Source organism: Alligator mississippiensis, chromosome 1 (assembly GCF_030867095.1).
Source record: "Alligator mississippiensis isolate rAllMis1 chromosome 1, rAllMis1, whole genome shotgun sequence".
Classification (NCBI taxonomy): domain Eukaryota; kingdom Metazoa; phylum Chordata; order Crocodylia; family Alligatoridae; genus Alligator; species Alligator mississippiensis.
The window spans coordinates 217,072,739-217,216,917 of record NC_081824.1 but is presented as its reverse complement, the minus strand read 5'-3'; the positions used below and the strand labels follow the sequence as shown (position 1 = coordinate 217,216,917).

At 42.4% G+C, this 144,179-nt stretch overlaps 3 protein-coding genes across 4 annotated transcripts; 2 read left to right on the top strand and 1 right to left on the bottom strand.

The window, feature by feature from the left end:
- Window positions 1-30,500: 30,500 nt before the first annotated feature.
- Window positions 30,501-97,425, top strand: PPP3R1 (protein phosphatase 3 regulatory subunit B, alpha). 2 transcript variants are annotated; one of them, XM_059720026.1, is made up of 7 exons: window positions 30,501-30,717; window positions 31,999-32,034; window positions 74,643-74,682; window positions 90,395-90,571; window positions 92,631-92,690; window positions 93,595-93,779; window positions 95,226-97,425. In XM_059720026.1, the coding sequence occupies exons 1-7, from the start codon at window positions 30,715-30,717 to the stop codon at window positions 95,271-95,273; spliced, it is 549 nt and encodes a 182-aa protein (XP_059576009.1). In that variant the 5' UTR covers window positions 30,501-30,714; the 3' UTR covers window positions 95,274-97,425. The 2 variants fall into 2 exon arrangements, with proteins under 2 accessions (XP_059576009.1, XP_014450523.1); XM_014595037.3 differs by lacking the exon at window positions 31,999-32,034 and having other exon boundaries at window positions 30,503-30,717.
- Window positions 97,426-101,252: 3,827 nt separating this feature from the next.
- On the bottom strand, window positions 101,253-116,440 carry PNO1 (partner of NOB1 homolog). The gene is made up of 7 exons (XM_014595033.3): window positions 116,172-116,440; window positions 114,531-114,680; window positions 110,227-110,310; window positions 108,137-108,197; window positions 103,955-104,072; window positions 102,598-102,668; window positions 101,253-101,761 (listed from the first exon to the last, which is right to left on the bottom strand). Exons 1-7 carry the CDS (start codon window positions 116,376-116,378, stop codon window positions 101,694-101,696), a joined length of 759 nt encoding a protein of 252 aa, XP_014450519.2. The 5' UTR covers window positions 116,379-116,440; the 3' UTR covers window positions 101,253-101,693.
- Window positions 116,441-116,541: 101 nt separating this feature from the next.
- Window positions 116,542-133,832, top strand: DNAAF10 (dynein axonemal assembly factor 10). Its single transcript, XM_006260691.4, has 8 exons — window positions 116,542-116,797; window positions 119,669-119,769; window positions 122,307-122,437; window positions 125,583-125,684; window positions 127,894-128,009; window positions 128,456-128,590; window positions 131,238-131,335; window positions 132,941-133,832. The coding sequence occupies exons 1-8, from the start codon at window positions 116,609-116,611 to the stop codon at window positions 133,146-133,148; spliced, it is 1,080 nt and encodes a 359-aa protein (XP_006260753.1). The 5' UTR covers window positions 116,542-116,608; the 3' UTR covers window positions 133,149-133,832.
- The last annotated feature ends 10,347 nt before the right edge of the window (window positions 133,833-144,179 follow it).

Below are 144,179 nucleotides of genomic sequence, written 5' to 3'. Positions count from 1 at the left end.
TCTCTCCTCGCAGGATCTTACCTGCAGGCCCTTAACCATACCAGTAGTCCTCCTCTAGACCCTCTCAAGGTTATCCATGTAGCAAAATGCCATCACAGTATCTCCCCAAACTCTGCTATCATGTTTATCACCTGCCTGTCAATTTGGGAGCCATGGTCACTGCGGTGGGTGGGTAGCCCTCCACCCCTGGGTTTCATGTAACCCTGAGTTGTAACCTAAGCTGGAAACATTCCTGAGGGAGGGGGAGCCTGCTCCTGTGGATGTGAGACCCTATAGGTAGCCAGGGGGGAGAACTCCGCCTCCCTATTGTTTGAGCACTTACCTCATGGAAAGGGGGCAGGGGTCCACACCAGATGACCAGTATTGCTTTTTAAACTGATTGGTTGGCGTCAGAAACACCTGCCTGATTGGACCTGGAAAGTGAGGTCACTTGAAAGCACCAGGCATCAGTCAACGGGGCTGCTTCTGGTAGGAACTTAGTGATGAGGTCACGACAGGATATATGGAAGGGGCAGAGTCAACTTGAAGAACCATTTTGGGCAGAGCCATGCTGGAGAAAGCCATGCTGGAAAGCAGGGAAAGAGCTTCCATGATGGCGCCCTAGGGCTCCTGGGGAGAGAGGAAGAGCAACTGAATGCTGCAGCCCCCTCCCTCTCTCTCTTGAAACTGGACCCACGCAGAAACTGCCTGCCTCCAGAGGAAAGCAACCAGCCTCTGGATAATACTTGTGTGTAAGCTACTTGAGATCTATTTAAATATATAACTTGCAGTACAGCAGTTGTGTAATCAACAGCTACCTAGCCACACTGTTTGCTCTAAGGTTATTCTGTGATACCTCTCTATCCTGTACCCTACCCCAAGCCTATTCCCTGTAACCAATAAAGTTCTCCATCGTTATAAGCATGGTGAACTGGCTGGGAGAGGGGCATGCCTTTGTGTCCCCTTGGTCCGGCTAAGGGAGACCATTATTTGTGCTTCAGGCTAAAGGGAGCACCCCACGTTCTAGCAGTGGGTTGAGCACCCTCACGGTCTACAAGGCCTATGTATCTCAGTGGACACAGGGCCGTGGACAGACCAAGACTCCTGGGTGATGGCAGCAGTGACCCCAGGCTTGCAGGTGTGCTCTGGGAAAGGAGTCAGCCAGATGTGAGGTGCCCTCAGGGAGGCACTCAGAGCCTAGTAGGTGGTCAGGCGCAGTGAGGTGGGTGGCTCAGCACAGGAACATATTCTGCTGGTCCGCCACAATCCACATATCTCTTGAAGTGCGGAGCCCAGAACTGGATGCAGTACTCCAGCTGCAGTCTTACCAATGCCACATACAGAAGTATCACCTCCTTAGACCTGTTCATGATGCACCTTCTAATGCATGAAAGAGTGCAGTTGGCTTTACTTATCACTTCGTTACGTTGACGACTCATGTTCATTTAACTGTGACTCTGAGATCCCTTTCTGCTGCTGTGCTGCTTAGAAAGTCACCTCCCAGACTGTAGGTGTGTTGGTGATTCTTTCTCCCTAGATGAGGCACTTTGCACTTATCTTTGTTAAACTGCATCCTATTCTGTTCTGCCCACTTTCCTAATCTGTCTAAATCCTCCTGAATCCACTCTCTTCCCTCCAGTGTGTATACTTTGCCCCATAATTTGGTGTCATTCATGAATTTGGACAGAGTGCTCATCCAAGTCACTGATGATGTTGAACAGCACTGGTCCAAGGACCGAACCTTGGGGAACTCCACTGCCCACATTTTTCCAGGTTGAAAATGACCCATCCACCACCACCCTCTGGGTATGTCCTGTAAGCCAATTCTCCGCCTACCTGACCATGTAATAATCTATGTCACAACCACTTAATTTATTTGTAAGAGTGGAATGCTACGCTGTATCAAAGGCTTTTTTTAAATCCAAGTAGATGACATGCATGAATTCTAGCCCCAGCCAGGGGAAAGTATCTGTACAGGGGACTCACCAGAGGTCCCTCAGTGTCTTCCTTGTCTGCAGGCTCTGTGCAGGAAGTCGTCATAGAGTCTGAGATGCTGGACTCAGGATGGTTGCCCAGAGCCCAGTGCTTGGAGATATGCATAGATAGTGCCAGTGACATGAGGACCAAAAGGCACCCTTGATGTGGGGCATTAGAATGGACAGGTTGCAGACTGCTTGCAACACTTCAGTGAGCTGCCCAGGCCCAGGAACATGCTTCACAAGTCCAAGAATGAGGTCTACAGATGGCCACCTGCTGTCTTAGGGAGGCCACTTGCACCAGTATGGAGCTGAGAGAGTTGCAGCATCAGGGTAGGGAGTTTATCCACAGGGTCAAAGACCACTTGGGATCCAGCTACAACACCTGAGTGTCATCTGCCCTGCTCACATCCCAGGCCAGACTGGTGAGGCAGGCTGCCACCTACACCCACTGGACCCAGCATGGAGAACCCCAATCCAAGGACTCTTCCCCAGGATGACATGCCTGAGAGTGTCATAGGGAGGGAATGCGGTGGTGGATGGCATTCCCGTGGGGGAATGCTCCACAAAACACACTGATTGGGAGATGCTGGGAGCAGGGGAGCCCCAGAACAAGAGATATGGCATGTGAGAGTCCAAGAAGCAGGAAGGCATCTGACAGCACTCGCTCTGGGGAGCAGCACTGGAAGAAGGGAGGGGAACCAGGTAGCTTGAGACCTGATGCCAGGGCCAGCATTGACTCTGCCTACTTCCCAGGGTCAAGGTAGAGATTGCCAGCACAGGTACAGGGCCCCAAAGAGGTTCCAGGCCAGTCCTGCAAAGGGGTGGGAGTTCTCAGAATGGGGGGAGGAGTCCACCAGCCCACTGGACCAGACCACTGCATGACTGGGTTCCAGTGTTGGGGAGTGCCACAGCCTCTGTGAAGATAGGCAGCCACCTGGGCTCTCATCCAAGTTCCAGAGCAGGCAATGTTCCAGGGTTTTTTTTATTATGCTGTAGCAGGCTGGCTGACAAAGGACTGCAGCAGGCTGGACACCTCCACTGTAGCACTCTGCAGGCTGGCAGGGGCTGCTGCCCAGCTGCAGACAGTCGGCATTGACTGCAGGCTGCCTAAGAGGTCTGGGTCAGATGCAGAAGATACTTAGCTGGCCCACAGGAAGCTAAAAGGCTCCTAATGCAGAAACTAGGGGACAAACAGATCTGAGAAAGGAGAGAGAGTCAGTCCAAGACACAGGGTCTGGGAGATGACTCAGGGCTGCAAGACTGGAAGCAGCAGCACCATGCCAGCACTGAGTCAGAAACTGCCTGAGGAGAAAGACTGCATGTGGAGGGAGCAGCAGAGAGCTGGAGGCACCTTCTCAGGGGCTGGAGAAGACTCAGGACCATGAATATGCCCTGTATGGACTGTTCTAAGTTATGTTATTGAGGACTGAGTTATGTTAAGGGTTTCCTGCAGGGTGAAATACAAGGGCCAGGAAATAAAGGACCTTCTACATATGCACACAAAAAGTTTAGCAGTTGCAACATTTGATTAAACCAAGGGGTGGCAGTTTCATGTGTGGCATTCCCCTGCCCCCCACCCCCACCAAGGTTTTGTGCTTTCTTAAGTTGGCACAATGTCAAAGCCACCCATTGCAGCCAGGGTATTTTCCAACTCTCTCAATATTAACTGAGAAGGTAGTTCCAAGTTCCACAGCAGGCAACATTGCACAGTTTTTGTTTAATAAACACAATAAAAGTTTGGTAGCTTCAACATTTGATTAAAACAAGGCACATCTCTTCCTCACACAACATTCCCCTGCACCTGGTGTGTGCCCCTGGGCAGGGAGAGGAGAAGGGAGATGGTGTGAGTTCTGGGCAGCAGTGCCCATGATGTGTGGCCAGAGGAGCCCAGAGCAATAGACCCATGGCCCGGTGCCAGGGCATGGGCACTTGAAGCCTTCCAACCCTATTCATCCAGGGAGGGCTCCCAGTCCACACATGTGAGGAACTACTAGTCAGGGCTATGTGGATCCAGGCAGCCAACCAGGGTGTGGGGCTGGGGCCGCCAATATTCGTAGGTGGGGAATACAGGCATCTGGGATGCATGCACATGCACGCACACACACCCCAGGCATGTGAGATACACACACGCACAGACACAGAACCCAGGCATCTGGGGCACTGGCACACACACACCCTCCCTCCCCCAGACATCTGACAGACGCATACAAATGCTTGGCGGGTGCAGGGTGCATTGGGTAGGCATGTGCGGGATAGCTGGCTGATGGCTTATGGCAGCTGTGATGTCCTTGCCAGCCAATCAGGGGCAGCTTAGCTGTTTGGCTCCACTCAGGAGTTTTCAGCAGCCTGGGGAGCCTGCAGGGCATGCTGGGAGGGCTGGGAAAGCAGCCCCTACTTGCTGCGTTTGGGCTGTGAAGGCAGGCAGGCTCTGAGCCCTACCCCCTACACAAGGGCTAACGTGTGTTCTGTTTCCTCCTGACCTAAATGAGGACACTTAGAGTTATGCTTGAAGTTAGAGCGCTTCTGCCACTGACTTTTTGAACACCTGTACATAGCCAAAGTGAATATTTTCCTGCTATTTTGAAGTCACAGAGTTATGGACTTGCAACACTTCAGCTCACTTTACATGCTGTCTTCCACAGGGGGGAACTTTTCTACTGAAAAGACAGTTTAAATTTTGAGCGTCCAAATTATTTTTAGACTCCTGGGTGATTATTTCATTTTGGAAATTCTGTAGGAGTTCCAAAATGCTCAGGGCATTTTTCCTGATGACAGTCTCAGTGTAAAGCAACGAAAGAGACTTCAGAAAGCATGAAACCAAGGAGCTCCAGATTAAGGAAGTGATACGCTATACTGGTGATACATTTTTTTTCTCAAAATACAACAGCCTTAATCTGGAAAGATATATAATGGTTTTCTTAAGTGTCTTGCTGGATCCAGGCCAAAAAAACCCAGTTCTATGCAACCCTTAATAGAAAATTCAGTTTATGTAGTTAAGTACTTAAAACTCAGGAAATATGAATGCTGGGACTGAATATGCAGCCTTAACTCTGTCTTCTTGCATGTATATGTTATGATACACACTAATGCTTTTTAAATTTGGTAATACAAATTGTTTTTAGTAGAGAATGCAAATTGTTTTTAGTAGAGAAATCCCTGGAATTTCAGCTATCACACAACAGTTCACATCCACATAAATTTAATATGTTCATCTTAGTCATTTGAATGAAATGTATCTATTCAGAATCCAGATAATATTTTAAGAAAGAGGAGGAGGAGGAAAAGAAGGGAATTGCTATTGCTTAGCTCATTCCATCTTCAGCTCAGTCCTCTATTTTCTGGCCCTTGTATTTCACCCTGCAGGAACCCTTTAACATAACTCAGTCCTCAATAACATAACTTAGAATAGTCCATACAGGGCATACTCATGGTCCTGAGTCTCCCCCACCCCAGAGATGTCTTGAGGAGAAATCTAATTCCAGAATTATTTACATTTGTAACCAAAAAGCCTAAAGAAGTAATGGTTCAAAGAATTAATTTCTGACTTTAAAATACATTTGAAATGGAATAATAACAAAAAGCTCTCCTTGGATAACCAATTACAAATCCAACCTCAAGAGGCTTTAGTCAAAATTAATCTGAACATTTTTTTCAAAACAGAGCTCAAAATACACTTTGACAAAAATTCTGCAATGTGTTTAATTAGAATTCTGATTTGTAGTTGCTATCAAGATAATAGTCAGCTAATGTATTAGTTTTCATTCTAGGTACTTCCACAGCTGTCCCTTAGTGAATCTCTGCATTTCAAAATTCAGAGATCAAGAGTCAAGAGGGAATAAGGCTGTTCCCAGCATCTGTTGACTAGGGAGTTTTACATTCCCTGTTGTCTAGGTTCTTGTCTAATGGGTATATTCTCCTCTTGATGCATGTAGCTAATTCCCATTATCACTAATGGGGATAACACATGCACACTGAGGGAAATACATGCCCCTGAGATTCACTGTAGTAGTAATTTCAAAATATTTAAGTAAACATATTTGTATGTGATACACAATGTACCAGGGAATCCGTTTTTTATTTATGAATTTATCATAAATGTACACATTTACACATGTTTGGAACTCAAGCTAATAAAACCTGTAGCTTCCAGCTTAGCAAGAGTTTAAAGCAGGGCCCTACTTTGAATGGTAAATAGGAGCATAGATGGACAAAACAACTATCCTACTTTAAAAACAGGGTGAGGGGAATGACTTGCTACAGTTCAGATGAATCTGCTGGAACTGCTTCATGCATGCCCTTCTCTCTCATGGTAAGAGGAAGTTAAACTGAGGCAGTTTAGCTATTGAATGCAAGTGTTAGGGACTTCAGGTTAGTTTCACTTACTACAGGATAGGGGCGCACAGATGGATCAAAGGATCAGCTGACACTTGCTCAGGAGCAGGTAGCCTCCCCCAGGCCATTAAGGTGGTATAACTGTACATCTGTCCATGCCTTTCGGTTGTCATCACTGTCAGACTATACATGGAGGCTCCAATCAGGGAACAAAGCCACATGGTACTTAGTGTTGCATACAGATGGAGCATGTCTGCTTTGCAGAACAAAGTGTAACAGAGCTATGAAAGCTAGCGTTAAATGAGCCAGCGTGGGTACCACAAGCAGTCTAACTGTAGCAGCATGAGATTCAGCTCAGCTCAGCTCCATACTCCTACTGCTAAGCTGCTACCAGTAGTCATGGTAGTACATTTGAAGCTAGCTTGTATAGCCCTACACTACACTGCCATCTGCACTGTACATGTACTTATGAAGGAAAAAGACATTTTTCTGCCCCCAAGATCTTACCATCTTGATCTATGATCAGTCATAAATAGCACCCTCCTACTTAACAGAGCTGCTTCCTGTGTGCATTCAAAGCAGAGCTTAAACAAAACAAGGAGTTTTTACTATTCTTCCTCACATTATTTCAAAGCCAAGCTGTGAGAGGCAGCAGGATCCTATTTGGGCTTCTGCATCATCAATAGAATTAAGTTACTTTCAACTGAATGCCAAATTTTGTGTTTTCCACCTGCACAATCAAAGTCTGGATTTGAAATCAGTGGGACTGCAAAAGTGTACGGAAGGGTTAAGCATGGTACACTAAAACTTTATGGATGCTGACACATATAGCAAAGAAAGCTACTTGTGCTTCAAATCTGTTTAGTTTGCAGAAATCAGTAATAAGGGAAAAATTGTTTGGCTTGTAAAACAAGTAAATCTGATGTGGATATAACTGAAACATGTGAAACATGAAATCTTTTAACACCATCTCTCAAATCATTTTTCAGAGTAGGACTGAATGTTAACATCACATATAATGTAGAAAATTTAGAGTCCCTGGACACCTGGCCCCATTCATTGACCATTAAGGCTGAAAAATCATCATTATAAAATGAATTTCAACTCTGGTGTCTAAAAGGGTATTAAAAATCAAGCAAAGAGCAGACCAGACAGCAGAGTTCCAGAGAAAACTGAAAGTCTATCACATAAAAAGAAGTCAACTTAAGCCGCAAAGCAAGAGACAGCTTTGTTTGTACAACACTTAATAGGTCCCAATGGGAAAAGGGACAGCTGTGTAAAGCTGGCTTGATTGTCCAATTTTTCCCTCTCTAATTACATCTGTTACTGATGGTTCATAGATTGAAATGCCCAGAGAGCCAACAGAAGTTCAATTTGATTATTGATAAAACGTGAACATAATAAGTACACAGAAATGCATCTCCACCAATGCAGTCTTGTTAGCAGTTAAGCCCCTGTCTGAAAGGGTGAAATGATGTCAAGTGCATCACTTGCCCTCTAGCCCTGAAAGACAGCTTTATGAATAACACTGTGTTTTCTTCAAGTCTGCTTGAATTGAGGACAAGGGCTTTAAAGAGAGAAAAAAATTGTCTCAATTTTGGGGTGCCCATTGGGGCTTATGATTTACAAAGAGTCTGTATTGCCAACACTTGCGGTTACCTCTTGAATCCTATTATATTTCAGGAGAAATAATCTAGCCAAACTGGGTTTTTTCATCAACTGCAATATAAAGAGAGTGGAGTTTTTCAAAGCTACCTAGAGGACTCAGAAGTCCCTTCAGGTGGCTTAGAAAAATCTCAGCCTAGAACTATAAACACTTGAGTAGATATTTAGCACAAAACAGAGAAGCACATGACTGATGCATGATGTCAGTGGTTAGAACACAGGACTGGGAGCTGCCCCAATGCTGATCCCCCTGTGGGCAAGTCAATTAGGCCAACATTTTCAGGCTTGTTACTAAAGTTAGGTAGCTAAATAACCTGATTCTTAAAAGTGCTGAGTATCCACAGATTCTATTGATTTGAGTGAGAATGACATGAGCCTTCCACATAAGTGAGTGAAGCTTTTTAGCATTAGACAGCCAAATTGAAAATGTTCATCTGTAAACTCTCTACCTGTTTTTCCACCTAGAAAATCCAGATGATTCTCTCTCTCTCTTTTACATATGAAGTATTTCTCAGATGGCAATAAAAACTGTTTGAAAACTATGATTTTTTTGTGAGCAATTCAAAGAAAAGTATTTGTTTTCTAAATTCCTCATACACAGGTTTGTGTGGAGGGGGGTTGTCTAAAAAGTGAAACAAACACCAAGTTTCAGTTTTCAACAGTTTTCAGTAAAAGAAAAACACAACAACGATTTCATTAAAGAATACATTAAAATATTAAAAACAGCACTTTTCTTCCTTAAAGCTCTTTACAATGTTAACTACGTATCCTTCTAATATACCAATTTCATGGGTGTGCCATCAAAATATCAAGCTGCTACACACTAGGCGTGTCTACATGTACATTTATGCCGGCTTAAAGTTACTGTGCAGTAAGCAGGAATAGGCCAGAGTCTACACGTGCAGGTATTAAAGCGCATTGACACTGTTTGTGGACTGACTTGGGACTAACCTGCACACACAGTGTTACTGAACAATAAGGCACCTACACGTGCATTACTGCACAGTAACTAATCAGGTGTAAATTTGATACCTGCATGATCCAGGTATCAAATTTACACCTAAGATGGCATAAATTGCTATATTTACTGCGCAGTATAGGCATGCACATGTCACTATGGAGATTTAGATTTAATAAAATCACTCACTTTTATACACACACAAGCTTTCGCATCAAGCTTTACCATTATTACAACATTCATGAAGCTCTGCAGAGACAATGCTGTTCATATTTTGAAATTCCCCAGATGTTTAATCTTTCAAATGGTTTCATAGCTCAGTGATAGATTATTTAAGATATTTGACCAGCATAGTGAAATAAAGTTTATACAACATTCTGTTTGATCTTCTGCCATCCCTAGTTAATTTGCATCTGTGAAATGTCAGTGAAGAGGCCTAATTATTCTCTAATTACTATATTTTAAAACATAATATTTAAATACAAACAGAAGACCAAAAAGAACATATAGACAGCAGCTCAACAAATGCAGATGGATCTAAAATGAGAAGCTACAAATGTACAGGTGAAAAATAATGTAGAAAAATTTAAGTTTGAAAATGTTTCTGAATGTTCTGTAGCTACATGGAACACGCCTGAGAAAACTTGAAAATTATATTAATATTAATGCATAGAAAGCAGAAAATTGTGTGCCCCGTCCCCATATAAACCTATCCACTCACCACCACTATGCACACTCATACACCCTTAGACGTGATCCAAAAGTCATTAAAGCCATAGGTGTTTTTCCAATAGTCCAGGATTGAGCCCTAAGATGGGGAAAATACTACAAAAACAAAAGATCAGACCAACAAAGACATCCTAAAATAAAAAATGGTTAATTCTAACAGTGATGCGCTCACTAGGACTTATTAATGCTTAGTTCCTTACAAGATCAGGCCTAACTCCTACTATATTCAAAGACAGCTCAGCGAGCATTAACCTCCTTGCTGCAATATGCCAGAAATCTGGTACATTCTACCCACAACACCACAGGTTTTTCCTCCCCTTCTTTTAGGCTTGAAGGACTGAAAAATGATTTGTTGCTATGGCAATGACTGATTTTTTTTCTCCTCCCTTTTTCTTTCCCTTTTAAACCAAATTATAATATTTTAAAAGTATAAAGGCTAATAAATGTGCCTTTGTGATAACCTTTTAGATCAAAATTTTATTTTTATCCATGGAACAGACAGATCCAGCAATAGAGAAAGCTTTATCACAGCATCAGCTTCCTGCCATTGTGCTTCAGCCCTGACCTGGAAGGAACACCTCAGGGGGTTGAGAGAGTAATCCTGCCTCTATTTATTCAGTTATTCTTACTTCTCCAGTGAGACTGCCAAAAATACCATTACTCCCTATTGTCAGTAGGCTAATGGCCAGTGATAGAGAGACTTTGTCTACTGGAATGGAACAGAGATAACTGAGTCACGTAGCTACCATAAAAAAACCCTATACTTATACACTACTATCTGATACCCAGTCACCTAGTTAGCTTAGAACTGATTCCCTATCCTGACTTCACTGCTGATATTTCCTCTGAGACCAGTTCATTAAAAAACAGCATCCAGCAAGCAGGATTTTTTTAACTGATCTGCCCTTGGCTGCTGCTCTAATGGAACAGCAAAGTAGAAATGCTGCCAACAAGTACTCTGGTCTAGATCCTGCAGTGTGCCTGCCCATCATCATCTCTCCTGCCAAGCTACCACAGAGTGCAACAGAGTTACTTCATCAAGAGCCTTAAAATTTACTTTAATTTTACTGCGATTCTTGACTGAACACTGATGCAGTAGTGAACATGACCCTAACAGGGAGGGGACGTTTGGCATTGACTCTGTAGCAGATGTGATCTGTGACACTCACAAAAGCTCCATAGCCAAAAGCTCAAGAATTACAGCTCTTTTAAAACTCATACTATAAATGGTGATTTGGGACCACATTTTTGGTTGGCAATTTGCTGGTGCTAATAATTGTAAGGGCGGGATTCCACCTGCAGTTTCTTCAAGATGCCATGTAAATAATTTAGATGTCTAAGTACTTGACTGTGCCCATAAATCCGGGACTGGTAGAAGGAAAACAGGGCCATAAATCATGGGATCTTCTCATAGCGCCTTAGTTAAGTGTGTGTATAAGGCTTCACAGGATCAGGACCTCAAATGATGTAATGACCTTAATTACGCCTGTAATAAAATGGCACCATAATTTTGCCAGCACAAAAAAGGAAGACTGGTTAAGGCTGGAGATAAAATTAAGCCCTTTCTGGTAACATTTTAGGATAAATATGTTGTATAAGCTTGGTCTTCAGAGTTTTCTTACCTAAAATGTAGCTGTAACTCACTTCATAATCCAGCACTTTACTGAAATAGATATAATCTGAAGTGCTGTACTCAGTTTGATAGTTAATAGAGAAATCCACATGTATGACCTGTTTACAAACACCCTAAGAAATAATTAAGTTCTGCCTTTGTTGAGAAGGCAACCTACATTCAAGAGATGAGGCTTTTCAGAAAGCAAATACATAACATCACAGATAAAGAAATAGAATAGCTGAGTGATTGGAATACAGCCCAGTCTATTGACGTTAGTGTCCTAATTAAGCATTGTGGCCAAAGTTCACTGTATATAAGTAATCTACAAAAGTCTGCTCAGTTCTCAAAAAAGAACAGCAATTAACTGTCCTACAAAAAAAGTTTTCTTCTCTCAACTGCAAGAATTCAGAGCAGTGAGTGGAGGTCCACAGCTAGAGTAATTGTGAAATTAGCCGGTTAGCATAATTTTCTTCTGAAACCAACTCAACACCCAATTCAATGCCTGTTGATGTCTCTGTAGGCTTCTATTGTTGCAGAATGGTCTAGATAGAAACTCAGGGCCACTTCCAACAAGAGTTACGACTAGGTTCATAAAAAAGGACATCTGTGTTTCAAGTATAATTTAGGCAGAAAAACAGTTCCTAAGTGCCAGAGAATTATCTCCAAAACTTCACCTAATCGCTTACATCAGGGAGGTCAAGCATATAGCCCGCAGGCTGAATCCAGCCTATGCATCTGGGACATCTGGCTTGCAACCTTGTTGGGGGACCTTCCTAGGGCAGCAGCTTGGGTGAGACCCATGGTGCTGGAGCCCCACAGCACTTCAGTAAAAAAGCCTGCTATCTTGGCTGCCAAGCACCTGAGCCAGAGCAGCAGTACTGGAGCCCCAGCAGTACTGCAGGAAGAAGCCTGGCACCCGACTTGTTTCCATGCTAAGTGCCTGCAATGCTGGGCTTCTTCCTGCTGGGTCCTGGACTGGCTGGAGCAGGTGCTGGCTGGATCCAGCACAGAGGGTGGTCCCGTGGGCCCAATCTGCATCATCTGTCTTGCCTGTGGACTGGTCCCACACCACTATTCTGGTCCACAGGGCCAGACAAATTTGACACCCCTGCCTTAGGTAGCTGAAGTACAGCTATTGAGTATGTTAAGAACTGCTGCCAACCTGGCTGAGCTGAGAGGCAACTGACAAATGAGAGTCAAAGATGAGAAGGGGACTCTGTTCCTCTTTCTGAAGCTGGGCCCTTGTGCAGAAATGGAAGATACACAGGGTCAGAAAAGGAGGGTAAGCCCAGGAGTATGATTCTATAGCTATGAATACTCATTCTTACCTACAGCAGGATCAGTCACCCTCACACACCTTAGGCTGATTGACCCCGTCCTTGATCTTTTCATGTGGACACACATAATAACTGAACCATTCCAAATTATTATTGATTGAGAGTCAGTTCACAAGTGTGTGAAGTTGTAGCTCCAACACAAGAGGCTGAGAATGAGCATCCAGTCCAGCATACCTTGCAGTGGGCAAGTGGCAGGGAGTGTTTGCTTTGGGGTTCTGGGATGATCTGCAGCTGAGGATGTTTTCAATTTTCTGCTCTCCCCTCTTACCTAAACATGAGTTCAATAAAGTCCATTGCTCTTCAGTTGGCTGAAGTCTGCCATGGGCATAACTGACTTGGGGGAGGGAGTGGGAGCAGATTGCTTAGACCCATAGTTTTTGCTTCCCAAGAGCTGTAGGGGATGATGAGGGGCTGTAGTTGAGTTCGAAAGATAACTTGTATTGAATAAGCAATGCAAGGGATCTCATGGATAAAAAGCACCAACAAAAGGGATGGGGAAAAGGGGCAATAGAGTTTTAGCTTATTGCAGTGGTCTGGAGTTAGGGGGTGAGAAGCAAAGCAATGTGGGATGCTGGGAGAACTAACCAGACCCATGTCACAGAATGCTTGGTGTCCACTCATATAACAATGAATCAGTTCAAAATAGGTCTTAATTTTCCAGACACAATTTTGAACAGTTCCAGGCAGATTTTAACCAGTTTGACAAGCTTGCGTGTTATCTGGCCACTTTGGGCTTAAACCACTTTTAAACTGTTCTAAGTGTTATGTGTGTTCATGTCATAAATGAGCAGGAAGCTGCCCAGTCATTGAAGGAATCTGTAGGCAAGCAGCAGTAGTTTGCTCAACAATACCTATCCACAAGACAATGTCTAGGTTGACTGAGCTTTCCCTCTTGCCTGATATTTGGTTGAAACACAATAAACTAGCAACCCAACTCAGGATCTTTCCTTTTTTATGATACTCAACCTTGACAACCTGAATCTGTGGTTATGAATCACAGGCTTGCTTCTTGCATTGAGTTACTGGGTCAGGATGTCACGTACAGGCAGTCCTTGGACTTACGACACAATTGGTTCCTGAAAGCCATGTCTTAAGTCGAAACGCTGTAACTTGGAACTGATTTGCCCATAGCAAACAATGTTGTAAATGGGAGATTGGTTCCTGAACCAAGGCCCGATACCCTATTTTCACCAAAAATAACACAGAAATTTATACTCAGTCAATTATAGTTGTGTAATACAGCTATATCAATATATTTATATTGTAAATAGCAGTCATATTGATTGCTGCATACCAGAGTAGCTTATTGCAGTGGGCGATGCAAGCAAGTCCACAGGCTACTTGTTTGCTGGTGTCCATTGCATCACATCAAGCATTGTAAAGTTGAAACCGACATCAGAAAGTTGAAACAGGGTGTCAATTTATAAATGTTGTAAGTGCAAAATGTTGTAACTCGAAGTGTAAGTCAAGGACTGCCTGTACAAACTTCTGGACTTTCCTCTTGCTTGCCACTCAGCTGTGACAAGTGAATTTGCTCAAACTATCATGGCTAAGTATGAGGCAAGATACAGATCTGGACTTTTAATCACTGACTGATGGTGTCAAGGGCAGGTGTTGGGCAAGAGGAGAATATGTAATCACTGGCTCCTTGGTAGGCTAATTTCTAACCAGTGGGCTATAATGTATGGGTGGGCATTGACACTGGCTATGGTTTGAGAAGGTGTCCAGGAAGTGGTTTCGGACTGTGAATCCTAGTCTCACAGAAGTGCAGGTAGTTTGCTTGGTCCATGGCAGAGGCAAGAGTTGAGATGCACATCTATTTTTTTATTGGCTGATTTAGACATTTCTCCCACTCAAGCATGATGCCTTCTTGTGGAAGCTCTGGGTATTTATAAATGTGCTCTGGGAGGCAGGGGGACAGCACTTTAATTAATGCAGTTCTGAGAGCCGCACTAATTAAAGCTCCCAGAACGTCACATGTATCAGCGTCCCTGAACTGAAAAATGGTGACGGGGTGCTTTGAACTAAAAGTCAAATGAGCTTTAGCTTAAAGCACCCTGCTGCCATTTTTCAGTGCGGGGACGCTGATACACATGATGCTGGAGTCTGCTGGAGTGTGGTAATTACTCGATTGAGTCTGCTCCGACACATTTTAATTACACTGCATCAGAGCAGCCTCCCTGCACGTTTATGATAAGAACCCTCTGTTACACTGCAATTAAGAATGCAAGATTCATGCGGAGAGAGAGCAGGTAAAAGCCTAACTGTAGTAATCAGGGACACCCCACTTTTACAGAAAAGACCTGCATTCTGGGCCCTGTCACCAGGACACATTTTACATTAAATAATCCCTAGATAAAAAAAAAAAATCATCCTTGGGCCAGAGACCAAAGCCTAGGACTTCTCTCTCCCAGCTGACCGCCTGAACAGAGGATGCCACAGAGTCATGCCCTCTCCTTCTGGCCCTATGAATCTTGCCTTCCTTTCTCCAGAAAGGCACAGCTTCTAGAGAACAGATGAAGGATGCTCCCAATCCAGCTTTGTTTATAGCCTAGAGGTCAGGGGACTCTCCTAGGAAAACGAAGATGTTGGTTGAACAACTTCCTGGAGCAAGTGATCTAACTACTAGACCAATTACCCACAACCAAGGAGTGCTTTGGAACCCTTTCAAGGGTGCCACACAATGTTAGTGGTGTTAGGTATTAAAACATGTTTCATAATATAAAAACAGAGATTTCAAATAGGAAATCCATGGCATTAAAAACACTGTGATCAGTTGTGGTCTGAGTTGTTTGCAATAAAGAAACTGTTCTATTATTTTTCTGTAGTCAAAACACAAGTGAAAGTTAAGAGCTGGTATTTTCTGAGGGGTGCCTTACTCTGAAAAGGTTAAGAATCACTTTACAAGTCTATTACATAATAATATGAAGAACAGCACCACCAGAATGTCCTTCCAGGACAGTTTCATCTTACCAAGAGATCAGCTGCAGTTTGTGAGGAGCCTGATGCTGTGTGTGTGCTATACGCACACCGTTGGCATGCATAACGGATTGGGCTCCTCAGAGGACTTAGCTGCTGTTCTTCTTGCTTTCTAGATCCTAATGATAGAGTCAGGAAGCAGCTGGGCACTGATCTGGCCAAACTAAAGCTGTTTTGGGCATACAGGGAAGCAGAACTGCAAGTACTTGGGGAACTTTCAGGCCAAATATGGAGATGCCTAGTGAGTTTAAGTCCTTCCAAAATTGGAGTCTGCATACATCCTGTTGTAGGTACCAAAGTCCCTATCTGGGTCTGATTCTCAAGCTGTAATTTACCAAATCCATTGTAATTCAGAAAAATGAATTGATTCAGGGCTACAACTATTATTGTGATAGATCAGGGGTCTGCAACATTTTTGGCTGGAGTGCTAAAAACCCCTCAACCTTGACCCATGCCTCGACTTGGCATGCCACAGGTAGACAGCAGGGGAGCTGCAAGGGGCCCGATCCTCACTGCTGGTGGCATGTGCACATACATCTCTGGGCAGATGGCCAAGGAGGGGCAAGATTCCTTCCCTGCTGTGCACCCCAAGTCATGAGTGCACCTGATGCCGCCATGGAGCTGGTGCCAGGTTCTGGACCCCAGTGCAGCTGTTTGCAGCCTACCCACTGCTTGGTGCAGCTGCACAAAGCCCAGGCCAGCTGAGGCGTGCTGAGCAAAATGGCTTTGCATGCCATATTCTGGCACCCATGCTGGAGGCTGCTGACCCCTGTGATAGGGTGTCATATTTTACAGCAAGAATAGTGATGTGTGATCTAGATACATCTTAGATGAGATTTCTCTTTAGGAAAACCATTGTTCCCATTGCAAGCAGATGTTTTCATATTTCAAGTATGTGAATGTTAACATTTATTACCATTTTTAAAATCATGAATATTTTTATCTATTATCCATTATGCATTATGAATTCATTATATTAATTCATTAAAAAACGTACGGCCAAATTGTCAAGATGGGTGTATAAATTTCGACACCTAGAATATGAGTGCTTCACCCTCTGAAAATTAGACCACCTCTTTAGCTCCCTGAATGTGAATTAGATTCCTAACTTTATGCCCATTTCTTTAAATGCTGGCCTGAAAGAATGTGCAATTACCACAACTCTGTTCCAGTTTATACTATTTACTATTCTATTTAGGAAAGTTTCCATAGAAGTTAGGGTACAAACAAAAAACTAGCGCCTTCTTGGGCATGTAGTTTCTAACCTGAAAGTCATAATTTGTAACATTTAAGGCAAATATTTTATGACTAAGCTCACCATAAAGACTGTAATAGTTTGCCAATCTAAGGACCTGAGTTATAAACTAAAGGTGAGATTTTCAATCGAACCTAAAAGGATTAGGACTTAATTCATTAAATTCTTTGAAAAACCTCCAGTAAACCACTGAATATTTGAGGTCAAATACAAATTGGTATAATTCCTCTGCCTACAATCAAGCTATATCAATTTAGATTTCATAGACATTAGGGCTAGAAGGGACCTCGGAAGATCGTCGAGTCCAGCCCCCCGCCCAAAGGGCAGGAAGTCAGCTGGGGTCATAGGATCCCAGCAAGATAAGCATCCAATTTACTCTTGAAGGTGTTCAATGTAGGTGCTTGAACCTACAGCTTCAGCTTCAGATCTGTCCCATAAATGCATATCAAGTAACACATTTTGTCTAATTGCTATTGGGTTAGTAATTATAGAATGCTTCATTTGTTTGTCAGGTGAACTATCTCCATCAAGTTTGCAAAGTTTCTTATTCTCTTTGGGGAGCCTTTAACCGTGTTTTTTACCATGGTATATCTCTGTTTGTTAGGATCATAGAGAAGTAAGGCTGGAAAGGACCTCAAAAGATCACACCAGCAACCTTGGTGTTAGTAGCACCACAGTGTCCCTGACTGAGCTAACAGTCACCGAACTCTAAAAAAAGTACAAGCAAATTGAATTTGAAAATACAGTACTGCAAACCATGTAAACATTCACCAGAGCTCTCTATACAAGCTTTAGTTTAGGAAAATATTAAATTAAGAAGAAAAAGCAAGACTATCTCCTGGGATGAATAATTGTGGTAGGAAGTGTAATGACAGAAAATTTATCCAATAACACTGGATTCATATCTTGTAGGGAACAACAGAAAGAACACAACTGTACAACAAACACACCAAAGTGTTGCTAGCTAAAGAGCCAACTCATTCTTCCATTCTGATATCTCCTACTGCAATTTTATTTTTGTCAGATTCTCTGTGAAATCTTACCTTGAGCCAATTTTAGCCTTGGTTTGATAAATCCCTCTGAACAGAATTAAGCTGTTTGTGGATATCTGTAAATAACTAAGGGATACACTGGTAAAGATTTGAGGTGAAATCCTGGTCTCAGTGAAGTCAGTGGAGCAAAAATTTCAGTCTTTGTGTTGAGACTCTAAAGTTTGCAAGGCAAAGACTCTTTTTTCTGGGTCTTGTGCAACAAAGAGGATGTAATTGTGAATAAATTGAATGCTTTTCTACCAAAGGAATACTAAAATTTGGACTAGATTAATCATGGATAAATTATTGTGGATCCTTATGTAGCAGGCTTACCTTCTGGAGCTTGGGTTGAGGCCCAGGCTTGAGATTCTGCTGTTTTGATTGGTGGAGCCCATCCACCAATCAGAAGGCAGCAAGAAGAGTGAAGTTGCACCCCTTTCCTGGGGGTGGGGGGGGGGGAGAGAAGCTGCCCAGACCTGATTGTAGACTGCAACACTGTCGGGTCCAGAAGACTTCAGGGGCGGAGCCCTGGAGAGTATATAAAGAGCAGTGTGCCTAGCACAAGGGGAGACACACTGAGGGACAAAACAGAGCGAAGCTAGGAAGAGCTGCCCAGCGAGGTGGTTCCTGTTGCCCCTGAAGAGCTCCAGAAGACTGCCTACGGCAGCGGGGAGGAGGCCAGCTCCGGCTCCAGTACACCATGCACAGAGCGGTGCATGGGGATTTGGTGCAGGCGGTGCTGCATGGAGCCAGAACTTGGGAGCAAGGGGCTCAGGTCTGCAACCCCTGATGTGCTACCAGGGTGCGGTGCAGGTGCCGCTGCCTAGAGCTGGATAGTGAGAGGCGGCAAGGGTTTGCAACCCCTACCAAGTGACCAGAGCCTTGGTGCACAGGGTCAGTGCATGGCAGAACCTAGACCCTGGGAGTTGATAGCAGTGGCTCGGGTCTCTAACCCCTGGCACAGGGTTGGAGAGCAGGACTGATCTTGCTGCAGGAAGGGTCCCAGGGTGAACCAACTCCCAGCATCGCACAAGGCAGCCCGGGCCTCCAACCCCAGCGAGTGGGCAGTAGCCTCTAGGAGTATGTGGCTGCTCGGGGCCACTAGCAGGCAGGCAGCTGGGATGAAGCCAGATCCTGAGAGGCTTGATAGTAAGGAGCAGTTCGGGTGGAAGAGCACTGATCCCCCTTCGTGGCCCCAGAGTCGTGAGTTATCAGGCAAGTGTTTCCCACAGAGGAGGAGACCCCTTGGAAGTGGGGAGTGAGGAACTGTGAAAGGGTCTCCTGAAGGATAAGGGTCCTGGCAATGTCCTGGAAAGCGGGAAGATATTGGGAGCCGCCCCTTTTTCCCCTTTCGGGAGCTGGTCCCGGGTTCTTTTCCCCTAGAGGAGATTCTAGTAATCACAGTGATATTGATACCGTGAAGGAGGATATGCGCTTTATATTTTGTATTCATCACCTTATATTTCATCATTAATAACCATTTGTTGCTTACTTGTTATGTATCTGGATGAGTTTACTTATATATCTTGTTGAATCCCTCCCCACTTTGTTGACACCTCTCTTCGGTTGCCAGTATTTATCTGGGTGTGTCTAAGTGTGTTTGTTGAATATATGAATTCACCTCTATTTACCTGTTCCAGATTTCTTATTTACCTGTGTGGGTTCAAGGCCCTTCAGAGCAATCCTTTAGAAGTCCATTATAGATGTATAGCAATTTATATATGCCTAAATAGAGTGTTGAATATATGTATATATAGTTATTAATTTTATTCTTTCTTTTTTTTAACTTGTACTTACATTAATAAATGTGTACATAGTTACATTGTATAACTGTCCTTGTCTGGATCTATAGGGACAGAGGGGAACTGTAAGTGGTCTGCAGTTTCACCTACAGCACACCCATCACATAACAATCCACCTTCAATCAGAGGAGGGAGTACTTATCTGAGTACACCCAGGCTACACTTAATTTAACCGTGTACCTGGATATGCTGACTGAAAGTAGGATTCATATGCCAGGAGCAGAGAGATGAATTAAATGGACCAGTGACTCTCTCTTTCCTTAAATTCTATCAAGGACAAAGGTCTACCTAAGCTGAATGGCCCATTGAGCTAGCATGATTAACCCACACTACTTTCCATAGCCAATGGCATGCAAGGGAGCAATGTGAAAAGCATCACATCTGACTACCGAATGTGCCGATAACCATTTACAGGTGGGCTGCTAGAAGGAAGATTTTTTCATTAGTCCCAAGCAGCTTTCAGTTCAGCTTTTCTTCCTTTAGTCGTAGTCTACTACTCTCCCACGCTTTGAGAGACATTTATCTGATGGTGGTATTTCTTCTTCAAAAGGCTGCTTCCGTGGCCACTCAGATTTATACAAGAACCGGCAGGCTTCAAAAGTGATGCTCTGAGATCTGGAAGGTTGGGGGTTTTTTTTATGTTTTGTTTTGTTTTTAAATTATCTTTATTCAGTGCAGAGAAACCATGTTCGTCTCAAAGATTCTCACTTCCTACGTTGGTGATATACAAGCAGTTTGGGGCTGTATTCAAATACACTTGAAAGCTTTAGAAGAGCGCAGTCCAATTGAGAACAGCTTCCTTGGGGAATTAGTATATGTCAGGCCACATTTCTCTACATTCAAAGTGGTAGTTGGTGGTAGAAGCTTTCCACAGCCTCCTTAGGAGCAAGCAAGAAGGAACAGGCAAATGGAGCCCCTGCATGTCAAGTTTTAGATCAATTATAGAGACAGACGTTTATAGTTAAGAGGGCCACCACCTTTCAATGGAATGAAAGCCCCAACTGCTTGCTACTGAAGCCCCATTGACATTATTACTAGAGTCGTGAATTTATACTGTAACTGGTTTCAGATATCCACACAGCAGGATTTGCACAAATATAGCCATTTGTATTTGTTACAATCCATCCACATATATCTGCCTGTATAACAGCAACTTTTTGACCAAATGTATCATAAAAAGTATGTCAGGATCTTCATTCTTGGAAATAGTTGCATATGTAAAAAGGGTCCTGGTAATCAGACTGCATTTTAGTGTCAGGCCTAGTCTACACTTAAACATTTTGCAGGCATGCTTATGTTGATAAGAAGCACAAAAATTCACAAAACCCACATTGCTTACTGACATTGCTGGGCTGGTAAAAAAGCCACCCGGATGCACTAATACTAAAAAATAAATTATTTTGCCTCTATAACGTTCATGGAACTGGTGTAAGTTATAATGGTAAAAGAATCATAGCAATTCACAGAGAAGTAGGTGTGGAAAGGACTTCCATAGGGCGAGTTGAGCCCCTGCCTGAGGCAGGATCATCTGTATCCAAACTATCCATTGTCTAATGCAGTGACACCCAGTCTTTTTTTTTTTGCTGTGTCCTTAAGTCCGGATTGTGATCCCCACCCCTGCCACTAACTCAGTCATGCCTAGCAGCACCAGCAGACCCCAGTCCGGGCTGGGATCATGGTGGGCAGTGGCAGTGAGAGCTGCGGAGACCATATGCCAGGAAAGTCCTGCAAGTGGGAGGGGTGGTGCGAAGGACGGACCCACTACGACCCTGATTTGGGTCGCAACCCAATGTTGGGAGCCACTGGTCTAACGTATTAACAAAACTACATAGTCAGTCCTCACACAGCCACAAGACATACTGGCACTATATCTATACCAGGGAAGTTTGCAATAATATCTATACTAGCAAACCCTTTCTAATGTAAATAAGGCATGTTTGAGGTTTTGACTCGTCTTAAACACAGTCTGGACTGTATGTTCACAGGAAAGATGATATTGAAGATCTGGAGCCTAGTCTAGATGTTTGAACACTACTATTGATATTTGGCAGAAAGACAGGGCAGGACATATTTTATGGGGAGAGTAGACTTTCTGATGCTGATTCTTCCACCTTTATTGGTGTTTCTTAATGACTGAAACAACAATCAGACTGTTCTTTAAAACAACATACATCCTCTGGGATGGTCAGGCTTATTAGTCAGCCATCAAAAGTTGGTTACATTGGTCTCAGATGAGCTGTCCCTATCATCTAGCAACTGGTGAATCCTCTTGGGTTGGGACAACTCTAAACAGCAGAACTTGGCACTGACAGTAGGATGAAGCCTGGGGTAATAGTTCCAAACGAGCAATGCAACTCATACAAACTTTTGAGTTTAGAGCCCTAAACAAATACTGTGGACACAGTGAAAGACTTAAAATGTACCAATTTTGAGATATATGATGCATTTGTTTAGGCACTCCACCACATCCATTATTGACCAGAAAGTCTTTTGTTTTTGGGTAGCAAGAAATAACTGAAATAAAACCCTTCACCCCAGAATGCTCTGAGACTCCTTTGTGGAAGAGACAAAACCTAATTCAAGCAATTTCTTATGAAAAAGGTGAAGTGATAAAGGGTGCAGACAGGAGTTATGTTTTTCATGTGATCAGCTGCCTGTGACACATGTGCCCAGCTGCAGGGTGCTTTTAAAGTGGCCAATTGCACAAAAAAATTAACTCTCCTCAAATGAGGTCAGATGAAGGTGCTCTACTTCAGAGCACCTTAGGAAACTTGTGTTCCCTAGGGTTAATTTATCATGTATTTGGGGCTGGCTTGATGCAGCCAAGCCCTGACCCCAGGGCTTGGCTGACCCCACTCTAGGTCATCTAGAGTGAACCTAATTAGGAAAAGCCTTCTCCATAGTATATGACCAGTTGGGTCTACATTAATTCCCATTTATCCCAGTTGGAAAAAAGGAGAGGTATTTGCCAAAGATGAAGGAGAGAGTAAAATGTAATGGATATATAGGCAACCAGGATTCACAGTAGAGATGATATTTTTTATTAGACCAACAAGATTTTTGCAAAAAAATGTTTGTGCCCGAAAGCTTGCAATTAAAAACACCCTTCGTCAGGCATTGGAGAGAAGACTGTAAAAGTTCTCCTGGGTAGAAATGAAAGTTCATGTGTAATAGGATTTCACAGAAGAGTCAATAGATGGAAAACCCCCCTGGAGCAGCCATTTTTACTCTGGGAGAAAAAGCCTGAACATCTGTATATACCTCTGGTTTCTCCTGCAAAGCACACTGAGATGTGTTCACAGGGACTCTGCACTGCAGCACTGCAAGCTCTCCACTCTTCAGGGCCTCAGCATTTGGATGTCTGTACACGCAACTCTGGGTAAGTTTCCCCCCTAGGAAAACAAATGTGGGAGAATTCTCCCAGATTATTTGAATGTGTATACATAATCTGTATGAGCCCCTGGTCCCTTTGTCTCAAAATGGAGACCCTTGCTGCATTCAAATATACAGCGTCCTTGGCTTCTAGGCATTAAAGTTAATGTTTGGCCACTGAATTTTTATTGCTTCTCCAGTAAAAGCCTATTTCATGTTATGATTTCATTCAGTTCTTGATAGGACATTTAAAAACAATATAAATATTTGCTGCATTCATGTTTTTATTGCCTGTCCCAGGGAAGAAATGAACTCAGTCATATTCAGTGGTTCACTGTACAAAGATGAGTGACTGATTTCTCTTCATTATTCTTTTGCAAACAGCTTCCAGCATTTCCTTCTCCCCCCAAAAAAAAGAATAAAAAAAAAAAAAGTGAAATGGAGCCTTAATTTCTCATTTTTGGAACTGCTTCAAGTCATGTTTTATTTGGCAGAAGGCAGGACAGCTCATCTGATGAAGTAGGCTGTTGTCTACAAAGACTTATGCCTTTCTGAAAGGGTTGGTCTGTAAGGTGCCACCCTGCCCTGCCTTCTGCCTGACTTCAGACTAACACAGCTAACTACCTCTTACACATTTTATTGTTTTACAATAAACCCAGAACAGAACGGTTGGTATTTCTGTAGTTATTTCCTCCAAATGTTGGACTCTCTACAACCCCAATCAGTCAGCTGAAATAAACCATCCTCATAAATAAATTAAGCGACTGTGGCATTGATGCCTGCACAGTTGGATGGGTAAAAAATTGGCTGATGGGGTACACCCAGAGAGTAGTGGTGGATGGGTTGTACTCAACCTGGCGAGATGTGAGCAGTGGGGTACCCCAGGGCTTGGTCCTTGGGCCCACACTGTTTAACATCTTTATCAGTGACTTGGACGAGGTGGTGGAAAGCACACTGTCCAAATTTGCTGATGACACTAAGATGTGGGGCGAGGTGGACATACTTGAAGGGAGAGAGAGGCTGCAACTAGATTTAGACAGACTACAAAAGTGGGCAGATGAGAATAGGATGGGGTTTAACATAGACAAATGCAGGGTGCTGCACCTTGGGAGAAGGAATCCACAGCATACATACAGGCTGGGGAGTTCCCTCCTTGAAAGCACAGAGGCAGAAAGGGATCTCGGAGTCGTTATTGACTTCAAGATGAACGTGAACCGCCAATGCCAGACCGCAGCCAGCAAGGCCAGCCATGTCTTGTTGCGCATCCAAAGGTGCATCTCAAGCCGGTCCAGAGAGGTGATGCTCCCCCTCTATGCGACTTTGGTCAGGCCACAGTTGGAGTACTGCATCCAGTACTGGGCGCCGCACTTCAAAAGGGATGTGGCCAGCCTAGAGAGGGTTCAGAGAAGGGCCACCCACTTGGTGAGAGGGCAGCAGGACAGGCCCTATGAGGAGAGACTGAAGGACCTGATCTTGTTCAACCTCAGCAAGAAGAGGCTGAGGGGGGACCTGGTGGCTACCTACAAACTCATCAGGGGAGATCAACAGCAAATAGGCAGAGCCCTTTTCTCCCCAAAACCAACTGGGGTGACAAAAAACAATGGTAATAAGCTGATGGAGAATAGGTTTAGGTTAGAGATCAGAAGGCAATATTTTACAGTTAGGGTGGCCAAAATCTGGAACCAACTTCCTAGGGAAGTGGTCCTCACCCCTACCTTGGGCAAATTCAAGAGGAGGTTGGGTGATCACCTGTCTGGGGTCTTGTGAACCCAGCATTCATTCCTGCCTGTGGCAGGGGGTCAGGCTAGATGATCTGTTCAGGTCCCTCCTGACCCTAGCTACTATGAAACTATGAAGTAGTAATTACAGATAAACAGATTACATTTAAAAAAGAAAAACAAGTTATTGTTTATTATTGAACATTCCCTAGTAGACATGGCAAACTTCTGCTGCCTGACCAGATATTATAAGCCAAGATCTGACTTCTTGGGACTTAATCCTAAAATAAATGGATTAATCACAACCAGCATCCAAAAGCACTTTAGATAAATGATTCTTTGCAGGTAATGTTTAAGAATCTGTCTACACAAGACAAGCATGCTGATAAAAGGATAAAAGCTGTACTGCTGATTGCAACTTCATCTTACCAATTTTACAAAAACACATCTGTCTTCTTTCTCAAAACGGTTGCAGTGCCAGTGCTCTTAAACTCGCACAGCAGCTATCCCACAATTCTTGGCACAGACCTCTAAAACAGAGCCTGTAAGTTTGTCCGCAACAAACTTACAGGCTCGGTGGTGCTATGCTAGCTAGCACCATGTCTGAAAGGGACCTGGGGGTCAAAATTGACCATAAAATAAATATGAACCACCAGTATGATGCTACAGTTAGCAAAGCAAACAATATGTTGGCATGCATCAACTGATGCATCTCAAGCAAAACTAAGGAAGTTATTCTCCAGCTCTGCTCAGCATTGGTGAGGCTGCAGCTGGAGTACTGCATTGTTTTGGGCACCACACTTCAAGAAGGATGTGGAAAAGCTTGAGAGTCTAGAGAAGAGGCACTCATATGATTAGAGGCCTGAACAGCAAGCCATATGGGGAAAACTGACAGATATGGGACTGTTCAGCCCAAAAAAGAGAAGACTTTGGGGGGATTTGATGGGAGGTTACAAATATATCAGGGGAGAGCATCAGGGGCTAGGCAAACAACCATTCACCAAAGCACTCCAGGGGAAACCCAGGAGCAACAGTCATAAACTCCTAGAAGGTTTCAGACTGGATATAAGGAATAACTTCTTCATGGTTTGTGTGACCAGACTCTGGAATAGACTCTCAGTGGGGGAAGGCATGCAACTACCCTGGAGATCTTCAAAAGAAGACTAGAGTTATTTAACCCCAGCAGTCTTTCCTGCCCAGTGTCATATTGAATGTAATAGTTTGAATGTTTGTAATAGTCGCCCATTAGCCAGTTCAGGAAGAAGACAAGATTCATCTTCTTATCTAGGCCATTGTTTTGGCCTACGTGCGGAAGGTTCGGGCTTTGCTCAAAGTCTTAACTCTTGAATTTTATCTTTAGAGGCCTTTAACAAGGTTAACATAAAACAACCCTTAAACAAACATCCCACATTCCAAGAAATCAAACCCTAGGAGCCTTTGAAAAGATTGGAAAGAAAGGTCACTGCAGTGGTGTGGAAAGTCCCCAAAGTAATTAAATGATCAACAAAAGAAACTGAACCCAGCAGAAATCTGTTAGAACCACTGAGGTCACAGTCGGCAGGGCTAACTGGACCTTATCGTGCATCCACAGATGCATCTCAAGTAGGGCCAAGGAGGTGATCCTCCCCCTCTACGCGACACTGGTCAGGCCACAGCTGGAGCACTGTGTCCAGTTCTGGGCACCCCACTTGAAGATGGATGTGGACAACAGAGAGGGCCCAGAGGAGGGCCACCCGCCCTTTAAGAAGAGGCTTGATGCCTACCTGGCTGGGGTCATTTGAGCCCAGTTTTCCTCCTGCCCAGGCAGGGGGGCGGACTTGAAGATCTACAAGGTCCCTTCCGACCCTACTTCTATGATTCTATGATTATTAGTCCACCTTCTATAATATTTTGTGCAACACCAGCAGGACTGAGAGCCTTCAATCACTCAGGGTTTCTTTTTGATGAGCTGTTATTTTAGGGCACCTATACATGTGACGGACCTCTGCTCTGATGCATGCTAATGAGCACGCATTGGAGCCAACTTGATTAATCAAGTCCATTGCGAGTCTACTGGAGCGTGCTAAATAGCTGGCTCCAGCAGCTTCCACGTCACGTGTATTCAGTGTCCCTGCATTTCAAAATGGCAGTGCGGGCGCTTTAACTAAAGCTTGTCAAACAAGCTTTAGTTCATTCAATTCAATTTATTAAGGATTCTGGCTAAATGCCATGCTCCTGCAGATGACATAGAGCTTTAGTTAAAGCATCCCCACCACCATTTTGAAGTGTGGGATGCTGAATGCTTGTGAGGTGGCAGGTGCTTAAATTAGAATGGCTCTGAGATTCTGCTGTGAGTCGTTGTGAAAACTGCTCTAATTAAAGTGCGCCCCCTTCACCCCAGAGCATGTGTACAGATGCCCTTAGAATCCAGCAGCGTGTGTGAATTTTTAAAATAGGTTGTTCCAATGCACATTACCTTGTACTCATCAATGTAAAGTTTTGCCTGTCATCATGCTGCTCATTCATTTATCGTTGCTAGGTCCTAGTCCAGTTAAGCTAGAGTAGTGTCCAATAAGAAAAGAGTCCCAATTTGTCTCATCTGTAGCTTCTGACACTTTTCAATGCACCCCTTTCTTAGGGCATCAATAAGTTAAACATCCACTCCAGTCTGAAATCACAGATGCTTCCTGTTAATCATTTATTTATTTACGTATTTAAGCATGTTATTTGCTTTTATTTGGGAGTTTTTAAACCATGACAGAACTGTGTGTTTTAGTCTGTAGCTGTCTAGTGTCATCAACAACTTGAATAGCTTTTTGCAAAGGATAGTTAAGCCTCAGTTTGTTTGGATGATGCACTACAGAAACCCAAAGACCACCATACTCATGATTACAAGATCTGCAATCACCCCAAACACACCAAAAAAAAGCTGTAATCTACAGTTAGGCCCTCAAATACCACTGTGTCTGCTCCTGGGAGAACACTTGTAACGCCCACCTGGCTAGCCTAAATTCTTCCTTTATACAAAAAGGACATTCCAGTACAGAAATAGGTCATACTTTTAAAGGAGCCACCCTGCAGTAGTCTGCTACAGTACAAAAAGAACCCTGCCTATGACCGCACATCCCTGGTGTTTGTCTACCATCCCATGTTGGAACCGATCAGAAATAAGTGTCAAACAGCTACAGCCTATACTTGACAAAGCTCAGACCCTGAAAGAAATGTTTTCAGCCTTTCTACTCCTGGCTTTCAAATAGCTCCCTCCTAATCTTGCCCAACTCATCATCAGAAACAAACTCCCTACTGCTCAATAAACATCAAATGGGACACAGCCTTCCTCTAGCAATAAATGCTTAGCCTGTCAACCCAGCTCCGCTGTCACTACAATCAACACCCACCACAGCAAACTCCTCGGCATCCATGGATCCTACACATGCCTTATCCAAAATGTGATATACCCGATCCAGTGCCCCATGGCAACTACAGTACATGGGTGAAACTAAACAGTAACTACACTGTTTGTAGAGAAAGAATGACTTCTCACAGAAAAAATATAAAGGCCAGAGACAAACGAACATCATTAGGAGCAAGTTTCTCATAGAGCAACCCTTCCCTCTCTGACCTCACTATCCTTGTGCTCGCGGGAAATCTACCCAACACCTTTAAAACATGAACTTGGGAACTAAAAAACCATAAGCTGGCTGGACAAGACAAACCAAAGACCCTAATATTGCTTTTTTATGGCACACAACAATCTACCTGCTTCCTGAATTTTTCTCACACTGGAAAGGTGATAATGATCCTCTTCCCTTTTGAAAGGCTTTGATTTCCCAGTAATTAGCTTCTTTGCTTCTGTTAATTGTTTGTTAGCTACCCCTGGGAATCCCCACCCCCCCCCCCATGTTTCACAGCTCCACTTTATTTTTTTTAACTATTGCTGTGCTTGCTTTTTTCCTCAGACTTGAAGAGGAATGTCTTGCATTGGAAAGTTTGTCTAACTCTATCCCAACAGCAGAGATGCCCTATGCCTGAAGAAGGGTGACTATGCCCAAAAGCTTGCAAAGAACTTTTCCCCAACTACTCAGTTGGTCTAATAAAAGATATCACAGCTACCCAAAGAAACTTGCCTGCCTCTATCCCAACTATGCAGTTGGTCCAATAAAAGATATTGCCCAAAGAAATCCTTGCTTCATCCATTCTCACAGCTGCAATATCACTTTAACACTACCTTCTTCTCTTGCTTCCGTTTTTTCACCAACATCCAATTTTGTAAGTCTAGCTTACTTCAACAATTGACAAATTGGCCTCAGGCACATGCCATTAAACATGTATTAGAGCCCCACTGGTTCTGCACCAATGCTAGCTTTAAATCAGATCAGACCCCCACAAACAGCAGGTCAAGAGAAAGGAGCAATTCTCTTGGTAACCTTCCTGGAGAAGGGGAAAATTAATTGCCTGATCAGGAGTATTCAAGGCTTCGTGGGGGCCTCTGTGTTAGGATTTACAGGATAAATCTTGGATGAAGAAATGTTAAAGCTAGAGTGGTTTGCTACATTTGCATGGTTGTCTGCTTATGCATGCTTAACAATTTGAGTGTACCAGATGCTGCCCTGTGAAACATTCTCCTTTGGAAAGGGCTCTAAGCAAACATGTATGTGTGTGTGGGATGGGGTCCTGCAGATCATTAGTCCAGTCCTAAATTAACTAAGTGAACCTTAAATAAAGACTTCCTCCCATTTTGAATCTGGCAAAACCGTGCTGCATTCTCCTGACAAGGTATCTGCACTGTAATTTCCTGAGCCAAGCCTCATCCGACTGTCAACTGCCTGAAAAAAGTGACATCTGCAGGACACCGTAGCCATACAACTACATTGAAGTGACATGAAAATGGGAATGCTAGTCCATTATTAAAAGATCCACCCGCTCATTTGTCACAGCTTCCAAGACTGTGTCCCAATGCTCCCACGCAGTTTTGTTCTTCAGACTGAACATCAGCTTTAACCAAACATATAAAGCAAACCCACTTCCCCTTAGTATTCCACTCCACCCTCCAGTCTTTTATAAAAGGAAAAAACCCCCACCGTCAACTGTCCTACTTACAACATATATGTTATTCCCTTACAGCTAATCTTGTTAGTAGTCATGTTGTCCTAAATCACACTCCTGGAAGGGCTCCTCCTATATTCCTTACTCCTTCTAAATCCCTTAAAGCAGCGGTTCTCAACCTTTTCTGTACCATTTGTAAACATCGATGGCCAGTCCCCTGCCCAGTGCCTCTCACTCCTGACCTGCTGCTCCCACCCGGTGTGTGGAGCAAGGGGTGGGTATGTGGGGTAGAGGGGGCCCCCGGCAGCCCCTTGCAGGCTAGAACTCTGCCAGCCTGCATGAGAAAAGCTACGGTTTCCCACGTTTTTCTCTTTTAAAGGAGAATCCATTTTTAAAGTTTGCTCGTGACCCTTCCATAAATTCTTGCAACCCATGGGTTACGAAACGCTGCTTTAAGGTATGGAACTGCCCCCCTGCCCCGCCGCTTTCTCTCCCATGGAATGGCCCACAGAGAACCCCCTCCACTCTCATGGAACGGCCCACAGGGAACCCCCCCCCCTTTTCTCCTTCATGGAACGGCCCGCAGGGAACCCCCCCTCCCCCCGCATGGAACAACCCACAGGGTTTCCCCCCCGCTCATCCTCCATTTCACCCCGCCCCTCCCCGCCGCGCATGACATCACGCGCCCCCTCCCCCCGTATGCAAATGAGGCGGGGTTGCCCGGATGTACGAGCCCCGCCCCTCGCGGCTCGGTCGTTAGCAGCTCCCGCCGGCCCCCTCCCTGTCTGCCTGCCTGCCTGTACCCGCGGGTCCGCGCCAGCCACTGCCGCAGAGCGGGCGCGGGCAGCCCAGCCGACCTCAGCGCGGAGCCGGGGCGCGCCGGGCACTGAGGCGGATCCAGCGGCTGCGGGGGCACTCCCGGCGCACCCACCGCCACCATGGTGAGCCCCCTCTCCCCCCCTCGCCGAACCTTCCAGACCGCCCTCCCCTCGGCTTTATCCGTAGCGGGGGTGGGGGTGGGGGTCGGTGTTGGTGTTGGTGCGGCAGCGGCGGGAGGGCGGGGGGACATGCTGCAATCATGGCGGAGGGGCCGTGCGGCGCGCTGCAGCGCCGGGCGCGGGCGCTAGGGGGGGCCGGCCGCGCCGCAGCGACGCCCTGCGGCGTAAACAGGGGGCGCCCCCCTCTCCCCCCCGTCCCGGGGAGTGGGAGGGGGCTCCGGGGCTGGTGTTGCTCTGGTGGGGGGCCCTCCCCCGGGGGGCACTAAAGGTCCCGCCTGGCTCAGTCCCGGGTGCTGAGTGCGGCGGGGGGCAGCTCTGCTGCTTCCAGTTTCTCCCCCCACTTTTAAAAAAAAAAATGTATATATACTTTTTGTTAAGTTCAAGCAGCCCTGGTGAGACCAGCGGCGCTTTCCGCTGGCCTTGGGCGCGCTTGAATAAGCGGCCCATGTCCGCTTGGGGAAGGTCTGCCTTGGCTCTGATCCATGGTGAACGCTGTCATGAGCCCAGGGCGCAGGAGGAAAACGTTCCTCAGGGTTGACGGGGTGCAGATGGCGAGGAGGGGTTCGCTCCCGGTGCCTGACAGTGTAATGGGCGCGGGGGACTGCACGCAAATCGGTGGGGAGCGATCACGAGGAGGGGTCCGCTCCTGGGGAGGGGGGCGCAGAGCTGGGGTAGGCCTGGAAGCATGCGTGGGAATGAAAGGTCTCCAGGTTGTGCCTTTTGTTGCTTTTTCGGTCAGGTTTTGCTAGTACGACCATGACACTTCTGTCCGGACTGATGCATATATATATTTTTTCCCTCTTCCTTTGCAATGTCTCTGGACTGCTTTAAACCTTAGTGTAATCACTGTTATCAACATAAAATGCTGTTGTGGGGATAAGCTGTACAAAGAAAACCATGGCATTTTCTTTCTAGCACAGACACAGCTTGTTAAAAAAAAGGAGGGCTTGTGGCCTAGCTGTACCGGCAAATCTCTTCTGGGCCAGACCTTTCCTCGAAGACCTTTTCAATCAGGAAACTGGACAAAACTTGAGTCAGATTTGAGAAACCAAAAGTAGCATAATGAAGTCTCCAGCTTACATGACACAAATTGCTATGAGGGCTAGTTTAGATGGTGGCACTGCAAGAGCCCAGGTTTAACATAAGAATAAAAATTTAGAAGTTATATAACAGCCTGATGACTTCTTCAGAGTTTGAAGTAACATTTCTCTTGTGTTCCTGCAGGACCAGAGTGCTGGCAGTTGTAGTGGACAAGCTAAGGTGAATGTATTGTAGTGCCCATGATAGGTAGCTTTAACCTACGAGTTAAGATGTAACCTGAATGTAAGCACCGAGTAAATGAAAAAATATCACAGTTCTGAGGTAAACTAAATCTGTTAGTACAGTTGTTATTTAAATATATATACTGTATATCTTTTTACTAACAAGCATTACTAAGGCAGATTGTACTAAGATAGACTGGTGAATTATAAAATGTTTGAGGTAGTGCAGTGCTAGGGTTAACTTTGACAGCAGACAATTGTTTATGGCGGAAAACCTCTTATCAAGACGTAAATAGTTTTACAGGAGCTCTACATAATATATCTATGTAAAAATCACTATTGGGTTTGGGACAAAGTCGCTTTGATAAATATTTGACCACGTGTGTCCATGTTCTTTTGCTAATTATTGAGCCAAATAGTAGTACACCCCTTTTTCCCCCCCTCCCCCCAGTTATGAGGCTTAAGCAGATATATTGCAAACAATGTTACATAATATGTGCATCTTTTCAGCACATTAGTCTGCTGTGGGTTCCCTGCAGTTTTGTTATTATTTTAACATTTGCTTTCTGTATATGGGGACTTTGGAGCAGAAGTCAATAACTACAAAGTCCCGTCTCGCTTTCGTCTGATAGTTCTACCCGTACCTTTATGTGGCACTTGCATAGAGACTCTAGCTGTAACAGAGAATCGAGCATGGAGGGGTCTGGAGTTTATATAATGTAAAATGGAATGTTTGAATTATTAATAAGCAAAAAAAAAAAAAAAATTCTCAAGACTTCTTTATTTGTGGGCATTTGAACCTTACAGTAAAGGACTTTTGTTTTGGAAATTACCTTATAAAATACATAGTCTCAAAACTTAGACACTATTGTGAAAGTCAAATGGAAAAGTAAGTAAAATGAGAGTTATGTTATCTTTTTTAATGAAAGCTAATTGGAGATGTGAAGAGTGAGGGTTTTTTAAAATTTATTTGTTTTATTAAACTTTAAAATGTGTGTCCTGACAAGATTGGAAGGTTGACTTTGAGTCATAGCAAATTAGTAATATTGCAGGAGCCAAGAAAGTGAAAGTTGAGTAGTGCGTGGAAAGGATTTTTAGTGGGAGTGTATGAAACATTGTGTTGCCTTTGAACACTTTAATTTCAACAGCTCTTGGAAGGGAATGTAATTCAATATACTTCTTCAGTTAAGGTGTTAGCGATTATAATAAGGATCTCTGAGGCCTCCCAGAGGTTCTGTAGCAAAACTAAGAAAGGAAGTATTTGGCCCTCCTATTTATTCAAGATTTTAAAAAGCACCTCCCAAAATAATTTTGCTGTTAATTTTTTTTCCCCACTATTTCTCCCCATGTTTTTTCTATACCTTTTCTGTACCTTCCTTTACAAAATGTATGTGAAGGAAGGCATATCCTGTTTAAAAATGTATTCTGGTCACTTTTAATTGATGTAGTACGATATTATTTTTGAGGCACTTTTTCCACAAGCTCAAATCTTACATTAATGGGGATTGGCCAGGAAACAGAATTTTTATAAATTTGGTATGCTCTTACAACCAGTGAGAGAATCTTATTTTTTTCTATTGCCTTTGATTCATTGCATGTTGCAAAAGAGAGTTTTTTAAAATTGTTTCAGGATAGGATATAAGGGTTTAATGTAAATCACAGTCAAAATTTTGATAAACCTGTTAAAGTGCTTACAGGCTTCATTTCCATTTACCTGTAGCTTAAAAATAATAAAAAAATTTTGAATGCTGATTGAAGTTTATTAATTTTACAGTTCAGATATGGGGTGTCGTGTGTCCTTAATTCTCCTGATTCCTTCTATCTTTTTGGCCCTACTTTTCACAGTCTCATTTTTGTGACTTTTTAATGCAGACGAATTGACATCATTGCTTTATCTGATCACATGGTTCTTTGTTTAGCAGTTCAATTAGTGGCATACTTCCCATTTCTTCCATTCTTCCTCCTTTTGGCTTTTATGCATTTCTCTTTTTCCCACACCTGTTTGTTTCTGTGCCTTAGCTTTCAGCACAGAAAGACCTGGAAGCAGAGGTGGGTGATTGTGCTTGTGCTTCCTACACACTTTTGTAGAATTATCAGCAAAACCATGGGAAGTGCTACTGTAAGACAACACGATTGCAACCAAACCTCTTCTGGAGGAGGAAGAATTAAAATGAAGGCTATGGAGTGTTGGAAGGCACAGAGCTGTATGCAAACTAAAAGGAGAAAGTGAAATAAAAGTTCTTCCTGCACATTCTATATGTAAAAATCTCCTTGGAAAATTTCAAGCAAAATTTGATAATGAAATAAGTGCATGGGTAAATGTAGATGTGTTAATCAACATGAAGGGATGAAAATAAATATTTTCAGTAGATATCACCAAAAGGTGTGAACTGTAAATCTGAGTTTGGGAGATTTTGTATACCAGACATAGTTATTAGGCACTTGCTTAGAAGAAAGAGAATGCAGTTTTCATCATGCAGACTAATTTTATTATACTCCACTAAAATTGATGAGAATTTGGAGACAGAAAAGCCACGTGATTGGTCCAAGATCAAAAGATTGAACCAAACTTTATTTGTCATATGCTAGCAGTGATCCAGGACTTGTGACGTGTATGTCTGAAAATAAATCAAGGTTAAATCCAAAAAAAAAAAAAAAAGAAAAAGTAAGAACGTTGAGATACCATGACTAGGGCTAAAAATGTGACTCGTATCAAAGGGAGATTGCTGTCTACACTCCAATCGCATTAGATGCTACAGGCTGTCGAAGCTTGAGGTTAAAGTCATATGATTACTATCATTTTGCTTTTTTCAAACAGAGTGATTGCTTTCTTTAGTGACAAGAACTAGAAAACACTATTGTAAAAAATCATGCCTTAGTTGTCAGTTGCTTTAAGAAATCATAAATCTGTCAGTGTGACAGATCTGCTAGATGGAATGGAAGAGGATGAATGTACTAGATGAAAGCCGGGGTTTAGGTTGTAGCCGTGTTGGTCTAAGGATATAGGCAGACAAGGTTCCTTGGGTGAATTTGATATCTTTTATTAGACCAGCCCAAATGGTTGGAGAATAGTTATTAAGCAAGCTTTCGGGTTCAAAAACCGTTCGTCAAGCTAAGGAAGCTGCAGCAGTTGGTGTGTGCTCTTGAAAGCTCGAATTAGTTCTGTTATCTTTTAACCAGCTATAGCTAGACCTACATCAGTGGACCAAAACAAATAGCTGGGAATAGTGACTCTTTGCTGTTATGGCCTTGGATCAGTAGTTGGAGAATTTTTAATCCCTTCTGTCATAGCAGGATTAGAATTTACAATTTCATGACTTCTGGTCTTGCATTCGGACCATTAGGTCACAACATACGTCATAGAGAATTCACGGATATTTTGATCACAACAGGAAAATATGCATGATGCCATTAGAAACATGGACTATCAGGACAAATTTTACTGTAGTAAAATGAATAAAGCTGAAGTTCAAATATTGTGTCTCTGTTCTTACGACGGTCTGTGAGCCAATATAATTTCATATCATGACTGGCTGACTTTATTCTGTGCAGTGATGTGAAAATAACACTTTTTGGGATTTTACCTGTTTTGATACATGAGAAATGCCTGTTTTATGTGAATGGGTTGTCTGGGTGTCATTTATAAACAAACTGGCCTAAAGTAGGGCTCACAGGAATGAAACAAACTATCAAAGAAAAAAAAAAAATATATCAACCTAGACCTCAGTGTTAACGAATTAAAAAGTGTTAGCTACTTATTGTCATGGGGAGGACTGGAAAAGAAATAAACCAAAAAACCACAACTTCATGTGTAGGACTGTGTGCACACAACTTGGAGAGATTAAATTTTTCATCTTACTTGCACTTCAGCCTTTATAGCCCTATAAATTATCTGATAGCTTCATAACCTGGCTTCCCCTCCCCCCTCCCCTTTGGACCAGTTAATCCCACAACAGTTTCTCTTATCAATTTGTTTCCTACATGAGGTAGGAGGAATGTTTTCAAATGGTTACTCTGTTCCTAACTGAACTGGAAATTTTGGGATGCTGTATAAATGTTTGAATTCTCTCTCTTCAATTCCATTTTGAGTTGGTTAGAACTTTATAAAATTTTCCCCTTTCCTGACTTAATTTTTTCTGTTCTTGGTGCTTGTATCAAGTCTTCAAGAGGAGGGTCTTAATGAAATGGTCTGGATGTTGAAAATAGACACTTTTGATGCTTGTATTGCTATTAATTCTGATCTTTCTCAAAGCATTAATCTTTTTTATATATATATATACAGTTATAATCCATTTAAAATTTCTTGCTACATGTGCACAGTACTTTCGTTTTTCGCATCATAAGCATTTTGTTGCACTTTAAGATTATGCAGCTAACGAAGATGCTGCAATGTGAAACTAGCTGTGGTAACTTTTTTTTCATAATGAAGACTTTTAATTGGCTATCCCTTGATATAAGGATGATGTCGGGGGGTGGGAAGATTACTAGTGAGTTTTAAAGTATCTGAGGAGTCCAGTCTGTACTCTACAAGTTTTTCCGTGGATATGAGTGGTGTCCGGGGGTGGCAGGGCATAACTGTTAACCAGGTTGTTGTGCGCTTTCCTTTCTCCTCTGCCGTTTCTTGGCTTTCTGAGCAAGAGGGTTCTCTTCAAAGTGAGCTGTAATTTGATGCATGGTGCAGTGCCATTGAGACCTGTTACCAGCCAGCACTTAGCAATTTGTAGGGTTGATACCACTCTTCTTAAGGTATGCTTTCAGGGTGTCCTTGTAGCGCTTCCTCTGTCCTCCGCGGGTCCTCTTACCATAACTAAGTTCAGAGAAGGTGATTTGCTTTGGGGGAGAAGTGTCAGCCATCCACACACAGTGGCCACTCCAGCGGAGTTGATGTTTAATAATCTTTGCCTCAATGCTGGTTATGTTAGCTGCAGAAAGGATGCGGACATTAGTGCAGTATCCTTCCCATCTAATGTGAAGGATCTTCCTGAGGCAATACTCATGGTACCATTCCAGACACTTAAGATGGCTTTGCACGTCTCTCACCCATAGAGGAGCATGGGGATAACCACAGCATTGTAGTTTAGGATCTTAGTTTCCATCTGCAGATCTTGGTCAGTCAGCAAAGACATGGGGAAGCAGCTTTCTGGAGGATTCACTGGCACAGCATATCCTGTGTTGGATTTCTGCGTCGGGGTTGACTGACTCGGAGAGGTGACTACCAAGGTATGGGAAATGCTCAGTGTTTTCCAGGGGTTCCCTACCAATGGTAATTTGTGGGGGGAGGGGAGGGGCCAGCTTGTGCTGGAGCAGGCTGATGGAGCACTTTGGTCTCCTCAATGTTAAGAGAGAGTCCCAGGCTGTGATAAACGCCTGAGAAAAGGTCAAGGCTGGACTGCCGATTGGTCTCAGCATGCGTGAGGATAACACAGTTGTTGGTGTACTGAAGGTCAGTGATGTCGGTCTTGGTAACTTCTGTTTTTCTGTGGAAGTGCCGCAGGCTGAAAAGCTGACAGTCTATTTGATGCTCAACCCCAATTCTGGTAGGAAGGCAGTCATGGATGAGAATCGGAATCGCAGCAAGATAGATGGAAAAAGAGTTGGGCCAATGATGTAACTCTGCTTGACGCCAGCAGGGATGATAAAGGGGTCTGCCTCTGATCCATTGCAAAGGACTCTGGCGGCCGTCCCCGTCATGGAGTAGTTTGAGGATGCTTACAAACTTCAGTGGACAACCAGACCTAGCCAGCACCTTCTATAAGGCTTCACGATTGATGGAATCAAAGGCCTTGGTTAAGTCAGTGAATGCCATAAACAGCTTCTAGTGTTGCTCTCTATACTTTTGTATCTGTTGTGCAACAAAAATCATGTCGGTGGTAACCCAAAATGGTGTAAAGCCACACTGGGATTCTGTGGCTAGAGAAACTATATAGAAGGTACAAAGTGGGTTAGGAGGATTATGTCTAGTTATTTGTAAATTGGATAATGACTTGCTGGTATTCTTGAGGCTCTGTACCCTGAACAGAGGAAAGACTGGCTGCAGTTATCCCTCAGGTATATTAAATCCCAGAAACCTCTTGAATGCCTTGGATAGTAATGGGCCAGTGTTGCTCACAAACTTCCAATTAATCTTGACTCCCAGGTTATAAATAGGCTGTGCTAGTTAGTATTCTTAGAGAGCTGTGAAGTTATATGGATGATAGCTGTTTTAAGGGAAATGAGAAATTAAAACTCCAGGTGAAGAGGTGGTATGACCATTTAAGAACAGTCACATCACCTCTTCACTTGGAGTTTGTCTCGCATGCACACGTGCACGCACAACACCTGCTGGAGATTTTTGGCAGAGTATGAAAAATACAAAGTTGGAAGGTCTGTTAGTGAGATCCAGAGGCAAGTGTCGCAATGAAAACTCAGCACTTGGGAAAGGGGAAATTTCTGCCAGAATATATAGTCTGCCCTTTGTCCTGAGAGTGTTCTGAGATTAGTGTTCTTATCTGTCCATGCTGGATAGGTGGAAGTTTTTGTTATTTTTTCACTTCTGGTAGAATTTGATTGGGGCAGGCCTTTGCTACCAGGACTCTTCTCCCCCCCCTGTGAATTTCTCCATTGTGCACCACTGAATGAGTTATTTCATGACTCTTCTGAATGCCTGTAATAGCGAGATAGACAGAGTTCCTGACAGTTATGCTGGTGAATGAAGTCTCTGAATAGCAGGTCTGAAAACAAGTATAAATTACCCATGACAAAGATTTTTGTGGGTGATTATCTTTTATTGAACCAACTATATAGTTGGGAGGGGCATAGACAAGCCTTTGGGTACCATTTATACTCCTACCTGTGGATTTTTTGCTCAGCGAAGATAGGAACAGCAGTAAAGTTGGTGAACTTGTCCATATGCTCAGAGCAGGCATCATGTCATACTTGGAAGGCTAGCTTTGCAACACAGGAAGATATAAATAATTTTTAGTTTTAAATGAGAACTTATGTTATTAAAAAATTATCAGCAGTTAAGGTTTTTATACTTGTCAAGAAAACTTCTCGCTCTGTCAGTGGGTGTGTGGGTGTTAGCCCTATTGTGTTGCGTAGATCACTAGTATTGGTGTTCTGTGTGCAATTTTAGTCTTTTGGTACAGGTTAATTTAGTGTTGTGGCACTAAGGTACTTATCTTGGTATCTCAGTTCTAATAGGCAAGTTCTTCTGATAAAACTTAAAAAAAACACCTAGATGGTTTGAAGATTAAAGCAAGGTTTTGTTTGGATCTGGTAATGTAGTCGTGGCCACTCTTCCAGGCCTGTGGGCCAGATGAGCGGTGCTGGACTGGTCTGCAGGTCTGATCTGGCATGGGATTGGTCTGTGAGCGTGATTTCATGCCAGCATGCGGGGTTGGACTGTGGCTGGATCTGGCTCAGAGACGTATCATCCAGCCTGTGGGACTTGCAACAGATCTGGAAATTTGGCAGCTGGAAGCCCCATGGGCTAGATCAGTGGTTTTCTACCTCTTTTATACCAAGGACCCATTTGTAAACATTAGTGGCCAGTCTGAACCCAGCGCCCCTCACTGCTGACCCACTACCCTCTTCTCCCCCCCCCCCCCCAAGCTTTCCTGTGTGTGGGGCAGGGGTGGATGTGTGTGGCATGGGGGGGCCCCAAGCAGCCCCTCACAGGCTGGAGCTCTGCCAGTCTGCAAAAGAAAAGCCACGGTTTCCTGCCTTTTTGTCCTTTAAAGGAGAATCCATTTTTAAGCTCTGTTTGTGACCCTTTCACATATTCTTGCAACCCACTTTTGGGTCATGACCCATGGGTTGAGAAACACTGGGCTAGATGGCACGGCTCTGTGGCTGGATTTGACCCATGGGTTGGAGTTTGTACTAATGAATTAAAAAAACTTAAAGTCCATTCATTACAAAGAACAAGCATATAAACTATTAGAAAGCTTCAGTCTGCATGTGAATAAAGCTAGAGAAACTAAAAGGAAAATGCACAAAGATAGGTACTAGTGCTTTATACAGAAATTTTCTTTAATAGTTAAGGAAGGACTCCTGCTTGCAAGCAACAATTTCAACCTGGTTGGACTAACTGAAACCTGGTGGTACCCTACTTATGATTGGGCAGTAGGCATTGAGGGTTACAGGTTGTACAGATGGGATAGAGTGGGGAAAAAAGGGGGAGATGTTGCTCTCTGTGTGAAGGAACAATATACATCCTCTATAATCAAGATGGGATCAGAGGAGAGCCAAACTGAGGTACTGTGGCTCAGTATACAAGGAGGTCGGGGGGGGAAAGGGACTTGGTAGTCGGGGGTCTACTGTAGACCACCACACCCGGAAGATGAGCTAGACCTGGAATTCTCCAGACAAGTCTCAGAGGCCGTACGGTCGAGAGAGATGGCTGTCATGAATGACCTAAACTACCCTGACATCTGCTGGGAGGAGCAGTCAGCCAAATCTAACCGCTCACGTCGGTTCTTAACCTGCATACGGGACCTCCACCTAACGCAGGAGGTGTATGATCCCTCTAGGGGAAATGCCTTGCTGGACTTAGTGTTAGCTACAGGGGATGACCTGGTGGGGGATCTGCAAGTACAAAGTAACCTAGGGGATAGTGACCATCGATTGATTGAATTCACTAGCTGGTAAAGTGTGGGTAAATTCACCAGCAGGGCTGAAGTGCTAGACTTCAGAAAGGCTAACTTCAGTGTGCTCAGGAGATTAGTTAGTGAGGCGTTAAAGCTCAAGAGCATTGGTGAAATGGGGGTCCAGGAAGGGTGGTCACTCCTCAAGGGAGTGATCCTACGGGTGCAGAAGGAGGCAATCCCATTGCACGTAAAAGGGGGCAAAGGGGCCAAGAAGCCACCTTGACTGAATAGGGAAGTCCAGGGAAGCCTAAGGGCAAAATAAGAGGTATACAGGCTGTGGAAATGGGGGGTACCTACCAAGGAGGAGTATACTTCCCTGGCTTGCACTTGCAGGGAATCAGGAAGGCCAAAGCAGGATTAGAATTTAGGCTGGCGACAAATTAAGGACAAAAAAATATATCCTTCTTGGGTATATAGGGAGCAAAAGGAAGGTGCAGGGTAGCATAAGACCCCTACAGGGCAAACTAAGGCATTTAGTGCGGGGGACAAAGCTGAGCTCTTCAATGAGTTCTTTGCATGTGTATACACAGACCAAGGCAAATCTCCCAATTGGATCATAGATAGACACAGGAGGGACACCAGCCCACTAACTGTTAGCGCAGGCTTAGTTAAGGGGCACTTGGAGGGACTGGATGTGTTCAGCGGGCCCAAATGAACTTCATCCAAGGATGCTGAAGGAATTGGCCAGTGTCATAGCAGAACCGCTAACACTGCTGTTCGAGTACTCGTGGTGCTTCAGTCAGGTCCCAGAGGACTGGAAAAGGGCCAGTGTGGTCCCTATTTTCAAGAAGGGGAGGAAGGAGGAACTAGGAAACTATGGGTCTGTTAGTCTCGCCTCTATTCTTGGGAAAACTCTGGAAAAAAAAATCATTTAAGGATCACATTTGTGGGAGCCTAGCAGGGGAAATAATGCTGAAAGGAAATCATCACTGATTCATTGCACGTAGATCCTGCCTAACTAACCTTGTTCCTTTTTATAACCAGGTCACAAAATGCTTAGACGCAGGAGTCGAGGTAGATGTCATCTACCTGGACTTTAAGAAGGCTTTTAATATGGTATCCAATTCTGTTCTTATAAATAAATTGACAGGCTCTGATGTAGATGATTACGTGGTCAGGTGGGTGGCAAATTGGGTTAGGGGTCTCGCCCAGAGAGTCATAGTGGATGGGTTGATATTCACCTGGAAAGATGTGGGCAGTGGAGTCCCGCAGGGCCCGGTCCTTGGACTGGTGCTATTCAGTGTCTTCGTTAGTGACTTAGATGAGGGTGTGGAGAGCACCCTGTCCAAGTTTGCAGATGATACCAAATTATGGGGCAAAGTTAACATGCCAGAGGGTAGGGAATGGGTCCAGGAGGATCTGGACAGGTTGGAAAAACAGAATGAAAAAAGATGCAGTTCAACAAAGACAAGTGCAAAGTGCTGCACCTGGGCAAAAAGAACCACCAACACACTTGCAAGCTGGCGATGACCTTCTCAGGAGCACAGCAGCGGAAAGGGATCTTGGACTCATAGTTGACTCCAAGATGAATGTGAGTCGTCAGTGTGATGAAGCAATCAACAAGGCTTAACCACACTTTGTCATGCATTAGTAGATGCATGACAAACAGGTCCAAGGAGATGATGCTTCTCTGTGGCATTGGTCAGGCCGCAGCTGGAGTACTGCGTCCAGTTTTGGGCACTGCACTTCAAGAGGGATGCAGAGAATCTTGAGAGGGTTCAGAGGAGGCCACTCATGGTTAGAGGCCTGCAGGCAAGACCCTACAAGGAGAGACTGCGGGACCTGGATCTTTTCAATCTAAGAGGTGATCTTGTGGCTGCCTATAAATTCATCAGGGAGGGCAGCCGGGAATAGGAGATGCTCTATTTACTAGGGTGGTCCTTGGAGTAACAATGGTCACAAATTGACACAGAGCAGATTTAGGTTGGACATTAGGAAGAACTTCTTAACCATAAGGGTTGCCAGAATCTGGACTGGGGTGGTGCACCAAGGGAGGTGGTGCTCTCCCCTACTTTGGGGGTCTTCCAGAGGAGACTGGACAAGCACCTAGCTGGGGTTGTCTGAGCAGCTCTGGCCTCAGCCCCCCCACCCCACTCCCTGTAAGCAGCACCAAGGACCGGACAGGGGGTGGGGGAGTCCCCACTCTGCTCCCTGCAAGAGGCAAAACAGCAGCAGCATGGGGTGTTAGGTGGTAGCACTCGATCCCAGCCCTCTAGCCCCCATCATTCTTGATGGGCAATTGGGTAGTACTTACAGAATTCTCTAATGTATCCCAAGCAAATGGCTGTCAGAAAGTTACATATCTGCTACTTTGTCTTGAAATACTGGTGTTAAGTAAAGGTGTTCTCAGATGCTTAAATGTATTATGCTACACTTAAACTCAACGCTGTTTGAGGCACACTTTAACTGTGTAGAGAGTACTGGAAACCAGGTGTCCGATGGGAAGAAAATAATTGAGCAGGTTAATAGGCAACCTTACGCTTATTGGAATTCTTTGGTCTTAAAGTTCACAGTCTATAACAGAACTGAAGATCTGGAGCCCAAAGGAGTTGGTCAGAGTTTCTTCATTTTCAAACAAAAAATCATACAGTGTAACCAATTCCCTTTAGTAATATGCAAATATCAGCATTGATAGGGAAGTACAAAACAGAAAATAAACATGGTTTAGATGGGGCATAATGTGGGGAGGGTTAAAATGAAAAATTATGTAAGTAAGGTGGAAGAACTGGTATTGGATGATCCAAGGATAATGGAGGATTCAAAAGAAGTTAGATGGGGCCCTTTTAAAATATTTTGTTAATGATAAATCTTTGGTAAAACACAACTTTCTTTTCAAATTAGTTATCCAGAGTTTCCTAGATTGGCACCATGCTGGCAAAGTTTGAAGTGTTCTTTTGACTTGCATATTGCATACGTAGAAGTCTTTAGCATCTAGTATATTGAGGAAAGCAAACAATAGGAGTGCAAAAATTCAACTGAAGAAAGGATAATGAAGGGGAAATAAATAAATCAGTACAGCCTACATTCTGATCCTGCAGTTAAATCTATTTAGGCAGATCCTTATGCCCATGTGGGGTCTCATTGTCTATAAACTCTTCAGGGAGGTTTCTTACTTACTGCTTCTTTATGCAAAGTTTCACATAATGGGCACATGATTGGCCTTTGTTGCATCGGAGCGGGAATTCTTTACGCAGCTCAAAGGACCCTGGCCCATATTAATCATGGGAGTTTTGACCTTCTGTTATGTGCTGCGTAAGTATCTCAGGTGGCTGTCTTGTACTCATTGCCAAAATTGATCTCGCATTTCTGAGATCTTGGATTCCTTTCACTAAGCTCTATGGATCCACCTACAAAGGCAGGTAGAGACAGATTCCATAAACTGGGGGTAGATTGGAAAAAGTTCTGCAGGCATTTTTAAGATGTACCTGTTGTTTCAATATATATAAGTGAAACTTGGCTTTGATGTGAATAAGTCAATTCTTTTATATTGGGGGTTGCCACTAACTTGGCACTTGGTTGTGACATCTTTCAGCAGCCCCTCCCCCCTTCCTGCTCTGCTGGGCATGGCCAGAGGTGTGAACCCCCTTTCCTCCATTCTAGTATCCTAGGGTATAAACTATCAGGTACATGTCTTGGGGGCTGGGATCAGAGCAGCACTCAGGGACATTTGGGGTTTAACTTTTGGCATACCAGCTAAAAAGGTTGGCCACAGCAGTTTTGGATTATTCTTTAGTACTGGATGGATAAAGTGTTTTTATTTTGTTTTCAGTATTAAGTATATAAGTTTTTTGTGCTCACAGACAAATTACAGAATGTTTACTGGAGTTTTGAAAACTATTTGAGGCAAGAACTATCTTTGTTGTGTTGAATGTTGCCTAGCACAGTGGGACTCTCGTTTCCATTGAAGATTGTGGATCCCCTGCAGTACAAATACAAACAAAATATTAGTTCTGATAATATAGATTATATGAAAAATGTTTTAAGTCTGAATTGCATATATTTTTTGGTAGGACAGTTTCATATGTAAGCAGTAATTATGTATTTTCATTTCCAAGAATTCTTAATTCTGAGGATCTCATTGTCCTTTAAAAAAAAAAAAATCGAACATTTTGCCACTTGCGTAGCAGATTGCAAAACTCTTGTTTGTGATAGTGTTGGAGTGATGTAGCTGTGATGTGCCAGGAACTATGTGAGAGGCAATGATTTTTGTGAGTAATATTTTCTTTTGGACAAACCCCATGGTTTTGTATGCAGTTCATTTTTCAGGTCTTGTTTAAAATTTTAATTTTCAAACATTGTGCTCCACATATACCACATCACATATTGTTAAGGCCTGCTTTCAGTGCTTATGACTCATCTTCATCTTTTACACAATTAATTCTTCATGCATCTTTAAGTGGTTTAAGCTAATCCACAGCTTGTTAGAATGACTGGGTTGAAATGTCTGACAGCTGCACTTCTGATGAAGTTATTCTCTCTGCAGAAAGGAACTAAGTACCAAGATCAGTGTTTGCTATTACTCATAGAGAACTTTAGTTATAAATAAATGCTGTTAGAAAACAAATTCATCCTCTCCTATACACATTGTTTCACTGTCCCTGTCAGTCTTTCACCTTCAGCATAACGCTTTTTTTTTCCTTTCTGATGTGCTAATTTATAACTTGAGTTTGTTTATTCCTGGGATCTCCTGACATGTACTTTGTTTCTCTATACATAAAAGCTTATCCCTGCTCTGAAAGACCTCTTCTGTCCATATCATAATTACAAAATTCCTTTCTGTGCTCTCTACATCCCTTTTTCCATTTGTTGGAGGCAAATCCATTGCAGTAACAAGACTAAGAGTTACTTTTCGTCAGAGCTAAACAGCCATCTTTTTTCTTTGACTAATGCTAGTAAGAAACAATTTCCTTAAGTAGGGAATCACAGCTACTAGCTCTTAACTTCTTTCCATTATCCTTACATTACTTGTTTTCATATTTGCCATTTAATGTTTCCATTATTTTAACTACTCTGTATTGAGCTGTATGAGCTTCTGGATCAATTGTATTTTAAATCCTGAGGAGCGGACTGTATGAACTGGCAAGACAAGATACTTGGCTCATACCCTTAGGAGGGTAAAACAATCATGTTTATTTTAATTATTGCCAGGCACTTGTATGTAATAAGACTGCATCAACTTTGCCTCTCCTTTCAGTAGTTCTACTTAGGGCCTTTGAGAGTCATTGAAAAATATCTATGCAGCCATTCCCAAAGCTGCAATCCTTGCAATTTAAAAGAACAGACATTTGTGTACTATACTTCTTAATATGTTACCAAGCCCTTATTTAACACATTTTAACTTGTGAGCCTAAGTTGTTTTCAATTAGAAGGAAAAGATAGAATGATATATATTTTTTGAGTACTTGTTATGCTCTGGTAAATTTTACAAGATACAGATTTTTATCAGGCCCATTTTAGCATTATCCTAATCTGTTTTGTATTTTCTATCCTTTTTCTTTAGTTTTCATTTCTCCCTACCCCCCTTTCTTTTCTTACAGTATATTATGAGAGTCTTTAAGTGGATTTTTTTTTTTCTGTCCACACCACCCCTAAGGAAACTCCTATGCTATATTTTCTTCTCTGGCTCATACCCCCAACCCAAATCTCTTCCATGTTGTTCTTTAAATGTAATAAATGTATCTCCCTCACTCCACGAGTCATTGAACTCTCACTAATGGCTTGCTTGTTTTCATACCTGCCTGTATCTAGTCAGTATCTGAGTTTGGAGCCTTTCCTTGGTTTTTTTTTCTGGCTGCAATAAGGGATAATGTTGTTCTTTCCCTACCCAAAGTCTCCTGGTTGTCATGAGAACAAGTGGGAAGGTATTTTTTTTTTTTCTTTTCTCAGCCTCTGCTTCTGGGTGATCTCCTGTGGGGAATAGTGCTAATACATATTTCAAATGCTTCTACAGTCTTGTCAAGCATCATCAGAGTGAAATTAACAATTTCACTACTGCCTACAGTTTTAAATATCAGTATTGAAAACTGGCCACCTTAGGTCAGTTTAAAACAATAGCAGAATCTAAGAAGGCAGCAGTGCACTGGTTTGCCCTTGGCTTGTTTTTGAGGTATTTTTTCCATATCTGAAGGGGCAAGAATTACTTTTTTTTTTTTTTTTTTGTCAGAGCTTCTCTTTTAACCATCTTAATTGCCCAAGCATTTGTGCTTCTCAAGTTGTTCTCTGCCTTCCCTCATTTCCTTAAAAAATACAAAATAGCAAATCCCTTGCATGAAAATAGTAAATTTACCCTTTCTCTAGTATAACTACTCTCAAACTAGTACTGTATTATAAACTGTGGTTACTTTCAAAACAGGCATGTTATATGTAACTTCCTTATTTTTTGAGATAAAACCAATGCCAAGCCTTTTTTAATCAAGGCCCAATTCAGGGAAAATAAGATTTTCCTTGTGCAGGATGAACCATTAGTTGACCTAAGTGTGGAGATTTTGCTATTTATGAAGGTGTTGATGGGAAGCCAGGTCCTAGTTTCCTACTATCTAGCCCAAGAAGAACATTGCATATTGTTTGCAGAGATTTTCTTTGAGGAGGATAATGGGAGAGTATGTATTAGATTTGTCTTGGGGTCAGTTTTGAGAATGCTGTTTACCAACTCAGGCTGGATGCTTTCTTTTGACCTTCCCTTGTCTTCTTGCTGTGTTAGGCAGGCAGCAACTAATTTGCACTCTTGCTGCATCCTTGTTCTTATGGTTGTGCACTGGAGCAGAAATTTTGAACTGTCACTGCCTTTTTTTTTTTTATTTGGGGAAAAAAAATCTTGCCATCTGCCTTGGGAAGACCTGTTCCTCCCAAACTGACAAAGTTAAAGGGCAAAATTAGAAATGTTCTGAAAAAGCATCAGTTTTTGATATATTTTAATATATGAGCAAACTGATTTTCAGGATCTTTTATCTGAGAATTCATAAGCTAACTGATGACATTTCCAATATTCAAAACTAATTTTAACAAATTAGGCACTTCTTGCTAGTTTATCAATTACATTGAAAACTTGAGCTGCTTGTGTGCTGTGTTTTAAGAGTGAAATTTTCTTTTGGACCTTAACTGCATCAGAAATTTCCAGAAATATTAACTTTTTGGCCTGTTAGTGTGCACGTTGTAGTGCAAGTATTAAGATACATTGGTTTTCAGTTCAGCACTTTTCAACTTCTCTAAGATTATTTCAAATTGAAAATAAACCTAATCACTACTGTGAGTAGTAAATAAGTCCTTTGTGTCATTTTTTTGAGTTTTCCCTTGATTTTTAAGATTCCAAGTGAACAGAAAATAGTGCTTTTTATTCTATTGAAAAACCTCCATAGAGGATTTGTTCTAGCCATAAAATAGCAATACTTACTTTCTCAATCTGGAAACTGATGTAACCATAACTTTCACAGAAGCAAGAATTAAACCTTTGGAACCTTGGTGAAACTACTTTTGTAGTTCAGAGCCATTTGGGCAGTAAAACTGACACTAGCCTAGATTTGTGATATTGCTGTCTTGTGGAGAAAATATAAACAGCAGTAGAGATAGATACAAGAGAGATGAGTGGGAGAGCATGATCATGGAAAAAGATTATGAGGTAATAATAGAACATCCGCAGCATCTCAACCCAGGGATCTCTGGAGAGTTGAGATCGCTGTAACAGTCGGGAGATGGGCTTTAGTGCTTTTAATGCCAAAATTATATTTAAAAAAAAAAAAAAAGTTCTAAGAGGCCATGGCAAATGCCTTTGTATGAATTGCTGTACTATTTACTTTGTAGTGGAGAAAAATAGGATCGCTGATTATTTAAAGAAAAAAAGAGTGTGTGAAAGACTTAGATTAATTAATAAGACTTTTCTGCTTGGCCAGCAGTTTAGTCCTTTGGCAAGTAGGCAACTGGCAAAATCTTCAAGCCCTCTTTTTCCTTTTTTTTAACTTTACTTTCAGTTACGGCCTGTTGACAACTTTCCCCTTCCATAGTTGCTCATCCTCTTTCTGGATGAACAAGAAGATTGCTTACCCCTTTGGAACATATTAATTGCATAAATGTTGACAGATGTGATCCCCGAAGAGTTGATGGGTACAGCAAGTTAGATGAGGCATAAGAATAGACAATGCTTACCTGAAAGGGCTTCACTATAAAGGGATGAGAGGGGCAAGAATGGCTTCTACAATCGGAACATATCAGTGGCACAAAAGCCAGAAATAGATCCCATGTTATAATACTGCGTACCCTGCATTGAGTGCTCACTGCTCATTGAAACATGCTTCACAAACATTTTTCTTTGATCAGTAAGGGCAGCACCACCCAGTCCTGTCAGTGTGTCACATCTGTAATGTAGGGATGATGTTTCCAACTTAGCCCTCTGTAGACATTCATTTCCATGTCTAACACATGTTGATTTCTGCATAGTATTTCTATGATGCAGCCTTGCTACTCTATTTACATAACTAAAATCCCACCCAGGCTCACATCTCATGTCCTGATGACTATGTCCTCCTTATCTGTGATCTTAAGAAATGCAGGGTTGTCTAATTCATAATCAACCAGAATACTTCTGTAAAGGTCATTTTCCTGACTTGTCAACATTTTGGCTGTCACCCTTCCCCTCTTCTTCATCCCACTACCTCCCCTTTCTTCAATTGTGCTGGGTATAGGGTTGCTTTTTGCTTTTAAGGCCTTTATGGCCTAACCCAGCTGTCTCATTCACCTTTGAGATGGTCACTCCTGCCTCTTACCAGTCTGTGGTACTAGTTTCCTTTGACCACTTCTATACATTTTCAAACATGGGTTTTTTTTGTTTGGTTTCATTCCCTTCATCATGCTGAGGAGTTCTTCACAGGTATCTGTAGAGCCCCCAGATTAACCTCCTTCAAGACTCCCTTTAAATCGCTCCTTTTTTATGATGCATGCAAAAAACTTGATAGGTTGCAGGTGTATAGAGAATGCTAAGTGGCATCATGCTAAGTGGTACTGTTTCTTGTACTTTTGATCTGTCTGCATCAATTATCTTTTGTCTTATTGGCTAGGAACAGATGTTGCATTTGTCCCTGGACAAGTTGTGCCTTGTTTCTGAACAGAAATACCCCAGGATGGGTGTGTATGCACATCACCCTTATAATCAGAGTTTAGTTGGTGGTTGTGTGCTCTGTCACTTTTCTGCTATTGATTCAATAATACAATCCCAGGATAAGCACTTGGATGCACTTTGCAATGTACTGGGATAAACTGTAAGTCCATTTTATCCTGTAAACCTTTTTAGGATTTATCCTGGGAAACAGACATGGATGTTTGAACAGTTATACTTTGCTCTAGGATAAATAGTTTATCCTGGGACAGATCTGATTTTCTGTTTGTAGCCATTCTTTGTAAGCTCTTTGGTTCAGGGACTGTCAGTGTTTTGAAGTCTTCTTGGCTGCGTCCTCCTTAGTTTTGTTGGTCCACACTTTTCAGGTGTTGGACCAAAGAGACAGCAGTAGAAACCCAATTTTACATTTCATTATTAATTTTTTTTATTTGCAGAATATATCTAACATTTTGATTGGCTTCTCTGGAATCTGAAAAAAGGGAAGCTAATTTGATTCTTCAAGCTAGGAAATAATATTGCAAAGACTAAGCTTATCCCACAATATAAATTAAGTCTTGCCTTGTAATATAGGAGTGCAGGAAGCTATGTTCTTTTCCAGGCTTATGTCAAATTTCAAATGATGTTTAAAAAAGAAGACAGGTTCTAAAATGTCAAGTTTGTACACACAGCTTATACTGGAGAAGGAGTTCTAATGTCTTCCACTGTAAGGTTCAAATTCTGTGTCTGAACCAGGTACTTTTGACAGCTGCATTGGATTGTTCATATTCCTTAAGTTGACAAACTATTCAATTTTTCTCTTACGTGATGTTATTCTGAGCTTTCAGTTTTTGTCTCTTGGGGAAAACTCTGGATTTTATACAGCCAAAAATGTGCATACATAAATAATGTGACTTGATGATGCGCTTTCTCCCTAAGTTAGCTCTTTCCTCAACATAAGAATTCATTAGAATTTCTTATCCACAGACATGAAGGAAGAGGTTTACTTTTGAAACTGTAAGTTCCTACTGTTATCATGTAAAATATGCCACATCCTCCCACGCCTATCTGCTCTCAACAGAGGAGAGGAAAAAAATGTTATTTTTCAAGTGTTTGTACATGCATGCATTTTGCGGTTGGCATGTATTTGTCCATTTCAGCAGTAGACGTCTGTTCAGCCCTTCGAGTTAGGGTGGCACATGCCTCGTACTTTCAGCCAAGGGCAGGTTATCTCCAGCTTTCTTAGCCACTGTGGTACTATTATACCTGATCCAGGTCCCCACCCACCTTTTTCACTCCTATTTCAGGGCATTCCCTCACAAAATTGTAGCATCTCAGAGGTAGTAATCTTCAAAATCTCAGATCAGTAGAGGAGATCCTACTTCAATACAGAGAAAGGACTTTTAAAATTTACATTATTTTTCCTTTCTTAAGAGAGTGGTGCTGGGACCTCTGCAGGAGCTAACCTAATTGAGTACCTTCATCAAAAAGTTTAAGTTCAGGATGAGGTGATCTGTTCAGGAAATGTGACTCAGCATGTCAGACTTCACCTCTGGTTGCAGTTGATTGTAATCTGTATTGCGCAAACGGGTATCACTTGGATCTTCTGGCTGACATTCCTCCTGGAGTCCTGTCCTCTTAAGGAAGTAGATGCATCTTGTAAATGTGTCTAGAGGCTGGTGTCCTTTTTTCCCCTCTTACACTTTCACTGAAAACACTAGTAATGAATGCATCCCCTCTGGGCTGGGGAGTGTAGCTAGGTGAAGTGCAAACCCCAGCTCTATGGTAGAGTCATGAAATGGCTCTTCACGCACATCCTAGAGCCAGGAGCTGTTCTCTCTCTTACTGTACATGTTATGCTGGACAGGATGGCAATAGGGTTTCCTAGAGTAAACCAGGTGGACAGAAACTTTCACCCATTTAAGTGAGGAAGCAGTGTAGTTTTTGACTTTAATATTAGCTATGAAGTCAGTGCTGCAGTCAGAACTCAGTTAAAGATATTTTCCTGTTTTCATGTAGTTAAGAATTTCTGTGCCATATTTTCCAAACCCTATGAATTATCAGTATTCAGATGTTATTAAGAAATTAGAACCACAGTGGGCCAAGATAACATTAATTCTAGCATGGCCAACACAGTTTTGGTTTTTAGATCTTCCAAAACTTGTCTAGTCAACCTATCCCTAAGTATCCTTGATAGCAGGAAAGATTCTGTTAGTGGTATTGGTTTTCTGTATGGGTCTACCACCATCTACTTTCCTCATCTAAATTGGAATATGTACTGGAATTACAGAATTCAAGCCTGTTAATGACTCATTTTAAAGTACATCCTACTGGTATTTGCCACTTGCTTTCTTTTTTTTGTGAATATTGTTTTCTCTCACCTGTCAGAAGGACATTTTCTGAAATGCTTAATAAGAGTACGTCTGTAAGGATAACCATTTATGCTCTAAGACCTTAATTTAGTCCTAGCAAGCATTGTGGTACCATGCTTAGACTCTTGGCCCCTTCCCTTCTTTCTCACTTTTTAGCTAAAACAGCCAGTAGGTTTGTTGTCCCCTCTGGAACAGGAATGATGGTTCCAGCACTTGACACACGCACAAATCTCTGCTTCATTGTGGATCAAAAACATTTCCATCTTTGTCCCTAGCTCTTGTCTGCTCCCTACCAAATCTGCATCATACTTCAGACCCTGCATGCAAGGTTACCAAAGGAGAAAGGAACTCCTTTCTCCATAATCATAAGTTTAGTTCTCTCCTGAGGACTCTTAGGGAGGATATAGGTACTATTACCTTTGTTTTGTTTTGTGTTTTTCCCTGGATCATCCTCCCCCAATACCTTGCAAATTATTCCATTTGTATTTTGCATGCTTTCCTTGGTCTCATTCCCATAATGTCATGGACTAGAAAAAAATAACTCTTACAAAAGGCAAAGCTAATTAGTTTGCTTTTGTTGCAGGAAATTTCCTCAAAAAACATTTTATACCAGAGTGTGGTCAATTATGGCACAAAATATAACAAAGCTTATTTGCTCACATATTGTTTTTTGTTGCACATTAGCAAATTTGAAGGTTTGAGGGTGTTTTGGGCTTAAACCAGTTTAAAACAAGCTAGCCAATATTTCATTTCTATTGTTTGTTTGCTTTCATCCTGCATCCTTTATTCTTATACAAAGTGGTTTGCAGGTTCAAGAATTTTAGTTGTTGCATGATAGTCTACAATATCTGGGTTGGTTTGCCTGTTTACATTTTTAGGAGGATTTTAATATGAGCATGACTTTCCAATTGGTGATTTCTAGTCCTTTCACTATAAAACAATTTTAAAATAATTAAGTGTAGAACACCACTAGATACTTATAAAGCAGTATTCTAGAGGTGCTGATACTGATGGCTGATTGAGCCATATCAGCCAATCCAATTGCTGAGGTACAGCCTGGCAGCTTGGAGAGTAGCATCTGGCTGGTAAGTGTGTTGGTGGAGAAGGCGTGTGGGGGAGGAGGTGTGCTGATCGAGGCTCCTGTGGTGGGAGAGGGAGTGGGGCTAGGGCAGGGTGCAGGATGGAGGTTAACGACTCGTGGGGGGGATCCCACTGCTGTGTGAACCCCCAGGGGAGTCATGGGGGATGTGTGCTCCCTGGATCTGTGTGGGGCAAGGGCGAGCTGCAGGGGAAGGGTAGGAGGCTCCTGGTCCTGGGCATGACCTAAAACTGCACCCTGCCAGGAGTGGGTGGCCTGGTGGGGCTCTCAGTGGCACGGGAGCCCCCAGGAAATGCCAGGCCAGCTACCACCCTGGTGAAAGGTGGGTCAGGGCGCCTTAACCCCCACGACCGAGTGGGTTACCCCTTTGTTGGAGGGTCGGGAAGGTGGACCACATGACGAAAGAGTAAGGGCCATGGACTCAGGCCTGTTTGAACTTCGCCTGACTGGCCATTGCTGGGGCCAGGACCAGAAGGGTCGAGGGTCCGGGGGCCCACCGCGAGGGATGCCCGGAGCTGAGGGCCTGGTGTTCCAACTGGCCTGGAGGTGGGCCAGGGCTAGAGAGCTGAAGGTCCCAGTGGGGGGATCACACCCAAAGGAGAATCAGTTCAGGGAGCTATGGTGCCCAGCATGAAGACAGAAGAGACAGCCTAAAGGGAAGGAATCCAGGTGGGGTTCAACAGCAGGATTCTGGGACCCAGTGTGGGGACTGGTGACTATGAGAACTATAGATGCCATCTGCGAGGCTTGGGCTGCAGTGTAGGAGAGCAGTGGAGCCACAGATAGTGCCCCCTGGCATCAGGGCAGGAAATGGGCAGCCTCCCACATAATTAACATTATTAATTAATTATACCATCAAGGCATGGCGGGTGAGAAGGTGGGCTGTTAGCCCAGGAACAGGTGGGCGGGCCACGGTTAGATCAGCCCGAAGCAGGCCCCCTGTTACAGCCGATGATGTTTATTGGTGCTGATATGATATGGACTGATGTATTAGTATACCTCTACAATATCCCTTTTGGTAATTGGCTGTGAATTAGGACTTTAATTGACACTGATTGTCTTGTTTGTGCTGTGTTTGATTCCTTTCGGGTTTATGGCTATTCAGGAATTTGAATGGGAGCAGCTGCTTTGAGGTTCATTTGGAGTTGCTTAGAATATTTGACCCAAAGCTTTCATAGGCTTATTAGAACCTTGTGGTTATGTGCAATTCAGCAGGGGCAGGTGTGTGACAGCCTGCACCATCCCTGAGTGCCACTTCTGATTCCTTTCCCTGTCTGATCTGCTGCTCTTTTTTTCTGTTCCTATTCTACTCTCCCTGCCTGATCTCCTGCTTTATTTGCTGCTTCCTGCCCTGTCTGCTACTGTTACCTGTTCCCTCTCTGATGGGTAATATGCCACATACAGAGGTTACCTGTGCCACTTGTGGCACTCGTGCTGCAATTGGGCCAGCCCTGCTCTAATCTGTATAAGGTCAGCTGTTGTTCTGTCTGGTGGTGCTGTTATAAACTGAACTGAAGTGGAGTTCTGAAGTGACACAGGTCTCTCATACAGAACTTTTGTTTTCCATTATTTTCAATGGAGGAAACCTTTTGGTTGCTTGCTCATCAATGGTGAGCTATGCTGTGGGGGTAAATGGAACTTGTGAATCCTTTTCAGGAAGACAAGAGCTCTTTGCTCTTAAAGAGGTAAGTTAAAGCATGAATTTCTGTCAAGCTACTGCCTTGTATAGCACTGCTTTCTGGATTAATGTAAAGAAACTGGTTATGCATTACTTCTGCAGTACAAAGTATTGGTACTATGTGTAGACTAAGGGTGAATAAGTAGCCTTGGAAGTAGTTCAGAAAGCTACCCAGAACTTCTTCAGTTGGTTGCTAAACTAAGCAGGCATATATATATTAGATATCACTTCTCTAGCACTCTTCAACCAGGGATTTAATAGAATTACCTACTTTACATGACATTTCAATATTCCTATAACTTTCTTACACCTTTATCATGGTTTCCTCCATTTCTGAAGGTCTGGGGGTTCAGTAACAAGGGCTATCTGTAAGAAAGCTACAGTTCCTACTTTTTCTACTTTGGGATTTCCCTATGGTAGCCTAGAATATCTACTTTACACAGATGGCCCAACACCACTCAGCCTTCACTTTGGAGGAGACCCCCCCAAGTAGTCTACGATTTAAATAGTGCAGCAGAAGCTGCTGGTCAGGTGCCAGCCAGAGGGACATGTGGATTCAGCTTTAAATTGGCTGCCAAAGCATGAGCACAGATATGACTGGATTATTGATAGTGACTAGTGAAAGGACTGGAGAATTTTGTCCATTATTTTAGGATGGGAAGAGCCCTAAAGTGGGTCTAGAGCAGTGGTTCCTACCCCATGGCTAATGAGCAAGATGTCAAGGCTCCAGTGAGGTTCCAATGTTGATCATAGTCACAAGAAATCTTACTTTTCACAGACATGTATTTCTTCAGGTTGATAAATTTGACAGGAGATCAGACATTGCATCATGCTGCTTGCTCAGTATTGTTACACATGGGCCAGTGCAGGTTACGGACCACAGATTTAGAGTTTAGTAAGTATCTTAAGTTCAAATGTTGATCAGAGCCACTACCTATTTTGGCACTTTATAGTCTAATAGACGCATTATAGCTAATAATCTAATGGAAGAAACAGCTTTCTTCTGTGATGTGTATTAAATCAGCTGTAAACAAATTTGAGAATACTTGCAGAGCAGCAATGCCAGAGCAGTTTTAACTTGAGGTCTTCTCTACATGTGCAGGTAAAGGGCATAATGGCATCTAATGTGTGATCCACACAAGTTGTGCTTCCTGCCATGCCACATATTAGATCTCATTGTGCCTCATCACTGGTTCAGAAAGAGCCAGGGATCATGACCCAGAGCTTCCCCTACATTGGCTATTGTGGCTGTGAGCCCTGCAGTTGACAGGGCTCTCCATGAGGACAGTGTTCCCTGTGCTGCCCCTGCTGTGAACCCTGCATCTAATGTTGACTATGCGGTTTATAGCAAGGGCAGTGCTTGGGAATGCTGCTGCTGTAGCAAGCCACAGTAGAGGCTATAGTAAGAACGCTGCCACTGCTATGAACCCTGTAGCTGATGAGGCTCATAGCATTAGAGCACGTCTGATGCTGCCTCTACTGTGAGCCCTGCACATTAGGAAGCTTGCAGGGGGGGGCAGCATTCTCCATGTTGCAAGTCTTGCATTTGACAAGACTCACAGCAGGGGCAGTTGGTGGGGCTCCCAGCCACAGGGGAGCACTTGGCTACATGCTTAACTAATGGTGTGATCAGAACAAGCTATAAAATTGTTACATGCTTTTTGTGGAATAAACTTGTAGTTAATTGCTTGTTTTATCATGCCATTAATTGGTTGAAAGTGTAGCCGGGTCACAATTTAAAGTGCGATTACCTGGTTAATCTTGCCTTAAGTATAAAATGTAGAGGGGACCTGACTTTATTTTGAGTATAATCCTAAACCCTTTACCTTGATTCATTGTCTCTGATGTCTGCAGTTTCCCTGCTTTGTTCAAGAGGTATTAATCTTCATTTGAACTGAAGGTCACTGGGTATTTCTTTTACAGAGACCTCATGATCAACGAACTTTGGCTACTCCAAAGATGGGAGTGCTTTTAAAACTGAAATCTGTTCTTCCTAAGGATCCATTAAAAAGCAGGGTTTTTTTCCTCTCTCTCTTTTGAGTGCTGCTTCTCTATACAAAATATTTTATAAACTTCCTTTTTTGCTGCTGCTGCTGCTTTTCAGCACCAAAAACTGAGATTCATGTCGTCTTGGTGGGAAAATTTTGAAAGGAAGTGGTATGACCCCCCCACCTCCCCTCCAAAAAAACAAAACAAAACAAAAAACCCCAAGAAAAAAGTGACTATGCAGTGCTGTCAACAGCAAAATTGTATTGTAGCCCAGTGCTTTCCAAACTTGGTTGTAGACCTGCAGTGGCCCAGGAAATCGTTTAAGTGCTCTGTGGATCATACTTTTCCACTTAAAACTTGATTGACAGGGTGCATGGTGGTTTGCAAAAAAAATTTGAAGGCTGCTAGTAGTCTCATTGGCCCAGAAAATTTAGGAACCAGTTTTTTAGCCCATTCCATCCACTCTTGTTGCCAAGCTAGTTGGCAGCTTTGAAGTTGGATTATAGGAAAAAGCTGTTCAAGGAATGAAAAGACAGTTTAACAACTTAGAGTAGGATATACTCAGCAGAAGCGCAAAGAAAATTAAACTTGAGAATGCTGAAAGTGTTACTATGGCAACTGGGAAAAGGCCGAATCTTTACCAGCTCTGTGAATATGTATTACAATCTAGTTTTATATCTTTTTTTCTACCCTAGATTGTTTGTTATATGAAGTCTTGGGGTAGGAGGTGGGGGGATTTTGGCAGCTGAAGATAGTCTGTTTTAGATGGTTTTTCCATTTTGGTACAGTCACAGCAAGAGATTTCGGGAAGATCCTGGAATGTTTCTTCCTCTTGACAGTTTTGGCTGGCCTGAGAGCAACTAGGACTTCCCTCAGTGTCCTAAGCTTGTAGCAGCTACTTTAGGTCAAGGGTGGGCAATTCTTTCTGTTGGACAGCTGCTTGGTGAGCGGAAGTCCCCTGCCCTCATCCCCAGAAGTATTCTTTTTGCGGGGGGGATGGGGGGGGGTGCCAGCTTGGAACTGGAAAAAAACCAAACAAATCATATGCTAAAATTCAAACGTCTATTATATTGTATTTTAATTTTACTTCAGAAAGAAATTTTGCCCTGATTTATGTGCATTTGCGTAGTCTGTGTATATAGAGGTGATTGCATAATAGCTCAAAAATAGGTTTTTTTGTTGTTTTTTTTTTTTTTTTTTTTACTCGTGTATATTGCATGTGGGGCTTGTGTGAGGGTGAAGGGTATGTTGGGGGGGTGGCTGTGTGTATATACTGGGGTGTGTGTGAAGGAGGGGAGGTATAGGGGCTACCCCATGGCGCACAGTCCCTGCTGCCAGCAGCAACAGGGGATGGATCCGTGGGGTGCTTGTGGCCCACACAGTTGCAGCTGCCTGGTGGCGCGTGGCTCTGGATGGTTCCAGGAATTGCATGTGGTAGCAAGGAGTAGAGCCAGGCCATCCCACCTCTATCATGTAGGGCTGACATGCAGCTCCTGGTACTCTGTGCCAGTCGGGAGAAGCCCCATGCAATGGAGCCAGTTGCCTTCCCCACTCTGCCTCCACATGCAGGTCCCGGGACTCCACTGGGAATTAGGGGGTGCAGCTCCTTGCTATTTTTGGTCATGTCCTGGGACCTGCATGTGACAGCAGGGAGTAGAGTCAGGTAGCTGGCTTCCCCCCTGGTGGCGTGCGAATGCTGGGAGCTGCACATGAGCCCCACACAATAGAGGCTGGTTGGCCTGGCTCTGCTCCTTGTCACCATATGCAGCTTCCAGAACTGGCTGGAGCCATGTAGTGCCGGGTGGCTGTACCTGCATGGGGGCACTTGCACCTTGAGGGCCTACTGCTGGTGCCTGGGGCTGTGTGCTGGGGGGCGGGGGTCCTTACCACCCCCATCCTCCCTCGCACCCCACACACCCACTTCTTGCCCACCTGAGCTCTGTTCTCCCACTGCCCCTCTGGGCACAGGCTCTGTGCCCCTGCCAGCCCCAGTCGCACGATCTGCACTCTTGTCCAGTTGCAGCTTCCCTACCCAGAGCCAGTGCTGCAGCAGGGAAATGAGGAAAAGCTGCTGGATGCTGGAGAAGCCAAACAGGTCCCTTGGTGGCTGCAGCAGTGGTCCCACCCAGAAGCTGTGCACGCTGTCCGGGGCCAAGGCCCTCCTGAGTGTGAGTGTGGGAGCAAAGTGTGTGGGCTAGGTGGGGTACAATTAATTGTTTGGTGCTCGTGAGCTGGATCTGGCCCGCAGGCCATATTTTGCCTACCCATGATTCAAGTCTTTCTGGACTTTAAGAAGGCCTTTGACACTGTCTCTCACCCCATTCTCATTAATAAACTGAACGACTGTGGCATTGATGCCTGCACGGTTGGATGGGTCAAACATTGAATGATGGGGCACACCCAGAGAGTGGTGGTGGACAGGTCATACTCTACATGGCGGGATGTGAACAGTGGGGTCCCCCAGGGCTCGGTCCTGGGGCCTACCCTGTTCAACATCTTCATCAGCGACTTGGACGAGGGGGTGGAAAACACGTTGTCCAAGTTTGCCAATGACACCAAGATGTGGGGAGAGGTAGGCACGGTCGAAGGGGGAGAGAGGCTGCAATTAGACCTAGACAGACTACAGAAGTGGGCGGATGGTAATAGGATGGGCTTCAATGTAGATAAATGCAGGGTGCTGCACCTGAAGAGAAGGAATCCACAGCATGCATACAAGCTGGGGAGCTCCCCCCTTGGGAGCACAGAGGTGGAGAGGGATCTTGGAGTCATTATTGACTCCAAGATGAACATGAGCCGCCAATGCCAGACAGCAGTCAGCAAAGCCAACTGCACCTTGTTGTGCATCCAAAGATGCATCTCAAGCCGGTCCAGAGAGGTGATACTCCCCCTCTATGCAACATTGGTCTGGCCTCAATTGGAGTACTCTGTCCAGTTCTGGGCACTGCACTTTAAGAAGGATGTGGCCTGCTTTGAGAGGGCCACCTGCTTGGTTGGAGGGCAACAGGGCAGGCCCTGTGAGGAGAGGCTGAACCTGTTCAGCCTCAGCAAGCGGAGGCTGAGCGGGGATTTGGTGGCTGCCTACAAACTCATTAGGGGAGATCAGCAGCAAATAGGAAGGGTCCTATTCCCCCCCAGCAGCACCTGGGGTGATGAGGAACACTGCTGGAGAAGAGGTTTAGGTTGGAGATTAGGAGACACTGTTTCATTGTCAGAGTAGCTAGGATCTGGAACCAACTCCCTGGGGAAGTGGTCCTCGCTCCTACCTTGGGTAAATTCAAAAAGAGGTTGGATGAACACCTGTCTGGGGTCATGTGATTCCCAGCATGTTCTCCAACCAGTGGTGGGGGGGTTAGACTAGATGATCTATTCAGGTCCTTTCTGACCCCAAACTACTATGAAGTCATTACTTGTAATGTTTTGCATCACTCGCTAGACCAGTGCTTCCCAAATTTCTCCTCAGTGTATCCCATTATAGCTCTACTTCCTCAGCATGGCCACTCCCAACTCGCAACCCCACAACCCATCTGCTCATGTTGTCAACCCATTTGGGGTCATGATCTACAGTTTAGGAACTGCTTGTCAGGACCATTGCTATTCTGTTCTCCATTTTGTCTCATCCTTTCTTTTATGAACCAGCATCATTGTTGTTTTCACTCTTCTCTGTGTTCTTCCCTCTGCATTTCCTGTTCTGAAGGCATAAATTGTAACCCCCTCTTCTTCCATTCCATTCCATCTAACCAGGGGTATCAAACTCATTCAGCCCCACAGACCAGGCAAGGGGCATGAGTCTGGTCCATGGGCCACGTTGGGCCCATGCATGGGCACCATGTACAGCACATGCTCCAAACTGGCCTCGTGTGCTGCATATGCACATTGTGACTCCGACACTACATGCAGCATGAACTAGCTGCAGCCATGCATGCTGCATGTGGGGCTGGTCTGCAGTGCATGGTGCCTGCAGCATCCAGGAGTGGTCTGTGGGCCTGCCCTGAACTAGCCTCAGATCCAGTTTGCAGAGTGGCTCCAGTATGCACCCCAGACCGGTCCCACACTTTGCTTTTGGCATGCTTCCCAGACTGGCACCACACACTGTATTTGGTATGCAAGGCCAGGGCTGGCATATGCTGCGTGCAGTGTATATGGGGCCTGTTCATCACCACAGGCCAGATGATAGGGCTCCATGGGCTGGATCTGGCCTTCAGGTTGGATCTTAGACACCTCAGTTTTCTGCTAAACTGATCAGTAGTTTGTTAATATTGATGCTGAAGTGTAACACAGCTTCAGAGTTAACATTCCAGGAAGATAAATATGGAGCGTGACAGTTTAGTCCTCAGTATTTTTAGATGTTCTGCAGACTTGGGTAGATACTGCATGTTGTGAATTCACATTTGTGCAGTTTGCAACTGCAACAGCTAAAAACTTTTTAAAACAAAATCAGAACTGTGGATCTGGAGAATTTGAGGCCATGTCTATTCTATGCCAAGCAGAGATTACTGAGCTACCTCTACACACATTTTCAAACCACATATGGGAGCAGTATAATTACTTCAATGTAGTGCTGCACCCTAGCTAATTAGTTCTGTGGAGGAGAGAGGCTGGGTATAGTCCTATAATAATGCAGTGGTACTTCTGATTCTAAAGATAGTGCAGGCAGATGCGAGACTGCACAGAGCTGCCTGTTGCTACATATACTCTGGTGTGCAAGTTAGTGCATTGACACTTGGCATGGGGTATCTGCAAAGCACTACCCTGTGCCATTAGACATGCCCTTAATGTCACGTGACACTCATTAACACATCTTGCAAGCTGGATCCAACCCATGAACCATGTGCTTGCCATCCTTAAAATCTTGGTTTCAGAGTTAAAGAAGGGAAACATTTTTAGAACATAAATTTGATGAGAAAAGGTTCAGAATTTGGCAAGGGACTTGAATATTTCAAGTGAGAAAAATAATGGAAGGACATGCATGTTGTAGACCAGAGAAGGCGGGGTTGCTATGCGAAGAAAATGGTAGTGGATGCTAGAGTTTCTTTCATTCACTGTAGCTGAAGATGTATCGTGTCAGGCAATTAAGTTTCCATTAAATCCTACCTCCAAATTCCTGAAGAATTCCATCTATGGAAGGGTTTAGTTAAGTGACTTTCCTTACTAGCCTGAAGGACCTAAGCCAGTAACTTCAGTAGAATTTAAGTTTTTTGTTGTTTTTTTTTTTTTTTAAAAAAAACAAGTTTGCAGCCATTACTATAGTTGCAAATGTAATCTTCCAAATGTGAATTGTATTTAAGATAATGCAATATGGTATAGTACGTGTAGGGTATTTTTTGAGGGGGGTTTAATTCTGTTTCTTCAGACTGTACAGCCAGCTCATATACATGACTCTGTACAGCTTTGTTGAGTAGCAGCAGACCAAAACCAACAAAACTGCTACTTAGGTCCTTGTGGTCAATAGTGAAACTGCCATTTTTAGTCTTATGCAGTTTCAGCTGCTTTGGGAAAATGAAAAGCAATGGTGTTAGTGTACATTGGATTTATTCACAGTGTAAACTAGTCCAAGCCACACTTTTTTTTTTTCCATTCATATTTTAGAAGAATCAAATACCTAGCATAAGCTACTGATGGAAACCAGGTAGTAAATGGCATGAAGTGAGGGTAGGAAAGGAGAATCCAAAAACAAAGACTGGAGAAGAGATGAAATCATGATGATCCATAGCAGATGAAAGATTTGATTGGAGGAGAAGGACCAAGTTCTTTACCTTCTCAGAAGCTGGAGTGGAAAAAAACTCTATTTATCTGAAGACATCTAGCCAGAAATTGATACCAAAGATGAAGTCCATTTACACAGATTAAAAAAAATCCACAGCAACCACGCACACAGTGTTGGCAGTGAAAGGGTGACTGGGCTTACTGTAAGAGCATTGGTTCTGGGCCTTGTTGGTAAACAGATCTAGTTTAAATCCACCTTCCCACAAAAACAAAACAAAAAGCCTGTTTCTTTTCATATTTTTATTTCTGACAGACCGGTACTGTCTCAAGCCATGTCTTGTGTAGTAGTTTTATAATGTATTCTCTTGAGTCAAATTCTTGTGTATGTAACAAGAGGGTTGTAGCCAATCGCAATCTAAATTCCCTTGTGGTTTTGGAAAGACTTTAAGCAAGTGTGTTTAGTTTTCTGTTTAAATTCTGTCATGTGGAGGCTTGGAACTAACTCCAAGGTAGGGTTGTGATGCATGACACATTGGGTTTATTCACAGTGTAAACTAGTCCAAGTCACACACTTTTTTTCATTCATATTTTACAAGAATCAAATACCCAGTATAAGCTACTGATGGAAACAAGATAATAAATGGCGTAAAGACTTTAGAAATAACCATGGCAAGTGCAACATAGCAAAGTATAGGAAGAACAGCTGTAATTAGCCTTAGTTTGAGAGGCTCTGCTTCTGGCTTCTTTACATAACTCTTCTATCCCCCAAAAGCTGTTTAATCTCTCTTTGCTTTAACTCATAAGGCTAGGGCAAGGTTAAACTCAATGACATCAGTATATATCAAAGTATTGTAGAAATTATTCCACTAATATTAAAACCAAAGGACTGGGAGGAGCTTGTTAGGCCAGTCTCCTCCATTAGCATTGCATCCAGGGAATGGTAGGGGAGGGGGAAATGGACATGGCAGCTTGCGTGCTTTGCCTTCCTCAAGTTACAGAAACTCTCACTGAAAATAACAAAGTCCACTTAAGGTTTATGTCTAATACTAAATCTTGTATCTTGCATATTCCAAAAATTTGGTGTTGCCTGCTGTCAGATATTGTTTAATGCTCCTCCCCCCTCCTTTTTGGAGTCCCATGATTTGGTGAGAATCTCAGCATTTAAGTAAGATTTAACCCCACTAGTTGCATAGACAAGGCTGTCAGGCGAACTGAATATTCTTTTAAAAAGCTCAGTAACCGGAACACACACAAGCTAGAGAGGGTGAGGGAGAAGGGTGGGGCAAGGAGGAAGGAGAGGCAGCAGAGAGGAGTATTTGGAGTTTGGCAATACCAAAAGTATTAAATTGTGATTTCCTGTGTTTAACTGCACATAAGCAATCCTGTTCACTACATGCCCAATACATATCCTGTATACCGTAACCTCTACAAACATATTGATGTTCTATACAGGTTTCCCTCACTTGATGCAGGTCCTGTATGTGCGAATTCGCTCTCATGTGATGATTCTTTTTATACCAGTAATTTGTTATATGCGAGGTAAATTCACTCTTATGCGATCGGTGTGGTGGAAGCCTGCAGTCAGCTGTTTTGTTTGGTGCATTGTGGGAATGACGCACACCAAAATATAATTTCCTGTGTGGATCTGTTCTGCTCACTCATCTGCGACGTGTTTCTGTAGTTGCCCTCCCCACTATAATCATGCCCTGTGCTTATGTGCACTGTCTGCTGTTGGTGAGTACCAACATTGTCTTGTAGAAATGGGTCTGAGGGTCAGTACAGTTGAGGTCTTGGAACGTATCCCTATTTGTTACATTGTAAAGTGGGTTCCCTTTATGCGAATATGAGGTATGCGCCATTTTCCAGGAATGCATGTACAGCATAAAGCAAGGGAAACCTGTATATCTTTCATATAGTTTTTATTTAAAATAATTTCTCTGCTGAACAGTTTGTAGATGTTTGAAACTGTTGGCCAGATTTAGCCAAACGTAGCAAAATAACTGCATGCTATTTCTGGATAGGGTGGACAGAAGGGTTGCTTAAAGGTTTTTGATTTTCTTTTCATAGTCTTTTAAGTACAGATGTTGTCACATCTGTGCCAAATCCACTGTGTAACTTCTAGACCAAGAGTTGGCAACCTGCAAGTCACATCTGGCCAGTGGAGCCATTTTATCCAGCTTTTAGAGCCAAGGAGCTTCTCTTGCAGTTTGGTAGTGGCATAGTTTTTGTAAGGGTCTTTGCCTGCATGGCAGCTGGGTAAAGAAACAGTGACAATGACACTGTAGGAGGAAGTGGTAGCTGGAGTAACATGAGTTGTGTTGGAAGTGACCTGCAGCTGCCAGAGCTAAGCTGTATTAAAGCAGTCCTCTCCCATCCAGAACTTTGACTTTGCTCTGATGTCTACTTGGTGTCCAGTTTTTTGGCCCCTCTGTGAACCCTATCATGTGTGCAGAATCAAGACCTTGGATCTGGCACCATGCTGGTTTAGACTGGCAGCCCTGAACTCAGTCCCACCTGCAAGGTCATGTCATCTGTCCTGCAGTGCTTCATAATTTTTGGCAGCAGGGGAGCCATGGCAGCCATCGTTCCCCTGTTGCCAGATTTTTAGACTATGGGAAGCCTTGCTTCACAGTTAGGACGACATTGCTCTACAGGTCACTTTTTTTTTTTTTTAAATTTGTCTCTTGCATAATGGCTTGTTCCAGTCCCAAGTGCTCCCTCAAGCCGCATGCATACTTGGGCAAATTTCAGAGACTGAGACTTGCACTCCATCAATTGGGAATAAATTAGTAAGGGTCATCTGCTGATGGAAAAAGAAACAGGTAAACAGTAATGGAAGTCGGTAAGTATTTGGACAGTGCTAGTCTAATCCAACATATATTTAATTACATGCATCTAATTAACTTTTTTCAATCTGGATATATATAAAAATAGAAGTTCTGTAACACTTCTTTGGTTTTATGTTAAAAATTGGTGAAATCATTATTCACACGTATCAGTCTGAGACCTGGCTTTAGCATTTTAGTGCTTAATAGGGAATATTTGGTAATGCTTTCTTTTGTCTATCTGCAGAGAAGTAGCATGTACCAGTTTTTGAAAACATTCTGCCACTGCTCATCTATACAAGTCCTATTATACCAGCTCAGTGCAGGTTTTGTTGTACAGCAGAATATTTATTCAAGTTACTGTAACCAACTTTATTTCTGGAAATGGAGAAATCATGTTCCAGCAAAGGTTGCCAAACAGATCTTGGCGTGGTAAATCAAAATTGGCAACATATAGGATAATGGAGATCATCCATTGCCAAGGAAAATTCAATGCAATATAACCACCCCCCCCCCCCCAAAAAAAAACCAAAACAAAACCAAAAACAAACCAACAACTCTGCCATGGTCATGCAAGACAATTGGGATTCTGAAAGATTCTTGGATCAGCTACCATTTTGTGAAGATTATTGCACCAGCCTGGCATTTAGCTGTCTTCAGAGTTGAAAGCTTTTTGTGGTAACTGCAATACATGGAAGATAGGATCAGAGAAGAGAAAAGAGGACCATGATTGTGTAGGTAATTTGTTTAATCTTCATTTTGATGCTATGGAGAGGAAAAGCAGTAGGGAGAGAGAAGAAGCATTCTGCATGGAATGTTTCATGCTTGTTCATAGCACTTCTGAGAGTAGCTCATTGGTAAAATTCGTTGTTAATGTTGGGCTACTAGTCTTCGCTGTCCTTTAGATTCTTGGGACTGGCCTTGTTATGCAGGGAATAATGATGGATGATATTGAAGGCCCTTTCCAGAAGCCTAACAGTTGCATTTATCTGGAACTGGAGCCCTGAAATATTTAAATATTTAAATATTGCAAGACCTTTTAGTTCTATTTCCAAAACTGACCTTTTTAGATTTGATGCACTGAAGTTGCTAGCAACATTTATGATTTTTGACAGAAGTATAAGGTGTGAGGGCACCTGCAGGAAGTACTATATTCAGTGGCACAGTTGATACACCACAGATGCAAATACACAGACATCAATAATGCAGTTCATTTTCATGGCAAACTTCACTATGTGGAAGTAGCTGTTAGTTTAAGCCCAAGTCCATTTACCACTTGATTAGGAGGCAAAAATGAACTCCTCTTAACCTTGGTTCTCTTTAAACTGCAACAGAGACCATTCTGAGTCTTGGACACCTGCTCTCTAGTTCAGTAGGGCCCAGCCTTTTTGGTCGGTGCGCCACAAATTAGCTCTGCACCCTCCCTGAGTTCCACTTGGATCCCTTTCTTCTGCTGCTCTGCTTCCTGCCCTATCTGCCACTGTTCTGCCTGTTCCCTCTTACAGACCACACACAAGCTATTTTTGGCGCACATGCCACAGGTTGCCTACCCCTACTCTAATTCATGCCCTAAACTAGGGCTATCCAGCTTCTGAGTCCCCAGGGGGTATAGGCCCCCTAGGCCACATGCCGTACTGCACCATGTAGGTATCCTCCCACTACCATTGCAACCATACTAACCAACACCTCCACCCTAGCTGCACTGTGTGGTACCCCTGGGACTGCACTCCATTGAGTCTCTGGGTGTGCCCCCTCCCCTCTCCCCCAAAAGCCTCCTAGCCATGGGCTTCCTTGGCCCTGTAGGCTGTGCTGTCCCCAGATCAGGGGCAGGAAGTAGAAGCTGAAGAAGGAAATCTCACTTGGCCCAGGAGCCTCATTGCTGCAGGTTAACTCGTCAGGGGCTGCCAATTGGACAGCCCTACCCTAAACTAATTTTAAAAGCTCTCATCACTAGATTTTCATTCCTCTGGCTCATCCAGCTTTAGAGATGCACAGCTGTCTTAAATATAAGCTATTTGAAACCGCATTTGGGAAACATGGAGGTTTGGGATTAAATTATCTAGATTTGCCTGCCTTAAAAGGCTTTACAGTCACAGTACTTTTTAAAATAAAGTATTTAGAAAAGTAGAAAGCTGGTTAAAAACACAATTTACTTTTCCTTCAGACTTCTGAATAGTCTAAGGAAATGTGGTGGTGTGCATGTTGCAGTAAAATGATGTGCAATAAAGTATAATTAGAAAATCTTTGACAGATGTGTCCACTACACATAGCATGTTATTGTGCCTCTTTAGGAAGAGTTTAGGCAAGTTTGTAAGCATCTGTTGCTTTTCTTCATTGCACCTTCAGCTGAGAATTTTTATAAATGTTTTTGCAAGTAACAAATTCTCTTTGCTTATTTGTCCACAGATCTTCATCTTGTGAAGCAAGAGGAATCCTTTGACAAATTAAATTGCCTGTGGCTCATCTGCTTTGGGGCAACATATACTACATTGTTTAAAGAATGTTTGTTGGCCCACAGTCTCTAAATAACCAACTGGGAAAGGTGGAAATTGAGTGGCAAATCTTTGAAGATAACATGCAGGAAAAGAAGAATAGGTTGGGTGATAGAATGTCCTTCACAGCGACAGCTGCAGAAGGGCGAATGCAGAAAGAACACCAAATGAAATAAATTATTCTCAAGACTATTTTAATACTGATTCTCAGATTCCTAGCTCACTAGAACTATTTTACAAGGTGGACTCTTATCTCTTCTGTCCATTTCACTTTATATATTCCTTGTATGCTTTAACTGAGCAAGACCACACACTCACAATATTCACTGCTAGGAATTGTCCACATAATACACATAAGAGCTTTGTGTTCTTTTTAAAGCTGGAATTTGCTGGGTTTGTAGTGTGTTTTGCTATAACAATACTTCTCACAAAAGTTCATGCTTTTGAACTCTGGCAGTTAGGCAGGTGTGTGTTTACTGTGGGGGAAAAGTGGCACCTGTAAAAATGATGAGCTGTGTTAATTCTCAGTCTGGACATAACCCAGTTAGAAACATTTTGTGCAATACAAAGAAAACACCAGTTAATTTTAAGTCAAGTCTTCTTTCATACTGCTTTTAGGGCACTCTAACCAGGGTCCCTTGTACTTTATGGTGGGTTAGATTCAATGAAGGGAAAGGTCTTCTCTTTTACGTAGCACTGTGCTACAAGAGAGATGGCATGTATATGTAGATCTGTCTGATGTAAGTAACATGCTTGACATATTTTCTGTCATTTGACAGATCTAAATTATTCTTAAGCACCTAGTTTTGGATTACAGTACACCCAATTAGTAAACAAAGTGGGAGAAGCTCTAACTGCCTGAGTACTAGATGGTATGTGAGAATGTGGGTGAAATTCAGGCCTCTTCCTCTTGGCTTGAGTTGATCTTAAAACAACAGTGATATGACCTAATCACTTGCTGATGTGTTATAAATTGGTGATGGACAGGTGTCCTCATCACATTATATGCCATACACTGGCAACGTTGGCAAAAAGCCAGGAATAGAGAGACTTTGAGGATACCATAAACAGCTGACAAAGTTGACTTTTCTTAAAAACAAAATACTCTATAAAGCAAAATGTGCAACTGACTTACTTTTTGTGGAAATGCTTTTCAAATCCCAAAAGTTTTTTGGACTTTAATTTGGTGTTGGGGGAATGGAGCACCCTAGAGAACTTGAAAGGAGTCCTAGGGTGGGGGTTCTTAAATGTCGAGTGAAGTATTACACTAATGGTATTTTTTTTTTTAGCTGCAGTAAAATGGTATTTCTGTTCAGTGTATATTAAAATGTGTTTTCTTGAGGGTGGTATTCAGTAGTCCAAAAATAATGCACATGTACTGCCAAGTTAAAAATGAATTATAATGCACTAGATCAGAGGTCAGAGATGTATCCTCTGGCATCTCTAAACCATTGATGATGGATGCCAAGGAGGGAAATGAACAAGGGGATACATTCCAGGCCCCAGTTCAGTGCTGTCCCTCTAAAACATCCATTCTTGCCATTTTTAGAGATAGGATACTGGGCTAGATAGACCATTGGTCTGACACAGTACAGCACTTAAGTTCTTATGGATGTCCAACTTGGTTTGGAGGCCAGATCTGAACTGTGTGGCTTGTTGCAAATCTGACAACAAACTTTTTATGCCTTGAGGGTGCTGCTGCTGGAGCAACTGTGTTGACATGACTTGAACCCAAAGGCTGAATGCCGTAGCCTCTTGCCCCTCCTTTTGCCCTACCACTGATTTTTAGTTGCCAGTGGAGACTGAAGGCCCCAAATTTGGCAATTTGATCTCACTAACCTCAGAGTTTAACCATTTGCCCTGCCAGCTATTAATGAGGCATCCTTGTATTATATAATTCAGAATAAGTGAATTACGGAGTTGATACTCTCTGCTTACTGGATGGAGGGATAAGCTGCCTTTTTCTACCTTGCAGTGATAAGTGTCCAAGCATGATGGTTCAGGGATCATGCAGGACATCCTTCCAGTTGGAATAAGAGACAATACAGAGGAGTATGTCCTTACTGCTTCTGTGGTGCTCCCTAGAATTGTCTTTCTCAAACACACCCTGCCTTCCTGCTCTGAATTTGCCAGTTCCAGAAATAAGGGAATCAAGGGCATCTACCACCACCACTCCTAAGAACTGCTTCTGTTATGGTCATGAAGGAATAGGGAGTGCTTTCAGGGTGGCCTCAGTGTTATTTTTGGGGTTGGTGTATTCAGAGCAAGAATGGATGGGCAAAGGTGTGGTTGAGAATAGCAGTCCAGGAAATAGCAGAATCTATGCCTCTGATAGAAAAAAAACTTTCCATTTAATGTGGTTCTTCCATTTAATGTGGTTCTAGTAGTTTCTTTCTGCATCTGAGAAATGAAATGGTAGGCACTAAAGTAAGACTTTAATACTGTTAGGACTTCTATCTTCCTAAAAGATGCATTTTATGCTGAACAAAATATATGGCAATACAAGAGTCGTTTTATGATTTACAACAAAAAAGTTACATGCTTCCAATTATGTGTCCATTGAGCAAATTTGCTAGGATTTGCTTCCTTAAACAAGGATTCACTAATATGGTGGTTTAGGTTGAATTATAAATTCATACTGTTTAACACTCCTTAGAATGTTTAACTTTTCTATTGTGCTAGGAACCTTAATAATTCTTAGTAATTTTAATTTAGCTAGGGAACATTGTGAATGGGATGGAACATATTACAACAGAACAACACAGTGCCTGACTTACCAGAGGTCCTTGACACCTCTCTGCAAATCTAATTTGATTAGTTGTCACTGATTCCTGGAAGTCATTGCTATGAACTCTTGTCTTAAACCTTCATCTTATTCACTCAGTGATCATTTAAATTGCAAGAAATGTCTGACTTGTCATCTTGGTCAGTGTTAACGTTTGTGCTCTAGGGCTTACATTGCAACTTTTACACACCCACACATGCCTATCATATATTGGCACTTCAGAAACTTGAGTAGCCATCCTTCAAAACAATGTGTACTAATTACAGATTGTTCTGTGCTGTTAACTCTGGTGGAAAACTCCCTCCCCAAGAACACAACTTTAATATTCATTTTCTGGGAACCAGGCATTCTGTATAGAATAGATTACCACCCAACTTTTGTATTCATCCAAGTTGCAGGTTAACTGACAGGAATCAGCCCTGTACGAGTAGCTTGAGTGCTTACTGTTGATCAACAGATTGAAGCACTCATTAAAATGACTTCAGGATTTTCTTGGGGAAAAAGAACATTCAACACTGCAGTATCAGATAAGTATCTTTTTAACTACCATATGTGTTGTGATTTGTAGCAAATATTAGATACAAAGTTAATTTTGTTGTAATTTACAGTTTCTCTTTTCTTTTTAGATGCAAAAGTGCCAGTCCAGGATAGGTAAGTATTCTCTTTTCTTCACTGTAGTATTAAGTTCACACAGTAACTTATTAGCTGAAGCTTAGTCCTTAATTTTCACTGTTCTCTCCAAAATTTTCTGTTCTATTTTAATGTAAATAATTATTTTCATTGTGATTAGAATGTGTACATAGCTGCATGTTAAGACTGACTCCTTACATGTACTCTGAGTTAAGGTAACTAACCATGAAACTACCTAGTTGTTAATACTTCTCAGATGCAAATTTTTATGCATCTGTGACTAAATTGATTCCTCTGGTATAATTCCAGGAATTAATTTTGTTTTAAGAGTCCATCTAATCTATGACTAGATCAGAACATTCTTTTAATGCAGTTAAATTCTGGATATGTTTCTACACATGTGTTTAGTCCACTAGTTTTAATTAAAGTTTCTCCTTTAATTTGCAGCCGTCCCATCTGGTGTCTTTCTTGCTTCTTCGCAGCCTTGTGCTTTGAGCGCCCTATCCAGATCCTTTGGTTCCTGGTTCCTGTCTGTCCCAGGATTCTCTCTGGTTCCGTTTCCCATGTTCCAGAGACCTTATCTGCATCCTCTAGACTCTGACTACTTATTTTGTATTTCACTGATGTTTTCACAAAACTTTCATTGTGGCTTTACCTGAAGCCTGGCATGAGATACTTGACTTTCCTGTGACTGTGGTGTAATGCTTAGAGTTGTGGTTCTCAACCAGGGTGTGGAAACGCTGGGGTGCTGTGAGACCACCTTGGGGGTGTCATGGTGGCAGCAGCCAGGTACAACTGCCCTGTGTACTCCCCCTGCATTAGGACACTCATGCTGTGCAGTGCTTCCTGGTTTGGTGCCCCTGTGCAACTCCAGGAAACAGGTGCAGGTGGAACGGTCCCATCCAGAACATGCTGGACAAGATAGGGCAACTCCTGCCTGCTTTAGACCAGTGGTTTTCAACTCTTTTTTCACTTGCGTGCTCCTCTAGAAATTTGGAATAGAGGTGTGGACCCCGTGATTTATAGTTGTGGGTATTCACATACTTTTGATTGATCAGTCATCTTTTGCGGACCCCTTAAATGTAGTCTGCAGAACCCCAGGGGCCCATGGACTACAGCTTGAAAAACGCTGCTCTAGACCAGGAGTCTTCAACCTTTTTGGGTCAGTGTACCCCCGGCAGCCAAAGGCAGGAATCCCCCAGCAGCCAGATGAGCAGCGAGGTCCCCCAGCAGCTGATCAGTGACAGGGAGGGAGTCCCCCAACATCCAGTTGGTGAGCGGAGTGGCAGGGGGTCTGGCGTAAGTGCAGTTGCCTCTAGATACGTTATGCAAACGCACAAATATCAGGACAGAAATATTTTTTTAAATAACATTAAAATAAGTTGTTATAGATGTTTGGGGGGGGGTTCCAGTTTCAAGTTGGCAAACTGGCAAGTTTGAAGTCAACAACCCTCTGCTGTTCCAAAAGGAGTACTTCTGGGGCAAGGGGAGGGACTGCTGGTGGCGAAGATCAGGAGTTAGGGGCAGGACTTCCAGTCTCAAGAGGGTGACTGGACAGGGCGAGGCACCTGTCAAGGGGCAGGGCTACCCTGGCATCCTTTGACGGCTCGCTAAAAGTCATTAAGCTTCCCCCCAGCCAAATAATTGCCCACCCTTGGTTTAGAGAGCCCAAATGCAGGAGTGCATGTGCATGGCACAGACCTTCCAGGGCTGGCTGTGCAGCAGGTGTGGAGACAACTCAATCTGGAGTTAGCAAACCCCAGCTAAAAAACCTAAGGTAGGCTGAGGCAACAGTGGTTCTCAGCTGGGGGTGCCACATTAAAGAAAACAACACCCCCCCCCCCCAACCCCACCCAAACAAAAACATGGAGCAGGAGTGCCATGCCCCTGGAAAGGTTGAGAACCACTGGGTACTTGAGTCCTGATGTTCCCTGACAGTCTTTGCTTTGAGAAGCTTTCCCTCATGGCATTTCCTTTGGTTTTCCATAGTACATTGGGCAGATTTCTTGAATTTGTTTTCTCAGACCTAACTCTTTATAAAAGTTTTTTCTATTTGCAAATAAACATTTGAGGGGAAAAAAATGAGGGTGTACATCTTTAATTCACCCACAAAATACAGGCAGAAAACTCTCTATGTTGTTTGAAAAGAGACTTTGACTATCAGAAAGAGAACTAGATTTGAGATTTGCTCTGCCCTTTTCCAACCATTATTAGGGAACGACATCATGCACTCACACCAAATGTAGGATTTCTTTTTCATCAAACAATCTTATTTCTATGCTCTTTGACTTTTAAATACTTGGTCTGTAATGGGATGCTGAATACTATCGACTGAATTTTTAAATAGACTGATTCTTAATTTAATTTTTTGGGTAGCAAAATCCTCAAACAATATCCTGTTTTAAAAATCACTTTAAGAAACATTTTAAAAAATTCTGCATACTTTTCTTTAGTGTGCGCTTATGTTGCTATATAGGAGGTTCTTAACAGGTACTCTTTTGCTGACTGACTTCAGGAAAAGAATGAGTATGCAAAGTATAGTTGAATGTACAAAGAAAATTTTAAATAGAAAAAAAGCAAACCTACTTGAATTTTTAGTATTCTTTAGTGTTCTGTAACAGTTACAAAACTTCAGAGACATATTTCAAGTTGACCACTCCTGTCTTTAGAGTTAACATTTTCTATGTTTCTGTTCTCATGCAATTAAGTTCTTGTATATTTTAGTCTTTTACATTTATGGGGTACATTGACATGGTACCGCTTGCATATTCAAATCATAAGTTTTTCAGACTCCATATCCAGATCCATGGAAAAGAACATTTTGTGCCATATTTATTGCTTGTGCTTTTTTTTGTGTGGATATGTGCAAAATGTGGGTGGGACTATTCCAATACTTTTGTGCTGACCCCAGTGTAAGGTTCTTCCTCTTCGTGAATTTAAATAAAATCATAAAGCATCTTTTGTGTGACGTTCTGAAGTTTATTTAAATCATGTTACTTTGCTTGCAAATAGTATAAATGACTGACAAAATGTCTTCAGTATTTAGAATTTAGATTTGAAGTTACTGGTCCCTCTGAAACCTCTTTAATATTTTTCCTGGAAATAATCCTTAACTGTTCTTCTCTGCTATATGACAAATAGTTAAAATGTATTATGTGCTTTTTTGATAATGTAAAATCATCCAAATAGAACAATTATTATTGATTATTGTCAGGTTAAAAAAAAATTATATATGACCTAATTTAAATACATGTTGACGTTTTTAATATTAGTACCACTAGCCAGTTTTGTGACTAATTGTAATCATTTTGTATATTTCAGGGAAATGAAGCAAGCTACCCTTTGGAAATGTGCTCGCACTGTAAGTCCAATTTCATATTTGTTGCCTTTTTACTCTAGTTATCTTTTTATTAATTAAAAAAAAAACTGCAGAGGGATTTATTTATGCAACTTCCATTCATGCTAATCTGAAGATAGAACAGGATATAATTTAAACATTTGCCCTTTTTGAGAAGTGTCAGATTTTCTGCAGTTACTGTTAAATTATGAGTTAAGTAATTGTGTTTTTCTCTTAAAAAATGATTAATTGAATTATTACCTGGAGGTTTCTTTAATTTTTTTCTATTTGGTTAAAATATTAAACAGCAACTTAAAATGGGTTTGATATTTTCAAGTACTCAAGCAATATTTTTCCTAAATCTATAGAAAAATTAGAAGAAAAGTATTGAGTTAGTACAGTGTTAATTATATTTAAGAGAAAAAACAATTGCAGCATAAACCTTTGAAATAATTTATTTTGGGTTGAAAATGTGTGCATCTGACAGACTACTTTTGTGCAAAGCTTGGTAAACTTTCCTTTTGTTTCTTAGTTTGAAGATTCAAATCTTGAGCTTACAAATTGTTTTTAAGATCTCTGGGTAGTGGTTTATTATGCTTTACTCAGTATTTGTACAATATTATAATGAATTCCAATTGTAACAATAAAACACATTTTAAATAGTTACTTGGTATACGTATCGGAGAATAATGTTTTCTATATACATTTTTCATTTAATGCACAACACTTTTTAAAAAGTCCTCAGTGCCTTTTAACATTACTAGAATTGTGTTGTATAAATAGGAAAAAATCAGCAATTTGTAAACGTTATTCTGCGCATGACAAGTATGTTAGTCTGTTTTAACAATGCACTCACTGCACAATAGTGTTATGCTTTAAACATACGCTTAAAGTAAATGCAGCTATACACATTATATTTTGATCTTTCATTTGAAATGCAGATTTTCCAACTGTAATAGATTTCTGCAGCCCACATCTCCTAACTTTATGGGTTGCTGTGTACCTTTGTTAAAAGAATTAAATGACATCTAAAGGATTTTTTTTGTAATGGCAATGTGTTCTTCTAGCAGAGCAGAAAACATTGGTGCAAAATCTTTTCTTTGTGCCTCAGAACAACTGCAGCTTCTTCAAACTCCTATTATTTAACCCTAGGAGAGTTGGAGGGATTATTAGAAACTTCAAAAAATGCCCCAAATGTCCCTACCATATGACAGCCAAGCCATTCTCAGCATCCAAAAATTAGTACTTTTTTGAATGGGGGAAACTTGTAGTTAGATTACCTTGGGACATTCCTTTATAGCACAGCAAGGAAAGGTGTCCCCATAGGATTCCACAAGCAGTTGCATTTGAGGCAGTTCTGATTTGTTCTGGCTTCTATCCTGAATTGTAACACAAGAAATTAAGCCATTTACGCATCTAGCCTGTCCAAGCCGCGTTGCTGCTCTTCTGACAGCAGGTGGCCCTTGAGAGCACGCAAGCTGACAGGCTTGTCCCTGGAATGACTTGCAGTTGACTTGTATGAAGCGCAGTTAACTTAGACATTGTCCTGGGCATAAAAGTGCCAGCACACTTGATCTGGCATGCTTCACAGGTACTTCAAGTTGAACAGTGGATTCTAGTCTTTAGGGACAAATGACATCTGTTTTGCACCCTAAGCAGCGTAATATAGCTGATCACCGATAGAAACCTGGGTAACAACAGATTAAAATAGAACTTCCTTTAGGCCAGCATTTCTCGACCTGTGGGTCACGACCCAAAACTGGGTCTCAAGACTGTATTGCAAGGGTTATGAACAAACTTTAAAAATGGATTCTCCTTTAAAGGAGAAGAACATGGGAAGCTGTGGCTTTTCCCTTGCAGGCTGTTCCAGCATGCAAAGGACTACTTGGGGGGTCTCCAACCTATACACTGGGGGGGCTGCGGCCTGGGAGCATGGGGACAGGGGGTTGGGAGTGAGGGGCACTGGGTTGGGATGGGCTGTCAATGTTTTACAAATGGGTCCTGGTACAAAAGAGGTTGAGAACCACTGCTTTAGGCAACCTAGGACTAATTGCTTTACCTGAGATATGTAACAGCAGATGATCTGATCCTCTTCTCCCATCTGCCCTTGTGTTTGACAGGAGATGACTCACTAGTTAAAGAATTCAGCAAGTCCAAAGATGAAACTATTTCAGACTGGATCATGAGTTTGTCTCCATAGGTTATACCTCTGAGAGACTGACAGATATCCTCTTAGTGGGACAATGGGATCTAATAATCCTCCATTCCAACAATTGCACTTCCTGCTATGTCACTTTTGAGTGAATTTACTCCCCTACCCTGGCACCTGTAAACCAGGGGCTCCTTCCTGGGACCTTGGGATTGGGTAGCCTGGGCTGCACACATGGTTTTTAGGCATCCCTGCACATGGGGACCCCAGGGTCAGGAAGCCTTTCCCTAGTCCCAGGGTTCCCATGTGTTGGGGCTGTCCAAAAACTGCACATGTCCCTGTACACAGGGACCCTCTCTTTGATCCTGGGGGGGGGGGGGGGGGGGGGATGGGTGTGTGTGGCAGGACCTTTTAAGTACTGTGTTTACAGCCCAGAAGCATACAGGGACCTGGGATTGGGGAGTCTCTCCCTGGTACTGGGGGTCCTTGTAGCTAGGATTTTTAAAATACCTTGCTCTACAGCTCCCTGTGAGGTGTGTGGCAAGGCAGTCATCCTGCCTGACCCAGTGTCTTAAAGTGTCTTGCTTCACAGCCCCCCTGCCTTGTCCCACACATGTACTGTGGAACCCTGCAAGTTGCTTCCCCAGCAGTCCACTTTCAGCAGTGGGACCAGAGCTGGCCCAGTCATGATGCCAACCACTGCCCCAGTGCTGATGCTGACAGTCAGCCTAATGTCAGCATTGGCATGGGGCTTCTACATGTGAAAATGATGGTGCCAGGCAAAAATACGTGGAATACCTTTGTGGCTGCATTGCTGCTTTATAATGCTCTAAAACAGTCTATCACTGTTTCTTTCTATGTATGGTTCAATTAACATATTAATCGCACCTTAAATATAATGTGTTCCAGAGGCTTTGGTGATAGCTGTATTGGTATCAGTCTGTGGTCATATAATTAATTGATTCTTCATATAAATGCTAAAAATGCATACTGCTTTCAAGCAGTTAAGTCTGAAGAAGTCAACAAACAGTCTGCTGTTGAAATTCTACGTGCAAGACGCATATGCAAGCTTTTGGGAGATTCCCCAATTAGTAGTACTTCATCTAAGGGGTCTGTGCCTTGTTGATGTGCGCTGCATCATAATTATGATGAATGTACTCCATTCATTAGAGCTCCCTAGTCTCACAAAAATAAGATGCCAATTTTAATAAATCTTCACATAGAAGAGAACTGTACAAGAAGTTTTTTTTAAAGTAAAAAACATATTTGTAATGGAGAAATGCAGATGGTGTATATGTGACTTAAAAAAAAAAAAAGGTACAGATTTCATTTATGGTGGAAAAGGGTAACAAACATTAAGGGCATTTTTACGTGTGTTCTGGGGGGTTGCATGGGGGCACTTTAATTAGCGAGTGTTTTTAATTAAGTGCTTGAGCGTCACATGTATCAGTGTCCCCTGCTGAAAAATGGTGATGGGGCGCTTTGAACTAAAGCTCATTGAATGAGCACCCTGCCACCATTTTTTGGTGCGGGGATGCTAATACATGTGATGCCAGAATCTACAGGAGCATGTTTATTTAAGTGCTCCAGCAGATTCAATTTCTAATGCGTCAGAGCCAGCTCCCTGCACATGTATAGGAGGCCTACGTTAGTAGCCAAGAAGGCACCATTTAATAGTGCCTACCTCTGAAATAATCGTACTTCCAGCTGCCAAATGGGTTAGAGATGTAACAAGTTTCCTCATTTGGCATCTGTTTTTGAGGCTGAGAGGACATTACTAAACTTTTTAATAATCTTACACTCTGAAGACCAGGTTGTATAGAATTTCTATCACGGCAAAAAACCATAAAGAAAATAGTATAATTTATAATATACTTTATTTGACCATGTGAGAACAGTATTTTTTTTTCCAACTTCAGATGTGCCCATTACAGTTTCTTAGGTAATGAAGAGGATTAGGCCAGCTGTGTGTAAGCATATACAAGACAAGTGGTTTAATGTATTCTCAAGGGCATCATCTTTTTGAAACTTGATCTCAAAGACTGACATGGCTGTCTTGGTTGCTTACTCTGAAACACTAGATATGTAAATTGGACAAGACTGTAGGTAGAAGAGAGAGCTTTGGTTGAAAGTGTTCTTCATTTTGATTCCTCAGGAAACATTTTTTTTTCTTAAATAAGTGTGAGACTTAAATTTAACATTCATTTTAGTGCCTTTTTTTTTTTCTTGTCGCAACTGCTATCCAGAGTTTAGAGGGGTTTTTTTCTGTTTTGTTTTTTAACAGGTTTGGGCTGATGAATTCAAAAATTCAGATTTGTATTTTTTTAAAAAGAAAATCTAACTTTGTAAACTGTTTACTGTCATTGATACATCTTTCAGCTTATTCATTAAATTTAAATATAGGCAAGGTTTCTAAGTACTAAAGTAGGCACCTAGGTAAGGATTCAGATTATTGGAAGTTCACTGTATTCTCCCACAAAGCGTGCAGGGTGCATAATACTTTGAAAAATCTGATACTTATCTGGACACACAAATAAGATTTAAGAAGCCTGATCTCATTGAAGTTGATGGTAGTCTTCAATAGGGAAGTGATCTCAGGGAGCTTAACTTCAATGTAGCTTTTAAATTTTGACCTTACTATTTATGGCACAGTGATCATGTCCATGGCTTATGATGACTGGAAAAATGTCATTAGCACTTTTCTGTGACATTTATTTTTTTTAAACATGCAGCACATTTCAGAACCAGTTTGTAACAAAATTCTTTGCACGTCAATAAGTCAGTTCTGTAGTGCCTGTTTATACTAGTATCTTGGCACCAGTTAGCACGTATGAACAAAATTGCCAGGAACAAAATCTTTCAAAACCTTCTGGGTTGGAGTATTGATTTTCCTTTTCCCCATCACCATCCTATAGAAAGAATACCTGTGAGGCTCAACCTGGGTATCAAATAACTAAACTTAAATAAAACTATTTACGTCTCTGAAAATCTCGTGGGCATGTTTTGTGGCTTTAGAACAAAGAGTCTTTAATTCTCTAATCTTACCCAGGATGGGGCTAAGAATTTAGAATGCAAAATAGCTTTCTTTTTATTATTAAGTTTGTAGAATTCCAGTCAACTGTTAAATTAGCTACTGGGACTGAAGATAATTTTTTAAATAATATTATTTCTTGTATTGGAAGGTACTTAATTTTGTTGAAATTGGAGTTCCTAACAAGAACTTTAAAGTGAAAACATGAAAGCAAGCAGAAATTTAATAGTTAAATTTTCTTCACTTAAACTGTTGAATAATTTGTTATTTCCAGATGGCCCATAGTAGACAGTTTTTTTTCTTAATGGCCATTTAAAAGCCAGTATCTCTGTAGCCATGTTGCATCTTCTGGAAGCTCCAGTAGAAATTAGCAGTAGATGGTTAGTAGATGGTCTCTTTCTGTGAAGACTGGCAACTAACTAATGGAGCAGAAGGTTTGATGAGACATTAGCTTCCGTGTATATTTCACATTATATTTTCTATAAATTCTTATGACAGTGGTAGTAGAGATGCTTTCTTTTAAACTAGTCCATATTTCTTTAAAATGCGGAGAGTTGATGCTACTGAAAGCTTTAGAAGGGCAGAAAATATGCGTTTTGGATCTTCACTTCAGCCAGCTAGGGAAGTCTATTATGCAAAAAGCTTCTAGAGCAGTGGGGGCCAACCTTTTTGGCATGCATGCCACAAATTAGTATTGCACCCTCCCTAAGTTCCACTACAGTCTTCCCCCCCCCCCCCCTTATCTGCTGTTCTGCCTTCTGCTCCCTGCCCTGTGCTCCATGCCTAATTGGTTGCTCTGCTTTGTGTTTCCTGCCCTATCTGCTGATCAGCTTTCTGCTTCCTGCCCTTTCTGCCACTGTGCTTTCTGTCCCTTACTCATTCTGCCATGTGTCTCAAACAGAGGTTGCCCGTGCCATTTGTAAAAGATGTGCCCCAGGTTAGCCACCTCTCCTCTACAGCAGGGATGCTCAACTCCCCAGCTTGTGTCTAATGCATTAAGGTGGTGTGGGTCCCAGTGCTGGCACATGGGGCTGGACCGAAGCAATGCAGGGCCCTAATGCCAGGGCACAGGACCAAAAAGTTGAGCATCACTGCTCTAGAGCAGTTTCCCAACCTTTTGGTGTCGTGTCCCCCCCCCGGGTCTGTGTCTGTGTCTGTGGCAGCAGCAGGTGGGGGGCATGACTCCAGCCCAAAATTCTGTGACACACCTGGACATGCCTCATGGCACACTAGTGTGCCATGGCACACTAGTTGGGAAATGCTGCTCTACAATGTAGAGTTAGAAGAATGCTTGTTCGTGCCAGCACTCAAGGAGCACAGATGAATGCACAATCTCAGACTGCTTCAGTTAATGTGAAAAGTTAATTTCTCCTTTATTGCTTCAGAGCTCTTATTGCTGTGAGCTAGGACCTCCCTGGAATACCCTTTTTTCTTGCTCTCTGGATAGCACTTGGGTTCTTGGTTCTGTCAGTAAAATCACTGCAAGCTGCTATCACCAGTCATCATTTCCATTTGGATAGTAACGGCTGTTTTACATAGTTGGAATAAACAAATACTTCTGATTGAACTTGCATGGGTGTAGCAAAAATTTTGGTATTCCATGACTCGTATTCCATTCAGGGTCTAACCCAGATGTGGTTAAAGGATGGAGAATTGAATCTTGTGAGACTGTGGAGGATGTGGAGCGGGGACAGACAACAAATTATTACTAGACATAGGAAAAAAAGTTGTGTACAGAAGAAGCAAAACTACCATAGGTGAGAAGGGTCTGTGTGCATGTGTGGAAGAATTCCATATGGATCAATCCTGTGTAGCTTTTCAAGAGGATTAGAGGAGAAAATTCCTTTAACAGAAAACAATTAACTTTGGAGAGTAGTTCTGTTGCTCGGAAATCTGTTGTTTAACAATATGCCACTCGGTTTCATATAAACAGTAGACTTAGAAAGTTTAAACTCCTATGGCAAGAATGTTTTAACAAGTAGATTACACCAGAAATTAACGGAAGAAAGGACAGACAAAAATGCACTTTAATTAAATAAGTCCTAAACTCTGTCTTTAGTCTTGTTCAATGAGTTATTAATAACCTTTTTTTAAAATACTTTATAAAGATAGATATACTATGGAATATTCTAGTTACAGTGCCTAAAACCATTGCCCATCAATTTTTTGGCAGTTCAAGCATTTTTGTTAAATAAACATTTTTCCACAAGCTGTTATCTTTAGAAAACTGTTGCTGAGCATATGTGGTGTATCATTAACCTATGAACTTGTAGGATTTTATTGATGCTAATGGACTAGTAATTAAAATTATTACAAACTTGCATAAATAAAGTATGGTGTCATGCTAACTGGAAATAGCAAAGAAAACATTCTGTTGAACACCAAAGGTAACAAAGATATTTTTGTGACCCTCTGGCTTAGTATTGTTGTTTTCATTATGCCTTTCTCCTGGCGCTGTCCTCTGAAGTAGTTGGTATAAGCAAAAATACTGGACAAGACCTGAATATTGGTTATGATACAGTAGTGTATTTCTAATTTGGATAAAACACTGCATTTAGTAATCACTACATTCAATCTTGCTTAACTGAGTAATCAAGCTTTCTAAGACTAACCTTAAACAGTTTTATAAAACCTTTACTCCAATATTTAAAGATTTGGAGTAAAATTAATATCATTAATAAAAGTCCCATTACTCATCATATATAATTAACCTGAATCCTACTTGAACTGAAATTTATTTAAAAAACTATCAGTTCATATGGGGGGAAAAAGTGAACTAAACGATAATCCCTTTTTTCTTGAGCGATAGATTTTTAAAACTCAAGCAAATGTGTTAAACTTAATATTGACACTAAAACAATGTAATTTCTTTAACACTACAAAGTTCACAGAATTAGAGAACTAGTTTCAGAAATGAATTTGGGACCCTTCTGTTTGTAGATGTATTGTATTCCAGTGTGGGTAGTAAGCAATGAGGGAGGATTCATCTCTTAATTTTCAGCCTACAAAAAGGTCAGTTTTGTGGTGCATCATAAGGAAAACTTCAGGAAAACCTCTGCTTGGCAGAGGAACTGTGTTCTGGCTGATTACCTTGGGTGGCTTTGGCTGAAGTCCCCAACCTATCACCTGGGATACAGGCTGTATAAAGAAAAACAGGGACAAAGAATGTCAGTCATTTTGTAGAGTGCTGCTGTTTTAGAGCATAGGTGGGCAATTATTTCAGCTGGCAGGCCACTTAACAAGTTATGGTGAGCTGTCAAGGGTTACACAAAATCTTTCAGAAGATATCATTTTAACAGATTATGGATTAAAAAAAAAACACATCATTTACTCAAAATTAAACATTTGCTATGAAATATTTTAATTTTATTAAAAAAATATTTTTTGTCTTTTTTTTTAGTATTGTTTTATAGAAGTGATTGTATAATAGCTCAAAATGAAGTCTACCCACCCCATCCCTTCTACACACAAGATACAATCCCTTCTTGTATGTTGTGTGTAGAAGGGATGGGGTGGGTAGAAGGCGGCCTGGAGCTGGAGCCCCACACACTGGGGCAGGAGCTGCCCAGCTGCAGCTTTGCCCTCTGCCCCCCCACCCTCCCCCCCTCCCAGCTGGGCATCTGCTGCCTAGCACATACCCCCATAACTGCTGTTGTTTCCCCACAGTACTTGCTGCCCAGAGCAGTGCATTGGGGCAGGAGGAGATGGAGGAGCCAATGGAGGCAGGGGGAGCTAAGCAGAACCCAGGTGGCTGCCAGGGTGGTGCTGTCAGCAAGTGCGGGTAGAAGCGGGCAAGGGGGCTTGGCCCCATGTGGAGCACCATGGGGACAGCCACGGGCTCATAGTCAGTTGGCAGGCTGGATTCAGCCTATGAGTTGTATTTTGCCCACCCCCAGTTTAGAGGGCAAGCAACAACTTAGACTCTGAAACAATAGGATTAATTTGTAGGCCCTAAATAACTTGCACCTTAAGTGCCTGTATGTGAGGTTAAACGTGTTTAGATTTGGTAAATTTGTCTTATTCCTCTGGGCTAATAGTAAGTTTTATAGTGGAGAAATTGCCAAAGCTTGATGATCCATTCATTTACTTTTTAATAATTTAAGATGATGTTGCATAAAAAGTATGGGAAGAGTTAGCCAGTGGTTTGGCAGAGTGTCTGGGGAAAGAAGCTTGCGATAGGATAGAGAGCAGGGATAGCCAGTTTTAACAGAACTTTATTTTCAAACTTTTTGTACTGCTGCTTTTTTGCTCTGATATCTTGCAGGTAATCTTTGTTTTTTCTTTAGGTTACCTCTCTAATCTAAACTACTATTTTTATGCTTATCTTTATTTCTTTAGCTCCTTTTATGACTGCTGAAACCAGAGATGAAAGCATGCCTAAAACAGAAATTCTTCCTTTTGAGCAAAATGGAAGTCTCAGTCATTGCTAATCCCCTCTCTTCTTTCTCATTGCACATACTTGCCATGATCCAGAAGCTTATCACCATGTTTGACTGACTTTTTGGGAAACGTCCCCTTTGATTCAGCCTTGCCGCTGTGTGTTAGTAAGAGTTTATGCCAGCATAGTAAATTTAAAGGCAAGACTAATTGGCTTAATACTGTTTGTCCTATTACCATTGCATAGGAATGGAGAATATTTTCATAATTGAATACAGCTGGTCAACAATGAACTTTTGGACAACTCCAGCACACTAGTAATGAAAACATTTCTTAGAACGGCCTCAGGATTTTTCTGATCCTCATTCTTTTCATCACATGTTTGTGGTCTACAACTCTCATGGAAATCCATGTTCTGTCTAATCTCGGGACATGTGAAATCTTTGGATTGTATTTCCTTTGACAATGTTTGGTCCCTTTAGTTGATTAAAGACAGTGAGCATCCTTTTTATGAAGGATGTTACGAGACACTCGTCAGACATCTTGTTGGTTTAAGTTATTTAACTGTTTCAAATTGGTTTACACACTTCACTTGTTAATATTCTTTAGTTGTACTTTTGAGAAGTCTGTGAAAAGTGTATTGGCTTCTCACTGCCAGGACCTGTTAAAGCAATGGTTTCACTGGAACATTATTTCAACTAGGTTAGAATTTGTTAAACCCTTTCTGTGGCGTCAGTGCATGCTTAGATTAAGGATACTCTTTTCTACCATCTATAATTAATATTTTGGGCAGTTTGGGATATATCCCTAGTCGTGGCGTTTAATGTTTTCCTTCAGTCTTTAAATTTCAAGAATTGTTGCTTGTAGCTACCAGCTATCCTGGCTTTGTAGCCAATTTTTGGAGAAAGTAACCATTCTCATGAAGTGCGGGTTGCAGCAGATCCACACGTTCATTTCTTAGAGTTTGAGTAATGTGCATATTAATGCTGTAAAATTCTTAGGGAACAAAATGAAAATTAGGAGTGGTGAAATTTGTGCCCTTTTTTTTGAGGTGGAATGTGCCACCTTGTTGTGAGGATGGTTTGCAGAACAATAACTTTGATGTAGGGGTCTACTGAATTCAAGGCAACTGCCAATTAATTCTGTGGGCAGATTGCAGTCTGAGCAGCCATTTTTGCAGGTCAAGTACAATGAGCCCCTCACACCTCTGGCTGAGGGGTCCTGTTAGTCCCGCCCCTCCCCGCAGAATGCTGCGTGGCCCAAAACCACGGCTTTATTGCCCAGATTAAGCCCTGGGAAGCTGTTAATCCAAGTTTAATGCATGGACTGACCTTTACTTCAAAAAGTGATCTTCATCTTAAAAAGGTTGGAGGCCACTGCTCTAACCTCTGTCACTTTAGATGACTCTTTCTAAAGTGTTTGTTGCATTGTGTTCTTTCTTTTTCCATTCTTGCTCATTAAATAGTTATTCTGTTCATTTGTTTCTTAACTTTTCTTTTTGGCCTTTTGGAGCATTAAGCACACAGATAACTTCTCCAAAAGCTTCTGTCCTTTGCCCATTCTTTGGTTTCTTTCCAGTTGATCCCCCACTCACAACCATTTGTTACTAGTCTTCTTGGTCCTCCTTACAATCTGTTCTCTGACACTTTCCAGTTTAATATTTGCTTTGAGATCCTGTGCTCTCCTATTCTTGCTAAATGCTCTTAATCTTGTCTTTCTTCATACAGTACTATGCTTCCTGCTGTCTGCCCACTTTCATGGTTTTTTTCCAGCTTTATGACCCTGTCTATGCACTTAACCTTCTTTTAAACATTTTTAGTTTGAGTGTCTGAGTTGTGGCATAAGGATAGGTGAAGATACCTGATGCTAATCTCCTGCTTAATCCATGCTTGAGAGTTGAGAATGGGTGGTTTTTTTAAAATCGCATCATAGATATGGAATGTATATCATACTGGCCAGTATTCATGGGCCTGCTTCTAATTTTGGTGATGGGTACTTACAGACTATTAAAAAAAAAAAAAAAGTGTGAAAAGTACTTTCACACTTCAAGTGCTTTATTTGGTGATGCTTGGGAAATTTCACACTGTAAATGGAACTAGAACATTTTGTTTGATGTTTTGTTCATTTTGCTATATGAAACACTTAATGAAAAGTGGAGATTCATTTGTGTGGTGGCCCTTGCAGCACCTTAATAAAGCTGAGTGGGGGAAATTTTGTTTAGAGCCATTTGACGTTCTCTTGGCACTGTGTGGTAGCTTACTGTGTAGGGCCATGCCCTTTATAGTGTTCATTCTGGGCAGAAGGTTGGGTGGGGATGGAGTGGAGAATGCAGCACATTAACAATCCAAAGGTTAATTATATAAACTGAAATTAAAAAGCCATTGTTCAGTACAGATAAGTTCATGGGTAGAGAGTGGTCTTTTTCATCACAAATAAAAACAGACCTTTCAGTCTCTGGCAGTGGGGGAAAGTGTCTGTTTTTGAAGAGTACTTCATTTTGCCTTTTGTCAACATGTACCAGTACAAATTAACTACAAAACTCTCAGATAAATTTTGGTTTCAGCCAGATTGGTAGACAACAGGTTGTCTTCAGGCCTTATTGTTTTTAGCTTTCTCCCTTGGCTGTGCATACACCTGCTGCTAACTACCTGGTCTCCAGGCTCTGGTTGCCGGTAATGTTCTGGGACTGGTTGTCTTTGGATATTGAAACCAGTGGATCTCTAAGTAGAAGTCTCTGCCTTTTGGAGTAAAGGACAAGATACCTTAGTTTTTAGCAGATTTACAAACCTTTTTGTGTGATCTAGCCAATTAAAGGGCATAGAAGAACAGTACAGTATTTCATAGTTTCATAGATGTTGGAGGCTGGAAGGGACCTTACCAGATCATTGGGTCTAGCCCCTCTGCACGTGGGCTGGAAAGACTGCTGAGGTCAGATGACCCCAGCAAGGTGGGTGTCGAGATGCTGTTTGAAGATCACCAGGGTGGGTGACTGTACCACCTCTGGGGGAGCCTGTTCTAAAACCTTGGCACTTGACTAAAAGAAGCTTTTCCTTGCATCCATTCTTTTGTGCGTGGCCTACATTTTCCACTAGTCATGGAAGCTTTCCTTAAGTTCATAGGCCCACAACTGTTATAGTTGGTGTGGTATGTACACAGACTTGAAATTGGTTGGGTTGCCTGCAGGGAATGAACCTGTGGTCCTTTGAGTTTAAAAGCTAAACTCTGCAGCTTGAGCTGAAGCCTGCCATACAGTAATAGACTTGCAACCTTTTGGATCTTTTAGCTTCTAGATAAGACAGTTAACCAGTGTTGGAAGAGGTTATGCTAGTGGGCCAGACAGGCTGGCCTAAACAGTCATGCTGTTTTTACATACAGGCAGATGTGCAAAAGGAAGCTATAACATGACTGTTTTGGGAAAAGAAAAAACGTACATCTCCTTTTATGCTTGTTTTGAACTTGGCATGCATATAGCTTAGTTCAGAAGATAACACTGTCCATGGAGAATACTTCCATATTCAGCCTAAGCCATTTTACAATGGTCAGCTTTGTATCTTGAGTGAGATCCCTGAGCTCTTTGCCAAGAAACAGGAACAGGGTATGCTAGTGGCAAGTACATAGTAACAGAAATAGCCAAAGATATATGTATGTTCTAATTTTCTGTTCCTAGTTTTGGCTTAAAAAAGCGAGGAGGACAGGCAACTGATTATAAAGGGTGCAGAGTGATTGGGAAAGCAATTGTTCTTAGGCCTGGCTAATATGACCTAGACTCTGTTTTTTTTCCTTTCCATTTAAAGAATATAGATGCATTACCTTTTGTAATCTTTCCTCTTCCACCATCCCTTTAAGAGGAAATATCCTTCATATCTAGCATCTTAGAAATATTAAGATTGTGAAGAATGCAAATGTAAAAAGGTTAGGAGGACTGCATCACTTACTCCAAGGATGGATAAAATGTATAGTATTTCACTAAGAACTCAAATCTGCTTCTGGCTGGTCTTACCTGTCAGATCAGAGCTGTTGAATTTGAATGGCAGGGACCCTCTCTGAATGAGCTGTTGCGTGAACTGCCCTGCTGCATCATGCTGGACTCCTTTACTCCGCTGTGCTGTGTGAGCCTCACCTGCTATTGTAGCAAGTGACCCCTGCTACATCATACCAGGGCTGGTGTCCTTTCAGAGACCCCTGCCACAGGCTTCCTTGGCCCTGCAGACCATGCCCACCCCCTGAAGATGAAGGATAAAGCCTGAAGACTTTGGCAGCAGCAGCAGGACTGTGATGGGAGGAGCAGTACGTGGACCAGGAGCCTGCATATTAACCCCTCAAGGGCTGCATGTGGCCTGTGGGCTGCCATTTGGACTGCCCTGTGCTAGCTCATTGAGGACCTGATTAACCAGTTAGTCATGTTTTAAAGAGTATCCTGGCTGGACATTTGGGCAGTTAATGGTGTAATAAAATAGGAAATAAGCCACAAAATTAGTCCACAAAATATGTGAAATAATTTTATGGCTGTTTTCATCACAAATTAAGTAACATTTAAGTTATTTAACGACATGAAATGTTTATTCCTTCGTGAAGGATGTACTATTGATGTTTATTTCTTTATAGCTACTACCGTGAAATTTATTACCATAGTACTTGAAGATTTAAATTAACAAAATGTTTCACTCCAGTAGCACTGCTTTAAATTTAAACTTGAGAATTGGGAAGGGAAGGGCCTGACCTTGTGAAGTATCTGGGTTCTGCTATGCTTATAAATTATAACCCACCTCTCAGGAACTGAATGATGTCATGTATTCAGGGTCAAACTCACTGTCAGACTTTGTATTGGGAAGATTTTTTTCCCCAGTCAGATTGGTGAGGATGGTGGGGGTTACCTCCTCTTGTAGTGCAGGGTGTAGTCCACCTTCAACCATCTAAGCTTATTTGAACCTAACAAAATTCCTTGCTATTTCAGTGGCCAAGGCATTGACGGTGTACTCATCTCCCCTGCTCCCATCACATGCATGTGAGAGAGGTCAGAGTGTGTGTGTTGTGGTCCCTTTTAGACAAAGGGTTACCTGTGAACAGAGCATAGGGGCCCTTTTCTGTCTTGTATGCCTGGGACTTGTTACATAATCTGATCTTCTAACAGTACACAAGCACTTTATTTCAGGGGAAAAATAACAGGAGGATGAAATAACTGGGAGTTACAAGAAGCAATGGACACAAGCTAGCAGAGGGTAGTTTCAGGCTAGACATTAGGAGGCGCTATTTCACTGTTGGGGTGGCTAGGACCTGGAACCAACTTCCAAAAGGAAGTGGTGCTGGCTCCTACCCTAGGGATCTTTTAAAAAAAAAAAAAAAAGGCTGGACAAACATCGGGCTGGGGTCGTTTGACCCCAGTACTCTTTCCTGCCACAGCAGGGGGTCGGACTAGATGATCTCTTCAGGTCCCCTCTGACCCTATGAAACTAAGTATGCTTCTCTGGAGTATTCTGGTTTTGAGGTGATCAAAGCCATTTTCTTAAAGACTATGGGTATTTTAAATAGTAAAATTGCAGTTGTTTTGCTGTGGGCATCTGTCAGTAAGTATACTTACCTTTATTCATGTAGTAAGTATTCCACTGTGGCAGTAAGCCTAATTATATTTGTCATGCGCTTTTTCTGCTTTATATAAAACTATTACAAGGCTATTTTGCATTTTCTAAAATACTAGGTTAACTTTGTTAGGTTGAATAATTGGTTTCTTGCTTTTTAGAAAATCATTGACAGGTTTTGTGTTTATGCCTTTATAGAGCTAATTGTAAATAAAAGAAACAACTGCTTTCAGGACCGGGACTAGTCTGGTCTCTTTATATTGTAGGGCCATGTGACCATAAGAATTAGCTAAGCATTATCAATCCTTTAAAGCTTTGAGTCAGCATATGGTAGTTCTAATAAGTCACAAGGTTAAATGTGTTATGGCTGGTGCAGGAAGAAAATATGGTAAGTTATAAAAACCTAGTGAATCCAAAGTTGTGTTTTTTTTAATATGGAAACTAGTTAAGATGGAGGCTGTAGCATATAACCTTCGAAAAAATTGTATACTGATTTTGATGCTGTTAGAGAAGTACCTTCAACTTACCATCAGAGAGGAATATGAATTGCATGTGTGTGGTGAATTTTTCTGAGAACAGGTTTTCTTTCCTGCCCCCCTTTAGTTGATGCGGATGAGATTAAACGTCTAGGAAAGAGATTTAAGAAGCTTGATTTGGACAATTCTGGCTCCTTGAGTGTAGAAGAGTTCATGTCTTTGCCCGAGTTGCAACAGAATCCATTAGTACAGAGAGTAATAGACATATTTGACACAGATGGAAATGGAGAAGTGGACTTCAAAGGTAAGATATGTTTATATATGATGATATTTTCCCTCACAAGCTGCTAATTTTTGCTCAAAACTGAGAAAATTCATAAAAGCAAAAGTACTAAGTAATCAGATTTTTAGGGGGAAGAAGTTCACATCAGTGATGTGAACCATTACCATGAATAAGGTGTGTGCATGTATATACGTACTTATAAAAATGGACTTAGTTAGCTGTGTAGCATAAAATTAAATATAATTTTATATAGTTTTTGTTTTAATAGTAATTTGATTATCCTTTGTTTTAAAATAACATTCATCTTGGCTTTAGAAAATATGCAGTCTATGTTAGTGTAAAATGAAAAAAGTGATGGAATAGGAGAGAATAATAAATGCATAGTTTCGAAATTTACTGAAGTGAAACTGAAGTTTATCCAACTACGTGGATCCAATTTGTTCACTTTTTTGTTAAGTTCAAATTTTAACTTTCCTCATAATGGAAAGCATTTTTTCCTGGAGTTCAGTTTTATTACATATTTACCTAATTTTAAAATGTTCAGTAGTAAAGGTGTGGTCCACTATTGAACCATTTTCCCTAGACAGGCAAGTGGACTGTTTCCTGGAACAGTTTTGTAGTATGTGCAACATTTAATTTCAGGACTGAAAATGTAATATTTTTTTTCTGTAAGTGTATGTTAAGTTATTACATACACTGTGTGTGTGTGTGTGTGTGTGTGTGTGTGTGTGTGTGTGTGTGTAAGCAGTGCATGTAATAACTTGACATACACTTACAGAAACTAAGTAATGATGGAGAGTTACTTTCTTGCTTCTGAGTCTGAGCTCATATAATGTAGCTACCAAAAACTGTTGAAAAGGTGATGGAAAACAAGTATTTGTCCTGTGGTAATAAATGCTGGTGTTGCTTTCTGAACATACTTATGTAAATGAATGCATCTCAATCCACTGCACAGAAAAAAATCCCCGTTGTTACAATGGTTCACGCTACAACACAAACGGGGAAAAGTGCAAGTTTCCCCACAATGTTCTGCGGTATCTGACAAAGTGGACCATAGTAACAGTGGGAGGGACACATCTGTGAAAAAGCTTCTAATTGCATTACCAGAATCAGCATATAGATATTCATAGTTTATTCATTTCTGCTATATCATTTGTTGGCAAAATCTCAAATAATTCCCATAAAATCTCCAAATTGGTCTGATGTCTCACTCACACTCATATACTTTTAATATACCTTGCATCAGACCAATCTGGAGATTTTATTGTTGTTAGAATATAAATCATAACATGGGGAAAAAAAATATAGTCAGCTTCCTCCAATTAAATGTAGATACAGTGCCTTTGTGCTTTATTTATGGGGTCTCACTCAAATACTTCCCCAGTATTTGGTTAGGAGAAGGCTTTCTATAATTAGGTCAGCTTCTTACCTTACAGAACTCCAGAAAAAGTCTTTTTCAGGGGCCCAGTCCAATGTACCTGTACATTTTGTCTTCACTGTTACACACATGAGTAAGGGTTTCAAGATCTGACTCTTGAAATAATATGGCCTTGTAGCTTGTGTAGTTAAACAGATGTCACTACTTAATGCTTATTTTAGCTATAACATCTTTTTAAAGATTGTTTATAATACTGTGTTTATTTTATTAACACTAAGACCATCTTAAATGTAATTCATGTCTTCCTTACCCATGGGCAAGATTAGGACTTACTCTTGATACAAATTGAATATTCAGACCTTGAAGTCATTACATTAGGCATTTTTGGTCTTCATGAAACATCAAATACCCTCTAAAGTCCAATATCTGAATTTTTAAGTGAATGTTAATTTGGATTAGTCTGTGTTCTTTGAACATAACTTTTTAATTCTTCCTGTTTGAAAAAAGCTAGGAACCCTCTTCTAAGTACATAAATACAGTATTTCTTCTCAAGTCAACCCTATTGTGAAATAATTCCAGTAATGTAGGCTTTTCTAAAGCAGTTTTCCTTTTGTAATTTCTCAGTATTCTGATTTGTAAATGGAATAAGCATGTCTTAAAACACTTAATTTGAAAATGCTTTCCTTGTTCTGTATTGTTTAGAATTTATAGAAGGAGTCTCCCAGTTCAGTGTCAAAGGGGATAAGGAGCAGAAGTTGAGGTGTAAGTACCTTGAATTCATAGCATACCATTTTTTTGATATATTTTAAAATATACTTTTAAGTCAACCATAGGGAGGAAATCATGATCCTCACAAAAGACTGTTAGTCAGGACAGGTTGGGAAATCTCTTGAAAGAAGATGTGACTTCATGTTTTTGTGGAGATCAGTAACACCTTTACAAAAAGAGGCAATGAGTAAATGAAGCAAAGCTAATACCATTATAGACATTATGGACAAAGTGCATTATTTTGCTTATAGCAGTAGAGGAATTACATTTTTACATTTGTTTGGTCAGTGAAACTAAGAAATCCAGTGAAATACAGTGAAATTGTTTCTGCAAGCTTTTATCAGTTTATTTTTCAGAAGCAGATGTACTCATCTTTGCTTTTTCTTTTAGTATTCATTGTAATGACCTAGCTATAACATAGCTACAGAAAGGGAAGCTGCTACCTGTAAATGTTTAAAAATATCCTAGCCTAATTGACTATGTGAAACAGTATCCTGTAAATTTACCAGTGAGAGGGGGAAGATGGCAGGCTGGTCATCTGTACAATAGAAGGCCATGGTCTTGCATTTCCTTGTTAATGTATTGCCTGATGGCTGACATTTTTTGTTTGAGGTTTTTCTAGTTCATGTTAATGGAATGCTTTTACAGTCAGTGCTACAACCATAACATATGGAATAAAATATTGTAGAATTGTTCACTACTGTCTCTAGCATTGTTTGCTGCTTTTTTCTTAGAGTTTTACTCTGGGAGACTAATGATCTGCCCCACTGAAACAGTATATATTTTACTAAGCTGTTTACAGTGATAAGTTACAGATTTTACATCTCAAATACTATGGAAGTTTATTCTGTTTCTATCATATTTACTATTATGCTTTCGTTGTTCTTGTTTTCTGTAGTTGCTTTCCGCATTTATGATATGGACAAAGATGGCTATATCTCCAATGGGGAACTCTTCCAGGTGCTGAAGATGATGGTGGGGAACAATCTCAAAGACACTCAGTTACAGCAAATTGTAGACAAAACCATAATTAATGCAGATAAGGATGGTGATGGAAGAATATCCTTTGAAGAGTTCTGTGCTGTAAGTATTAAGGAAAGATTGATCATTTTAGTTTTAAATAACTGTAATAAAGTCAATTTTACCTAGAGATTTTTTTCACAATTTTTTATATATATAGTTAATTGCTGCTGTTCTTTGAAAATCATACAAGAGTCTACAAAGTTATTCAGGGTGCAGACTTCTCATTTTTGACTAAGAGATGTCTGTAGAAAAAGAACAAACCAAATTACTGTTAAAAAAATTCTTTGGTATTCCATTTTTCAACACCCTTTTGAGGTCTAAAAAACTAGACTGAATTAGAACGGACTGGAACTTAATATGTGCACCAACTGTATTTTTAAATTGAGAAACCAGACATGCAGGCTGCAGATTTTAAGAGTTTGTATGGTAGAAAGCTGTGGTTCCAAAACCATAGTTGTAGACCAACAATTATCTCTGGAGACCTGGCTGAGAGCAAACTCAACAGCTACATTTCTTCATTACAAGGAACTAAAAAGAGAAAACTTTCTCCTGATTTCCTCCCCTCCCCTCTCCTTTCCATCCTGGCCCCATACAAAATTATTATCAAGGCCACAGGGAAGCTGAGTAATCACAAATGAGTAAGGATGTGTGTTTCATCAGGTACTTTTTCAGACTGGCTGACATTTACTTTGTTGCTGGCAGGTGTTGGCACAAGACACACTAAACTCTTTCCAATTAGTGTCTCTTCATGTAGATGCAACTTGAGGATGCTAGTGAGGGCTAGTAAAAACAATTTACTCAATTGTTTAACCTTCGGCAGATCACCCCCTCTGTAAGATGGAGGCACCTTGTAGGAGGCATGCACAGCCTCAAGAACTAGGAATATATGTTTTTATATTGTTGGACAGCTGTCCAATTCAAGCACTTTGTAACAGATCTATTGCAAAAATGTCAAAATGGAAGGGGATAGAAGGAAATAATCATCAGAACAATGTAACTTTTGTAATCCATGCTCTCCAAGAGTTGGTAGTAATGTCCCTGTGTGTGTCAATGAATTCTGATGCCCTGGCCCTAAGAAGGACTAGGAGGATTTTTTTTCATTTGAAGTTGGAATTAAAGTAATATGAATTTAAAATGTAGTTGAGTTATGATACATATCTGAATCATACTTATGAACTGGGCAATATATAACCAAACCAAATTAAGATCTCAATTTGTAGTAAATAGAGGTCAGTAGAAGTGGATCTCTTTCTTCAGGTTCCTTGCTGTGGATTGTGTTACACATACGGACTTGTAATTTATTGCACTTTAAATATTATTTGTGAATTTGGCCTTCCATGTATTGGTGTGGAGAGGCCAGAAAGCAAGGGGTTAGTTGAAAGGCAACCAGCTACAAGTAATGGAGCTTTAAATTTAAGTGTGGACCTATTTATGTTCATTTGTTGCTATGCCAGCTATCCTTAATTCTGGTTTCTCATTGAACTTTAATATTTATTCCCATTCCAGGTTGTAGGAGGCCTAGATATCCACAAAAAAATGGTGGTAGACGTGTGACTCTTTTTAGGGCACCACCCAACACTTTTGCTTTCTTCTCCATCTCTGAAGATCTGCTCAAGACGTCCAGCAACGCTCTCTGTGTATTTAAATGGAAGTATTTTTCTCTGTGAAGCCACATTTTCCAACATGAGCCTCATGAAGCCAACTAAGTGTTATTGAACTTTTATTCTCTCAATAACTCAGTGTAGCACTTTAAAGTCTGAAGGACAGCAAGATGGAAAGAGCATATCAGTGTGGTGGAGAAAGGGAAGGGGTTGGCTTTTTAATTTATTTTTCATCATCTTTTATAACAAGGAAATATCTATCTATCTATATATATATATATATGTGTGTGTGTGTGTGTATTTATATATAGATATATATGTAGCTTTCTATAGGTAGTAGTTAGGTGGGCTTTAATTTAATATACTTGATTCAGAAACAAAACTAGAGTATAAAGTGCCAAGCAGAACATTAACAGTTCAATATATGGTTATACATCCTTACTTTTATTTCACACAGTTTTATATATATATAGTAAAAGAATGTAAAATTTTAACTGGGTGTTAGGTCAACTGTTTTCCTTTTCCTGTGACTGTTCAGAGGCTTCTATATATTGACTGGCTGACAAAGCATTGCTTCCTGCTAATTTACTTTAATTACATTTCTGTAACACAGGAGACTAAGTTTTATTTATACCTGTTAATATATTACCAGGGACTGTGTCTCTTTGCTTAACTTTTTAGTACAGTTCTACTTAATATGAGAATATAGTATGATGCTAATGCCAAGAACTAGGCCTGTGCGCATGTAGAAGCTGCAGAGTGCTTTTATGGCCATTTCATTCTGTCACCTAGTAACTGGGGGCAGTTACATTTTAGTAAATATCCCTAAGCAAATGTATAGCAGTTGCTACGGATTCATTTTAGATGCAGTATCTGAAGATGTTTCGTGCATTCATGATTTCTCTTGTGCTTTGCTTAACAAATTTAGGATTGATAGAATTGTGCAGGATTCCCATCCACTTATTTTATATAGTGCTTAGTGAGATGATGCATTGTTTCTTGCCATTAAATTTATTATGTTTCAACCATAGTAGTTTCCCTTCTGCTTTTTAAAAAGTACTACAGGTAGCATAAATAACTGGTAATATTTTATATATATAAATATATATAAATAAATGTATGTATATAGGATTCATACAGGGGGAAAATCTTGTTAATCTATGCCATAGAGGAGGAAAACTTCACATCTAAATTTTATACCTCTTGCTTTTCTCCAATCCTTTGCTTGGAGAGATGTTGTTTTTTCTTTTATTTTCTAGATTTGTCCATATCATGATTTGTAATGGATGGTAACTTGATATATTTGTGTGATATAAAAGTAGCAGGACACATTTAACAACTTTCTATCATCCCTTCCCTTTTCTGCAATGGTACTATTGGCTGGAAGAAAAACATTTGCTAGATTTTTAGGGTAGTACATCTTTCCTGTATAGTAGTTTTTCTATAAAAGTTATTTTATAATCAGCTGTGGAAAGTGCAGGTTGTACGAACCTACTTTAAATCAAGCACCTGTCTGCCATAGCTGTTCCTTCAACTGAGTGCTGCACATCATGGGCTCTGTCTGAGAGAGAGAAATCCAGGTGCTTGGTGTCCTTGCATGACATGAAGTTTTGCATGTAGATCGATTTGAAATGTTCCTCTTGTTTACATAATTTGCATAATTTAAAAAAGTAATGTTGCCAAACTTTGGTAAATGTTAATGTTCAACCGAAAATCTCCACTACATGTAACCTTCTTCCTCTGGATCAGTACGTGGCTTATAATCCCAGCCAGTGATAGTATCTGTTCCAGTGTCAACTGCCATGTGCTTTGCTTCAAGGGGGAACCTAGTCTTTTGTGAATTTTTTGTACATAAATATTTGTTACAAACATTTTAGCGGATGCTATTTCTCTTTCTTGCTTGTGCATATCTTGGCTGGCGTTCTAGAAGATAGTGCTAATGTTACTTCCTTAATGGGGGGATGAGGTTTTTTAGTTTGCGTGGGGGAAATGGTTTATGTTGAATGTTTAGTTTTTCCTCTGCATGCTACATCATATGTTGTGGGAACTATAGGAACCTTCATACTGTATGAATAAAAAATAAAATATTTGAATCTTGCCAGAAAGTGTTCTGAATATTTTTGTTGAATTTTTCGCATACATGCTGGGGTATTTTTCTCTTCTAAAAAATAGATACAAAAGCTCAGCATTCCAGGCTTACTATTTAACTAAAATTATGATTAAAGCCTATAAAATTGCTGTTGAAGTACCTCTGCCAAGTGGGTACAAGCAGCTGTTTCTGGGAACAGTGCCAGTCTTCTTCCATTTGCAATGAGCACCAGTGTTTTGGGGGGTTGGTTTGTTCACTGGGACACAATTCTGTTAAGGGGTTAACTTCTTTCTTCCACTTCTGTATTCTCATCTGTCAATCCAAAAGACATGCTGCTTGTTAGCTCCCACCTATGTTCTGGGGCACAGTTGTGGTAAAAGTTCAACTGGATGCATGATAAGCACCTTAAAGCTGCTTTTGTCTCCCCTCTTCTCCCAATGTCATTCTCAACTCCAGTAAGACTTACTGAAAAGCCTGCTTCACTTCTAAAGACCTCTTACTTAAACTGGAAACAAATTATTTTATTGCCTTTGCATCAGTCCTGAAGCTCTTGTTTGGGGCTGGCCCAGAGTTAGGATTCTGACATGGTTCTTCTGTGTGCCACTCATGACTTCTTTCAGATCAGCTTCCATTCATTCTCCACTTACCTTAAGAAAAATCCTTTGGCAACTTGTGTTCTGTATCTATTGACTTGGAATGACAAGAAGCACAACACTTCCTTTATACAAATTGTCACTTGGTATGTTGGTATATTTAGTTTAAATTGTAAATTGTACACTGGGGGACACGCCCTTCCATTCTGAAATTTGTGTTCTAGTGGTCCAGATAGTCCAGGCCAGTCTATTTCATTTCGTTGCATGTTTAATTTCATCCTCTCAAATCATCAGATCGCTGGTGACCTATGTAATTGAGCAAATATTAGCAAAGTGGGCTTCATTAAGATATAGACTCAGAGGTATTTTTAAATTTTACAGCTGGTACCATTGTCTACTATAGGTTGCTCTGGCTGACCCTAACTTCAGTTGCTCACTAAATACAATGTTTAGATTAATATTTCCTGTGCCAGTCTGCTTTTACCTGCTGAGAGATGAATTATTTTGGAAATTTTCAGCATAATGACTTGCTTGCTGAGTGATATTAGAGAGAACCAGCTTTTATTCTTATCTTCCTCTTCTGAGGAGCTATAGTGACCCCAGGCTTGAGGAACTGAATTGAAATTTGGCAGGAGCTGGCCTTTGATGTTGCTAAGATTAGGCTGTTCCTGTGAGAAGCTGCCCAAATTTGGCCAAGTTAAAAGCCTTTGGGGCAGGGAGATGACTGTTTAGATATGATTATTAACTTAGCAGCTAAAATGTCCAAAGATGCCATCTGCATGAAGAATGTTTTACATCCCCTGCAGCTGACCAGACTCTATATACCACTGAAGGACTGCAGATCTGGACTCGCTTGTTCCTTGCATATGTAAGCTGGACACAGAGCAGGCAGGGTCCCTTGCTCTCCCTGGCCTTCCATGCAGGCACTGTGGAAGAAAGGCATATAACATAAAGGCAAGAGGAGAATAACCAAATTTAAACCAGGATGAGGTAAAGGAGTAAATACACAGGCAGAGCTTGGATGACAGGAATGACAGAACTAGATCTTGAGAAGGGCTGAGACATAAGGGCTGCGTCCATGTGGTATGTGGTTCCACAGGCACATCTGTGGTGCCACACGCATACCATATGTTGTGTTGATCTCTGCAGTGCAAGGGAGGGGAAAAAAACAGCTGCACATGTGGCAGCAGTGTGCCAACGGAAGCTTGAGTCTGGCCAGCTGGAGCTGAACTTCACTGCAGGTCGAGCTCTACAAGGCAGGATCACTGCTGCTGCAGCCCCAGGAGGCCCCCAGGACCTCAGGTAAAGCTGCTGGAACCAGTAGTGCTGGCCCCAGCCTCTCCTGCCCCATCCAGGGTAACCTGTCACATGCCAGTACACATGTGGCACAGGTGTTCCCTGGGGAACCAAACATTCATGCATGTCTGGACACAGCCAAGGAGGAATTTGTCATGGTCAATGACTGCTGCATAATTCCCTCTAGAACCCAAGGGGCTGGAATATCTCTGTTGCCAGCAATTACTTGTAAGCCTACTGGCTACCACTATGGGCTCAAAGAATAAGCTACCTACCAAGGCTATTGCCTCCTCAGTACAAGTGGCAGGACATCTGTATGAGTGGTAGATCTCCTGTCTGTCATCCAGCCTCTAAAGTTTTAAACCCTGCTGATGGGTATCAACTTAATATTAGTTTTTCAGCTTGTTAAAAACCTAGCATATTAATACATAAGAGCTGTTGAAGGTCAGTTACATAATCAAGCACTCAAAAGGATGGAAACAGTTGATGTTGCCTGTAGAATCCTTTTTGTCCCTTTTCTGTATATGCACTAATATTATCTCTTTTCAACCAAGTCTTTCTCAGTGCATGGGATGAACCTGCTCAGTGGATGAATCAGGGCTATATAATGAAAGCACAGTTGTTAGACTCCCACCTTTCATATAAGTCTGAGGGATGTATAGTGAATACAGCTCAGGATTACATGGCAAGAGATGAACATCAAATAACATTTAAAACCACAGTCCATGTTTTGTCTTACCTGATCATTACTCAAGCATGGTACAGAACACCACCTATATGCAGAGAATTATATTAGATAATGTACCTACTTAAGGGCTGAATCAAAGTGAGCAATCTCTAATTGCCCTTCTCTGACCATCCCAAATTCTGCACTATCCTTTGCAATGCAGTAAGTAGAACCAAACACCAAGATGAGCTTTCACCAGCACCTGCATATCATGCATCTATTATCCCTGCTTATCCCCTTCCCTGTACTTTCCCAGAAAAGTATGAACAATGGACCTCATCAGAATCTGTCTGCTGCTGCTGTTCCACTTAACTGCAAGTTTACTATTTCATGTCTTCTGGATTTGTTTAGACCACAACAAAATTCTGTCTCTTGCTTCATGAGTAACAGCTGCCTTGAAGAACTGTCAAAAATCTTCAGGTCTTCTTTATGCACTACGTTTTTGATACACTTCAACTCACACATGAACAGGCATAATTAACCTTTTTCCATACCATCCTGGTTAGGTGTCACCTACTCCACTTTTATGAAACTACAAAAGAAGAGAAAAGGCTCCCTAATCCAATTCTTCCTCTATTGCAGGAGGGCCTGTTTTAAGCATAGCTGTTACCCCACAACATTCAGGAATAGAAACTCCTCTCTCTCTTCTCCCTACCCCCCAAGGGTAGTAATTATAAGCTGCTCAACCACATACCTACCTACCCTCAAAATTCTTGGAACTGCACCTCCTGGCCTTGGAACTTACCATCATTCTTTAAGCCAGTGGGAACCAATTTCTCTGGCAGGTGTGCCACAAATTAGCCCCAAGCCCACACATGCCATTCCAATCCCTTCCTCTGCCTGTGCCACTTACAGCTCACATGCCACAAGTTGTTTACTTTTGCTTGCTCTGGCACCTGTATCTTTATCATCAAACAAGAAGCAATAACCCCACAGCCATCTGTGAAAACTAGTGTAAAAAAAGTTGAGAGCAAAAAAACTAAATTTGGATGTTGTTATCCAACAGGTTGTATCCAAATAAGAACTAATTTCCCTGTTCCAAAATGGAATCAGGAAAATGAGACAGTTTGGAGTCACTGCAGCTTGTGTGAAGTATAAGCATGTATTTTTTTTTTTTATCTTCCATTCAGGGTTTCACAGACTTCTGAGGTCATCCAATACAGTAACACAAAAAGATTTGGTCTGAAGCTAAGACATGCAGGCTCCTGCTTCTCCATGTCTCAAGAATTTCATTTTACATATCAACACTGACTTTATTGGAAGACTCAAGCATGCATCTGTTCAATCAACTGAAGAACTCTGAAGAACCCTGAGTTTCCAGCACTTCATCGTTTCCTTCAGAAACCAAAGACATTTCCAGCTCCTAAGTATTCTTATTTCAGTGAAAAGTTCAGTCATATTTATAAATTATAAGGAGTATAATCTGTAATGATCACATACAGGGTTTTGTTAAGTTACTTAAATATTGCATCAAAAGGTCAGACATTATGCCTGAAAGAACAGACTGCAAAAGGAGTCCTGTTTTCTTCTAATCTTCCAAATCAAATTGAAGGAGGTTAGGCACTGTTCCTGTTAATTTCATACACATCAGTTGTGTATTAACATCTTCAGCTTCTTTACATTGGTACACAGTCCCAAATTAGAGTCCCAAGTTTGAGTCCCAAGATCTCAGAATCTTTCAGCTGCTCTGCTAGCCACAGCCCTGATATTGCCATAAACTTTTGATGGAGGGCTTCCTGCAGGGAAGAAAGATGCAGTTGTAGGATGATTCATGGATGAATTACAAATATTGGTACAAATTATGCTGTCAGATTAAGGGTTTTTGGACACCTGGACATTTCAATATTACTACTAAGAGAATTTGCTCTGAGCAACAATAAGATGCTCCAAAGTTTCAACTATGCTCCAAAACCATACATGGAAGAAATATCAGCCTTTCACCTGAGAATTACAAGGGAAACACCCAGGGTCAGACAACAGATTCTGGTATAGAAGAGAGCAGCTATAAGATGGTGGAGCTTTGCAGATAGTCATGGAGTGAATTACGGAACTGCAATTTACAAATAATGTCTCAGCAAAATTCCTGGCTGGAGCCAGATGCTTATGATTACTAGAATGGCAATTCAGAGATCTGGACATTGTTGAGCTGTTACCAATTTTGCATTTGTTAAGCAGAATTGCCCCCACCCAGGCCAGGTTATCTGTCTTGGCTTATTCTGTCCAATGAAACCAGAGTTTGGTTCAACACACCATTCTCTAGTCTACTTGTAGCAGAGGAATTGGGAGAGAAGAGCAGTGAGACATCCTGCAAAAGAGAGAGCACTTCGTGTCATGCAAGGACACCAAGCATCTAGGAGCAGACCAAGCCCAACAGAAGGAAAAGCCCCTGAACAAAGAGGAATGGTGCACCATCTCCAGAGGTAAGAATGACCTGGGAGTCGAGCTCAGATTCAATTATGCTCAGAAAGAATGAAGTCCTTCTTAAAGCAGCCATGGCTGCAATACTCCCAGTTGTACAAGACTTAATTTTGCATTTTCAGAGAAGAAACAAAAGTTGGATAACAGGACTTACCTAAAATGAGATTGCAAATTGCTGTTCGTGCCATCTTAATATTCTGAAAAGATCCTAAAATGTGAACTTTCCTGCAATAAGCAACCAAAATGCTGCAAGTTATTTATTTTGGAAAGGCTATTCCTTGCACACAGTTCATGTTACAGTACTCAACTACATTTGAGATTCAAGAATTAAATACACTTTTGAATGCACCCATTTCTTCTTCCTTTGCTTCCACTCTTGCAGCTTCAAATAACAACCCTGGAAAAGCATGAGGTTTGACTGGGCTGGTATTTCCTTTTGGTTTTACACTACCAACATCTGTCTGCCAGTATTTGTTATCAAGGTAGGGGTGAAGATGGCCCCATTCAATGGCACAGCAGTGTCATGACCCTTGCTTTGAGGACACCAAGAGGACACCCACACTGTCACATAGGCAGTTATATCCAGTAACTGTGTCTTCAAGAGAAGAATATCTGGCAGTTCAACCTCCCATTCCCCAGTAAAACTCAGCAAGCATGCCAAAAATAATGAGAAAATACTACCATTTACACTTGAATGCAATTTATGCCTACTCATAGCAGCAGGTGAAGTCACACAGCAGCATCAAGATGCATCCGTGTCACATAACTGTAAATGAACAGTTCTTCACATCAATCAGTAGGTGCAAAACATCAGTAAGTTGCACCCAATGGAACCAGCACCTGGTCTCCAACCCTTGTGGAAGTTTCTCTTAAAGTTCTCAAGCATTTTGCATTAGAACACCCCAGTGCCCTGCTGTCTTCAACTTTGCAATGCTATATGTTAACACTTGTATCATCTCTCACCACTAGTGAACTCAGATTGAGTACAGAATAGATTGGAGCTGATGCATTATTCACTTTAAGCACTTAAATTAAGCACCTTCTATTTTCTCAAACAGAATATACTTTGCATGTTTACATAAACATGGCAGCTAGCTTCAGACCTGTTTTCACTTTTACTGTCTGTCCTTCCTACAACTTAGAGATCCCAAAATTATAGAAGTTTCTACCCAACACTACTATCAGAACACATCTCACTAGGTTAAAGTTCAACGTCCAGATACTGATCCTAATATTGGCCTCATCATTGTCATGTAGGTTAAAAATTCAATTGCTTTGAAGCTGCCAGCGTTCATCAGCAGGGAAAACAAGATTAGGAATAAAAGAGCTGACAGAAATGCTTCCACAGGGGTGTTGGCATTCTATTATTCACACAAAACTGTTCCTACCCCGCACAAAGGAATAGTTTTGGCTATTGCACAGAGGGAAGATGCTGAAGGATCAAGAGCGAGTTTCAGGATTTGCACTTTACTGAAAAAAACATGTGAAATGAGAGGGATGTTTACACTTACGAGTCAGCAAGAACTATTCGTGTCCTGGTTACATTTTCTATTGTGAATTTTGTTTTTCCTCCTTTCCCTGCTATTCTTCCTATTGCTCTTGAAAGGTGGTCTCCTTTCAAAGGCTTGACTTAAAGCAAAAGAAAAATATTTTATTATTGAAACAGCAACATGTATTTCTATAGCACCTTTCAGGGGTTCTCAAATCACTTTACAAACATGAATAGACTGCAAAATATACCTATGCACACAAAGGGAATTTACCCACAACTGAAATGCACTTACAGAGGGACCACAATTGACCCCTGAGGTGGCTGTGTTTTAGAGGAGGGCGAACTGATCCCTGTGTAGGATTGTAATAGGAATAACTCTCCAAGCGACTGGAGAAGTGAGGTCAATTCCTGCGCAGCTGGGCAAGAAGCAGAGTATGACGACATGGAACTAATGTGCTCACAACAGAATAACTAAAATTAGACGTACCCAGCTTCTTGTACCAGCTTCATCCCCCCATAGTATTCAGAGGCCTTCCAGTAGCATAAGCAGCTCACAACCACCATATGTCACACCTCATCCCTTCCCTAAGGAAAGGATCATGCACAAAGTATAATTTATGGTTTTAGTGGTGGTTTTGTTTTGAGTTTGCTCCTCAATTCATTTGATGAGTAGAGTGCAGCATAAGACACTGCAACTATGGGGGAGATGAGCAGGGCATCACTCCCAGATGTTAACTTAGATAGGGCTAGTTTTTTTACTTTGGAAAGATAATAAAGCAATTCTTCCGTTGCAAAGGTTACGGATCCAGAGTTTCAGAAAATATGTGAAAACAGCACACACAGCTTGCTATTCCCTACAATGCTGATTATGCCACTTAACTAGGTGCTATACACTCACACATGCTTCCACTAAGATATAAATTAACCTTTTTTGGCCAGAACATCTGAACCCGATACCCACCTTCTCACAACAGACAAAATGCTTCGTATTTTTAAGAGCTACAACCCCACCTTTGTACACCTGGCCAGGACAATGGCAAATGTTGTTTTGGCCTGTATTGGAAGTAACTTATACCCCAGGAGATTTTTTTTAGACTGAACAACAAGCATTAAAGATCTTACTACCCAATCCTCCAAAATAACAGTAAAATAAGAAAGACCTCTCCTGATACTGAAGTGCCCAGACTGACTACATACCAGCTAGACCAATATTTCCACTAAATGAGCTTAAATTTACTGATTCTTAGCTCAAGTGATAACCAGTCATAGGTCAGCTGTTTTCTTACTCTTTAATTTAGAGTAACTGATGCTTATTCCTAATAAGTTAATACAGAAGATAACTATTATCTTGTGGCAATGTTTAAAACAAAAAGATGGAAGTACAGGTTTGCTAATTAACTATGTGATCCCTTCCATGGGACAATTGTACAGCACCATGCATGGTGCCATTGCTCAAATAATGTTCAGTAAGCTTCACCACATACTGGAATCACCCAATTTCTCAGTGCTGTAGCAAGGTCTTGTTGCTAAGAGTGTTTTTCATCAAACATCATCATAGGGTAACAAATATTTGAAATAGCCTTGTGTGATCTTGATTTATCTTGTTGACTTATATACGTGAAGCCACAGAACATAAGCCATAATAGATCTTAAATGCTATCTGCATGTATAGAATTTTGTTGTGTGAATGGGGGACCTAAACTACCCGGACATCTGCTGGGAGACGCAGACAGCAAAGTCCCACCGCTCACGCAGGTTTCTAACCTGTGTACAGGACCTCCACCTGACACAGGAGGTACACGGTCCCATTAGGGGGAATGCCATACTGGATCTGGTATTGGCAACGGGAGAGGACATGGTAGCAGATCTCCAGATCGGTAACCATCTGGGGGACAGTGATCACCTAATAACAGAATTCACCATAAGACAGTGAGTGGGTAAGGTAACTAGTAGGGTGAAAGTGCTAGCGTTTAGGAAAGCTGATTTCAATGAACTCAGGCGATTAGTCAAGGACGCACTGCAGAGTAGGAGATTTGAAGAGATGGAAGCCCAAGAAGGGTGGCTGTGCCTTAAGGAAACGATCCTTCAGGCACAAAGCAAGACGATCCCCGAGCGAGGCAAAAGAGGGAAAGGGGCCAGGAGGCTTCCATGGCTGACCAGAGAAATCCAGGGCAGCCTAAGGGACAAAAGGGGAGTACATAAAAAGTGGAAACAGGGAGAGATCACCAAAGATAAATATACCTCCTCTGCTCGTGTTTGCAGGGAGGCAGTTAGACGGGCCAAAGCTACCATGGAGCTGAGGATGGCAACCCAAGTAAAAGACAACAAGAAATTGTTTTTTAGATATATTGGGAGTAAAAGGAAGGCCCAGGGAGGAATAGGACCCCTGCTAAATGGGCAGAAACAATTGGTGACGGACAGGGGGGACAAGGCTGAGCTCCTCAATGAGTTCTTTGCCTCAGTGTTTCTAAGTGAGGGGCACGACAAGACTCTCACTGGGGTTGTAGAGAGGCAGCAGCAAGGCGCCAGACTTCCAAGCGTAGACCATGAGATGGTGCAGAGTCACTTGGAAGAACTGGATGCCTTTAAGTCGGCAGGCCCGGATGAGCTCCATCCGAGGGTGCTGAAGGCACTGGCCGACATCACTGCAGAGCCACTGGCGGGAATATTTGAACACTCGTGGCACACGGGCCAAGTCCCGGAGGACTGGAAAAGGGCCAACGTGGTCCCCATTTTCAAAAAGGGGAGGAAGGAGGACCCGGGCAACTATAGGCCAGTCAGTCTCACCTCCATCCTTGGCAAAGTCTTTGAAAAAATTATCAAGGCTCACATTTGTGAGAGCCCAGCAGGAAAAATTATGCTGAGGGGAAATCAGCACGGGTTCGTGGCAGGCAGATCGTGCCTGACCAATCTAGTTTCTCTTTATGACCAGGTTACGAAACGCCTGGACACAGAAGGAGGGGTGGATGTCGTATACTTAGACTTCAGGAAGGCCTTTGATATGGTATCCCACCCCATACTGGTGAACAAGTTAAGAGGCTGTGACTTGGATGACTACACAGTCCGGTGGGTGGCGAATTGGCTGGAGGGTCGCACCCAGAGAGTCGTGGTGGATGGGTCAGTTTCGACCTGGAAGGGTGTGGGCAGTGGGGTCCCGCAGGGCTCGGTCCTTGGACAGATACTCTTTAATGTCTTCATCAGTGACTTGGACGAGGGAGTCAAATGTACTCTGTCCAAGTCTGCAGCTGACACAAAGCTATGGGGGGATGTAGACACGCCGGAGGGTAGGGAACAGCTGCAAGCAGATCTGGACAGGTTGGACAAGTGGGCAGAAAACAACAGAATGCAGTTCAACAAGCAGAAATGCAAAGTGCTGCACCTAGGGAGGAAAAATGTCCAGCACACCTACAGCCTAGGGAATGACCTGCTGGGTGGCACAGAGGTGGAAAGGGATCTTGGAGTCCTAGTGGACTCCAAGATGAACATGAGTCGGCAGTGTGACGAAGCCATCAAAAAAGCCAATGGCACTTTATCGTGCATCAGCAGATGCATGACGAATAGGTCCAAGGAGGTGATACTTCCCCTCTATCGGGCGCTGGTTAGACTGCAGTTGGAGTACTGCGTGCAATTCTGGGCGCCGCAATTCAAGAGGGATGCGGATAACCTGGAGAGGGTCCAAAGAAGGGCCACTCGTATGGTTAAGGGCCTGCAGACCAAGCCCTATGACGAGAGACTAGAGAAACTGGATCTTTTCAGCCTCTGCAAGAGAAGGTTGAGAGGCGACCTTGTGGCCGCCTATAAGTTCATCACGGGGGCACAGAAGGGTATTGGTGAGTATTTATTCACCAAGGTGCCCCCGTGGGTTACAAGAAATAATGGCCACAAGCTAGCAGAGAGCAGATTTAGATTGGACATTAGGAAGAACTTCTTCACAGTTCGAGTGGCCAGGGTCTGGAACGGGCTCCCAAGGGAGGTGGTGCTCTCCCCTACCCTGGGGGTCTTCAAGAGGAGGTTAGACGAGTATCTAGCTGGGGTCATCTAGACCCAGCACTCTTTCCTGCTTATGCAGGGGGTCGGACTCGATGATCTATTGAGGTCCCTTCCAACCCTAACATCTATGAATCTATGAATTTATGAAAGGGAAAAGAAAACACAATGGCATGAAACGATATTAAAAAATATGACAAGAGAACACACTTACCATCCGTAACTTCAAAGGATTCTAGGAAAAGGTCATCTAATCTGATTAGAGCAAGTGCATCCTAAAATATCAGAAAGGTTGACATTAACACTATGCAAGTTTTAATACTGCAGAACAAAAATATGCTTAAAGATCAACATTACAAATTCATTTCCTTTGGACATGTAACAAAACAGATCTCCAAGAGGGCCTCACTAAATGTATCCAACAGCAAAAGCAAAAACCTAGTCCCACTAAAGAACAAGTTTGCTGCAGGTCATGTTTCTGTACAAGGAACCCTGCAAGAGCTTGAGTAACTTAGGATCATAGGAAAGAAGGACTGAAAGAGACTTCACAAAGTCATTTAGTTCTGCCCCTCCTCAGGCAGGATCATACTTGACTAAAGCATCTCAGCCAAGTATGTCCAACCTGCTCTTGAACATTTCCAGGGATGGAGATTCCAAAATTTCTTAAAGGTAGCCTGTTGCTATGCTTGACCACCCTCATGGTCAGAAAGTTCCTCCTATTCTCCAACATAAGTTTCCTCTGCTGCAGCTTGAGGCCATTGGTGCTAGCCTCATCTCCTACAGCCACAGAGAAAAGCCTATCTCCACCTTTATAACTGTCCTTTCTGAATCTGAAGACTATCATCAAATCCCCCTCAGTCTTCTCTTCTCCAGACTAAGTAACCCAGCCTTTATTCATAAGTCAGCTTCCCAGGCCTCTAATCAGTTGGTTGCTGTCTGCTGGACTAGCCAATCTGTCCATATTTTCTTGAAGTATAGGGCCCAAAACTGGACGCCAGGTGAGACCTCACTAGTGCTGAATACAGCAAAAGCATCACTTCTGGTAATGCAATCCAGACACTGTTGGCTTTTTCTGTAACAAGAGCATACTGTTGACATACATTTATCTACTTTAATCCCCAGGTTCTTCTCTGTAGTATCGTGGCCTAGATCGTACTTATAAAAATAGATAAGATGCTTATTTCCCTAAAAAGTTAATCCTTTTCAAAAAGTACAAGATGTACCAGTAAGGCAGAATTTTTTAAAATATTTTTTCCTATGGAAGATAAGTCCAAAGAGAGTCAAACTATCTTTTGGGTATGGGTTTGAAAACTGTATGGGTGTGTACACACACACAACTTAACCATTTTTATAGAACATACCTAAATAAAAACTGCATCCCTAAATGGCACCCCAGAAGAAATCTAATATGAGCCTACTTACCTTGGATCTTAACTGAAACTGTGATTTTCAAAATCGGAAAAGAAGAAACCTTGATTTAAGTAACTGATTTTAATCTTCTATAGTATTTGTATATTTTCATTATTTTCCTAAATGGTCACCAACTAGTCAGAATCAACCCTTAAAAACAATGATATACAAATAAATGTAAAACTTTATTCTGACGTGGATTTAGAACAGCCTTCAGATTAGCAAGAAGTACAAATTTAAGCCACTTTACAACTGAAAACACATTCAAATGTTTATATTTTATTATGCTAGAAAAATGTGAAGTGACATTTCCTATTTACTAGGTGTTTTGGGTTTGGTTTTGTTTTACTTTTTGTTTGTAGTACTCTGCTTCTGGAAAGAAACTGGAATTTAACAAAAGATGCAAAAGAAGTCCATGTTTCAGCTTTTTTATGCATTAAAGCTACGTTAAGCGTCCTGGACACACAAAGTTTATCAAAAGATATTTTCCCTTTAAAACTAACTGGTTTATTTAAAAAAGTAGTATTATAGTTGTCCATCAATTGAACTGTTTTTTTCTTGTCACCATGTTCTTCAATATTTAAGAATCAGTAGACCTCAGCCTTTTGGAAAAGAAGCCACTTTGGTTTTTTCAACTCTGTCAGTTTCTTACCTTCTAATGATTTAATAAACCAAAATGAAAAAGCTGAAATGAAATCAATTCTCTGTGCACCTGCAGAAGGGGCAACAGCTGTCAAAGTGGTTTATCATTTCAGAGAACTCTAGTTCCAGGTGCTGAACCAATGACTTCCCCTAGCTTAGTCATCTGACTAAAGGCTAAGGACTCTACACAGGAAGGCAAATACAGATTTTAGACAAGGGGATTCGTTCACACTCTGGTCGCTGACAACTCACCTCAACTTGAAATCCAAGAATAAATGCTTTCACAAAGTCAGCTGCTTTTGTCAAAGCGCTCAGATCCTTTGTCTCTTTACAAGTCTGCAAGGCAAAAATTATAGATGCAAATTAAGAGCACATAGTGGGAATGTAAAGATCCACCTAATATCTCCTTGTTCTTACTCATTAGGCTGAAATACTGCAATAACCCTAGCCATCCACCATAACATCTGATCTACTAGTGGCGTTCAATGATCCCAAAATTCTGTGCCTCCAAGAACGTGCAGCAGATCACCCCAATCAATGCTTGGAATTCTTTCTCCACCCAGTCAATGGATGCTGCTTGAACACTCTTCTGCCATGATGTGAAAAAACGGAGGTTTTTGCAGAATCCCCTGGAACATAACCCAAGTCATACCAAAACAAACAGCAACCTGAGAAGCAAGGAGCAGGGAAGTAGAGATATGGTCAGCTTGAAGGCCACGTGCAGTATGTTATGCTTACCAAACTATCACACAAATCTTGAGACTAGAACCTCTGCCATCACCCCTCCCAATGCAACGCTTGTGCAGTGGGCCTCCTACCAACTATCTCCACCCCAGATTCTCCCCAAATTCTGCCTAAAAGTTCAACCAGGATAAATTCAAGCTAATTAATTTCTGTACACCAATGAGATTTTAATTTGGAGCATCATCCATTAGGACCCAACACTTAAGACCTTTAAATCAAGAAAAAACGAGAAATGTGCAGTCATAGAGAAATTGCTCTCTCTCAGATATATGCTCTAGATAAATACAGAAATTGATCCAGATAAGGTGTTACAGACACTGCATGCAGGGAGTCAGACTAAATCATGATAACTATGGGCCTTCAATGTTATGGAATGTCAGGAAAAAACATGCAAGAATGAAGGTTTGGACAAAGGAGGCAGCAGGTCAAAGGAAGAGAGATTTGTGAATCAAAGAAAAATAAGATGAGGAAGAAGCCTTGCGCAACTTCTAACAATTGAAATATTGTGAGTGCAATCTAAAACACAGAAAGAGAAACACAAAAGTCACAGAAGGGCAAAATTTCAAAGCAGCATGTGTGACAGAAAAAAATAAAAGAAAATAAAATAAGATAACTGATTAAGGAGGATGCACATGGACTATGCCAGCAAATCTCAAGCCTTGAAGAGTATCATTAAAGACAAGCAAAAGCATGTCAAGAGAGTACAGGCAACAGAAACAAGACCAAAGAAAGCAAGGAATGCAGCTGAACTTGAATCATTTGAATTTAAAGGTGCAGGAAGAAAAAAGCTGGACAATAACTGAAAAATGAGATGGGATAAAGATAGGTGTTTCTTTTCCACTTTCTTTTTTAAGATGGGGAGGGACAGAAGGAGGAGTATGCAGGGGATGCCCAACAGAGAACAGAAGGAATCTGGAGATAGGTGCATACGCATGTCCAGCAAGCTGAGGAGACAAGTTAGAATGCCGTCACTGACTAGGGAGAGAGCAGATCTGGTGAGATTTTACCCATTTTCTGGACAGAGGCAGCATCGTTTTTTTAAAATGACCTTACACTTACATACCAGCACTGGTGGCTATGTGGCAGTGTTCTTGCCTACCATGTGGGAAATCTGAGTTCAAGTCCCAGCTTTGGTGACTTGGGGTGAGTGAGCTAACGAGGAGAAATTCCTCTTGTCCTGGAGGACTGGAAAAGGGCCAATGTGGTCCCCATTTTCAAGAAGGAAAGGAAGGAGGACCCAGGCAACTATAGGCCAGTCAGTCTCACCTCCATCCTTGGCAAAGTCTTTGAAAAAATTATCAAGGCTCACATTTGCGAGAGCCCGGCAGGACAAATTACGCTGAGGGGAAACCAGCACGGGTTCGTAGCAGGTAGATCATGCCTGACTAATCTAGTCTCTTTTTATGACCAGGTTACAAAACATCTGGATGCAGGAGTAGGGGCTGACATCGTTTACTTAGACTTCAGGAAGGCCTTCGATACAGTATCCCACACCATACTGGTGAACAAGTTAAGAGGCTGCGACTTGGATGACTACACAGTCTGGTGGGTGGCGAATTGGCTAGAGGGTTGCACCCAGAGAGTTGTAGTGGATGGGTCAGTATCGACCTGGAAGGGTGTGGGCAGTGGAGTCCCACAGGGCTCGGTCCTAGGACCGATACTCTTCGATGTCTTCATCAGCGACTTGGACGAGGGAGTGAAGTGTACTCTGTCCAAGTCTGCGGATGACACAAAACTGTGGGGAGAAGTGGACACGCCGGAGGGCAGGGAACAACTACAAGCAGACCTGGACAGGTTGGACAAATGGGCAGAAAACAACAGAATGCAATTCAACAAGGAGAAATGCAAAGTGCTGCACCTAGGGAGGAAAAATGTCCAGCATACCTACTGCCTAGGAAATGACCTGCTTGGTGGCACGGAATCGGAAAGGGATCTTGGAGTCCTAGTGGACTCCAAGATGAACGTGAGTCGGCAGTGTGACGAAGCCATCAGAAAAGCTTATGGCACTTTATCATGCATCAGCAGATGCATGATGAACAGCTCCAAGAAGGTGATACTTCCCCTCTATCGGGCGCTGGTCAGACCGCAGTTGGAATACTGCGTGCAGTTTTGGGCGCCGCACTTCAAGAGGGATGTGGATAACCTGGAGAGGGTCCAGAGAAGGGCCACTCGTATGGTTAAGGGCTTGCAGGCCAAGCCCTATGAGGAGAGACTGGGGCACCTGGACCTTTTCAGCCTCCGCAAGAGAAGGTTGAGAGGCGACCTTGTGGCTGCCTATAAGTTCATCACGGGGGCACAGAAGGGAATTGGTGAGGCTTTAGTCACCAAGGCACCCCCGGGGGTTACAAGAAATAATGGCCACAAGCTAGCAGAGAGCAGATTTAGACTAGACATTAGGAAGAACTTCTTCACAGTTAGAGTGGCCAAGGTCTGGAACGGGCTCCCAAGGGAGGTGGTGCTCTCCCCTACCCTGGGGGGTCTTCAAGAGGAGGTTAGATAAGCATCTAGCTGGGGTCATCTAGACCCAGCACTCTTTTCTGCCTATGCAGGGGGTTGGACTTGATGATCTATTGAGGTCCCTTCCGACCCTAGCATCTATGAATCTTTGAATACCACATCCATGCTTTGTTATCAAGGAGCAATGCCAAAGATGTAATCATACTTTCTGCTAATTCTGAAAAACGAAACCCTATACTCTCACAAAACACCAAATTACAAAACTTTTCAAAATTAGGCATCTTTATCATATTAAAGGAATAAAGAAATTTGAAAATGTGACTTAATACGTTTATCAAGATGTGAAAGTGTTGTGGTAATCTGAAACACATCTTGATAAATGTATTAAGTCACATTTTCAAATTTGAGGATGGAAATCTGTACATTACTGGTGTAACATCTTTCTTGATAGCAGCAAACTGTATAATGAGCATTGTAGCAGCTACCAGAGGAGAGGCGGCTAAATTATTTTTATCTATAGTGCCTCTCTTTTTTTTCCAATGGCTATAACATGGCAAACCAGTTACGCAAGGGAATGCAGATTACTAGGTCTGGTTTCTGATGACATACAACATTTCTAGAAAGCTTACAAAGCTGTTGCAGTTATAAATGACATATTGGAGGTAGGATGGGGATAGTTTTGTGACACTTTTTGCACAGCAGAAGAATCTGAGATTTGAAACTTGAGTTTGTGTAGAAATAACCTAATGTGAGAAGCAGTGCAGACTCTTGGTCTGGATCAATCTGATTGTCACCTGATGATCTCACAGAAAAGCACTTGAGAATTTCATCCTGAATCAGCTACTTAAATATTGTTTTTTGACTGTGCCTCTTAGGTCAGTGGTTCTCAACCTCAGTAGCCTCCAGGCAAAAATCTACTACAATGAAGAAAAGTCTCACTGACTCAAAACTAGATAGGCAGTATGTGGCCTCAAACATCCATAATGCATTAAATTCTTAAAAAAGATTGAGCAGCTGGACCATACCCAGGATTTTTCCTCAGTGCCAGAACTAAATAATTTTTCCTTAGAGAGATATAAAGTTAGAGAAACAAAAATAGCATGAAAGTCAGTCCTAGGAATAAAATTCTGTTCTTAAGTTTTACTTATGTCAACTATTTACCTCAAAACAGTAACTGCTCTTTTTTAACTGGGATATGTTTTTTGCAATGCTCTCATTTGGCTTCCTATAGCAAATACCTAAGGTCTAAATCATTAAAATATTTCTACACATTACAATTTTTTGTATTTCACATCCCAGCTGAACCAAAGTGATACACTGTTTGCAAAAACTAAGAGAAAGAGCTTTCCCATTACCTTGATTTCCACATTTCTTGTTTTTAAATTAAATCGGATTTGAAGTTGCAAATGTTCCACAACAGGTGTGAATATTTTCATCCAATTCTCTTTCAAAGGGGTATATCGGTTTGCTGGTACAGGGATTTTCCTCATTTCAACTTTTTCACCCTAGAAAAAGGGATTTCAGTTTTACTTAAAAAAAGAAAAATTAGACTAATGCCCCATGGATCCCAAAATAAGGGTCACCCCTCTCCAAAACCCCCACATGCACATTTTTGTCCAACCCATTTCTAAAATTACCCAGGCCACCCACCCCCACTGGTCTGAGGAGGCACAATTGACCAGTATGAGAGGCCTGTCCCCTCCCCACCAAATCAGTGGGTTTCCAAGATGCTGCCCTGCTTTGTGCAGTCCTGTGAGAACTCATTTGAGATGTGCAGCACATTAAGTGGCCCCGAGCTTCCCCCAAACCCATGCTGACACGCTGGCTGCTAGAAGACGGCCTGTCAGTGTGCTCAGTCACCAACAGGTTTTTTCCCCGCCCTTGAACAGAATGAATAATAGTCCAACAGACAGTGGATTGCAGGACTGCCACACTCACAATCCACCAAACAACCAAGCAGTGAAAGAAGAATGTTATGCCTAAGTTTTGCGCTGGGGTGCAAAGTGCTAGTAATACTTGTTGGGAAGGGGCTGCATTAAGGACCAAAGGCTGCCATCAAGGACATCAACCTTTAAACCGGAAACCTGATGAGGTTTCTCTGCTGAATCCTACTTCATTCCCATCTAGAGCTCTTCAGCTGTAGCTCAGCCAATGTAGCATCAGTGTGGATTTGGGTAAAGGTTGAGCCACTTGCATGTCCTGTAAAATGATTTACCTCTAAGGTAAGGACTGCAGAAGGCAGGGCAGCACCTCATATACTAACTGGTTTATGGGGAGGGAGGTGGTCCATCTTGCCCAGTCTCAGTGCCCCCTTTTAGTGAGCTCACTGTCAACCTTTGACCTTCACTCCTGTTTTGTCTCATGAATTCAGTTAACACATACGAAACAGCCCCCTCTATAAACAGGAAGGGCTAACTGTTGCTCTGCAAGCATAACATCCATGTTCCCAACATGCGGCAGACAGGCCTAAGAGGAGGCCTGTCCTGCTGTGCGTGTCCAGGCATAAACAACTGGATTAGATGACCTCTGGGGGTCTCTGCCAGCCCCACTTTTCTATGACTCTAAATTGGGCAAAATGCTGTCAGCAAGACGGCAGCGCCAGGGGGCTGTGGCAGCTGCTCCAACTACCTGGGCACGCATCTCACTTTACAGTGAGGGTGCAAGGCTACTTTATGGGTGGAATAAAGATACCAACGAGCGTCACACTGGGGCAGCAAGCAGGCACCGAAAGGGAGCGGGCAGAGGGTCTGACCAGGACTCACTCTTCCTCTCCCACTGGCAGCCTCCAGCATCTACAGGACCGCAGGGACTCGGAAGTCCGGATGCAGAAGCCGTTACCCCTTTTTTCCCCAAGGGCCTGCCCAACCCCTGGCCCCTACACGCCGGGGGGGGGGGGAGAAGGGGGGTCGCCCCGCCCCTTACACACGTCACGCCTAGGCCCCGCCCCCGGCGGGCGCGGCGGGGGAGGGGGAAAACCCCCTGTCTGCCTCACGTACCCCAAGTGCGGCGGTGGGGGCGGCGGCGGGAGGGAAGCTGGGCCTCTTGCTGGGCCGCGGCTCCGCCGTGTCCATGCGGCTCGCGCCAGCCGCTCGCCGCTTCCGCTTGCCTCTTGCCACCACGCCGGTGAAGCCGCCGTCGACCTCCACGGCGCTCTGCGTCTCCATGTTGGCTGCCCCCCCGGGCAGGTGTCCCGTCACCTCCATTCCCCACGTGCGCTGCGGGCCGCCGCGCGTCCTATGCGCATGCGCGCGAGAGGGGGAGGGCGGGGGCTGTCCCCAAGAGGCGGAAGTAACCTCCCTAAGACGGGCGCGTCCGGCGGCAGGGCGGGGAAAGCCTAAACCGGATGTTGCGCTCTCAACGCGCTTCCGGCGGGTTGCCAGGGGGGTGCAGGGGCGGTTGTGCGCGTGAGCGGCGCGGCGCAAGGCGGGTCGGCATGTCAGGCGCGGGGCTGGAGAAGCCACAGCTGATTGCGCACCTGCAGCAGGCGCTGAACTACACTGCCTTCCAGGCCCTCTGGGTGCCGCGCAGCGCGCGCTTCCTCTGCCTCGGCAGCCTCCCGCGCGGCACCGGCATCATTCAGCTCTACGAGCTGCAGAGCGGCCGCCTCAGCCTGCTGCGCCAGGTCCGCGCCGCCCCGGGTGGGGGGGAGGAAAACGGCTGGTTGCTATGGCGACGCGTGGGCTGGGGCGGGCTGCCAAGCGTCCTGTCCCGTTCTCCCCCACCCCCCCGGCGCACCATGCGGCTCCAGCAGGGGCAGGGAGCACAGGGTGGGGAGCAGAAAGCAGAAAAGTCGCTATGGTGGGGAGCAGAAAGCAGAAAAGTCGCTATGGTGGGGAGCAGAAAGCAGAAAAGTCGCTATGGTGGGGAGCAGAAAGCAGAGCAGCGGATCAGGTGGGGATCAGAGTGACACTGGCAGGGAGGGCGCAGGGATAGTTTGTGGCAGGCCGGGTAGCCTGGTTGCTCTCTGCCCTGCTCCTTCAGCTTGGGGAACGGGCTCCTTTATTCCGCTCCCATCCTGATGCTCGTCTGCTATTACTTCGTTCCTTATTTTCAAGATTTTCCTTTGCAAGTAAAATGCCACAGACTTCCTTTACTGGACACGTTGCCCTCTGTCAGGCCCACAGTTGCCATAAGCTCAAGATTTGCTGCCCTTTCTCCATCTAATGAAGGAGTTCTGGTTAGTCAAGTACCCCAGAGGGATGCGGTTGTGTTGTTCCTGCTGGCTGTTTCAGGCTTTGCTCAAAGTTGCAGGCATGGTGGCAGCTTTTGAGGTACATTGCAGCTCCACGTGAGAAGTCCGTGTTTAAAATGCAAGTAACGTTTGAGGATTTGCTAATCTTCAGGAGTGGGAGTGTCTCGGGTGCATGGGAGTTAAAGTTCCCAGGGGGCAGGAGTGCATAAACTTTCTTGGTTCACAGTTCTGTAGGGATAACACATGGAGGGCACGGGCTGCTTCAGACTAATAGAAAGAATAGTTTAATTATCTCTTCTGTACATACTGTTAGACCTCTGGGATGAGTTCAAATTTGCCTTACTTTATAATTGCAAATCATTAGAGACCACAGACCTGTCAGCCTTTGAATATTATTAGTGAGCAACGGCAGGGGAGGAGAATTACCATATTTACTCAAATCCAAGACGAGGTTTCTTTCCTCTCCATTCAGTATGGGGGGAGACACTCATCTTGGATTTGAATACAAGGCAGGGAGCAGGCAGGTACTGTGGCTCCAGCCCAGCCCTGACCTGGTCTCAGAATTGGGAGTCAGAGCCACAGCCCAAGCCACCCCCACAACCTGCCCCTTCATCTCTGCTTCTGTTCCTTCTGCCCCTCTGCTCTCCCTTGCCTATGTGCTCAGTTTTAGCTCTGGCCTGGGGCACAGAGTACATGCTGGCTTCTGGCCCTGCCCAGCCTAGCAGCACCAGTTGTGATGGCACCAGCTCTTGCATTGGCTTCAACCCAGAGCTGAAATTGCCACCGCTGCAACTGCTGCTGCCAGGCTGGGCAGGGGGCTGGAGTTAGAGCCATGACTGAGGGAAGTGGCACCAGGAAGGTGGGGCCCACAGGCAGTGGTGGGCAAGCAAGTGGCAGGGATAAGTGTTGGGAGGCAGGGGGTGGGGAGGTACAAGTGAGGAGGGGGTACAGATGGCAAGCAGCAGGGTAGGGGCGCAAGATGCAGGGAGCAGTCCATTGGACGGTGATGACATGTAGGGGATTCACATGCACCCCCTGAGAGTCCTGGTGTACCCCCTAACAGCCAGTGTTCTCCAATTAGGAGACAGGCAGGGGGGGCAGGCAGAAGTGCTGGTGGCCCCCCCTCGTGAGTGCTGGCTGGCTGGTGGGGGTAGCAGGAAAAGCGCCACTGGCACTTGCAGGAGTGTCGCTTGCACTTTCAGGTCCGCATGAGCGGCTGCAGGGGACACTCCCCACCCCTGTCAGCAAGATGGGCCACAAGAGACCCCTCCCCCCAGTTGGCGCAGTCGGCTGCAGGGGGACTTCCCCTCCCCCGCCGTGGTTGCTGACTGGCTGCTGGGGGGGCACGTGCCCCCCTGACTCAGGAGGCACCAGTCGCCCATGCCATTGGACACCCCCGCCACCTGCCACACTGACGCCTGCTCCTTTGCCATTGCTTGCCTCCCCATCACTGCTTTTATCACCACTGAGGTGGGGGGGGACAAATTTAAGATGACCCTCCAAGAATTAGATTCTATACTTGGAAAATTACAAACTAGCAAATTGCCTGTCAAGAATGGGGGGGGGGGGGGAGACGAGTGCTGCCACCACCCCATGCTGCTGTCGCCTCCAAGGAGCAGGGTGGCAGGGGCTCTGTCCTCACCGTCATTCTCCCCATCCCTGCACCGTTGCTGTGTCCCCGCCATCATTCTTGACAGGCAGTTTGCCCTGCACACAGCACTGGCTGGAGCCACGCCCCCAAGAGCGTTACAGTTACAGACTGACACACAGATGGACTAAGCCCTTATATATCATAATTTATAAATTTTTCATATATATCTAATTATTGGGGGGGGTCATCATAAATTTGAAGTCATCTTGGATTCACGTAAATACTGTATTGTTTTATAGAAGGTTTAATTTGCATTTTATACAGGAAACCCTTGGTATTTGTGGGTTCAGCATTCACAGTTTCAGATATTCGCAAATGCTGAACCTGCATTTTAAATACACTTTGAACACTTACCGGAGCTCCTTGGGAGCTCCGCGTTTGCTGCTGCTGGGCTTCTGCCACTGCTGTCGGGCTCCTACCGTCCCCGCTGGAGCCGTGCCCCACCCCCCAGGTGCTGGGGGCACTGTGTTCATGAGCGCAGTGCCCCATTCATGGATTTTGCTGTTTGTGGGGATCACGGGAATGTATCACCCGTGAATGGTGAGGGTTGCCTGAACTGACTTCTAAGAAGCTCTGTATCTGCAGTAGTGTTTTGGTGATCACTTTAATGTGCTGATAAAAAAAAAAAAGTTACCTTTTTTTCTTTTAAGATTGAAAAGCCCAAGCCCATTAAATGTGGAACTTTTGGCGCTTCGTCTTTGCAGCAGAGATATCTAGCAACTGGAGATTTTGGTGGCAACCTCAATATATGGTGAGAATTTTTCATGTCTTCTCTTGCTACTTACCTTCATGTGATGTATTTTGAGTTAGTATTACTGATTTTGCATATTTTTGATGTGTTAACATTTATAATCAGTGTTATAGGTGTGCCTGGGGACTCTAATCATTGTATTAAGTCATATATAAATAAGTAGAAAGAAGCAGTCAGCACCTGAAGTTTATAGTCCAAGGAAAACTGTTAAACCAAACTACATCAAAGCAAAGAATTGTTTTTATATAAATCTTTTGACTCGAGATAGCAGAAATCTCAGTTGCTTGTGATTTGTGTCGAGCTCTGATTGAAAGGGTATTTGAATTCAGTTAAAAACGATCAAAACATTTTAAAAGCAAAACGATTTATTAAGAAAGGCGTTATTAGCTGTATTAGCTAATTTAATTGGTTGTATGTAGTTCCCACATCCTTCAGGATTTTAGAATCTGTAGATCTGAGCCTTTCAAGCCTAGTTGTATTCATAAAGTCGTAAAGGAAAACAGTCCATCCTCCATCTTCAACTCAAAGCTATTTCTTAACTTTGAGCAAACTAAATTAAACCAAATAAAATTAAATAAATAATTCTTCCTGCACCTGTTGAAGACATAACAGCTGTCAAAAGCAGACTGATCACTTTGCATACCCTGATTCCGATGCTTCATGTGTGACTGCACTCAGTTCAGTGGTTTTGAATTTCTTTAAAACTTCAGCAACAAACATGTATTGTTTGAATTATAATTTTTAATGAATTTTAAATTATTTTAACATTGCGTCATGTTTCAGACCTTTACGCAGGTTGTCAACTTTATTAAAATATATTTTTCTTTCAAAAATATTTTTAAGTCCTAATTTAAATTTAAAATAATCATATAGTTTTATTCTTTATGAATTTGACACCAACCTGAGTAGTAACATGACATGAAAGTTTCACCATCATGAATAGTTAAACATAAAACATTAATGCAATGCTGCATATTCTGCATAGCATATTTCTTCCATAAGGTGTTACAGAGTTATAGGTGTTTCTGGGTGGTTTGATATCTGTGGGCACTATGGTCCCAGTCGATCAATTCTCTAGTAATCTGTTTAGGTTCTGGATATGAATATCCATTTTTCATTAATAACATATAATTAGAGGTACACTGATATATTGGTTGCATATTGGATCAGCATTAATTTCAGGAAAATTAACATTATTGGCAATTGGCTTTTTTTTGGCTGATATTGTCACTGATAAATGCTGCGTGCGTGTGCACAGCTGCAGCTTGCACACGGCCAGGAATGCAGCCTGGCAGTTTGGAGAGCAGTGTCTGACCAGTACATCTGTGGGGGAAAAAGGGGCCCCTGTGGGGGGGAAAAGGGGCAGATAGAGGCCCCTATGGTGAGAGAGGAAGTGGAACAGGGGCACGGGTAGGCACTGTCTAGCCAGGGTGGTGAGCATGACCCTGGAGCTGCAGACAGCTTGTCCGGGGGGCGCGGGGAGGTGGGGCTGCTCCCTGCTGCTACATGCACCTCTGGGGGAGGCATAGGGGGCATGTGTCCCCACAGATTTGTGCATGGGGCGAGGGCAGGCTGCCCTCTGCGGGCTTGGGGTTAGGGGCTGCGCCAGCCTCTTCCTTGTGGGGGGTGGGTTGGGGCTGGGCTGGGGGGCACATGCCCCCTATGCCTTCCCTGAGGGGGTGCACACAGTGGTGGGGAGCCGCCCCACCCCCCATGGTCCCCAGACAAGCCGCCCATGGCTACCTTCCCCCTCTCTTCCCACCCCCCAATCCCAGCTGGGCAATGCCTGCCCCTGCCCCTCTTCCACCCTCACTGTGGGGGCCTCGATCTGCGCACTGCCCCGCTGCCCACACGCCCCCCCCCCGCAGACTTACCTGCAGGGCACTGCTCTCTAAGCTGCCCCCGGGCTGCATTCCTGTAAATGGACTATCGTGTTGGTAATCAGCCAGTATGGCTGGTTAATAATTGCCCATCAGTATTGGCCAAGAAAATCTTTATCGGTGCACCCTTACATACAATATCAGGGCTTAACATTCTTTCAAACTAATTTCTGTTTCTTAGATTTTGATTAGCTTTAGTTGACTTTTTTATCTTAATTGAAGAAAATGGCTCTTGCTTGCTAATTCTGACTATAATGATGTCCTGCCAAAGTGGATGAAATGTTTTTTAAATATACCAAATAGAATACATTATTTAAATAAATGAATTAGGGCGTATAGCTGCCAGCATGTAAGCATTTGCAAGACACCAGTAAATAAAGTCAGATGACTGGTAAAAGGTCAATACTTTTTTTTCTGAGTTAGAGCAGTTTTGAACTGCAGTTAGAATTGTATGTGTAAGCAGAAGCAGCTTCTTCCCTTTCCTTTTTTGATCTTTATAAAAGCCAATATCTTGGTTGCAACTGCTTAATTCTTTCTGCAAGTTTGTGTCACTATGTGTTGCTCCTCCGGGAATGTGACATTACCTTTTTTGTATACTAATGCTAAGTGTCAAGGAACATGTGTACAGTACGCTGTTTATTCTTTTCCATTGTCTAGGAACCTGGAAGCTCCAGAGATCCCAGTCTACTCTGTGAAGGGCCATAAAGAAATCATAAACAGCATTGATGGAATAGGCGGCTTAGGGATTGGGGAAGGAGCACCAGAAATTGTGACAGGCAGCCGAGATGGTGAGTTAGCATGTTCTGTGTTAACATTTATAATCAGTGCTATAGGTGTGCCTGGGGGCTCTAATCATTGTATTAAGCCTTATATGAATAAGTAGAAAGAAACAGTCAGCACCTGAAGTTTACAGTCCAAGGAAAACTTAAACCAAACTACATCAAAGCAAAATATTGTTTTCATATAAATCCTTATTCTCTGCCTGGAAAATGCTGTCTGTGGACCTAGATTGAAGACTATGGAGCTAGTTTGTCTTGAATTCACAACTGAACTTCAGACACCTGTTTTGATCTGTCAGCGAGCTTGTCATAACCAAACAATTACCAAATACTTTGGCCTTCTAATGCAGGATTAGGTAAGAATCTAAGGCAAAGGTTCCCAAACTGTGTCAGAAAGCTTAATGTTTCATTCATTTACTTCACAACCATTTTTTATGAAGGTAGCTTATGATCCAGTGAAGCTTAGAGAGCTTTGGACCTAATGCAAGGATTGCAGTAATGCCAACTCTTGCAAAATTATCACGAGAGTCACAGTTTCTAAGTAAAATTAAGTCGGACTCATGATCTCTTGACAGAACTCTCAGATCTTGGGATTTCTTCTTCTGGCACATGTAGAGCAGTGCCCAGCAGATAAGTCTGTGGAAGGGGAGAGGGAACGTATTGGCTGGGGGGTCAGATTGAGGCCCCCATGGTGAGGGAGGAAGTGGGGAAGGGGCTGGGGTGAATGGGGCCCCGGTTGCGGGGTGGGTTGTGCAACAGAGCTGTGGGTGGCTTGTCCAGAGGTGTTTGGGGGAAGAGGGCACAGCTCCCTGCCGCTGCATGCACCCCTGGGAGAAGCATGGAGAGCACGTGCCCCCCAGATTTGTGTGTGGGGAGAGGCAGGCTGCCTGCTTCAGGCTGGAGTTCTGTACCTTGCTGCCTTTGCCCCAGGAGCCGTACGATGCCATGTTGTGCCTCCTGCTGTCAGGTGGGCAGAGTATGCATGGCGCGGCCAGTGCACAGCTCCCAGGGAAAAGGCAGCAGTGCACAGAGCCCCAGCCCATCTGCCCCGTGTACATATCTGGAGGGCACATGCCCCCCATGTCTCCCCCAGGGGTGCACGCAGCAGTGGGGAGCTGTGCCCCTGCCCCTCCTACCCCTTGCCTTTGGACGAGTTGCCTGCGGCTCTGTCTCATGACCTGCCCCAGTCCTGGTGCCCCAGTCACCCCAGCCCCTGCCCTACTCCTTCCCCCACTGTAGAGTCTTCAATCTGCCCTCCCCCCCGCCCCTTCCCCTCCACAGACTTACCTGCTAGGCTCTGCCTGTGTGTCTGGGAAAATGCTAAACACACAACAGTCCAGCAGATGTCGTCCCAATTGTAACAACAGGTAGGAATTTTTTTTCCCCCTAAATCATTATCAGTTGTAGTAATATAGTTTTTGTATTAATCTCTGATGTATTAGAAGTTAAGTAAGTGACTAATGGGATTTAGAAACCAACAGTCAATATATCTATATTGCTTTATACTTCAAAATAGCATCTCATGATTTACATACCAAGTCTCTTCATTTTTAAGAGTTTGTCTCTATTTTTGACATGGTAGGGTTGGCAATACTGGGATTGGCAACCTTTTCAGAGTGGCTGGTTGCAGTAATGCCGCTGTCCATTGGCAGGTCAGCACTTCTGACTTGGCTACTGCCACTTCTCTTTAGTACCAAATTGCTGCTGCTAGACACATAACCCAGGGGCCACTGAATGCCACAGAATCTCCCACTGCTCAAATGCTGCTGATGTCTGGGCTTTGCAGGCCAGATGAAATCACTTGGTGAGCCAGATCTGACCCCTTACTTAAAGCATTGCTTTGCAGCAATTTAACTAGTCTGGTTTTGGGTGCATCTGCTCCCTTAACCTTTTTTCCAGTAAAGTGCTTCATTACCAGCGTTCTGAAATAATTTCTCCTCTTCTGAGCTCAAGTCATGTAAAAAATAGTTCAACTTAAAGCAAGTTTTCCAATCCTCTTCTTCTGGCTCTCATTCCTGTTGCTTGTTACCAGGTCATTTGTATTCTTACAATCTTCTCTTCGGCACTTTTTCCTTACATACAGTAGTCTTGTCACTTGATTATTACTTAATACTCATCACCCCTTTCCCCACTCTCTTTATCTTGGTCATTCCTTTCCAGGACCCAGAATGCCACTTAAAGTAACCAAGGTTTGGAACAGGACTGGGTGGCTTCAACAGCTACGCTTAATGGAGAGAGATTCCTTATTTTGTGTTGCCTTTCCTTTAGTATTTATCTATCGGGCAGAATGTTTTATATCTAATAACAGTATTTCCAAGAAGCTGCTGTTACTATGTTGGTGAATTACGTATCTAGTCATGGCTCTCAGGCTAGCAGTACTGTACAGTATTTAAAATTGCCATGAGAGGAATGCACTTGTTATTTTGAAACAGGGTCAGAGCTTTGGGGTAGCAATTCACTTAAGTGTGGTAGCAGGAAAGACAGGGCAGTTAGCAGTTCTGAGTACCCATGGAAAAGCTAGTTTGTTCCTTTCAGTTTTGTTTGCTGAAGTTACTGAACTGTCCAGTCCATTACTATGATTGAGTGCTGTTTTTTCTTAGCCTGGTACATATAAGGCAAGATTAGCATTTTCAGCTATGGGTACTCTTTCTGCCATTGGATATGGGTACAATTGTATTGCAACCAGATCTTCATGTGCTGAGTTTGCTATATTAAATCCTGCATGGGACAGTTTTCACAATGTATTTGGAGGCTGTAGCAAATTATAGAAATATAGGAAAGTACCAAGTAAAAGAAATGCAGGTTTTTGTAAATGAACTGGAGAAACTGTACCTCTTCCTGAGGATAAAGTTAGAAAGAAGAAAGGTAGAATTTGAAGCAGACTACCTGAGGCCATGTTTGGTAAAGTAAATGGTACATTCCTCTAGATGAAATTGGACAGGTCATGTATTTTTAAAGTAGCAAAACATCTTTCCTAATTTCTATTCCATTTTTCTACCCATTAAGTGCAATTTACTTTGCTAGAAATTAGATATACAAATGTGCTTGGAATAATTTTTTTAAGCTGGTTGACGAGCTGAGTTTGTATGTGGAGCATGAACACAACATCCTACTTTAGCAGCAATATAAAATCCTATATGATTCTTTATTACAGGAACTGTCAAGGTATGGGATCCAAGACAAAAAGATATTCCTGTTGCTAATATGGAACCAGTACAAGGGGAGAGCAAGAGGGACTGCTGGACAGTAGTATTTGGTAATACAGATAAACTTCGCAGTCTATAACCATCCATGCTACAAAATATTTATCCATCTCTCTAGCCCAGGGTTCCCCAAATGTTACTGGTACATGAATAGTAATACTGAGCAAATCACACATTGTGGGCAACATCGTATCTTGTTATCCCTGTCAACCTCCGTTCTAACCTTTTAATTCCCTGTGTCACTAAACAACGTTGGAAGGTCTTATGTGCTTCATGTTGGGCTGAGGATCACTGATTTAGCCCTTTCAGCTATCTGTAAAAGTAGGTGTTGAAGGCTCTGAACAATTAATGCAAATAATGACTATCTTGATTAAACTTAGAGGAAGAAAAGTAGCAGTGTCTGAAATAGACCACTCTGTAATTTTTATCCCAGTGTCATTCTTGTAGTGACTTTGCGTATGGAAAACAGCTTGTCAGTAGCTGCCTTTCCACTCTCTTGTATGGCCCTTTCTGTGTTCAGCTCCCTGTGATGTAACTCATGTTTAAAGACTGTGCAGATATCTTAGTACCATATATGGTAAATGTTTTATGGGACTATCTATAGCAGACTCTATACTATATCTCTCAGGTGTGTTGGTTTCTGCTAACTGGCTAATTTATTCCTAGCCTGTGTTTTTGGAAAAGGGCAAATCTTGCAGCAACGTATTCTGAAAACAGTGAGGCTTAGGCTCTGTGTTATCTTCTTCGGTAAGCCAGAGGCAGGTGGCTTTCAATGGTGAAGCTCTTGTATCTGTTTCTTGAAAAGTTAACCCTAGTACTTTCAGCCATATACTGCTGGAGGAGCTTGACTGTTGCAGTGGATATGGAGTCAATCTTAGTAGAGTAATTCCATCTTGTCAGGTGCTCAAATATTAACAAAAGTCCTTAACTGGGAACTAATGGGGGGAGCAAACTAGAAATCTGATGTTTGTTTGTTTTACACACACACGTTTGTTTGTTTTACACACACACACACACACACACACACACACCTTTTGCTGTGAAGGAGGCAAGCTGCTGTGTTTTGTACAAGTTCGTATTTCTGGTTCCTTTCCGTGTTTTGTGTCAGGTTTAGTGAGTTGTACAGCTTCTTAATAAGCATGTGTATTACTGCAGCAAAATCTCCAGTAAGGAGGTGTAGTTTATTGGCCAGTTAGTGGAGGACATTGCTCATTGCTATTACTGTTTAAATGCTCTGAGTTAGTAATGACTCCACTGAGACTTGGAGGCTTTGTTCTGCTTTGACAAAAGGAGAGTTTTCAGTGCCTTCACTAGCATTTCTTTTTTCTCATTTGTACCAGCACTGCTTAAATCTTGCCTGCACTCAATTTGAGCCATCTCCTCTTTTGTCCATGTGCTAATTTCTTCGTGTGTACATCTGATCGTATCAGCTGAAGAGGAGTTAGGGAATTAAGTGTCACCAATGCCATAGGTCTGAGGACCTCACCAAGAATAGCTCTACAGACACTGAAGAGGAGAGAGACAGTCTGATCCCCAGAGAGTTCCACATATGAGGGCTCTGAGGCATGATAAGCAGCTTTCTGTCATCATCCTTTGAGTCCTGTGTCAGATAAATGAGTCTTAATGATGTTAAACCATAAGCCTTATATGCAGGTCAGCGGTACTTTGTGAGACAATATGCTGACGTTTGCAAAGAAAGTTTTTTTTTTTTCTGTTAGACAGGTGTTTTATGCCATTTCTCTCATATGAAACTTATAAATGGTTCAGAGTGAAGTCAGATGTCACATATTCAGTAATGTGTAAGTATAGGTCAGGATGAGGTCCATTCTGCTAGAATAGTCTGAAAATTCATAATTTCATTGAGGTGCAGAGAAATGTCTAGTTTTCCAAACACTAAAGCTGTTTGGTTGAATTGGTATGCAGAAAGTGGTTGTTAAGCCAAGGCACATTTGTTGGTAAGCAAATTACAACCATTTTAAAGGAAACATATCTATTTTATGAGGTGGCCTGTTAACATAGCTAGAAATAGAGGGTTGAGCAGTACGAGAACTTCATAAAGGACAGAATTTGCCATTTTGAGGCTAAACTTGATATGTTACATATTTAAAAACCCGATCCTTCATCTAACATCTAATTGCAAATATTTCAACTGTAAATTTTATTCATTTGCATAAATGCAAGATCAGATTTCAGACTTGTACCTGAAGTACAGTGCAGTCAGGATGCTGGTATACATCTAAATGTTCATTTCTTAATTTCCAGGCAATGCCTACAATCAAGAAGAACGTGTTGTGTGTGCTGGCTATGACAATGGCGATATCAAATTATTTGACTTAAAAACCATGTCATTGCGGTGGGAGACCAACATTAAGAATGGGGTACTGCATCAACTTGAAATGTGTTCAGATTTTCAGAGAAAATATACTGAAGGTTTTTTGTCCCAGTGGGCTACCAAATGCTAGTTTCTGGGTTCTTAACTGAGAACTTTCTTCTTGGCTACAAAGGTGTGATCTCAAAATTATTTTCTTTTGAAAACTGTCACCACAGGTAAAAGGGTAGAAAACTACCATCCTACTTTGTTAGCTTTTAGAGTATGCTGTGACTTGTATCAGTTTACTCAAATATTTCTTGAGTACATTTTTTGAATGGGTTCCTTTTTTTAATAATCATGCTCAGTCAATTTTTTCCAAATTCACAGCATTCTCTTTACTTTTGTAATTAATCTGAGTTTATGATGGACCCATAAATTACAAATGTGAAATAAGTGATTCTATGATGAGTTAAATTGTAGATTAAATTCTTTTTTTCTGTGTTACGTTTCCAGGTTTGCAGTGTGGAGTTTGACAGAAAGGATATAAATATGAATAAATTAGTGGCTACATCACTTGAAGGAAAGTTTCATGTGTTTGATATGAGAACTCAGCATCCAACCAAAGGCTTTGCTTCAGTTTCAGAAAAGGTATAAGTAAGAAGTTATTCTTTTTAAAGGATATTTCATACTCTTGCAGCTCTTGAAATATTGCAAACTTAAAACTCTTGTATTTGAGGTATAAGGGATAACCAAATTCTTAGGTTTATATAACAAATCAGGCATTTGAAAGATAGGTATCACTTAAAATGTGTAGAGTGAAGCAAGCTGCCCATTCTGTATGCAATATTGAATGAGAGGCTCAGGCTCTTCTCTTCATCACCTGCTACCTGGAGAGAAAGGAGTGTCATGTAATTCAGTAGACTTCCACTTGTGGCATACACTTCCTCTGTACGGCATAGAGTGCAGATGAATAGCTCATTGCCACTAGGCGTGATAACTAATAAATGTTCTAGCTGGGGTATCAGATTATTCTGTTTACTTGTGCTTTATTATTTTATAATTTCATAGGCAGATGTGTACATGTAGGTTGAAAAGCAATTTCAATCTAGAATGATGGAGCTTGTTGAAAGTCAAGATATGAATGTTAATTGTGTTTGACGATAAAGAGTTGTTTGGAGCTTAGTGCAATGGGTCACATGTTTGTAGACCCCCTGGTAACCAAGAACCAAGCAAATTGTGGTTGGAATAGCAGGAGCGGAAGTGGATCTTGGAGAAGGCCTCTTACATGACGATGCGCCACAGAATTCTAAAACTGGAGTGCCAGTGATCTTTTCCCTAAATCCCTAAAGCATCGTATTGATTGAAGTAGATACTTTATGAGTAGCAGTTCAAAACACGGTTACTTTAATGAGAAAATTCCACGGGACTGTTTCATTTGTAATGTCAGTTTATCATCTTCAATTTGTTCCTTTTAGGCCAGGGACCAGCAATTTTTTACAAGCCATAGGCCAGAACTACCCAGCTCTGGTCCAATGTGAGCTGGGTGCTCTTGGCAGCAGAGGGTGCTTTCCCTGTGCTGAGAGCTGTACCCTTGCTGCTGCTGCCATTTTCCCCCAGTCTTGTGTTCCTCAGCTGTGGTATGGGTGCAGCTTCAATCTGTTGGGGAAATGTCCTGGGACCAGGTATTTGTCATCTGTGTCTGTGCTGCCACTGCTTCTTCCCTCTCCCTCCTTCATTTTCCTCCCTGCCACGCCCAGGTTGTGGCACAGCTGGAAGCTGCTCAGCTCCCTACCAGCTGGAAGCTGTGCCTGCACTACAGCTGGTGGAAGCAATGCAGACAGTTTGCAGATGCCCAGCCCTGGAGCAGCTGCCCACCAGCCGATGAAAGCTGTGTGTGTGCTGTAGTTGAGAAGCAGGGTTCTGCAGAAAATGACAATAGCCTAGACACAGGTCCTAGTGTCAGGCTCCAGCCCTGGTGCAGGCAAAGCCTTTGCTGCTGATGCACTGCCAAAGGCACCTGGCCCACATTGGACTGGAGCTGGGAGGGAAGGGAGAAGCAGCAGCAGCATTGGAGCACCTGGAAGCTGCCCAGCACAACTCCTTGCTGCCCAGCCCTGATTCAGGTACAAGCAAAACACTCCAGATCCACAGGCTGGATCCAGTTGCTCCTTGGGCCAGATCCAGCATATGGACCACATGTTTCTTGAACCCTGCTTTTAAATATCAAAGATTGTAGTAGATAAAATCAATTGGTAGAGTACCCAGCTGACCATTAAGCTTTTAAAAATAATAATGGAAATCCTGTGTTAATTTTGTACTGTGTAATAAGTGTGCTAGAAAATTCTGGGGATTGTTTGAAAGGATCATTTCTGGCAGTAGTTATGTATGTAAAAACTACTTCATTTCGGACGTCAGAAATTCTGTAGCTACATGATTGTCATTCTTGACCATAGGCCTGGTCCAGTGCACCTTTATGCACACAGAGCGCCTATACATGTATGGAGAAACTGCTCTGATGTGCTGTAATTACAGCACATCAGAGCAGACTCAATCTGCTGGAGCATGGTAATTACCGTGCTCCAGCAGAATCCAGCGTCACATGTATCTATGTCCCCGCACTGAAAAATGGCGGCAGGAGCACTTTAACTAAAGCTTGTTTGATGAGCTTTAGTTAAAGTGCCCCCACAGCCATTTTTCAGCACAGGGACCCTGATGCACATGATGGTTCAGGCACTTTAATTAAAGCGACTCTCTGAGTTGCTCTAATTAAAGCCCCGCCCACACTCCTGGAACACGTGCCCATAGAGAACTCTCCTCACCATGAACGCTGTGTACCTACAGAGGCTGGAGGGGCACGGCGACCGCCCACAGGTGGTGATGTTGGCAGCAGGGGCGTGGCGATAGCGAGCGGGGAGCTCCCTTAGGCAGCCACAGCGGTGTTGGGGCAGAGGGAGGTGGTGAGTGCTGACGAATGGTCGGCGACCACCTGCAGGTGCCACTGGCAGCGTCAGTGGCACTTTTTACAGGGGGCGCACTGCCAATCTCAGGGGGGTGCACATGTACCTGCATGCACCCCCTACATGTCTCCAGTGCTCCTCACCTAAGTAGTTTTACTCCTAAAGTGGACTTGAAAGCTTGAGGCATAATTACATTCACTAGTAGTACCATTGCTTTCAACTGGACTACTTGCATGCTTTAAGTATGTGTGTAAGCAATTGTAGTAGCACGACTTATTATGTCCTTTCTCATGAGATTTATTGGCAATTTACTTTTATAAATTTTTGGTATTTATTAGGCTCACAAATCTACCATGTGGCAAGTTCGGCATCTGCCTCAAAACAGAGATGTATTTATGACCAGTGGAGGGGCGGGGAGCCTTCATCTCTGGAAATAGTAAGTGCCTGCTACTTAAGCCACATGGGTGGAGGGGAAACAAACAGCTATTGGATTTGTTTTTTCATTTAAAGCTCTTCCTGAAGAATACAAGTGAGTCCTATTTCCTGCCTCAAAATGTACTTGGTTCAATTCACTACATCTATAAATACAGGGAGATGCAAGAGATCATTTCTAATGACACTTGAAGTTAAAGGCTGAATTAATCTCTGGTGCAACTTGGAAGGCCTTAATGGTCACATCCCTACGAGTGTGCATGTTTCTCATGGTACAAATAGCAGCAGCGCATATTTGTGCTGCTGCTATTTGTCCCTGGGCATGCCCCTACATGCGTGCTCTGGCACATGGCAAAATGACTTGAGTAGGGTAGGGGAGGCTAAGCCAGCACCTGTGCTGGCTCCAGCAGCCTTACCTGAGGTCCTGGGGGCCTGTCAGAGCGTAACTCTGGCTGGCCAGGCTCCCTTTCTGCCGGTGCAGGCTGCTGGCATGTGCACCGTACTGCTTTTTTCAGTGGCGGGTTTTTATTTTTTTTTACACTGGGATCTTTCGGTGTCAAAAAAGCCTGCCTCGTTGCAAATTAGCAATGTGGCAAATGCTTGCACATGTGCCTCAAACTGTTTTGAGGTGCCACCAACCACACATACACACTCAAAGGGATGTGCTCAGTGAGTTTACAGTAAGGATGAGTTTGATCCTAGACGTTTAACTTTATATCATCTGATTCTCATTGTGTTATCAGTTAAATAAAGAAACCCCATATTTTAAAAAAGATTTCTTATTGTATCTATTAGTAGTAATAAACATTTTAAAAAGTTTAGACTGCATCTAGTTAAATATATCTGGCATTTTACATTTTTCAAATCTTTATGCAAAATAAGTTCCTCAGTGTCCACAGGAGGTAGCTAGCTCACTGTTATTCTCATTTTTACATATGGAAAAACTGAAACAGTTAAGGAACTTGCCCATGACCATAGTCAAAGAGTTGGTAGCAAATGAAAGGGTATCGTAACTTTTGCTCTTCTAGGCATATTGTTTTTCACGCTGGAAGCCTCACCCTGAGACTCCAGGGTCAAGTCCTCTTTGAAAGCTGACCTGGATTTAGATGAATGTGCATGTGGCACATATTCCTTCCATGTCTTGGAGCACTGCTCTGCATGGTCTTACAAAATGGGTAGGGTCCCTGGATCCTTTCAGTTTTCTTGCTGTCTTACCCTCGAAGTGGACTTTGAGGCATAATCACATTGACTAGATTGGCTCAATAAGCTCAAAGCAAGCTGTCCTCAGTTACTTGAGCTGGATGGCTGTACAATAAGGGGTCTGGGTTTGTTCATTAACATAGGCCTAAGGTGATGCATATGAGTCTGTATGAATTCTCTGAGCTGGAGTGAATTTCATCAAGAAATCTTTATCAGTAATGCATTTAAGTGGATGTATCTGGGGACACTTGTGATTCACTTTTTTTTTTAGCACATCTGTTTTCAGTATCTCTAGGTTATGGGAACACCTTTTCTGTGAGCTTGTGAAAATATATATAGCATAAAAGTTACGTTATGAGGCATTTGTATATAAAACATTTTTAAATCCTTTATTTTTTTTCTTTGTCAGTGAGTACCCTGCTCAGCGCTCAAAGAAGGATTCAGAAGGAGTTGAAATGGGAGTTGCAGGTTCAGTCAATCTTTTGCAGAATGTGACCTTGTCAACACAGCCCATTTCTAGTCTTGATTGGAGCCCAGACAAAAGGGGCCTCTGTGTCTGCACCGCATTTGACCAGACTGTGAGGGTACTGATTGTTACTAAACTCAACAAAATTTGACAGAGAAACTATGATTTCCAATGTGGGAAGTGACATAATTTGTGGCTTATATATGAGAGAAGGAGAAACTCTTGCTTATACCTTGAATTTCTTTCTTAATAAACTAGTTTAAACAATTTTAAAAAATCTTTCTATTGAAAGTTCAAATAAACTCAGCTGTGGTTGTTCAATTATAGATTATGCTACTGTGACTTAGAGAAAGTTGCCTAGGCATAAAACTTTTACCTTCTTGAAATATATGTTTATATTCTTAAAACAAAATGTGCCTTCTCTTTTAACCTACCTACACATTAGGAATTATTTTAAGTTCTGATTTAACCGCAGTGTATCTCATGTAGCACTAATCTATTCGTTCTTGTTACATTGGGTAATTAAGCACCTAGAAACGCATTTCAGGCATAGTAACTTTCTCTGTACTTGACCACATCTCTTAAAGTATGTTGTAGTGACTCAGACTACCTTATTGTGTTTTAAAGATATTTAAAAACTGTAATGAATATTAAGACGTGAAACACTCACATGTGTTGGAATAGCTATTTCCTTAGAAATGGTATTATAATTAAGATGTTGAACAAAAGGACAGGGTTTTTTCATGGTTATGGCTCTTTTTGGATTTTATTTTGGTTTCTTACCAATTTATTACATGGCATCCTACAAATATAAATGTCTGGAGTGTTGTTTTAACATGAAGCACATTATTCAAGGAACCAGAGATCTGGAGGAGGATACAAGTGTATTGGTTTACAAAAAGAAAACAGTTTTTAACAGTAAGCTACTCCTGTTGCAAAATGGTGGATTTGTCTGGTTCTTTCCTTGTTCTTTCCATCATGAAAACCTTTCTACAGCAAACAAAATAATAGCATTTTATAAAATCAGATGTTAGCATAATATTCATAAGATAAACATATTAAAGGAACACTGTTAAATAAAAGTATATTCATAATCCAAAAAATGAAACACTAAGTAGCTGCAGTCACCATTTCTGCCCCTGAGTTTCCCTGCCATTTTCCTCTTATTTTCAAATGGTTTCTCTCCCCTTGAAAGATGCAAGTAATATTAGGAAAAGCAGTGAACTGGATTATTCATTCTGCAGTCTAATCCACAGAGTAAACAGGAATGTGAAACCTGAAAAGGGGGATGCATTTCTTATCAAGGATTTGTCTTTTGCTGTATACACTCTGGCTTCCCCTGTGACTGCTCTATTCAACAACCAGAGAAGAACTTCTTTCTTGTGCCCTTACATCCTGACCCAACTCATGCACAGGGGGAAAGAGGCAGAAACACAAACATTAGTATGCTGAGAGTTGATATATGTGAGTGTGGCAAGTGGAAAAAGGGTTATGGGAGTCAAGGAGAAGCAAAATTGAGTGATGGTCTTGAGCTAGTAGGCTGAAGCAAGTAGAGAGGATCCAGAGGTAGGAACCAAGAGAGACAAGACTGGTGAAATAGGATGGAGTATGTAGAAGTGGAGAGTTAGGAGCTGGAGGCAGGGAATTTGGGTGGTTAGAGAGAGAGAGGGGAGACCAGTGATTCTCAACCAGGGTGCTGCCTCATTATTGCTGCCAGGTGGAACTGTCCCACTGTGCCTTTCTTTCTGAGACATGTTGTGGGGCTGGATTGGAAAGTAGCTGCAGCCTGGCCTGACAGTCTGCCACAAGGCTGCTGTTGCTGACCTGCCTGAGAGCCCAGATTAGTGGCAACACCACCACTACAGACAGGATAGGGTAAATACTACCCTTGCCTCTGTGGTTCCTGGCAGGTAAGAGGCACCCCTGGGCTTCATGTATTGAGGCAGAGGCTGAGTGGGGTTGGGCATGTCTCTTGCATGGGGAAACGGAGGTGTTCCCTCTGCCCCTCTACAGGGAATACTGCCAACTACAGAAAAGTTATGGAGGAATGGCTTGAGCCTAAAAAAGCTTTAGAACAACTGCAATAGACACATGGGGACAGGGTGTATAACAGCTGGGGTACTACAGTTCTTTAGGCAGACTAGAACTGAGCCTGGGAATCCTCAGTCTCCACATTCATTTGCTGTAGGCAAATACCTGTGGAACCAGATGACAAAGTATGCATCATCCTCCTCTCTACTGATTAGGTGACACAGAAGGTAAGAGTGTGTTGCTGCAACCAGTCATTCCCCTAGCTGGAGTGGTGGAGGACGGGTGGTCTAAGTTGCCAACAGAGAATTGTGATGATAATCCATGATGAGCGTCAATACAATGCAATTTCTGTTTCCTAAAGAAAAGGAGTACACCGGGACCCCCTTCCTCCACAAAGCTAACCTTGTATGAAGGAAACAGTGAGTTTGCCAAGTCGAGCACTTAAAAGTTAGGGAATGCCAGAATTAAGCGTGTTTGCAATATGAATAGTTTGCTTTGCACATACATATTACAATGCATAATACAAATAACTTAAGCATCAGTGTCCTCATGAAGTAGCTTAGTAATATCCTCATTTTTATACACGGGGAAACTGAAACTCCAATTAAGAAACTGGCCCATGGCCAAATCCAAAAAGCTGGTTGTAACAGAGTGGGTTTTATAATTTGTGCTCTGCTGTCTAGGCATGCTTGTTTTCACCTTGGAGGTCTCAGGTTCTCTGTGGGGACTGATCTGGATTTGGATGATTGTGCAGTAGGTTCCCTCCATGTCACCCTTCTGTGATGTCACCAATTGGATCAGGCCACTGGATCCTTCAGATTTTAAAGACTATTACAATGCAGTCTTTCATTTTCCCCAAAGCCGGGACTTCATCCAGTGTATAGGGTATATGGTCCCTAAGAATGAAACAGAATTGTGCAATGAATTTGTCATCTGTAGCTCCTCAGCCTCACTTGTTGCAGAAATTGGAAGGAATTTAGTGGATGAAGCAAGGAACTGCAAGAAAAGAAATTGCTGTCTTGTGTTTAAGCAGTTATATGTCACCCTAAAGATCTGATATTTATCTATGCTTCTGTCCTGCTGTTGCTAAATGATGCCAGGCAAGTCACTTAAATCCAATTTTTCACAGTTTCAAGTTCATTTGTTTAGTGCCTACTGTTAGAAACATGGATTTAGATTTGGTAAGTTCTGAGCTCTTGCCATAGCAGATGAAGTCAAATATATCTGAGCTTTGAATATATTAAGTCCTTAGTACTCTGGAAAATTGGAGCCTGGGTATCTTCAGTTCACCACTCCATATTAGTGGGCGCTTGAAAGTAATGGTTTTATTTCACTAATTGTAAAATGGGGATAATACCCTCCAGTTCCCAGAGCATTGTGAAGTATTTGTGGACCACAGAATAACCATAAAGAAATTAACTAACCCTTTACTGGAGGGAGCTTTTGGATGATGTACCTACTTAAAGACTGCATCATATTAACTTGGCTGCTCTGTCTGTATGCAACTTTAAGTCTGGCATTTTCTAACTTTTGAGTGTTTGGCTTCACAAAAGTAATGGTCTTTCAATATAGGAGGAGCTTTTTTTGTTTGTTTGAAATACAATATTGAAATAGGTGTACAGAACCTGTACAGAACCTAGACTCAAGCACAGTAGGAATATCAGGAAATAAGATGCACACACCAACCCTGAAGAATTACAGAATTTGAAGGAAATAATGCAAGAGCAAGAGTATTTTCCAGCTTCAGTTTAAAGATCCATTGCAGGAATGGGATTAATTGGCATTGCAAGAGATGAGTGATAAAGGTCAACTGAAAGGAGTGTATTTGAAGAAGGGTGTGAAAGAAAAGTGCTAAAATGTAACACTTTATATCCCTATTGGCTAACAAAATCATTTATATGTAACACTTTATATCCCTATTGGCTAACGAAATCTTGTACTCGTACATCCATACATAATTATGCCAATCATTTCATTGTTGATATATTTTAGAAAACGTAAAATCTTATTCTGAATAGTCTGTTCAAAGCTGTAAAGTGTTACTTCTGTGCTGATAGTGATTTTCTTAGACAATGCTGCTTAAGTGTAATTTATGTTCCAAACAAAACGAAATAGATATTAAAAATATATATATTTCGGTATTGCACGTCACCAAGGTATTTAAATGTTGAAGGATGCTTGGACAAGTTGTAGAAGCAGGGACTGAAGCAGCCACTTTCAGCTAATGCTCAGGTGGGTCCCTGTTACTTTCTTCCTATCCTAATCATTGTAATGCACAGCCAGGTCAGCAAGTATGGATGTGAGGAGAAGGAATTGCTGAACCACTGCAGATGCAATTTGCAACTGTGTAGGGATAAGTGTTTCCCCACCAGTACCAGGTTCAGGGTGCTGTTCTTGGCTGTTTCTATCCGTGGTGAGTGTGGCTTCTTAAATGGGTTCTAGACATAATGCTAATAATATTCTAGCCTTGCAGAGGACTTTAAAGCATTCGGCAAGAAGTGGATTCCACTCCTATGACCTAGTTAGATGTTCTCATTTCATGGCTAGGAACGGCTGAGACAGACACAGGCTAACATACATTCCTAAATGTCACAAGCTTAAATTTTTCAGCAGTACTGAGGCAGTGACAGAAAGCAAACACATCAGTTATTTGGATTGTCCAGTACTATTTCATTAATTGATGTATTTTATATATTCTCAGGTCTACCTTGTATTGCTTATGCAGTCTTTCTGTAACAAAAACAGTACTTTTGCAGGATTTCTCTCTGGTCACTAATGCTAGGAGGCTTAAAAATCTGACAAAACCCTTGGAATGTCTAATATGCTTTACAGCAACATCAATAATTTTACCAATGTTATGTGGACCTGATCTTCTCCTTTCCTAATAAAAAAATCAAGAGAGTTTAACCAGGCTAAGTGAGAAAACAGATCTTGTATGGGCACGTCTACACATGTAATTAACGTGCAGAAAGTGTACTGCGCAGTAAACTTTCCCTGGAGTGCATCTACACATGCACCCATTATATTTCATGCTAAACTAGCTTGTTATAACAACGCTTTGCCTATAATGCCTTCCATGGCAGGATCTTAAAGTGCTTTAGAGACAGTAATGAATTAGTCTGCTGACACTGGGAAGTTAGACAGCTTCACCTTTAAAGAAATGGAGGCACAAGCAATTTAACAGCCACATTTTCAAAAACTGTATAATTTTGGATGCCTCAATTATAGTTACCTATGGAGAGTGATTTTCAGAAGGGCTCAGAAATGCGACTCCCATTGAATATAGCTGTAAATGCTTTCTGTTTCCAAAAAAAATCAAACTCTGGATTCTTGAATTGTGTACCAAATCCAGGCCATAAAAATTAAAGCTATTTTTTAAAAATTGTGAATCTGTGGCCCAAAGTCACTAAGGAACGCTGTACCAGACCTAAGATTTGGAGTGTGAGTGTGCCTTTTGCCTATACTCTAGTGTTGGTAAAAATGGCATTGGGCATTTCTGTTTTTGTTGTTTCCCATGGATAATTGCATAAAATGTGCTCAAGCTTACAAGACAGACTGGGTTGGCAGCTAGGGGGAAAAAAGCATTAATAATACAGGCAGTCCTCAGACTTACTGTGCCCTGATCTGGGGGCACAGGCCTGCCCTCCCCCCCCCCCCCCCCAGCCCTGCTGCTGCTCACCCAGCTAGGACAGGGCAGGCATGGGACAGAGCTGTGGCTGGTCTGGGGGTGCCCTGTCCCGCACCTGTCCTGCACTGAGTGGGTGAGCAGCGGGAGTACATAGTGCAGCTCCAGCCCCGCCCACCCTGCCCCACACAGATCTGGGGGCATGCCCTCCAACCCCCCAAGCCCTCCCGGACGAGTAGTGGTAGCCGGTGGATGAGCCGCCAGATGAGCAACTTGCCCCAGCCCCAGCCCCAGCCCCTCCCTCACCATGGGGGGGGGGGAAGCTTTGATCTGCCCTTCCACCCCTTCTCCCCTTCCACCACACCAGACTTACCATCTGGTTGCAGCTGTACCCAGCATCATAAAGGTGAAACCCACGTCTGAAGGTCGACAGGGTGTCAATTTATAAACATCTTAAGTGCCGTTTGTCATAACTCAAAAAGTTGTAAGTCCAAGTACTGCCTGTGAATGGCATGTTTTTCATGGATGTATTACAGTCTTCTCTTGGTTCATTTCAGCCTGGATGGAAGAGAGAATACTCAAGAAAGAAGCTGGTTACATATGATGGCATAAAAACAAAAAGACATGGCTTCATCTTGCAAAAAGGAATCACAATTTTAAAATCAAAACTCAACAAAATCATGACACTTTCTGAAATCTGGCAAGTAGGATTTACTTTCTCCAAACATTTAGACAGAGTGAGTACACATGCGGTAAGTCTACACAAGATGCTTTACTGTGCAGTAGACTAATCTATTGTCCAGTAAAGTGTTACTGTCTACACTTGCACATCATTTACTGCACAGTAAATTACTCTACTGTGCAGTTAGCTACTGCCTGTAAATACTGTGCAGCAGATAGTTACTAGATAAGGATAGCTACTACCTTAGCTAACTGGATTTTTGGTACACAATTTAAGATTCTTGAGTTTGATTTTTTTTTTAAAACAGAAAGCATTTACAGCTGTATTTAGTGAGAGTTGCATTTCTCAGCCTTTCTGGAAATCACTCTTCATAGTGTACCACTCTCCAACTATAATTGAGGCATCCAAAATTAGACAGTTTTTGAAAATGTGGCTGTTAAATTGCTTGTGCCTCCATTTCTTTATTTAAAGGCAAAGCTGTCTAACTTCCCAGTGTCAGCAGACTAATTCATTACTGTCTCTAAAGCACTTTAAGATCCTGCCATGGAAGGCATTATGGACAAAGTGTCATTATTACAGGCTAGTTTAACACATCAAAAATGTGACTCAACAAGAAAAAAAGGAATCAAAATGTATGCAGGAACTGATATTTATCAAATAGTCTGCATTTTTGTAAGTCTCATAACCTTTTACATGTTTTTATTAATACTGAAATTCAGATGACCTCAGCAAAATGTCTTTGCATTCAAAAGTAGTTTTGAAAACATTTCCACATGTCTGTGGTCTTAACTAATGATATATAGTTAAACAATGGAAATAGCAATACATAATTAAACAATTTGCCTGGAACTATAAGAAAACGTTACTTCTAGTCAGGCAGCTGTAGGTTTTACTAATGCAAATCCTTTCCTTTATGAAGGAAAATTCTCCAGACTGCTGTCATAATCCCTGTGTAATTTTGGCTGAAGACCCAGTAGTTTCCTGCCCCCTGGTGAAGAAGCATATGCATTGCAAGTATTTATGCTGTTTGTAGTGATAGTCATAAAGGATGGAAGTATTTACCATTAAAGTTCAAGCAGTATAATAATTTCACGTTTGAATAAAGAATTTGGAAGTTTATTCAAAGAAGGCTGTCTGTGTATATAAAGCATGTAGTACCAGCTTTTTGTGCCCCAAGGACTGGTCCAATGATTGTGTAATTAATGGTTATTTGGTTGTGTAATTAATGGCAGGAAGTGTAGCACATGATACGTACTTATAGACACATAAGACCTCCTTCAAAAGATACAGACTAAACATCTCAGAGGAAGTTAGGACTTACAAAATCCAGCTGTCTTTATACAGCTTGGAAGTTTTTCTTGCAAGTATAATGTGTGACATTCAAGACCCAAATAGTCCTCTCAGCTTGCATGTGTACTATAACAAGACGACATGCCCTTAAGTGACTTAAATGTCTTTCTTTTTAGGATGAGTTTGCTAGCATAAGAATTCTAGAAACCTATTTCTGCTTGTAAATCCTGGCTGCAGCTGTGCTGATAAACCTGAGAGCATGGAGCTTAAAATATAATAAAGTTTCTCTGATTCTGAAATATGCTATTAGTGATACAGCTACTAATAAATAAACTTTTATTGTAAATGAAATGCAATACTTGAAAGGTAGTCCTTACTATGTAGAGAAATATACCGTGTGCTACATACCTGGGGAAAGAGGGTTACTTTCTAGCATGAAAGATATTGTATCAAGTAGGGATGTTATGAAAAACTGCCCAGCCCTAAGAAGTACTTTGAAAAATAAATAAAAAGTGCATGACAGTGAGCTGGTTTATGTTTTCACGTGTGTGACCTCTTGGTCATGTTTTGATGAAGTTGGCCCTCCGTATCAAAGACAGCATATTATATAAACAACTGTAGGCAAAGCCTCTTGTGAATTCAGGTTACAATGATGCATGATTAATGCAAGAGCTGGTAAATTTTAATATCTGCAGCTGAGCCCTAGACTCTTCCAAAAACTCCATGGGCCTTCTGGGGACGAGGATTCATCTTTCCTCTTTGCCCTTAGTCTATTTTTGGATTTATTATTTTTACTTACTTGTATTTTGGAGATGGGAACAGCGGGGGGAAGAGCTGATTTTCTTGTGCAGAGGGAATGCTCTTCAAGGGCACAGTTGGTGAGAAGCTAAGGTGTAAGGGGAAGCACAAAAGAATATGGGGTTTTTTTGGTTGGTTGGGGTTTTTTTTTAGTGTTGAGGTTTCCTGGATGACATTACCTTCATACTTAAGACAGTTAATTATGGGCTGGAATGCAGAGGAGTTATTGCTAGTGCAAAGAAGGCTTCATGTCTCCTACTGGCTCACCCCTGGCTTGCTAAGCAAGAAACTCAAGCAGATTACAGGCTGCCCCTAGCAGCCCAGTCGCACTATTTATAGAGTCCTGGCCTCTCTTGCTGGAGACTGGCACTGAGCCTTTGCAGCCTTGAGGCTGTAGCACTACAGCATGTTCTAAATAAAATGAGAGCTGGCATCAGAGATGAAATGCACAGGGCCACATTTTCTCTGACGCAGCACGCACGCACATGCAAGAAAACCCTGCTCAGCCCAGGAACATGAAGTAGAAGTGAGCCATGTAATTTATGGTCCATCTGAAATCTCATGATTGTACAGCAGAGGGCCACATTTAGGAAGTATATCTGACTGCACTGTCCTCTCTTCCTAATTCATATTATTCCCATGCCTTGTAGGATCATCATAAGTAGTTTGCCTCTGTGATATGGACTTGATCTAAGCCAGGATATGGCTGTCTATTTCCCTGGCTGTTACTGGGCATAGACCAGATCCTCAGCTAGTAAAACTAGTGTAGCTTTGCAACTGTCAATAGTGTTTGCTTAATTTACACCACCTGATTATCTGGTCCTATGTGTGAAGTCTGCTCTCCATGCACTGCTCTGAAATTTGGCCCACAGTCAAAGTAGAGAGTTGAAAAGCAGCTGCAAGAAGAACAGTGACACTGTTAGACATTATCTGGTTATGGCAGTTTTTCTCAATTGGGGAGCTGCAACACTGTTTCAAGGGTGCAGACCTTGGTGTTGCCTCAGCCAGCCAGCCAGATGGAATTGCTCCACTTGCCTATGTTTCCAGGAAGGGCGTGCAGGGCTGGAAAGTGAAGCAGGTGTATGGCACTAGTGGGCACTCTTGTCTGCATTAAGTTTTGTTTCCTTCCCTTCCCTGCTTTGCTCCTCTTTCCTGCTGGCTGGGAGTTCATAAATGGGAAATGCAGACAGCAGCCCACAGGGGGACTCTTGGAGTGTAGGACAGTGACGCTCAATCTTTTGGCCCTGCAGGTCTGATAAATTGCATGGAGGTCACAAGCCAGATCAGGCCCCACGTGCCAGGATTGGGCCCTGTGCTGCTGCCACCCTGCTTCACCCCACACAGCCCCACTCAGCCTCATGCTGTCCTGCTCAACCCCATACCACCCTGTGCTGCCCCACTTGATCTTGCTCCACTCCAATCAGCCCCACGCACTCAATCTAGCACACAGGGCCACATTATCAGGCTCACAGAGCTTCCCCCATGTCTCATAATTTTACAGCAGGGGAGCACCAGTTAGCTGCCATTGCTCCTCTGCTGCCAAATTTTTGTACTCATGGGGATCCTCACAGGCTAGATAACATGGTTCTGAGGGCTGGATCTGGCCCATGGGCTAGGGCTGAGCACCCAGGGTATAGGACAGCCACATATGGCTTTTGCAAAACCTGCATCTCTTATTTACAAACTGCCAGACAATGGGGAAAGGGAAGGGAGGGAAGCTTCCCTATCCAGCCCCACATACCTCTTCTGGAAACAGAGGAGCATGGGGTAGTTTCAGCTGGTGGCAGAAGTGGCAGCAGCCTGGAAAAAAGTAGGTAAACTTAGACTTTACAGTGGTCCTCAACTGGGGTGCTGCCAGAATCAGGAAACTTACAGAAGGCTGCCTTGATTTAAAAAAGTTGAGAACCACCGTGCAGCTAGGGTGTCACAGGAAAGCCATGTAAGGAGAAATACTTCTGCTGCTTGAGTGCTGAATACAGGAGCAGCAGATACAGTCTGCCAAGAGAACTCAATTCATCTGTCATAACTTACAACCATCAGATTTATTTGATAGCAGCTATAGATTGTTTGGCTTAACCGACTTAAATTTATAAGAGAGCAGCAATAGATTGGGCCCCTGGTATTCATCATTGCAATAAAGTTGTCTAATTGAAAAAAGCCCCTATTGACAAACCAACAGAAAGTACATTGACTCGATAGTAGTTTTTGAATTATTTAGTCTTCAGTTTCTTACATAGGATACTTTAGCTGTTATATTTTTTACGAGAGCAGCCATTCTCCACAAGAAGTAAATGCACACTCAGATGGTCTCAGAGTAAAAGAAAGATTGGCTCCCTGTCTGTATTTTAGGCAGCCCCTATCTGGTATCTCTTTAAAGTATTTGCATAAGAAGGATTTTTGTAGCATAAAACATAGCTCCAAGTCACCTAGGCAAAGCCAGCTGCTTGTGATCCAGATGCTGATTTTGGTTAAGCACTGAAAAAGCTGGAAGATGACACTTTGTGCAGGAACTGGGAGTTACCTGCCTGCTAATGACTCTCGTGATCAGCTTGTGTTGTCTTATCCACTCTCCCAGTAGCTTCATCCATTAGTTGGATGCCAGAAAGTACTGAGCCATGTAAGACTGTGTACAAGGGGTTTAGGAGTGAAAGAACAGTCATCTAAACCGTAGGTCTGAGGGGGCTTCTGTTCACTGCAGCAGCCTTGCTGAGTCTGAGAGCTTGCCAGGCCACAGCTCCTGAAGATAGGGCATAGAA

What these genes read in the sequence shown, in the direction of transcription:
- PPP3R1 (XM_059720026.1), top strand. An exon ending in GTTGTAGTGGACAAGCTAAG is followed by an intron (nt 32,035 to 74,642) that starts GTGAATGTATTG and finishes TGTATATTTCAG; the next exon opens with GGAAATGAAGCAAGCTACCC. An exon ending in TTTGGAAATGTGCTCGCACT is followed by an intron (nt 74,683 to 90,394) that starts GTAAGTCCAATT and finishes GCCCCCCTTTAG; the next exon opens with TTGATGCGGATGAGATTAAA.
- PNO1 (XM_014595033.3), bottom strand. Translation starts at nt 116,378, where the DNA reads ATGGAGGTGACGGGACACCTGCCCGGGGGGGCAGCCAACATGGAGACG. An exon ending in TTCTTGGATTTCAAGTTGAG is followed by an intron (nt 108,198 to 110,226) that starts GTGAGTTGTCAG and finishes CTGATATTTTAG; the next exon opens with GATGCACTTGCTCTAATCAG. An exon ending in CGAATAGTTCTTGCTGACTC is followed by an intron (nt 102,669 to 103,954) that starts GTAAGTGTAAAC and finishes TGCTTATTGCAG; the next exon opens with GAAAGTTCACATTTTAGGAT.
- DNAAF10 (XM_006260691.4), top strand. Translation starts at nt 116,609, where the DNA reads ATGTCAGGCGCGGGGCTGGAGAAGCCACAGCTGATTGCGCACCTGCAG. An exon ending in TTGCTTCAGTTTCAGAAAAG is followed by an intron (nt 128,591 to 131,237) that starts GTATAAGTAAGA and finishes GGTATTTATTAG; the next exon opens with GCTCACAAATCTACCATGTG. An exon ending in AGCCTTCATCTCTGGAAATA is followed by an intron (nt 131,336 to 132,940) that starts GTAAGTGCCTGC and finishes TTTCTTTGTCAG; the next exon opens with TGAGTACCCTGCTCAGCGCT.